The sequence below is a fragment of the Podarcis erhardii genome (assembly GCF_964252035.2).
Source record: "Podarcis erhardii genome assembly, chromosome: 7".
Taxonomy (NCBI): Eukaryota; Metazoa; Chordata; class Lepidosauria; order Squamata; family Lacertidae; genus Podarcis; species Podarcis erhardii.
This window is the reverse complement of record NC_138511.1, coordinates 87,407,788-87,550,429: the sequence shown is the minus strand read 5'-3', so window position 1 is coordinate 87,550,429 and position 142,642 is coordinate 87,407,788. Positions and strand designations below refer to the sequence as shown.

The 142,642-nt window shown below is 47.0% G+C and overlaps 3 protein-coding genes across 8 annotated transcripts; 1 reads left to right on the top strand and 2 right to left on the bottom strand.

Annotated features, from left to right (window-relative positions):
• Positions 1–72,314: 72,314 nt before the first annotated feature.
• CATSPERG (cation channel sperm associated auxiliary subunit gamma) lies at positions 72,315–119,285 on the bottom strand. 5 transcript variants are annotated; one of them, XM_081868698.1, is made up of 30 exons: positions 119,181–119,285; positions 114,068–114,304; positions 113,416–113,469; positions 111,652–111,796; positions 110,591–110,717; positions 110,003–110,072; positions 109,019–109,174; positions 108,476–108,647; positions 101,479–101,616; positions 100,275–100,340; positions 98,673–98,783; positions 97,359–97,409; positions 95,877–96,006; positions 92,861–92,972; positions 91,742–91,906; positions 90,758–90,876; positions 88,851–89,064; positions 86,361–86,423; positions 85,279–85,462; positions 83,427–83,554; positions 82,299–82,379; positions 81,978–82,034; positions 80,550–80,706; positions 80,355–80,418; positions 78,675–78,773; positions 77,449–77,547; positions 76,159–76,251; positions 75,646–75,745; positions 74,019–74,145; positions 72,315–73,214 (listed from the first exon to the last, which is right to left on the bottom strand). In XM_081868698.1, the coding sequence occupies exons 2-30, from the start codon at positions 114,278–114,280 to the stop codon at positions 73,084–73,086; spliced, it is 3,426 nt and encodes a 1,141-aa protein (XP_081724824.1). In that variant the 5' UTR covers positions 114,281–114,304; positions 119,181–119,285; the 3' UTR covers positions 72,315–73,083. The 5 variants fall into 5 exon arrangements, with proteins under 5 accessions (XP_081724824.1, XP_081724823.1, XP_081724825.1 ...); XM_081868697.1 differs by having other exon boundaries at positions 119,095–119,233; XM_081868699.1 differs by lacking the exon at positions 119,181–119,285 and adding an exon at positions 118,880–119,074.
• Positions 119,286–119,373: 88 nt separating this feature from the next.
• On the top strand, positions 119,374–128,973 carry PSMD8 (proteasome 26S subunit, non-ATPase 8). The gene is made up of 7 exons (XM_081869507.1): positions 119,374–119,587; positions 122,128–122,200; positions 123,718–123,820; positions 124,123–124,288; positions 126,585–126,685; positions 127,559–127,667; positions 128,278–128,973. The coding sequence occupies exons 1-7, from the start codon at positions 119,414–119,416 to the stop codon at positions 128,413–128,415; spliced, it is 864 nt and encodes a 287-aa protein (XP_081725633.1). The 5' UTR covers positions 119,374–119,413; the 3' UTR covers positions 128,416–128,973.
• A 1,626-nt stretch (positions 128,974–130,599) lies between these two features.
• Positions 130,600–141,550, bottom strand: GGN (gametogenetin). 2 transcript variants are annotated; one of them, XM_081868814.1, is made up of 4 exons: positions 141,439–141,550; positions 137,008–139,316; positions 132,634–132,836; positions 130,600–130,781 (listed from the first exon to the last, which is right to left on the bottom strand). In XM_081868814.1, exons 2-4 carry the CDS (start codon positions 139,300–139,302, stop codon positions 130,649–130,651), a joined length of 2,631 nt encoding a protein of 876 aa, XP_081724940.1. In that variant the 5' UTR covers positions 139,303–139,316; positions 141,439–141,550; the 3' UTR covers positions 130,600–130,648. The 2 variants fall into 2 exon arrangements, with proteins under 2 accessions (XP_081724940.1, XP_081724939.1); XM_081868813.1 differs by lacking the exon at positions 141,439–141,550 and adding an exon at positions 140,602–140,853.
• Between the last annotated feature and the right edge of the window lie 1,092 nt (positions 141,551–142,642).

The window sequence follows — 142,642 nt, the reverse complement described above, 5'->3', positions numbered from 1 at the left end:
AATTTGCAGTGAGTGCGATATTGCCATGATACCAGCTACGTAGCCAATCAGATTTGGTTATGCAATGACATTACAAAGCCACCTGAGAGTGAAGGCAATGCTTCCTACCTCAGGATTGTCCTCACTCAGAACTAGGGGATATTTTGGCTCACTTTTAACAGTCACCCCCTTCCCAGCCACAACTGAAACACAAGGCAGTTTTCCAAGCTTATCAACCTTTCAGCCAAAGCTGCTCCCCCTTTTGGCTCTTTCCTAGAAGATGCTTTTGTCAGTTCTCTTCCCCGGAATGTGCAGGGCAGGAAGTCCGTGCACACTTGTTTTCTCAAGGCAGGCTCCCATTTATTTAGCAAGACACGAGTTGGGTAAATTAAATTTCCCTTGATAAACAAGAAGGGAGGTCCAGTTACATTGCTGAAGAAACGGCACACACACAAAAAGCAGGAGGATGAGATAATTTAAGGCATTACGGAAGATCGTCAGGGATCATTTGAAACGAGGCTGATGTGCAAAGCGCTTAATTTGTGGGTATATGTGGTGATTTACATAAAGGAAAAGAAAGACAGAGCCCAGCTTGAAAGAGCTTGCGGCCTACATCCCAGCCTCATTTGCCCTCCAGAACAAAACTAAGGATGTAGCTAAAAGTTGGCAAATGACCACAGATGGGCCAGGCTGGCACCTGTGCCATTCAGGTAGTAGATGACCTTCGGGGTAACCCTTCCAGTTCTACAATTCTATGATTCTATGGATGCTGCTGGGCCTGCCGAAATCAGCCACTGTTGACAGAACTGGCGAAGAGCAATATCAGCTGCTAATGGCCGCAGACCAAACAGGGGGGAAAGCAGAGGAGCAGGTAGCAAAAAAAAGTTGGCAACGCCGGAACTACGTTCATAGAATCATAGAACTGTAGAGTTGGAAGGGACCATGAGGGTCATCTAGTCCAACCCCCTGAAATGCAGGAACCTTGGGACCAATGTGGGGCTCGAACCCATGACCCTAAGGTTAAGAGTCTCATGATCTGTTGTTGTTGTTTAGTTGTTTAGTCGTGTCCAACTCTTCGTGACCCCCTGGACCAGAGCACGCCAGGCACTCCTGTCTTCCACTGCCTCCCGCAGTTTGGTCAAACTCATGCTGGTAGCTTCGAGGACACTGTCCAACCATCTCATCCTCTGTCGTCCCCTTCTGCTTGTGCCCTCCATCTTTCCCAACATCAAGGTCTTTTCCAGGGAGTCTTCTTTTCTCATGAGGTGGCCAAAGTATTGGAGCCTCGGCTTCAGGATCTGTCCTTCCAGTGAGCACTCAGGGCTGATTTCCTTCAGAATGGAGAGGTTTGATCTTCTTGCAGTCCATGGGACTCTCAAGAGTCTCCTCCAGCACCAGAATTCAAAAGCATCAATTCTTCAGCGATCAGCCTTCTTCATGGTCCAGCTCTCACTTCCATACTCATGATCTACCAACTGATTAATTAATCAGAGAGGTGTTTTTTACTAAGCAGTTTCCAAATCTTTCTAAATAAATACATAAATAAATAAACAAATTACCTATTCCCATTTTACGAACTAGGAAAGAGGGAGGCTTCCCCATGGCTAGACCATCTCTTTTTTGTTAAGGTCATAAAAAAAAAAGTGTTCCTTTCTCTACATATAACGTTATAATTAGGAGACTCAGCCTGGTGCAAGCAAAGCACTATCTGCTCCAGCCAGCAGGGTGTAAAGTACTATCTTCTGCAAGTCCCAAGAGGCTCCCTAACATTATTACTTCCTGACATTAGTAGCTATTCTAACTGCTCCATCAACTGTTAATTCAGCGAGAGCTACAGGGAAATCCATGCAGACTCTATCCACCACAAAAGGGATGTTCAGGACCAAATGCACAATTCACATGTACGACAAAGCTGTGTTGCTGCGCCCCCTCCCTTTTAAACAGTTTCAGGAGGGATAAATTTGGAGCACAGATGTGGCAGAGGAAGGACAAAAAGGAATGCATGGGAAGTAGAAAAACAATTCATCAGGGGCACCAACTCGTTTCTTTTCCAATATCCCCATTCACAAACTGCATTTCTTCCCTCAGCCTTTTAAGTAGTTATCTGTAACATGCATTTGCAGATCCAGGCCTTTAGTGTAGTGTAAGGTTACCAGATTTTTTTCAATGAATCCGGGGACACTTTTCAACTTCAATGGATTCAATGGATGGGGACTGATTTGTAAATCCAGGGACTGTCCCCGGGAAATGGGGACGTCTGGTAACCTTAGTGTAGTGTGCACAAATTGTTATCTTCTCAAATCAAGAGGGTGCAATGCCTGAACTCCCTTTTGCAAGACCATGCCCCAAAGCGTCCCTCGTCACCGCCCAAGCTAAAACTGGCCTTGCAAACCAAACTTTCCAAGCTGGGAATGCAGTTAGAAAATCCATGCCACTAGGCATCATTGTCTTTCAAAGCAGTGCTGCAGTTTAGCAGGAAGGAAGGAAGGAAGGAAGGAAGGAAGGAAGGAAGGAAGGAAGGAAGGACGGGGGGAGGAGCATGCAACAGAAAACATCAATGAAAAATTGGAGGGAATGATGGCAAAAGTTGTTATGCATCTGCTGGATAAACTCTTGCAGGGAAAGGGTTAAGGTAGGATTTAATCAACAGCCACTAATTAATCCCCTGGATGACATTAGATTGTGGGCTACATTGCTGGGGGGGGGAGGACGAGGGGGGAGTCTAATTCACTCTAGTGATTTCTCCAGGGACCCTTGGGCTGTTGTGCCAGACAACATTCATAAATCACCATTTAAGGGCGGAGAGGGAGGTGCAGAGAAGGGTGGGGGGGTACTGTGTTTGTCAGGATGTCGGGAGTCCTTGCTGCTTGGTTGCAAACACACCCCGCAGGGGTTTCTGGGGTGAGTTGCGGGGAGGAGGCAGATGATATGGGGAAGACCGTTCAATGGACAAGCACAAGTCAAATGCCTTAGACTAAGAAGACCAAAGAGTTTAATCTTGGGCCCCTCTCACTGCAACCTTTAAAGCTCCAAAGGCAACGATGATTCACGTTTATTGAACCAACTGCTATAGAGAAGGTTGCCACCCTTCCTTGCTGGCCATGCTCCCATGCTTTTAGGATCAGCCTGAAAGTAAAGCAGGTGCTTTACTTTCAACCTCATCTCTGTGCCCAGAAATGGATTTCGGTTTTGCTTGTTGGGCTGCTCCTAAGGGAAGAAGAGCTGGGTCACTTTTTAAAGAAGGAAGTTGGCAATTTAAAGAGCTCGATGGGTTTACACCTTTTCCAGGTAAAGTTCCTTTGCTTTCAGCAGGTGCCTGGCTGGCGGGAAATCAATAGGTGCAGCCAAAGCCTTGCCCGTTGAATTCTTCTGCATGGCACTGCAACTCTAAAAGGCACAGGCTGAAACAGGGTGGGATGGAGGCATCACGCACACAAAAAAAGACTGTGGCACCAATTTCTGAAACCACAGGGGCAAAAGGTGGTTATGCTCAAAAGGTGGCAAGGAAACAATTAATTAAAGCACTCTGAAAAGTTAACGGCTGGTACATTCCAAGCCTAATGTAACACTTCATTTAGGCAATGGTTCATTCCAAAACGCTTAGAATTAATAACAACACTTAGTATTTATATGGTGCTTTTTTAGTGAACAAAGCATATACATCACTTTATATTCTTTACAACATCCCTGTAAGTGAGGTCCATGTTCCCATCTCCGCTTTGCAAATGGCAGGACTTCTAGAGAGCGTCACTTCATGGCAGCAGTGACATTTGAGAAGGTGATTTTCTGCTTCTTCTCCCTTCTTCTCTGTTTAACAGGCATTTATAGCCCACCTTTTGCCTTGCAGATTCTGGGCGATTCAATGGCCTGGAAACGATGCCTTATGAAGAATGGCTAAGGGAGCTGGGCATGTTTAGCCTGGAGAAGAGGAGGTTAAGGGGTGATATGATAGCCATGTTCAAATATATAAAAGGATGTCACATAGAGGAGGGAGAAAGGTTGTTTTCTGCTGCTCCAGAGAAGCGGACACGGAGCAATGGATCCAAACTACAAGAAAGAAGATTCCACCTAAACATTAGGAAGAACTTCCTGACAGTAAGAGCTGTTCGACAGTGGAATTTGCTGCCAAGTTGTGTGGTGGAGTCTCCTTCTTTGGAGGTCTTTAAGCAGAGGCTTGACAACCATATGTCAGGAGTGCTCTGATGGTGTTTCCTGCTTGGCAGGGGATTGGACTCGATGGCCCTTGCGGTCTCTTCCAACTCTATGATTCTATGATTCTATGATCCTATGATCCTATGAATTGCACCCTGTAACATTTCCCACTTCCGCAAAGCCTGTGCAAAGAAGTATTTCTTGACCTGCCTTAAAAGTTTTTATTTGGGGGGAGGGGAGAAATTTGCTTCCATAAAATTCTCAGCTCTCATCTACCTAATTTCCACCTCCTAAAACAATGTGCAAATACCTTCTGAAATCTGGGGACAGTCATTTAGGGTTCTGTATGGTGACATGAGCACCTTGAATTGGGCTGGGCTGGTTTAATATGTGCCTGGTTGGGCTAGGCAAATCTGTCAAAAACAGCTTTTCTCCATTTCTCACTTTTTCCCAATCTTTCATTCACATCTCCACATTTCCACATTAGCTTGAAATTATTTTTTTAAAACATGAAAATTCACCAGCATCTTAGTGCTAATTTCTCTCCTTCCAAACACATTTTGGGATGTACTTTTGCCTAACATACACCTTTTATCAAACACTTTTCACTAATATATGCACACTTTACCATAGTATAGGGACGCGGGTGGCGCTGTGGTCTAAACCACAGAGCCTTGGGCTTGCCAGTCAGAAGGTCGGCGGTTCGAATCCCTGCGACGGGGTGAGCTCCCGTTGCTCGGTCCCTGCTCCTGCCTACCTAGCAGTTCGAAAGCACGTCAAAGTGCAAGTAGATAAATAGGAACCGCTCCGACAGGAAGGTAAACAGCATTTCCGTGCACTGCTCTGGTTCGCCAGAAGCAGCTTAGTCATGCTGGCTACATGACCCGGAAGCTGTACGCCGGCTCCCTCGGCCAGGAAAACGAGATGAGCGCCGCAACCCCAGAGTCAGTCACGACTGGACCTAATGGTCAGGGGTCCCTTTACCTTTACCTTTTTTTACCATAGTATATGCACTTTTGCACACAGCACTAGCCAGCAGAACTGCACTGGAAAATTCGAAGAAGTGTGAATTTTGCACTGGTGGTGGTTGTTGTTGTTGGTTTGTACTGGAAAGTTTACCTTTAAATGTGGGTTGAATCAAATTTCTCCCCTGATCCTAATGTCTGGCCACTCTCTTGGGTTGCCCTGTGCAGTACAACCCATGCTTTTTGCATGAGACATTTGCTCCCAGCAAGTTTCTGGAGTTTTGCAACAAGACCCTGTGTTGGCACCTTTTGAGGTGTGCCTCACTTGTTGAAGGAGCCGCCCCATTTTCTGAAACTAGGGCTGGCCCTACCAAGAGGCAAGGTGAGGCAGACTGATTCAGACAGCAGAATTTGAGGCAGCCTTTGCCAACCTGGTACCCCTGGGATGCTTTGGAGTTCAACTCCCATGCAGTCTAATCCATATGGAGAGCACCAGGTTGACAAAGACTGGTTTAAGGGGATAGATGAACCAGGAACTGGTGTGTGGATCAAGGTTTCATATTTTTAAGTCTTTGCCCTTGCACGGAAAGAGTGGCGTAATTTGAAGCTCTGTTCCAGGCAGCACAATTTATTGTGAAATTTAGCTTAGAAACGACATCAAGGATGGGGAACCTGTGACCCTTCAAATGTTGCTAGACTACAATTCGCATCATCCCTGACCACTGACCATGGGAACTGTAGTTCGACATCTGGAAGGCTACAGGTTCCCTGATCCACATACTCCTTCATCACTTCTAAAATTTAAAGCCAACTGCTGTATCTCAGTGTAAGCAATATTTCCAAACCAAACTATGGTTTTGTGCTAGATTGATGAATGATGCATATTATTCCCATTCCATTAGAGAAACTGAAACAGAGAGGGTTGACTTGCCCAAGGCCTCCCTCATAAAGAGTCTTCTCCAGATTTTGCTCTGTTTGTAAGGTGTAACCTTAAAGTTTGCAAGACTTCAGTGGCAAGGCAAGCAAACTTGTAAGGCACTTTGGACTTGATAGATGGCTGGAGGGGTGTGTATATGTGTGTGTGTGTGTGTGTGTGTGTGTGTGTGTGTGTTCGTGTGTTCTAAGGTCTAATCATCTGCAACTAAACTCTTGCAAAGTTGTCATAGAATCATAGAATCCTAGAGTTGGAAGAGACCACAAGGGCCATCGAGTCCAACCCCCTGCCAAGCAGGAAACACCATCAGAGCACTCCTGACATATGGTTGTCAAGCCTCTGCTTAAAGACCTCCAAAGAAGGAGACTCCACCACACTCCTTGGCAGCAAATTCCACTGTCGAACAGCTCTTACTGTCAGGAAGTTCTTCCTAATGTTTAGGTGGAATCTTCTTTCTTGTAGCTTGGAACCATTGCTCCGTGTCCGCTTCTCTGGAGCAGCAGAAAACAACCTTTCTCCCTCCTCTATGTGACATCCTTTTATATATTTGAACATGGCTATCATATCACCCCTTAACCTCCTCTTCTCCAGGCTAAACATGCCCAGCTCCCTTAGCCGTTCCTCATAAGGCATCGTTTCCAGGCCTTGGACCATTTTGGTTGCCCTCCTCTGGACACGTTCCAGTTTGTCAGTGTCCTTCTTGAACTGTGGTGCCCAGAACTGGACACAGTACTCCAGGTGAGGTCTGACCAGAGCAGAATACAGTGTCCTTATCTTCAAGATAAACAATCTCACAATGCATCTTGGACGTGATAGATTTTTGTGTGTGCTTCCTTTCTGTGAGACAGAATCCTTAAAAACACTTCCCCTTCTCCCACAACTGTAGATTGAACCAACAATTCCCAGAACTATTGGCTTCTAGAGGATATCTCTTATATTCTTTGAGAACAGCATCCAAACCATGACAAATCTACTAAAATACCAGTCTGTCCAGTTTACACTACGGAACCAAGCCATTAGGGACCCTTCAATGGTCCATCTCAATTACACCACCCTCTGTCACCCTCCTCTTAGGTCGGCGTCAGACATTATGCAGCCACTGACCCAAGTTTGCCACCAACAAGGAGCTGTAGCCAATCTCTGAAAAGTGTATACTTGATAGCACATGTTTCCAAACACCTGTTTGCCAGATTCATACATTGCCAGATTTAAGGTGTACAGCTGGGGTGGGGGAAAACTTAAGTCTACACCAAAAACAATTTGATGTGTGACGAGATCCTTAAAACTATAAAAGGGGCTGGTCAGGAGTATCACTGGAAATGCAACACATACTCTTCCTCCACTGCCCTCCCTTCCCCAGAGTTCTGGTTCCTTTCTATTTAAGATTTATGGGTAGCTTCTTATCATCTACGAACAGCCCACGTTCCACCTGGAGAGAGCATAGAGGGATCCCATCCATCATGGGGGGGGGGGGGCTGTCACTGCAGGAGCTGGGTGAGCAAGGGGGAAGGGATTGCTCCCAGCCACCCTGCCTTAAAAGGGTTTCGGCATTGCATCTCCCTTGCTGCGTACATGTTTTGCTCTTCCAGCCCTCCCCTCCCCGTTTATTCTGCAGCACTGGAATACCCAGAGCCAAAACTCCATCCATTATCAGGCGCAGCCATGAGAGGGCAAGCCAACCATCTCTTGGAAAATAAATCTCCATGAAGAGGCAGGCCTGCTTGTTGGAACAAACCTCCTCAGTTTAACCCCTGCTCGTGGCTCCCACAACAACGTAACCACTAGTCCTTCCTTCTATCTGTCTGCTGACGGTATAAGAAGATCCTGGGTTTATCCTCGATTACTCACTCAGGTGTTTCTTCCTATATGCTCATTTGGCTGGCAAGGTGGGCAAATCCATGCACACTCCCACCTGTTGTTTAGTTGTTTAGTCGTGTCTGACTCTTCGTGACCCCCTGGACCACAGCATGCCAGGCACTCCTGTCTTCCACTGTCTCCCGCAGTTTGGTCAGACTCATGCTGGTAGCTTCGAGAACACTGTCCAACCATCTCGTCCTCTGTCGTCCCCTTCTCCTTCTGCCCTCCATCTTTCCCAACATCAGGGTCTTTTCCAGGGAGTCTTCTCTTCTCATGAGGTGGCCAAAGTCTTGGAGCCTCAGCTTCAGGATTTGTCCTTCCAGTGAGCACTCAGGGCTGATTTCCTTCAAAATGGAGAGGTTTGATCTTCTTGCAGTCCATGGGACTCTCAAGAGTATCCTCCAGCACCATAATTCAAAAGCATCCATTCTTCTGCGATCAGCCTTCTTTATGGTCCAGCTCTCACTTCCATGCATCACTACTGGACACTCCCAACTACCACTTTATAAACACAATGCAGGTTGTGGTGCAAACAAAGAACTATCTTTCCCAATCAGTTGGGTGCAAGCAAAGCACTAGCTTCTGCAGTGGCTCAGTAGGGTACGTGCTCTCAAGTACTTTGGCCTGCGTTGTGCAAATCAAGGAATAAAATGTGCATGAAACAACCAAGCAAAGAATCGGTTTTGCACGCACACGCGCACACGCATGCACACACACACACACACACACACACACACACACATACACACACACACACACACACACACACACACACAGGGTATGTGTCTAGCCCTGTGTCCTACTAGCAGGGTGCTTTTTCAAGCCTATAGCTACCACCTGGATCTATATGCACAGATGCTAACACACATTGGAATCCCCATAAGCATGTACAGTACTAAAACCGTGGGGTCAAAGCCATTTCTTTATACCACTCTTTAGCAATGGAGCGCAAGTAAAATGGGAAGGTATTGAGAAGTACTTCAATGCATGACTAATCTGCACTCATGCGGTGGTGAATATGCACCCTTGGAGACCCTGGCCAAGCATTCTCAGCCTCAGTCTTCCTGTCTGTGTAATAGGGAGAAACTACAGAGGCCCTCAAGGGTCGCCCTGGGAAGGTCAGAGACAAATGTAGGATGGAGTTGGAACCGCAAGAGAAAACAGGCCATCGTCCTCACCATGTTCAAGCTATAAAACATTTCTTCCCCTCCTCTCCTTGCTGGGCACCCAGCCAGGGTCTGCATTTAGCTGTAAAATCATCCTGAGGAGTGCCAGGGGAACGGCCCACCCCAACCCTCCCCGGCAGAGTCATTAAAAGCTTTCAGAACACTGTCCCCAGCACAGTACACAACTGCCCACGCAGTGGCTAACACGGTGTCCTTGCTGGGCTGTGCCCTTGGCGAAAGCCATTTCCATCCCTCCTGCAAACTTTGGGAAATGCAAGCTTTTAAGTGGTTCACTCAGGCCACTTTAGACTGTAAGCTCCTTGGAGTCAGGGAACCAGTTTTATTGCATATACAGTCATAGGTAAAGGTAAAGGGACCCCTGACCATTAGGTCCAGTCGTGGCCGACTCTGGGGTTGCGGCGCTCATCTCGCTTTATTGGCCGAGGGAGCCGGCGTGCAGCTTCTGGGTCATGTGGCCAACATGACTAAGCCGCTTCTGGCGAACCAGAGCAGCGCACGGAAATGCCGTTTACCTTCCCGCCGGAGTGGTACCTATTTATCTACTTGCACTTTGACGTGCTTTCGAACTGCTAGGTTGGCAGGAGCAGGGACCGAGCAACGGGAGCTCACCCCTTCACGGGGATTCGAACCGCCGACCTTCTGATCGGCAAGTCCTAGGCTCTGTGGTTTAACCCACAGCGCCACCCGCCTCCCTATATACAGTCATATCTCGGGATAAATGTGCTTCAGGTTGAGCGTTTTCAGGTTACGCTCTGCCACGACCCGGAAGTAACGGAGCGCGTTACTTCCGTGTTTCGTCGCTTGCGCATGCACAGATGCTCAAAATGACGTCCCGCACATGCACGGAAGCGACGAATCGCGACCTGTGCACACGCAGACGCGGGTTGCGTTCACTTCAGGATGTGAACGGGGCTCCGGAACGGATCCTGTTCACATCAGAGGTACCACTGTATATCCCACTTTTCCTCCAAGGAGCTCAATGTAGCACATATGGTTCTCCTCCCCATTTTATCATCGAAACAACCCGGTGAGATGGATTAGGCTGACAGTGAGGGACAGGCACATGGGCACCCAGGAAGCTTCATGGCTGAGGGATTAAAACCAAGACCTTTCCAGTTCTGGTCTGGCATTCCTCTGGAACTCTGCCTTGCATCCAAAGTACTGCTGTCTCTCATCCCATCAACGCAAGGATTTATGCTTGTGCAATTGAACTTTCCTCGCTCTCCTCTCCCCATGCAGACCCTAAATCTGTTCCGGGGGGTTCCCCCCAACCATCTGGAGCAGATTTGAGGAGGGTGCGGTGTATGCACGAAGCAGGCGGTGTGTTGGGCAAGAGAGATCCGTTGCGCAACTCAAATCCTTGCGCTAACAGAACAAGGGCACCGGAAACTCCCTTCTGTAAGGCACCAGGGGTGCTTTCAGGTGGGGGATTAATATTGCAAGCAGGTTATTCGGGTATTGCAACAAGTTTTTTTAATAAAAACAACAACACACCATCAGATGCAAACTAGAAGGGGTAAACCCAGAAGAGAGAGAGAAATTTGAGCTGGCATTCTGATGACAACAACGTTGTGCATAGATGCGGTGGGGGGATAAATGCATGGACACCTGTCTTGCAATGAACGTCCACCTGTAAGCACCTGAAATAAGTAATAAGTGTGGACCTGCCTTCTGATGCAAACCAGTAGCCCATCTAGCCCTTATATTGCCTTCTTTGACTGGCAATGGCTCTCCAGGGTCTGGGACAATTAGCTTTCATATTTCCGCTAACTAAGACCCTTTTAAACTGGAGGTTTAATCAGAGATCTTACGTTTGCAAAGCACGTGCTCTTCCACCAAACTCCGACTCCACTGAACTCTGCACATGCTCAGGGGCAGTGCTGCTATTAGGGCCCTTTGTAAAACGCAAGGCAACTATTGCCTCCCAGATGCCCAGAGGCAAACAGCCTGGGGTGCCAGTACAGTGGTACCTCAGGTTAAGTACTTAATTCGTTCCGGAGGTCCGTACTTAACCTGAAACTGTTCTTAACCTCAAGCACCACTTTAGCTTATGGGGCCTGCTGCTGCCGCCGTGCCACTGGAGCACGATTTCTGTTCTCATCCTGAAGCAAAGTTCTTAACCTGAAGCAATATTTCTGGGTTAGCAGAGTCTGTAACCTGAAGCGTATGTAACCCGAGGTACCACTGTACAGACTTAGCAGGGACATAGACTCCTCATGGATAGTCAGTGCTGACGCAAATTCTCACACAAGTGGGATTTTTCTACTTAATTTCCCTTTTTAGAAAAAAAAGAGGGGGGGTGTACAATGCCAGAATCTGACAGCAAAAGGAAGAGGGACCCATTAAGGAATTAGCACTCCAAAGCTGTCAAGGTTCCCCCCCTTCCCTTCCCCTTAATGAGACGGCTCAATTAACCGCCTGGAGGAAGCCAGGCATGAAACACAGGGGGGCCCGCCCCCCACCCACCCTTGCCGTGTCTCTGCTGACGGCTTAATAGCCCCCTCCTCTTTTCCCAGACATCCTCTGTCATTTTCACAGGGCCCTCATTATAGCGGGGACGGTTGGTGGTGAAAAGCTCCTCTGCAAATATTCACCACTTTCTCCCTGTCCCCAATTTGAGGCACACGAGCTCTGCCCTGCTCCAGTTTCCGATTTCCTTACCACCCTCCTACCTCCTTTGCAAAACCGCCTCCCCCCCCCCCCAATTTAACCTGCAAAAATATTTGCGGGGAGGGTTGTGGTTCAATGGGAAGATCCGTGGCTCAGTGGCAGAGAATGTGCGCAGCGTGCAAAAGGTCCCGGGGTTCAATCCTGGCATCATCTCCAGGTAGGTGTGGGAATGACACCTGTCTGAAATCCTGGAGAGCAGCTGCTGCCAGTCTGAGCTAGACTGGCCAATGGTCTGCCTAGGTATAAGACAGCTGATTGTTCCTGTGACAACAGAATCATAGGGTTGGACTGGGTCCCTAAGAAGAAGAAGAAGAAGAGTTCGGATTTGATATCCTGCCTTTCACTCCCTTTTAAGGAGTCTCAAAGCGGCTAGCATTCTCCTTTCCCTTCCTCCCCCACAACAAACACTCTGTGAGGTGAGTGGGGCTGAGAGACTTCAGAGAAGTGTGACTGGCCCAAGATCCCCCAGCAGCTGCATGTGGAGGAGCGGAGACGCGAACCCGGTTCCCCAGATTATGAGACTACCGCTCTTAACCACTACACCACACTGGCTCTCTAAGGGTCATCCAGCCCAACCCTCTGCAATGCAGGGATCTCAAGCATCCATGAGAGAGGGCCAGCCAACCTCTGCTTAAAAACCGTCGAGGAAGGAGAGTCCACAACCTCGCGAGGGAGTCTGTTCCACGTTCAAACGCTCTTACTGCCAGTGTTCAGTCATAATCTCCTTTCTTGCTATGCTGATGCCATAGACCTCACTCTCTTGCAGTATAGTGGTACCTCGGGTTACAGACGCTTCAGGTAACAGACTCCGCTAACCCAGAAATAGTACCTCGGGTTAAGAACTTTGCTTCATGATGAGAACAGAAATCGTGCTCCGGCGGCACGGCAGCAGCAGGAGGCCCCATTAGCTAAAGTGGTGCTTCAGGTTAAGAACAGTTTCAGGTTAAGAACGGACCTCCAGAACGAATTAAGTACCTGCTATGTGGGAGATGCACTCCCACTGGAGGCTAATGAGTTAGCCTTAAGTCCTCGTCGAGCTTCAGCCTATCATATGCTCCACCAGGATGTGTGACCATCTATGTTTGCAACACATGGGTGAAGCATAAATTCTAATCTGTGCTAGAAACCAGTGATAAGAGTGACTCTTCCTCTGAATTCATTAACACGCAAAAGTAAGGTCCCAAATGCAGATCCATGTAGGTAATAATAATAATAATAATAATAATAAATTTTCTTTATACCCTGCCCTCCCCAGCCAAGACCGGGCTCAGGACGGCTAACACCAGGTATAAAAACAATTGATTAAAATACAACTTAAAAACAAGATTAAAATACAACATTAAAATGCAGCCTCATTTCAGTAGAAACTCAAATCAAAAACTTTTGGGGGGATGAAAACATCAAATCTTCACCAAGGCCAACTATCGAGACTGGTCCCATGTGGCCAGAAAAAAAAAGCCAGGGAAGTCCCCAAATAGGAGTTCCATCACAGAAGGAGAAAGGAAAAAGGAAAGAGGAAAGAGGGGAAGGGGATCAAGTTGATTCCAAGCCAAAGGCCAGGCGGAACAACTCTTGTCTTACAGGCCCTGCGGAAAGAAATCAGATCCTACAGTACTTCCCTGGTCACCTATGGCAAGTAAAGATCACTTCTATGAGACTAGAAGCAGCAATATCAGTCAACTAATTTCCAACCATTGCTACATTTCCAGGTCAGGAACTCGTAAGTGAGCAGTCCTCTCCATCTCTGTCCTCAAGACTGCAGCCAGATCGATTGACAGTCAGAAATTCCTATATATAAGGATCATCTCCAGTCTGGAACCAGGGCTATAGTTATGGAGGTGCGGAGCTAAGGATCTGGCTTCCTTGGCAATATTCTACGTCCCTCCCTGGACTTTTGCCATTCTTTTGGAGTAAAGTAAGACTTTACTCTCTTTTGCTTGTGAAGATATAATGGGAGAGATGCATGCAGATGCAAGCCAACTGCTCACCAAATTGTAACACCATCAGAGAACTTTAAACATATTAAAGGTAAAGGTAAAGGGACCCCTGACCATTAGGTCCAGTCGTGACCAACTCTGGGGTTGTGGCGCTCATCTCGCTTTACTGGTTGAGAGTGCCGGCGTACAGCTTCCAGGTCATGTGGCAAGCATGACTAAGCCGCTTCTGGCGAACCAGAGCAGCACACGGAAACGCCGTTTATACCTTCCCGCCGGAGTGGTACCTATTTATCTACTTGCACTTTGATGTGCTTTCAAACTGCTAGGTTGGCAGGAGCTGGGACCGAGCAACAGGAGCTCACCCTGTCGCGGGGATTCGAACCGCCGAACCTTCTGATCGGCAAGTCTTAGGCTCTGTGGTTTAACCAACAGCGCCACCCGTGTCCCTTAAAAATATTAGGCTACCTGTATTTCTGTTCTGGAAGTTCTGCAGTTGTTTCCTCCGGCCCTTTAGGTCATGCAACCATGATTTTTTTGGCTCAAGGCCTACCCGGAATGCTGTTTGTGGTCCACACACAGCAAAATATGTCCTCTGCCGATGGGAGTTGTAGTCAAAAACATCTGGATAGTGATGTAAAGGAAAATAGGTGGTGGGTTTTTGACCATTAGTCCCAGCTCCAACCCCAGAGCAGATTATGGAAGTTCAGAGCCTTAAATTCTGCCCTTAGATTATCACACTTTGGATAGGCAGCAATCCATCAGTTATGAGAGTGAAATCTTCTGCCTGCTGCAGTCCCCAACACACACACACACACACACACACACACACACCTACTTCCCCCCCCCTCTCTTTTTTTTAACAAAACAAATCTAGTGAAATTTCTACAGGCCATAAATCTGGCTAAGATTGAACTGCACTCGGCACCCATCAGCTAGAGCCATCCATCTTGCCAATGAAGTTTCATTCCGAGGGAAGAATGAATCGCGCTGTGAGGGTACCTGGTAATTAAATTCTGTTCGCCACCCGTTCCAGCCTGGGCTGGTCAATGGAGAAAACATTTGTCTTTGGGAAAACCGCCACCCTTCTCCAAACTCCAAATCAAGACTCTAGGACGCTATTTCCCATCGTATGGATTAAAGCCATTGATTACTGTCTGGGCACATTTATCATGGGAAATAGCTTTATATTGCAAAGTTTAGAGCTCTAATTTGTCATCCACCCATCCCCGGCGCTAATCATATTTTTATTCAGATTTAATTTGTTTTCTCTTTGCTTGCTTTCCCAGACCCACACCCCCTCTGCTCAGCAACCTCGCTAAATTTACGCTTCTTTTGTGCTTATGGGTTTGATAGGGAAAGCCCCACCTCGCCCAGGTATTTATGACCTGGTGAAATTGTGACATCTTGGGGGTGGGAGGAGATTTTTTTGTGGGGGGGGAGGAAATTAGCAACTGTATTTACATAGATGTTTCAAGAGCCCTTACTTGGGCATGGGGTTGCCAGCATTTTGACGGGCCCCTGATCCTATGCCCCGCATGGCACTTTGCCCTGCAGATGTTAGTAGGCTACCAAGCTCATCTCTACGCCATGAAAAGCTTTTGTGGCCAAGCTGCCGTAAAAGGCACAGGAGCAGCCTATTTGCCGATCAGCTGGTAAACCCATTTCAACCCATGCTAAGAAGCTTTGTCTTTAGACAAGCCCACACCAGACACGCAACTGTTTCATGCATATTTGCTTTATAAAACCATTGGTTTTATCTACATTTTGATAAACTGGATTGTGCCTGACTCAGATCATAGAATCGTACAGTCGGAAGGGACCCTGAGGATCATCTAGTCCAACCTTGGATGCAGCTGTCCCATCCGAGGATAGAACCTGCAACCTTGGCATTATCAGCACCATACCCTAACCAACTGAGCTATCCACTTGTTTTCGTACCTGTATTATGCATAGCTGTCAACGTTTCCCTTTTTTTAAGGGAAATTCCCTTATTCCGAATAGGATTCCTCGCAAGAAAAGGGAAAAGTTGACAGCTATGGTATTATGTCTTATTTACTGCTATCAGTATTTTCTTGTTAATATTTTAAATTGCTTAATGTAAACCACTTAGATGGATTCCTTTTATTAAGCAGTATATAAATCTTGATAGACAGACAGATAGATAGATAGATGATAGATAGATAGATAGATAGATGATAGAGGATAGAGATAGATAGATAGATAGATAGATAGATAGATAGATAGATAGATGATAGATAGATGATAGATAGATAGAAAGAGAGAGAGAGAGAGAGATGATTGATAGATAGATAGATAGATAGATAGATAGATAGATAGATAGATGATAGATAGATAGATAGATAGATAGATAGATAGATAGATAGATAAGATAGATAGATAGATACCCTGAACTCCTTTCTACTGAAATAAATCTTTGGCAATGTGTCGCTGGCCACTGCCCTTGCAATCCCAAGCAAGCTAGATGGTAGTCGTCAAGCAGCTGTTTCCAGGGGCATAAGTAAAACTGAAATTTGTGAAACTGGGGAAACCTGCTGCCTGCGGCTGAGGCCTAGTCTGATGAATTTACCTGTATGTGATCTTAGGTAAAGGTAAAAGGACCCCTGACCATTAGGTCCAGTCGTGACCGACTCTGGGGTTTCGGCACTCATCTCGCTTTACTGGCCAAGGGAGCCAGCGTACAACTTCCTGGTCATGTGGCCAGCATGACTAAGCCGCTTCTGGCAAACCAGAGCAGTGCATGGAAACACCGTTTACCTTCCCGCCAGAGCGGTACCTATTTATCTACTTGCACTTTGACGTGCTTTTGAACTGCTAGGTGGGCAGGAGAAGGGACCGAGCAATGGGAGCTCACCCCGTCGTGGGGATTCGAACTGCCGACCTTCTGGTCGGCAAGTCCTAGGCTCTGTGGTTTAACCCACAGCGCCACCCACATCCCTTGTATGTGACCTTAGTCCTCTCCAAATCCATATAAACATAAGTAGAGCCCTTCAAGTGGATCAAGCCAAAAGCCAATCTAGTCTAGCATCCTGTTCTCACAGTGGCCAATCGGATGCCCCTATGGGAGCCAGCCAACGGGACCCGAGTCCAATGGCAGTTCTCTGCAGTCGTGGTTCTCAGTAGCGGATATTCAGAGGTCTTCCACACTGGAGGCAGAACACAGCCGTCATGGCTAGTAGCCAGTGATAGATTTAACCACCATTAATTTGTCTCATCCTCTTTTAAAGCCATCGAAGTTGATGGCCATTACTACTTCCCGTGGGAGGCAGTTTAACTGTGGGGAGAAGGACTTTGTGCTGAATCTTCCAACATTCAGCTTCGCCGGCTATCCATAAGTTCTAGTGTTAGAAGAGGGACAGCAAAACCTCTCTCTCTCTCTCTATCTCTCTCTCTATCTCTCTCTCTCTCCACTGTCTGCATGTTGTTTAGTCATTTAGTCATGTCCGACTCTTCGTGACCCCCTGGACCAGAGCACGCCAGGCACTCCTGTCTTCCACTGCCTCCCGCGGTTTGGTCAAACTCATTATTGTAGCTTCGAAAACACTGCCTAAGCATCTCGTCCTCTGTCGTCCCCTTCTCTTTGTGCCCTCCATATTTCCCAACATTAGGGTCTTTTCCAGGGAGTCTTCTCTTCTCATGAGGTGGCCAAAGTTATGGAGCCTCAGCTTCAGGATCTGTTCTTCCAGTGAGCACTCAGGGCTGATTTCCTTCAGAATGAAGAGGTTTGATCTTCTTGCAGTCCATGGGACTCTCAAGAGTCTCCTCCAACACCATAATTCAAAAGCATTAATTCTTCGGCGATCAGCCTTCTTTATGGTCCAATTCTCACTTCCATACATCACTACTAGGAAACCCATAGCTTGAGCTATACGGACCTTTGTTGGCCAGGTGATGTCACTGCTTTTTAAGATGCTGTCTAGGTTTGTCATTGCTTTCCTCCCGAGAAGCAGGCGTCCTTTAATTTCGTGACTGCTGTCACCATCTGCAGTGATCATGGAGCCCAAGAAAATAAAATCTCTCACTGCCTCCATTTCTTCCCCTTCTATTTCCCAGGAGGTGATGGGCCCAGTGGCCATGATCTTCGTTTTTTTGATGTTGACCTTCAGACCATATTTTGCGCTCTCCTCTTTCACCCTCATTAAAAGGTTCTTTAATTCCTCCTCACTTTCTCCATCAAGGTTGTGTCATCTGCACACCACTGTCTGTATATATAACCTTTCATCATGTCATGTGGCTAGGCACAACCAGTTGCACCAGAACGTGGCTGGACCATGAATCCCGCTAGCATCCAGTTGAGAGTATCACAGTATGGCTGGATGGTGTGAGATTTTTTTTTTTTTTTAATAATATTTATTAAAGTTTTCCAATTAATTACAAATTAATAAAACATCCAATTTCAAATCTTTTTCCAATTACATCCTTTCAGGACTTCCCCTTCCCTCCCCCCCTTGTATTCCAAATCTCTCAAATGATCTCAACAAGTTCTTCTCCTCAATTCAAACTTGTTATCCTTAACCCAATTTTTTTTTAAAAAAAAAAAAACATTATTTTCCATTCCCCTAAAATCGGCTTATTCCCACCACGAGTTCCCCACTTTAGAATACCATGTAGATGTATATAGCCTAAATAAAACATAGTTTACGCCTTTAAGGATTCCACATTTCCCACCCCCCCTTTTCCCGGTTGCGTTCCCAATGTTCCTCAATGTCCGATATTTCCACGTCTCTCTAAATCATAGTCCTTTGCCAGTCCTCTTTAGTTTCGAATGTCCAATCATGGAAGGATTCTGTCTCAAAGAGAGGCCCATTTTTTCCATCCAGATTTTTATATCCAGGAGTGAAAAACTCCAAATTATAATCCTTAAGCTTGTCAAATCTGGATGTCCCAAATGTCCCCACTTTTGACTTGGTCCAATTCTTGTTATTTTGTTGTTCTTATTGATCACACTCCTCTTTTTATTTCTTTCTGTCCCTGTTTTCCTGCACAAATGTCCTAATTCCAAAAGTTAGTTCCTTTACAGAGGCTTGTTATTCAGAAACAAAACATTACGTCAAGTTCCTTTCATTCCACAACAGATGATTCCATTGTCTTCTTCGGTGTAGTGGCCTCTGTAGTCATAATAATGTTCCATTTCTGCAGTTTCCCAGGAGATAAACAGTTCAGTTCCAATTTCCAGCTAAAACTTGTAATGTCCCTCGGCTCCTCTAGGTGAATTGAAAAAACTGAGTTCTCTTCCAGATCGCATCCATTAGCCCTAGTAACTTTGTAATCCTTATTTAAAACAATTTGTATCCAATTTATAACAAATATAACCAGCAAAGTCCTTGTAACATAGTCTCTATCTTATTTTCCGCTTTGACAGCTCTTTGACAGCTGTCAAAACTTGCCTTTCTCCTCTCCAAACTCCGTCATCGATCGCTCCCGGGGTTCCAGGGGGGGTTGTTTTTAAGTCCGAATTCTACTTTCCTCCTCCAGCTCAATCTCATATTCTTCACTCGTGAGGTTAAAAACTTGCCAAAATGATGTTACTCCGATCTTAGTTATCAGATCCTTTGCTTTGACCCTTCTACAATGGAGGGGGTGGCTGACTTCCTTTTTTGCGCCTCCCCCGCTCGCTCCGAAATTTTTAAAATTTTTATCCCTCTTTTTAGTCCAAGTTCCAATTACTTACAGGTTGTTCTTTTAGGTCCGAATTTTCAAAGGAAGAAGCCAGCGCTCTCCGCCGAATGGCATGCGGCTTCGCACGGCAGGGATAGCAGAGGACTCAAAACACCACGCTTCTCCCCGGCACCCGATCCGTAGCCTTTAAAAAGGCTCCTTCACGAGTCGGGAGGGCGCTAACGGTGTCAGCCGAGTCTCCATGTCCACGGCCCCCGTGGCCGTGGTTTTTAAGGGTCCCCGCATCGCCGGTGCGGTAGGACCCAGCCCCTGCCGTGCAGGCTCCCTCCGGAGCTCGGAGGGAGTCCGCCATTCGGCGATGGCGCCGACCCGGAAGTCTGATGGTGTGAGATTTTGACCAGCTTCGGCCCATCTGAAGCTGAAGCTGATACAGGCTCATCTTATCTTGAGCCCAAGCAGAGCGTCGTCACACAGCAGAAGGATAAGCAGTATGTTCTACATTCTTAATTTTATTTACACTTCTATGCTGAGAGAATACAAACATGCATCTTGGCTCTGTGAGAGCAGAGAAGCAACACCTCTCGGAAACAAAGAACACCGAGAGAACAGTGAAAAACAGGAAACCAGTGAACGTCACATCCAGTCTCCCATTCCCGTGGGAACCCAACAGTAACTCTGACTGTGGAATGCAAAACAATGCCTTGTGACTGCAGTTGCTGCTCAGTGAGGGAAATAGAAACCAACAGATGGGTGCCATTCATTCAGTCATCTTTATTTAACATAAGAACATAAGCCTAGGCCAATGGCCTATCTAGTCCAGCATTCTGTCCTCACAGTGGTCAACCAGATTGCTGTGGGAAACCCACAAGTAGGATTTGAGCATAAGAGCCTTCTCCACACCAACCCTGGCTTCCAGCAAGTGGTATTCAGAAGCTGTGGGTGCAGATCACAACCATCATTGCTAGTAGCCATCGATAGCTCTCTCCTCCATGAATGTGTCTACTTCTCTTTTAAAGCTAGGTAGCGGGTGGCGCTGTGGGGGACATGGGTGGTGCTGTGGTCTAAACCACAGAGCCTAGGACTTGCTGATCAGAAGGTCGGCAGTTCAAATCCCTGAGACGGGGTGAGCTCCCGTTGCTCAGTCCCTGCTCCTGCCAACCTAGCAGTTCGAAAGCACGTCAAAGTGCAAGTAGATAAATAGGTACCGCTCCGGCGGGAAGGTAAACGGCGTTTCCGTGCGCTGCTCTGGTTCGCCAGAAGCGGCTTAGTCATGCTGGCCACATGACCTGGAAGCTGTACGCCAGCTCCCTTGGCCAATAAAGCGAGATGAGCGCCGCAACCCCAGAGTCGGCCATGACTGGACGTAATGGTCAGGGATCCCTTTACCTTTACCTTAGGCTGGAGACAGGCCATCGCAGTCTCCATCGCATTCATTTGAGAGAGTTACTTTTTTACGTGCATCCAAATGTGCACCCAAATGTTCATCTGAAAACGGATGTTATCAGTCGAGATCAGGAAAAACCCTCAAGGCCTCTCTAAGACTGTCTGCAGATGCCTGTTGCTTTGAGGTCCACAATGGGAGGAAGGCAGGGCATAAATGCAACAAAATGAAAAATTAATTGAATAAGAAGATGGAGCAAGCTTGTTTTCTCCGGCTCTGGAGGGCAGGACTCGAACCCATGGCTTCAAGTTACAAGAAAGGAGATTCCGACAAAACATCAGGAAGAATTTTCTGACAGTAAGAGCCCTTCGACAAGGAAACGGTCTCCCTCGAGGGGTGGACTTTCCTTCCTTGGAGGTTTTTAAGCAGAGGTTGGATGGCCACCTGTCATGGATGCTTTAGCTGAGGGGGTTGGACTAGATGACCATTGGAGTCCCTTCCAACTCTATGATTCTATGATTCTAAGAACCTAAGGTGATCCTTGCTCAATCACACCAAGGACCCATCTACGGCAGCAGGGTGTGTGGAACCTCTGTCCCTCTGGATATTGCTGAACTACAACTCCCAACATCTTTTGGCCATGCTTGTAGGGCTGGTGGGAGTTGTTTGGCAACATCTGGAGGGACAGAGGTTCCCAACACCAACACTAATAATAATAATAATAATAATAATAATAATAATAATAAATTTTATTTATATCCCGCCCTCCCCAGCCGAAGCTGGGCTCAGGGCGGCTAACAACAATAAAATAATACAACATTCTAAAATCATTTCATTATAAAATTAATTCAAATCAAATTGGTGGCAACCATTGGCTAGAGTTCTGTGAAGACTGCCAAAGGAGGGAGTCAGGCTGTGCCCTGGCCAAAGGCCTGGTGGAACAGCTCCGTCTTGCAAGCCCTGCGGAAATATGTCAAGTCCCGCAGGGCCCTAGTCTCTTGCGACAGAGTGTTCCACCAGATCGGGGCCACAGCCGAAAAAGCCCTGGCTCTGGTTGAGGCCAGCCTAACCTCCCTGTGGCCCGGGACCTCCAAGATGTTTTTGTTTGAAGACCGTAAGGTCCTCCATGGGACATACCAGGAGAGGCGGTCCCGTAGGTACGAGGGTCCTAGGCTGTATAGGCAGCCTTCTGTTACCCAAACAATGTCCTCTGGGAAGGGCAGGAGCAGAAGATGAGCACAAGAGAGCTTTTCTGCTCATTAATTTCCAGCAACTGGTCTTCAGAAGCATTGCATCTCTGATCATCATCATCATTTTTTATTTGTATGCCGCCTTTCCACAGTTAAAAAAACAATGCTCAAGGCGGCTTACAGCATAACAAGATTTACATAATAAAAAAATTCCTTCCAGTAGCACCTTAAAGACCAACTGAGTTAGTTCTAGGTATGAGCTTTCGTGTGCATGCACACTTCTTCAGATACCAAGATTTACATAATTACAAAAGTCATAAACAATAAATAAACCACATCAAAAAATACACAACCAAATGGGAAACAATTTCCACATAAATCAAAATCTAAAACTAAGAATACACCCATTCATATCAGAGTTTAAAATGACATAGGTAAAAAACAAAAACAAACAGAGCCCTCTCTGCCCAGAAGCAGCAGTGGCAGCAGTCCTTTATCGAGCCCATCAGGCCCCGCCCTGGGCAGGACTGTGAGTGGCAGGACTGGGGCCCTCAGGCGCTGAGCAGGGGAGTCCTCCTCGGTGGTAGCCACAGCAGCAGTTCTTATAGGTCTGTCAGGCCCTGATCCTGGAGGTCACACGGGCTCATGGTTGCACATGCCTCCATCTGCACCTCCCGCCTAATGCAGTGCGCCTAGTCGCCATCACAATGTGTAGCTACAGCAGGATCGGGGCGCCTGTCTTTGATCTACGGCCCTTCAGCAGGACCTGTCATACCGGTGACGTTTATTGTGCTTGCGAGTGGAGGCAGGCGGTGGAAAGGTCCCAAAAAATACGGCTGCTCTCTTGGCTGCATTTTTGAGGAGAATGATGCCACTTTCCTGGAAACGGAGACGCCTGCTCTGCCATAATTCTTAATTATGCCGTTTAATGGAACAAAAGGGGAACTCCGGCGTGGCTGAAGGTCGCTCCATGCCATAGTAGAGAAAAATGTGGCTGGGTCCCATATTGCTTTTGACCTTCAAGTTCTGGGAAGTGGGAGAGGGAGGAGGTGAGGAGGAGGGGAAACGGGAAGAGGCAACTTTTTGGTCATATAAAGGCAAGATGGACCACATAAGGAGGTTGAGCAGATTGCTGTGCTTTGGCGGCAGAGGGGTGGGGGAATGTTAAGTCAGTTTGAATGTGGAGGGGTAAGCTTTTTGTAGTGTACAGTGGTCACATTACAGGAGGGCCCTGAATCCCCTTACCTTCTGTAACGGCTCCTTTAGCTACTGTTTTTAACATACTATGGGGAGGTGTGACTTGGCTAAAACTATTGGGGGGTCAGGACTTTTCATTCAGGGTCTACATATTTTTCAAAAGTTGGAGGTAGCTGCACTTTAAGTGATAAGGTAAAGGTAAAGGGACCCCTGACCATCAGGTCCAGTCGTGGCCAACTCTGGGGTTGCGGTCCTCATCTTGCTTTATTGGCCGAGGGAGCAGGCATACAGCTTCCGGGTCATGTGGCCAGCATGTGGCGAACCAGAGCAGCACACGGAAACGCCGTTTACCTTCCCGCCGGAGTGGTACCTATTTATCTACTTGCACTTTGACGTGCTTTCAAACTGCTAGGGTTGGCAGGAGCAGGGACCGAGCAACGGGAGCTCACTCCCTCGCGGGGATTCAAACCGCTGACCTTCCAATCAGCAAACCCAAGAGGCTCAGTGGTTTAACCCACAGCGCCACCCGCGTCTCTACTCTTTAAGTGATAGGAGGCAACAAATTCTGAAATGTAGGAAAGAGGTTGTTGCCTTATTTCATTTATTTATTTACTAAATTTGTATACCACCCTTCATCGAAAGATTACAGAAGGGATCACAGTTTCAAGCCTTTGCCTTGGTGGGGTGGGGGTGACAGCAGAAAGTATTCGATTTGCTGTTATCACAATTGCTGTAGGGGTGAAATTAGGGTTGGTGCCTTTGGTCAGGTGAAACATTGGACAGGTTGGGCAAAATAAATAACAGGTCGGGGTGGGGACTGGGAGATATAGACACACTGTATAATGACACGAAACGCCCCTTTGTGGAGGGGCATTCCTCACATTCAAACTCCTGCCTTCTTCACCACTCTGGCCCCGGTCTTCCCCTTGATGCTCATAGATGGGCAGGGTCAGGGGTGTGGGGCACCTGGGCACTGAATTCTAGGGGGCACCAGGCACCCGCTGCTGAAGCCACCTAAGCTCTTAACTATCTACCTGTTATGAAATAATAATTAATTTTGATCAAGCTAGAAAAACAAAAGACATATATGTTATGTAGTGAAGTTTCACCCTGGGCCAGCAGGGGGATACTGTATATAGTTTTCACTCAGGTCTGTAGATAGTTTTCACTCAGGTCCGCGTCAGTTATTTTAGGCGGGAACTCTGGGCTGTTGTTGCTACAATGTTGACAGCCAGCTGCCTATAAAAGCAGGCCGGCTGAGCTGTTTGCAGTCAGTTCTATTCCAGCTTACGAAATAAAGAGCTACTTGGAGAAATCGCTGTGTCGTCTGCTATGTCAACCCACAACTTAACAATATATACTGAGATATTACCGAAATGTATACTGTTTCACTAAAGGACTTTCGACTTTGTGCGCTCATTTACCAAAGACGCGCTGTGCTAGCGGCGGCGCTTGTCATTCACAACAGTGGCGCTTGACTCAAGAATGGCGCTTGTCTTTCTCAATGGCGCCGTGCACGCGAAATTAACTCTTGCATCAAAATATTATGTTACGTGTTGTATTGAGCTGCGCTGCTATGCGTCACTGGGATCAGCGGCACCTTTGACACGACTGATGTTTCTCCTAAGTAGGTGGTGTTGTATAAGTGTATTGCAAATAAATGAGCAAATAAAAAAGTTTGTTTCTTTTTCCTCCCTTCTTTCGTAAACAAGAGACAAGGCGTAAGCGTGGCGTCTGACATAAGCATAACGAAAGTTAATTTGGGGGCTAAACTAAATTCAGGGGCGCTGGGCGGATCTTTGCACCCCGGCGGCACATATGCTAAAGACTGCGCTGGGCAGGGTCTAGGGGTAGATGGAGGGGGAGGTCAGGTCAGGATGGCGGAGGGGACCAAGAGGTAGCAGACACACCCCAGACTAGACTGGCAGGCGGCGACTGTGGAGGAGCGCCAGAAAGAGGGAAGGGAGGAGAGGGAGAGGAAGCTGCTGCTTCCCCCATGGGTTGGCAAAGCATCTTAAAAAGCAGAGACATCACCTTGCCAACAAAGGTCCGTATAGTCAAAGCTATGGTTTTCCCAGTAGCGATGTATGGAAGTGAGAGCTGGACCATAAAGAAGGCTGATCGCCGAAGAATGGATGCTTTTGAATTCTGGTGCTGGAGGAGACTCTTGAGAGTCCCATGGACTGCAAGAAGATCAAACCTCTCCATTCTTGAGGAAATCAGCGCTGAGTACTCACTGGAAGGACAGATCCTGAAGCTGAGGCTCCAGAACTTTGGCCACCTCATGAGAAGAGAAGACTCCCTGGAAAAGACCCTGATGTTGGGAAAGATGGAGGGCACAAGGAGAAGGGGACGACAGAGGACGAGATGGTTGGACGGTGTTCTCGAAGTGACCAGCATGAGTTTGACCAAACTGCGGGAGGCAGTGGAAGACAGGAGTGCCTGGCGTGCTCTGGTCCATGGGGTCACGAAGAGTCGGACACGACTGAACGACTAACAACAACAACCGGGCCTGGGTCAGATCACGCCCGCTGAGATCCTCCGTAGGCCAGGCCAGCACAGCACGACGCCGGAAATCGGGTCTGTGCATGTCCACGGCACCAGAAATCACTTCTGCGCATGCCCAGATGCCGAAAATCGTGCCTGCACAGAAGCAATTTTCGGCGTCCGAGCATGCGCAGAAGCAATTTCCAGAGCCGCGGAAGAGAGTCCCTGCGCCACGCTGCGCCGGTTTAGCACAGTGTTTGGGGACTTGCCGAGCGGGCGACTTGGTTCAGGGGCGGCTCGTGGGCTGGTTAAACAGCCTCTGTGGGCTTCTTCTGGCCCATGGGCCTTAGGTTGCCTACCCCTGTCCTTTCTCCTTCTCTCTACTGTCGCTCGTGTCAGAGCAGGCTCCTTGTGGGATACACTGACAGCAAAGCAACCACAGTTTGGGGCCGGCCAAGCTCAAATACAGGGGGGAAAGGCTTCTCGTTTGAAGTTCAAATGGGACAGGGGACACTTTTGCCCAAATACAGAACAATCCCATTTTTCTAGGGATGGTTGGGAGCCCTAGGTGAGATTCTGGATAGTGCTCTGGCGCTCTGGGTGTGTAGCACATCCCAGAACACTGGGAGGCATAGGAAATATGTTTCCTCCTGATCCCAACATCCCTAGAGGAAACATGCATGCAGGGCCTGGGGCCTTTGTCCCAGCTCCAGCATTCCATCGAGGAATGGGGCCTCTCGGTTATCTTTCCAACCTCTAGTGATATCAGCTCAGTGGGGAGAGGCAAAAATACCCCAGTTCTTCCCAGGAAAACCTTGAGGTAGAGAGAGAAGCCCTAAGCCATGCAATTATACTATTGAAAGCCAACATAAGACAGGCATCAGTTAGTTAGTTAGTTAGTTAGTTAGTTAGTTAGTTAGTTAGTTAAAAAAAATACTAAAACTGAAGTATGGAATATGCAGTATATTTTTCAACAAGCAAATAGACAGAGGTGGGTCTCTTTTCCTTTTGAGCCAGATGAACTGCATCCAAGAGTATTAAAAGAACTGGCAGATGTGATCTCAGAACCACTGGCAGTCATCTTTGAGAATTGCTGGAGAACAGGCGAAGTCCCGGCAGACTGGAGGAGGGCAAATGTTGTTCCTATTTTCAAAAAGGGGAAAAGAGAGGACCCAAATAATTACCACCCAGTCAGTCTGACATCAATACCAGGGAAGATTCTGGAGCAGATCATTAAGCAAACAGTCTGTGAGCACCTAGAAAGTAATGCTGTGATCACCAATAGTCAGCATGGATTTCTGAAAAATAAGTCATGTCAGACTAACCTGATCTCGTTTTTTGACAGAATTACAAGCCTGGTAGATGAAGGGAACGCAGTGGATGTAGCCTACCTTGATTTCAGCAAGGCATTTGACAAGGTGCCCCATGATATTCTTGTAAAGAAGCTGGTAAAATGCGGTCTTGACTATGCTACCACTCAGTGGATTTGTAACTGGCTGACTGACCGAACCCAAAGGGTGCTCATCAATGGTTCCTCTTCATCCTGGAGAAGAGTGACTAGTGGGGTGCCACAGGGTTCTGTCTTGGGCCCGGTCTTATTCAACATCTTTATCAACGACTTGGATGATGGACTCAAGGGCATCCTGATCAAATTTGCAGATGACACCAAACTGGGAGGGGTGGCTAACACCCCAGAGGACAGGATCACACTTCAAAACGACCTTGACAGATTAGAGAACTGGGCCAAAACAAACAAGATGAATTTTAATAGGGAGAAATGTAAAGTATTGCACTTGGGCAAAAAAAATGAGAGGCACAAATACAAGATGGGTGACACCTGGCTCGAGAGCAGTACATGTGAAAAGGATCTAGAAGTCTTGGTTGACCACAAACTTGACATGAGCCAACAGTGTGACGCGGCAGCTAAAAAAGCCAATGCAATTCTGGGCTGCATCAATAGGAGTATTGCATCTAGATCAAGGGAAGTAATAGTGCCACTGTATTCTTCTCTGGTCAGACCTCACCTGGAGTACTGTGTCCAGTTCTGGGCACCACAGTTCAAGAAGGACACTGACAAACTGGAACGTGTCCAGAGGAGGGCAACCAAAATGGTCAAAGGCCTGGAAACGATGCCTTATGAAGAACGGACAAGGGAGCTGGGCATGTTTAGCCTGGAGAAGAGGAGGTTAAGGGGTGATATGATAGCCATGCTCAAATATATAAAAGGATGCCACATAGAGGAGGGAGAAAGGTTGTTTTCTGCTGCTCCAGAGAAGCGGACACGGAGCAATGGTTCCAAACTACAAGAAAGAAGATTCCACCTAAACATTAGGAAGAACTTCCTGACAGTAAGAGCTGTTCGACAGTGGAATTTGCTGCCAAGGAGTGTGGTGGAGTCTCCTTCTTTGGAGGTCTTTAAGCAGAGGCTTGACAACCATATGTCAGGAGTGCTCTGATGGTGTTTCCTGCTTGGCAGGGGGTTGGACTCGATGGCCCTTGTGGTCTCTTCCAACTCTGTGATTCTATGATTCTATGCTTCTATGAAGGAAAATTTCACCACGCCATCAGATCAAAGTCTGAAGGGGCAGATAGATAAATAATCGGTTAGCCTAACTCCAATAAGTGGACCCTCAAGTTTCGGCCATTTTGAAATCCCAATACACTGAGATAACACTACGTGGTGAGAACTCAAGATGGCGGGGGAACTCGATTCAGTTTTCATTTAAAGGCAAATGTACATAATTTGCACTTTCTGAAGCAATTAGAGAACCAAAACACAGTCATCGTTCGAAAACGGCACTCTTCCAAACTATGCAGGGCAGTTCTCTAGCTGAATAATGCGTACAAAAATGAATTCATGGAGGCAAACTGTGCCTATAATGCATGTACAGTGGTACATCGGGTTAAGAACTTAATCCGTTCCGGAGGTCCATTCTTAACCTGAAACTGTTCTTAACCTGAGGTAACGCTTTAGCTAATGGGGCCTCCCGCTGCCGCCGCACGATTTCTCTTCTCATCCTGAAGCAAAGTTCTTAACCTGAGGTACTATTTCTGGGTTAGCGGAGTCTGTAACCTGAAGTGTATGTAACCTGAAGCGTATGTAACCCGAGGTACCACTGTACAGTCATACCTTGGGTTGAAGTCACTTCAGGTTAAGCCTTTTCGGGTTGCGCTCAGCAGTTACCCAGAAGTAACAGAGCACATTACTTCCAGATTTTGCTGCTCACGCATGCACAGACGCTCAAAATGACATCACGCACATGCGCAGAAGCGGCGAATCACGACCTGGGCATGCACAGACGCGGGTTGCGCGTACTATTTCTGGGTTAGCGGAGTCTGTAACCTGAAGCGTCTGTAACCCGAGGTGCCACTGTATTCATGAAAATAGCATACAGTAGGCCCACAATTTACGTGGTGGTTATGTTCCAGGGGTTGAGCCTAAAGCCCAAATCGCATAAAGTCGAAAACTGTTGGGTTCAATGTCAGGTGGGATTGCCAAAGTCATTTCCCTTGCAACCCCGCCTCCTTCCTAATTGATTCGATTTTTTTGGCCAAGAGCATAAAGCTGAATGCGCCCAAGTTAAATGCGCCCAAGGCTTACTGTGCAAAAACGCATTATTTTGGAAATGTGAAAAATGTGCATATTAGACAAAGCTGCATGCAAAGATGTGTCTATTAGGATAGATTCCCCAATAAAATGCTGGTGAATTTTCATGAGGATTTGCTTTAAAAGGAATTCACAAACTGATGTGAACTGAACATTTAAGATTGGAAAAATGAGACGGGGGGAAACCGAACCATGCAGATTTGCCCATCCCGACTGAAGCCACAACAAGGTGAAGAGAGTGGTTCAGGCTGGACTCGCCCCTTCCCTAAAGACTGCCCGCTCCTCTTTGGGGTGAGACCCACTGAGGCTTGGGTCCAGGCCAAACGCCTCACTCCAGCCCCCCAAGCCTCTTGTTTCCTTGCCTCCAACCTCTTGGCCCCCTCTCGCTTTCTCCCTCCTCGGCACTTTTAATTTTCCAGGCTGCGCTCAACTCCTGGGTCAATCGCAACATTTTTCTTCCCTACTGTCAGCCGAGCCATCGCACTGAGCCAGAGAGCGGCAAAGCCCAATCAACCGCTCTATGGATTGAAATCGTTGTTTACGGCTGGGGACCATTGATCACCTAAATGGCTTTATGTTAATGAAGGCGGTTTTCACTTCCATTTTTCTTAGCCGCCTTCTGAAAACCTTTGACAGGTGCCGCAAAGCTGAAAGTCTGCCTTTCCCCCCTCCTTCCTTTAAAGCCACAGCAGCCCTCTTCTTCTTTTTTTGTCCTTTAATAATAATCATTTTACTTTAAAAAAAAAATAGAGGAAGAAGATTTTGTAACAATAAGAGATAAGTCCAGACCAAAAAAAAAAAAAAATGGAGAGAGAGTGAAAAAAGGAAAGCTTCGAAAAGGGGCAGCTCTTAAGGCGCTCCAGAGATGAATCGGAAATAGGTTACGGATTATACACAACTGGAGAGAAGCTAGAAGGCTGGTGGAGCGGCACAAGTATAGCTCTGGAGGGTGGTGAGGTTGGGATCCTGAGACTGGAAAAGGGCCTACCCCACTTCCAACAGCAGCACCACACTCACTTTCTTCACAGCACACAAGAAGTCCAGAGACAATGGAAAAGCAGGACATTCTGGGATCAAATCAGAAACTGGGACGGCTTCTGTAAATCTGGGACTGTCCCTGGAAAATAGACACACTTGGAGGGTCTGGGCTTTGAATCCAAAAGGCCTAAACTCAAATACCAGCTTAGCTGTTTTCACTGCCTTTCAGCCATAGTTGTTTTAGCTGTAAAGTGGGAACAACAAAGAAAACCCTAATACCGTACCTGAGAGCTTGAACCAAGGGCTTTCCTGGACCTGAACTGACCAGGGCGGCTTGGTTATGAGGCGGTTGCATTCTGCTGGTGTTTCTTGGGAAACAGTGTTGGGGGATTCTGCTGGAAATGGAAACGGGAGTTGGAAGTCCTACAGTTCACATGTTCATCAGAGGGCAGGAATGGAAATTATGCAAGGGAATATGAGCAGCGTTCACTATCATTGTTCCTTTTAGTCCACAAATGTTGCATAAATAATTATGTTGCTTAACGCATTGCTTTCCTCCCACTAAAATGCCTTCAAATTTATTGCATAAGTAATTACATGTTTCAGCGGACAGCGAGGCAAATAATATAGGCTACAGCAGAAGCCAAACTGTAGTGGAACAGAAATAGCGATGATTGCAGTGAACCTAGGATAGCATGCAGATCACTGCCTCCTTTACATCCCTGTTCTTAGATGCCATTACAAGCAGCAGAGCAGAAGGGATAGACAGAGATGATCTTAGGGCACAAAACCCACCTAAAAGTGAGTCTTTGCAATGAAAAGGAGCTGTGCAAGGGAGACTTGTTTTTGAGAACTTCCTGGTGGACTCATGCCCTTCATCAAGCCAGCAAAGGTTTGGGTGCCCTGGCAGCATTCTTGCTAAAAATACTTTACTTGATAAATGTTTGCAGCCTAATACCAAAGGGATCAAACTTTAACTCACATAGTTCAGTTGGTAAGAGCATGAGACTCTTAATCTCAGGGTTGAGCCCCACGTCGGGCAAAAGATATCTGCATTGCAGGGGCTGGACTTAGATGATCCTCGTGGTCCCTTCCAACTGTACAATTCTATGACTCTAAGTGCTGGGTTCAAATCTAGGCAGGCCACAAATGAACAGAAGCTGGTGTGGGACAAAAGTTTCTTAGAGTAGTTTGGGGAACATTTTCCCTGCCATGCTTCATGTGGACATTGCTCTGATCTGGGTGTTATCTCTGGTGAAAAACGCTTGCCAAGTTTTCGAATCAACACAGGTGTGGGTGGTCCATTAGGGCAAATGGGCCCCTGCTCCACCAACCTCAGTCTCCCCTTAACCAGCCCTCAGCTGCCGGCCTTCTTACCAGTGGCGTAGCGTGGGGGGTACGGGGGGGCTAGCTGCACCGGGCGCAACATTTGGGGGGGGCGCGCTGGCACTCGCAGCTCTCTGCCCCTACCTGGCTCGCTCACTCTCTCTCACTGCAGTGCTGGCTGTGCGAATCCGATCCGAGCTGCCGGATCGCCGCCCACTGTGGAGGGGAAGGGTGCCAGGCGTGCGTTGCGGTGCAGAGCAGAGAGAGAGCGAGGGAGGGACTATCTGGGGGAGGGACAGTGCAGCGGCCGCCCAGCGCAGCGCTGAGCGCGGGAGAGAACCACACCCGACCAGCCCAGGCAGCAGCAAGAAGAAGCTGGCAGCGGCGGCAGGTTAGGGGTTAGGGGCGCAAATTACTTGCCTTGCCCCGGGTGCTGACAACCCACGCTACGCCGCTGCTTCTTACAACCAGGTCTTTGGCTAATTCAACAATCTACGGCCTTGTGGATAATAATATGAGGCCCTTCTTCGTGTGCCTTCTCTGCAAGAGGTCTGGAAGATGGCAACAGAAAAATGGGCCTTTTCTGCATTGTCCCCTCATTTGTGGAATGCTCCCCCCTCCCCCGGTAGTTTCGGCTAGCACCTTTAGGTGCCAGGCAAAAACATTCCTCTTCAACCAGACCTTTGGCTGACTAACATCCTATGCCCTTTTAAATGTGTTTGTAGGAGGGGATTATTGGTCTGTTTTGTTTTTAATATATATATTGTGTGTTTGCCTTGTGAAGGGCGGTATGCAAAATTAATCAATAAGATAATTTTAAAAATTAAGTATACAGTGGTACCTCTGGTTAAATACTTAATTCCTTCCGGAGGTCCGTTCTTAACCTGAAACTGTTCTTAACCTGAAGCACCACTTTAACTAATGGGGCTTCCTGCTGCTGCCGCACCGCCAGAGCCCGATTTCTGTTCTTATCCTGAAGCAAAGTTCTTAACCTGAAGCACTGTTTCTGGGTTAGCGGAGTCTGTAACCTGAAGCGTATGTAACCCGAGGTACCACTGTAATTATAATAACCAGTTCAAAGGATGACCTGGCTGCCAACATCCTCCTCCTCTGTTTCAGTGTTGCAGAACTCAGCAAGGCAGCAGGATGGAGACAAAGCCATAACTGGTTGCTTCTGGCTGTCATTGGCTCTGGCGCCACCTACTGTTGGGCTCCCTGCCTTCTGCCCTACCAGCAATTACTCTTGACTCTCTTTTTCTTGACTCTGAGAGGAAAAAGCTGCCCTCTGCCTCTAGCCTGAACGAGCCTGCATGTAAGCCAAAATCACTCAGCACCTCCCCACCATTCATCTGCAAAATGGGGATACGAATACTGTACCGGCCAACCTTCCAGGGTGATTGTAAGGGGGAGCCCGTGCGTGTGAAAGCAGCCACAAGCTCTGTACAAATGTTGAGGACAGCGATGATTAAACCAACAACAGAAAATCGGGAAGATTCCAAAGAGAAAAACCGAATGCTCAAATCGGACATGTGTGCGCACATGTGTTTATGTGTAGCGAGAGGGCATATATTGTCTCTAATTGCGCTGCAAACACTCCTCTTGCGGGGAAGGGGTCCCACGGGAAAGGGATGTGCACAGGGGGCGAGGGTGGGTGGTGGGTCGCTCAGTCGCTCGTCAAGCACAGCCGCAAAAGAAAGAACTCCGAAATCTTAAATCGCACAAAGACCCAAAGGAGATTGGCAAGAAACCCCATGTTCCCCGCCTCTCCCAATTGCGACTTCAAGGATTCCCCCAGCAAACAATCTCTAAAGAGCTTAGAGCGGGATTAAGTTTGGGATGTACCAGAAGCCTTGGGATTAGGGCTCCAAGACACAGCAGGAGGGAGAGAGGGAAGCTCACTTTTCCCTAGAGCAGCCAAACCGAGGCACCAACATACAGAGGTGAAAGTGAGGAGGTATGGCCATACGTGGAGTACCTGTGTAAGATTAAGAGTGCTATGGTGGGGTGTTTTCTCTATAACAGGGGAGGGGAGGATGGTTTGAAGCTAAAACAGATTAAGTAGTTTAGAGATTAATAATAATAATGAGAATAATAATGAGAATAATAATAATAATAAAGGTAAAGGGACCCCTGACCATTAGGTCTAGTCGTGGCCGACTCTGAGGTTGCGGCGCTCATCTCACTTTATTGGCCGAGGGAGCCGGCGTACAGCTTCCGGGTCATGTGGCCAGCAGGACTAAGCCGCTTCTGGTGAACCAGAGCAGCACACGGAAACACCATTTACCTTCCCACTGGAGCGGTACCTATTTATCTACTTGCACTTTGACGCAGTGGCGTAGCGTGGGTTGTCAGCACCCGGGGCAAGGCAAGTAATTTGCGCCCCCTAACCCGCAAGTAATTTGCACCCCCTAACCCGTGCGAGTGCGAGCACCCCCCCCCCCGAGGTTGCGCCCGCTGTATGCGATGACAGACAGAGACTCTCACCTAAGAGATCTACAGCAAACCTTTTTAGAACTAAAATACCCAGCAGATGAAGTTAGACAACAGATCAACAGAGCCAGACTGATACCCAGAGAGAACCTGCTGCAAGACAGACCCAAAAAAGAAAATAACAGAACACCTCTAGTCATCACATACAGCTCCCAAGTTAAAACAGTACAACGCATCATCAGAGATCTACAACCTCTCCTGGACAATGACAGTTCTCTTTCTCAAGCTCTGGGAGGAAGACCTTTCATTGCCTACAGACAGCCACCCAATCTTAAACAACTCCTAACCCACAATAATACTACTACCAGACTTAACACGGACACTGGCACCAGAGCCTGCAATAAACCCAGATGCCAACTTTGCTGCCACATACACCCGGACAACACCATTACTGGCCCCAACAACATCACACATACCATCTCAGGACTATTTAATTGCTCATCGTCTAACATTGTGTATGCCATCAAATGCCAACAGTGTCCTTCAGCTCTCTATATTGGACAAACAGGCCAAACCTTACGCCAAAGAATAAACGGACATAAATCGGACATCAGGAATCACAAGACAGAGAAACCAGTAGGAGAACACTTCAATCTCCCAGGACATTCTATACAATATCTCAAAGTAGCTGTTCTATTACAAAGGAATTTCAGAAATAGACTGGAAAGAGAAGCTGCTGAATTGCAACTTATTACCAAACTTAAAACCATGGAGAGACCTGGTCTGAACAAAGACATTGGATTCTTATCTCATTACACATGACAAAGCCATTTTTCACCTTTTCACCCCTTGCTTTTTCCTGTAAGACCTATTGCAGTCGTTAAGAGTCGTCAACAGGCTCATCACAGCTATCTGCCAATCACCCATTCCCACCACCCTTCTGAGTAATACCCCTCCCAACCTTCTCACTATATAGAAGGGTCTGGTGACTTCTGTTTCAGTGTATCTGAAGAAGTGTGCATGCACACGAAAGCTCATACCTAGAACTAACTTAGTTGGTCTTTAAGGTGCTACTGGAAGGAATTTTTTTATTTTGTTTTTAATAATAATAATAATAATAATAATAATAATAATAATAATAATAATAATAGGGTTCAGGCTTCTATGTTGGGTCGGACTGTTGGTCCCTCCAGCCCAGAATGGTCTCTTCTAGCCCCCAGCACCCAAACCTGGGATTCCCCATTTTTTGAGTGGCGATGCCAGGGATTTAATTTAACTGAGGTAGCAGTCCTAACTGTTTCTACCCAGGAATAAATCCACCTGAATTAAATGGGCCTTACTTCCACGTTGGGGTTTACTCCCAGGGAAGGAGCGTTAGCACTGCAACATCATTATGTTTTTATCACTTCCTCCCGCCAAAGAGCTCAAGGCAGCATAAACAACAACCCTGTAAGGTAGGCTAGGCTGAGCGGTAGTTAACTAATCCAAGGTCAACCCGTGAAATTCCTGCCTGATTGGGGATTCAGCCTCCTCAATCTGAGGACAACACTGCAGCCACTCTGCTGTCACACTGGCTCCCAATCTGAGACCCTCCCGTGACCAGCATATCCTCAGTCATCCACAACAGAACACAATAGAATCATAGAATTGTAGAGTTGGGAGGGACCCCCCACCCAGGGTCATCCAGTCCACCCCGTTACAATGCAGGAATCTCAGCTGAAGCATCCATGAGAGACGACCATCCAATCTCTGCTTTAAAATCTCCAAGGAAGGAGGTTTGGCAACAGGCAGAATATTTATTGCCACAAAGTGCCTGCCCCTTTTTCAAAGCCCTAAATGGCCTCGGTCCAGTATACCTGAAGGAGCGTCTCCACCCCCATCGTTCAGCCCAGACACTGAGGTCCAGCTCCAAGGGTCTTCTGGCGGTTCCCTCACTACGAGAAGCCAAGTTACAGGGAACCAGGCAGAGCGCCTTCTCGGTGGTGGCACCCGCCCTGTGGAACGCCCTCCCATCAGATGTCAAAGAGAAAAACAACTACCAGACTTTTAGAAGACATCTGAAGGCAGCCCTGTTTAGGGAAGCTTTTAATGTATTTTAATATTCTGTTGGAAGCCGCCCAGAGTGGCTGGGGAAACCCAGCCAGATGGGTGGGGTATAAATAATTATTATTATTATTATTATTATTATTATTATTATTATTATTAGCGCTGTGCAAACTGACAGTGCCATCCAACTCTACCATTCTTATGACTCTATAATTTTATGATGATAATGTAGAGATGGAGAAAGGAAGCTGACTTACACGGCAGCAATCCACTCTTTTACCCAGTATGGCCTGCACTGACTGGCAGCAGCAGCAGCAGCTCCGCAGGGTTTCAGCCGGGAGTCCTTCCCAGCCCTATCTTGAGATGCTGGGGATCAAACCCAGGGCCTGCGCTACAAAATAGAAAATAACAAGATCGGTGCCAATTAGTTCATGCACCATAAGGTAAAGGTAAAGGGACCCCTGACCATTAGGTCCAGTCATGGCCGACTCTGGGGTTGTGGCGCTCATCTCGCTTTACTGGCCAAGCGAGCCGACGTACAGCTTCCAGCTCATGTGGCCAGCATGACTAAGCCACTTCTGGCGAACCAGAGCAGAGCACGGAAACACCGTTTACCTTCCCGCCGGAGCGGTACCTATTTATCTACTTGCACTTTGACGTGCTTTCGAACTGCTAGATTGGCAGGAGCAGGGACCGAGCAACGGGAGCTCACTCCATCACGGGGATTCGAACCGCCGACCTTCTGATCGGCAAGTCCTAGGCTCTGTGGTTTAACCCACAGCGCCACCCGTGTCCCATATGCACACGCAATCTAGCAATTGTTCTCCAGGGAGACGAATTGGTCTTTTAATATTGGGGATTTGTGGAGGGGAAACTGCCACACCCTCCAGTGTTTGGGAAATTGAAGATATTGTTTCATCTCATTTTTTTAAAATTAAGAAGAATAATCCAAACACAGGCCTGCAAAGATGTATGTTGGAAGATACACATGCATAAATGAATATATACAGTCTGGCTACTTATTCTGCCCCCCCACCACCACCACCTTGCCACAGCCCCACAAATACATGCACAACACACACACACACACTCTTTAGATTCTGGCGCCCTGACTGAAACAATAGTCCTTTTGAACAAGGGCAATAGGACTTGTTAAGGGGAGCGAATATTCTCCTCTCATAGCTGCCCCCCCCCGGTTGCTAATTGTGCAGTGTCTGCCCTTTGCAACGGGGTGAGGGTTGGGGGGAGGGTGCTTGGATTTCAGCCGGTTCCTAAATGATGCTATTTGTACTGTTTGGTTTGGCAGTTAATGGAGCCAGCCGGGGCAGGAGCTAACGCCTGGGGGTCACTCCCAGGCCTCTCCGACTTCTCCTCGTCGCCTGCTTAGGCACACGGTCATCAGGCCTGACCTTCCGCTTCCTGTATTTAGTCTGGCAGAAGCAGGGCAATTATGTGATGGCATAGGGTTGGGGCAAACACTTCCTCACCCACCCAGCCGCAATGCCGCTGTGCCATCTGGCTCAACACCAGGGTCATGACAGTCAACAACAGGATGCATGTTCACACCACAGCTGGGGATGAAGGTGTCACTGATGCATAGAAGAGCCACATAAGAGATGATTGGGCCAAAGTTGGGAGGTAAGGGGGTGGAGGAAATGAATCCAGGAGTCTTTCTGCAAGCAGTGCTTGTATAATTTCAAGCACATTTCCAGACCCTCCAAGTGTCCCTGTTTTCCAGGGACAGTCCCAGATTTACAGGAGCCGTCCCGGTTTCTGATTCGATCTCGGAACGACCCTCTTTTCCTTAAAGGTAAAGGGACCCCTGACCAATAGGTCCAGTCGTGACCGACTCTGGGGCTGCGGCGCTCATCTCGTTCTATAGGCCGAGGGAGCTGGCGTTTGTCCACAGACAGCTTCCGGGTCATGTGGCCAGCAGGACTAAGCCGCTTCTGGCAAACCAGAGCAGCGCACGGAAATGCCGTTTACCTTCCCACCGGAGCGGTACCTATTTATCTACTTGTGCTTTGATGTGCTTTCGGACTGCTAGGTTGGCAGGAGCAGGGACCAAGCAACGGGCGCTCACCCCGTCGCGGGGTTTTGAACCGCTGACCTTCTGATCAGCAAGTCCTAGTCTCTGTGGTTTAACCCACAGCGCCACCCGTGTCCCTCTTTTCGTTAGGACGTACTTATTTTCATCAGGGAAATGTTGGAGGGTATGGAGTTATGTGACACACACACACCCCGAGCCAAGGAGATAAGTAACTATACCATTTTTAGAAGACACCTGAAGGCAACCCTGTACAGTGGTACCTCGGGTTACATATGCTTCAGGTTACATACGCTTCAGGTTACAGACTCCGCTAACCCCGAAATAGTGCTTCAGGTTAAGTACTTTGCTTCAGGATAAGAACAGAAATTGTGCTCCGGCAGTGTGGCGACAGCAGGAGGCCCCATTAGCTAAAGTGGTGCTTCAGGTTAAGAACAGTTTCAGGTTAAGAACGGACCTCCGGAACGAATTAAGTACTTAACCAGAGGTACCACTGTATAGGGAAGTTTTTAAATGATTAATGTTTTATTATGTTTTCATATATGTCAGATGGGCAGGGAAGAAGAAGAAGAAGAAGAAGAAGAAGATAGGAGGTCCCTGTTTTCATCAGAGAAAGGTTGGAGGGTATCAGTGGCATAGTGTGGGGGTGCAGGGGGGGCCGGCCGCACCGGGTGCAACATCTGGGGGTTAGGATTAGGGGGCGCAAATCCACGGGTTAGGGGGTGCCAATCCACGGGTTAGGGGGCGCAAATTACTTGCCTTGCCCCGGGTGCTGACAACCCACGCTACGCCATTGGAGGGTATGCATTTCCAGAACACTGAGGGCTAGGCGCTCACTAGAAAGAAGGAAGGCTAATATTCTGAGGAAGCCGAATTCTGTGTCCACATTCCATGCTTTTTTCTGCAATCCAGCATATCCTCAGCAACTGCAGAGTCAGGCCCGTGAGCATTTTGAGACTGAGCAAGCTCTTTCCTTCTCTTATCTTATTCTTAGGAACACACTTATTTTTTAAAAAAAGCATGAAGACAAGCTCAAAGGCTTTGGGATCTTTGGGCACACAAACCCAGCCCATATGGGAGCCATCAATTCCACATGACGCCAAAGGTGAAAGGTCAGCTCTGTGTCCATGCTGCCTGCCCAGGAAATACGACCTTTCCCAATTACACGCAGCCAAGCTGACCCCTAGCCACTGGACTGCAGGCCTGGTCCTGAGCAGACCTAGCTAAAGTACTGGCACCTCCAGAGCAGCCTTGGCTATCTATCCAAAGCAGAAACAGTCTCTGTCCCCAAAGATCCTACAGTCAACATGGAGGCAATTCTGGTCATCCCATTTTGGAGTATGTAGAAATAAGTGTTTAAAAACACTCCAAATTGTCCAGAGTAATATAGAATCTAACATGATTCTTGAAACCAGCCTTTCAGGCCATAGCCAAAGAACATGTAGGGTGGTTATAGTTGCAGACCCCCCAACTGTCCCTATTTTCCAGGGACATTTAGAGAAGCATTCCCGGTTTCTGATTTGATCCTGGAATATGCCACTTTTCCTTTTTTAAAAAAATAAAAAATAATGTTTATTACTTTTAAAACTTACAATAAAGAAAGAGAAGAAAAAAGACAAAAAGAAAAAAAACAAGAAAGGGAAAAAAACAATACAATACAATATATAAACAATACAAAACACAACATTGACACATTGACCTAAACAAAACAAAACAAAAACAATTTAAAAACATACATCATACCATTTCAGTACTCTATCTTTCATACCCTTGTTTCATCGACCTCCTCTCACCTCCCTTTTTGTATTCCACTTCTATTAATTGTTTCAGCAATTCCTTTCTATCTTTCTCTATTTTCTGTCATATAAATATCTTAACTTATTTTTACCCTTATTTTCCATTAATACTATAATGCTTATTTATACTTAACTCCTTATAACATTTCTACTAAAGCCATAAGATTTCATTCCAACATTTTTCTAACACTCAGTAATTTTACAATATTTCTATTTCTAAAAATAAACTTTAAACTTTTTCCAATCTTCTTCCACCATCTCTTCTCCCTGGTCTCGGATACTGCCAGTCATTTGTCAATTCCATATAGTCCATCAACCTGGTGATCTTCTGTCCGAGGCTCTTAACTCTTTTCCAAGTCCCTTCTGCAGGTCTTCTTCATATTTATACATGCACTTTACTTTGTCTTCTACTGATCTTGTTCTTATTTTCCTTCCTTTGATACTGAAGAGCAGATCTCGGGGAAGCTCCAACCTAGCAATGCTTTTATTCATTCTCGACAGGTCAACCAAATCTCCATGGTTAAATCTAAAATCCATAAGGTATTTCAGGACATGTTTCAAAAATCCTCCAAATCTAAAGGCCCCCACAGCTCCAATCTCCTCACGACCCAAGTCCAAATCCCAAAAGTCAGTAAACCCCTGCATGAAGGGATCTATCCAACTTTCCTTCTCCAGTCCAGGCAGGGCTCCGATCCTCAAAATCTGACTTTTTCTAAATTCAGTCATAAAAGGCCTCAACTTATAGTCCTCAATTTGCCTCTGTAAGGCTGGGGCTCCCACTTGTATTACTTTAGGTTCAACAACAGCAACTTTCTCCTTCGCCTTCTCGACAATTTGCCCTGTCAAAGTAGATTTCTGTATCAGATCCTGAATAATTTCTGTATTGATGTTCACTTTTTGTCCCAAATTAGTCACTTTTTGTCCCAAGTTAGTCACTTTTTGTCCCAAGTTATCAATTTTAGTAGTCATAACATCTGTCTTCTTGTGGAGTTGTTCCAACAAGTGACTTATCTTGCATAATGCAATCACTAAAGCTTCTTCTGTCGACATTCTCAAATAGTCCGAGGTCAATCCCTGATTCTCATATGCCACTTTTCCTTAGGACATCCCTATTTTCATTGGAGAAATGTTGGAAGGTATGGAGTTATCTGACTCCCCAAGCTGTTTGAAGGCAATCCTGTATAGGGAAGTTTTATAAACTTACAATAAAGAAAGAGAAGAAAAAAGACAAAAAGAAAAAAAACAAGAAAGGGAAAAAAACAATACAATACAATATATAAACAATACAAAACACAACATTGACACATTGACCTAAACAAAACAAAACAAAAACAATTTAAAAACATACATCATACCATTTCAGTACTCTATCTTTCATACCCTTGTTTCATCGACCTCCTCTCACCTCCCTTTTTGTATTCCACTTCTATTAATTGTTTCAGCAATTCCTTTCCATCTTTCTCTATTTTCTGTCATATAAATATCTTAACTTATTTTTACCCTTATTTTCCATTAATACTATAATGCTTATTTATACTTAACTCCTTATAACATTTCTACTAAAGCCATAAGATTTCATTCCAACATTTTTCTAACACTCAGTAATTTTACAATATTTCTATTTCTAAAAATAAACTTTAAACTTTTTTCCAATCTTCTTCCACCATCTCTTCTCCCTGGTCTCGGATACTGCCAGTCATTTGTCAATTCCATATAGTCCATCAACCTGGTGATCTTCTGTCCGAGGCTCTTAACTCTTTTCCAAGTCCCTTCTGCAAGTCTTCTTCATATTTATACATACACTTTACTTTGTCTTCTACTGATCTTGTTCTTTTTTCCCTTCCTTTGATACTGAAGAGCAGATCTCGGGGAAGCTCCAACCTAGCAATGCTTTTATTCATTCTCGACAGGTCAACCAAATCTCCATGGTTAAATCTAAAATCCATAAGGTATTTCAGGACATGTTTCAAAATTCCTCCAAATCTAAAGGCCCCCACAGCTCCAATCTCCTCACGACCCAAGTCCAAATCCCAAAAGTCAGTAAACCCCTGCATGAAGGGATCTATCCAACTTTCCTTCTCCAGTCCAGGCAGGGCTCCGATCCTCAAAATCTGACTTTTTCTAAATTCAGTCATAAAAGGCCTCAACTTATAGTCCTCAATTTGCCTCTGTAAGGCTGGGGCTCCCACTTGTATTACTTTAGGTTCAACAACAGCAACTTTCTCCTTCGCCTTCTCGACAATTTGCCCTGTCAAAGTAGATTCCTGTATCAGATCCTGAATAATTTCTGTATTGATGTTCACTTTTTGTCCCAAATTAGTCACTTTTTGTCCCAAGTTAGTCACTTTTTGTCCCAAGTTATCAATTTTAGTAGTCATAACATCTGTCTTCTTGTGGAGTTGTTCCAACAAGTGACTTATCTTGCATAATGCAATCACTAAAGCTTCTTCTGTCGACATTCTCAAATAGTCCAAGGTCAATCCCTGATTCTCATATGCCACTTTTCCTTAGGACATCCCTATTTTCATTGGAGAAATGTTGGAAGGTATGGAGTTATCTGACTCCCCAAGCTGTTTGAAGGCAATCCTGTATAGGGAAGTTTTATACACACACACACACACATCTACATATATATGTATAATATGTTGGAAGCCACCTAGAGTGGTTGGGGCAACCCAATAACATGTGTGGGATATACAGTCATACCTCGGGATAAATACGCTTCAGGATAAGTATTTTCGGGTTGCACGTGCAGTTGCGTCTTACGTTCTGTTCAGGATGCGAACGGGGCTCTGGAACAGATCCCGTTCGCATCCCGAGGTACCACTGTAAATAGTAAAATTGTCATTATGCAATGGGATGTCCCGATTTTCATCAGAGAAATGTTGGAGGGTATGTAGTTGTGGTTGTTCAGGGCTGTTACAGTTTAGAAAGTTGGCTTTGTATACAGTGGTACCTCGGGTTACATACGCTTCAGGTTGCTTCAGGTTACACACTCCACTAAGCCAGAAATAGTGCTTCAGGTTAAGAACTTTGCTTCAGCATAAGAACAGAAATCAGGGTCTGGTGGCGCGGCGGCAGCAGGAGGCCCCATTAGCTAAAGTGGTGCTTCAGGTTAAGAACAATTTCAGGTTAAGTACGGGCCTCTGGAGCGAATTAAGTACTTAACCTGAGGTACCACTGTAGATGCAGTTGTGAAAACCTCTGGGGAGGAAGAGAAGTTCAGTTTGGCTGGGATTTTAATGCGAATCTAATTTAACCGAAACACTGCTATCGTTTGAAATTCAAACCCCGAACTTCGTGATGCAGTTCTCCAACCAAATAATGTGCACAAAAAATGTGTTTGCTGTCGGAAAGTGTGCTTAACGATGTGTGTATTGGTGGAAATACTATATAAAATGCATTAAGTTAGGGAAACTGCTTGCAAGAATGTGCATGTCAGGATAAATTTGCCCTTAGATGCTGACAAGTTTTCATGAGGATTTCTTTTTTAAAAAATAAATGAACTAATCTGAAAACATGGAGAACTGAAGGGTAAGGAAATTAGAAATTGAGAGGAACTAAAATTGACAAATTTGTCCATCCCTAGGGGTAGCGGAAGTCCCGCTCATTGTCTACAGGACCCGCAAAAGGAGAAGGAAGTGTTCCAGATTCTCGTGATTTTACTAGCAATCATGTCATGCCAAGGCAGAAAAGCATCAACTCAAATATAACCAACTATCGATTTAAACAGTATTTAGTTTCTTTTTTTAAAAAAAAAAAAGAAACGGGAAAAAGTTTTCCCCATCACTTTTTAATATTATAATTATTTTTTTAAGAGAGAGGACAGAAGCATGTCATTAAGGACAATGGGGAACTTTAATCAGGTTTGCTCGAAATAAAATATATATAGAACCTCACTAAAAAGATTTGAATGAAGGTTTTAGGAGCGCCGGCATCAAAGCCTGGTTGCCTTTTGAAGTTGTTAATCCCTCTTGGAAATCATATTTTGGGCATAAAAGCTCACAATAGAAGGAGCTATGGAGGTCAGGCCCTGGATGTCGGCAAAATCATATCCCTCCGAGATGTCTCTATTATATCTCCCTCCTCGTCTCTCTTGGCTTCACAATCCCCCTATTGTTGCCAGAGGTCCCCAACCGTTATCGTGTTATACGAAGCTGGGGTGAGACGGAGCTGGAGGGAGAGACAGAAAAGAATCTTGCAGAGCACAGATCAGGTCTAGCAAGGAGGTTGGAGAGAGAGAGAGAGAGAGAGAGAGAGAGAGAGAGAGAGAGAGGAGAGGAGGAAGAGGGAGAGGGAGAGACAGAGAGGGGATCTTTTGCCCAGGAAAGGTGAAAACAAAAAAATTCCTTCCAGTAGCACCTTAAAGACCAACTAAGTCAGTTCTTGGTATGAGCTTTCGTGTGCATGCACACTTCTTCAGATACACAGATACATGTGTATTCAGATACACAGATACATGTGTATCTGAAGAAGTGTGCATGCACACGAAAGCTCATACCAAGAACTGACTTAGTTGGTCTTTAAGGTGCTACTGGAAGGAATTTTTTTGTTTTGACTATGGCAGACCAACACGGCTACCTATCTGTACCAGGAAAGGTGGTTGTCTGTTGAAGAAGGAAACCCCTCATTCTTTGGGAGCAAAGCAATGGCCACAATGTTCTGTCATATTATTTATAGCAGCATAAGAATTCATGGCAGCACCTCAGTGGAGAATGCAGCACAACACATAGATTATTATAAAAAGGTCTCTGCCCCAAAGAAGCTGCAGAGTTCAAATACAAAAAGGGCAGGAACGGTCTCCTTTGGGAGGTGGTGGACTCTCCTTCATAGGAGGTTTTAAAGCAAAGGTTAGGTGGCCCTCTACCATGGATGCTTTAGCTGAGATTCCTGATTGCAGGGGGTTGGTCTGGATGACCCTCGGTGTCCCTTCCAACTCTATGATTCGGGACCCAGGGCCCATGGGCACAAATCTGCATAAAATCTGCATGTGCTAATTTGCATGTGCAGGTGGAAATTTAGGATTTAAGTGTCACAGAACCAACCAATTCCTCATCCAAATAATTCCCAAGTATATTATACGGTCAATTGGCACCTCGCCCTAGAACAGTTGTTTTTGTTGCTGCTGCTGGTGTTGTTGTTGTTGTTGTTTTATTGAATTTATATAACCAGAGGTCTTAGGTTCTCTTCAGTTTGTTTATCCCCAATTCGTTCCCCGACTGATTGTGCTCCAAACCAATTCCCTCTCCAAATCACCTATCAATAAGGTAAACTTAATTTATTTCCCTAAAATTAATCTCCTACCCAGTAATTCATAACACTCCCCAATGCATTACCTCTGAAACCTACCCAGAAACATTTGTGGCACTTAGGGAGAGACCAGGGGCTGTCTGCCAGGGGCCAACCCTCTAGCAACGCCTCTGATTAGAATTCCTGCAGTTCATGAATAGACAATGGGTGTAAACCTCTTCAGAGTCATCAGAAGAACCCTGCTGGATGAGACCATCTGATTTGGCATCCTCTGGCCCACAGTGACCCGCCAGACACCTGCCTGGGGAGCCCACAGGGAGGACTCAATGGCAGTCGCCCTCTCCTGCTCTTGCCACCCTTGCCAAGGGTGCTCAGAGGCAGCCTGCCTTGGAACGTGGAGGTTCTATATGGCCACTGTGGTCAATTGCCATTGATAGACTTATCCTTCGCGGGTTTGTGTGGCCTCCTTTTGGAAGCTATCCAAATCAATGGTCTTCACTGCATCTAACGGGAGCACATTTCTTAACTCCATTGTGTGATATGCAAAGAAGGGTTTTTATTTCGCCTGCCCTAAATCTGTAAAAGCATAACTGATCAAGATTTGGTATGGTGTGGGTGGGTGGGTGGGTGGGTGTGGTCATAGGGCTGAGTGTGGTGGTTGCTTATAGAATCATAGAATCCTAGAGTTGGAAGAGACCACAAGGGCCATCGAGTCCAACCCCCTGCCAAGCAGGAAACACCATCAGAGCACTCCTGACATCTGGTTGTCAAGCCTCTTCTTAAAGACCTCCAAAGAAGGAGACTCCACCACACTCCTTGGCAGCAAATTCCACTGTCGAACAGCTCTCACTGTCAGGAAGTTCTTCCTAATGTTTAGGTGGAATCTTCTTTCTTGTAGTTTGGATCCATTGCTCCGTGTCCGCTTCTCTGGAGCAGCAGAAAACAACCTTTCTCCCTCCTCTATGTGACATCCTTTTATATATTTGAACATGGCTATCATATCACCCCTTAACCTCCTCTTCTCCAGGCTAAACATGCCCAGCTCCCTTAGCCGTTCTTCATAAGGCATCGTTTCCAGGCCTTTGACCATTTTGGTTGCCCTCCTCTGGACACGTTCCAGTTTGTCAGTGTCCTTCTTGAACTGTGGTGCCCAGAACTGGACACAGTACTCCAGGTGAGGTCTGACCAGAGCAGAATACAGTGGCACTATTACTTCCCTTGATCTAGATGCAATACTATTGATGCAGCCCAGAATTGCATTGGCTTTTTTAGCTGCCGCGTCACACTGTTGGCTCATGTCAAGTTTGTGGTCAACCAAGACTCCTAGATCCTTTTCACATGTACTGCTCTCAAGCCAGGTGTCACCCATCTTGTATTTTATATTATTACCTGTTGCTTTTAAATTCCCCTGAAAATCATTGGATTGAAAGGTAGGGTATGAATCTTCCAAAGAAAGAAAGAAAGAAAGAAAGAAAGAAAGAAAGAAAGAAAGAAAGAAAGAAAGAAAGAAAGAAAGAAAGAAAGAAAGAAATGACGTCAGATTTCAAGCTCCCTCTCAGCCGCAAAGCTCACTGGGTGAACTTGGGCGAGCCACCCTCCCTTGGTCTAAGGATGGATGCATCTGCCCCCATTTTGGTTCCTCACAATTTTACATTTTTCCAGTCTCAAGTTCAGGTCTCCACATTTCCACACCAGTTTGCGTTTTCTTAAAAATTTCCAAGAAATTTTGTCCGCATCTTACGTTTGCACTTCTCCTATTATACACATTATCGTATGCAATTTCCCCCAATATAAACATTTTTGCAGCAATTTACTCCTGATATAATGTACTTGGGATGTGTTGTTTTCTCTAAAATGTGCATTTTAACGTACACTCCCCTCCCAATGTATGCATTTTGTACACTTTTTGGGTGGGTGGGTGTGAAAAACTGCACTGCAAAATTTTGAGAAGTGTGGATTTTGATGGCTAACCCCATTCCGGTTAATGCATTGCTTTGGAAAGTACAAACTGATTCTCTTCCCTGCCTGCCTCCTTCCCCCTTCCTTCATGCTAGCCAATGTCATCCATCCCTTATACCTAGCCTCAGCCCTGGTAGGGAAAAGAGATGTCAGTGGTGAACACTGGTGAGCCTAGGCACAAAGCACAACCATCACCTCTGGCATGAACCCACCCACCTTCTGGGACCATCATCTTTCGCTTCGCCCAGGGTGGAGACTGCCTATGTCAGAAATATCATTACCAGGGACAGGACCTTCTCAGTGGTAGCCCCCCGAGCTACTAAAGAGTCTCTCGAAAGATATTTGGTTGCCCCATGCTCTGTCTTCATCAAATCCCTTTTAGTTTTATAAATGTTTAGCTTTATAAATATTTAGCTGTTGCTGCTTTCTGGGTGTACTTCATGTTTTTTCACTGGTGTGTGCATATGTGTGTGTTTTAAACTCGTGTTTTATATTGATGCTTGCTGCCTGGTAGATCATACTGCAGAAAGGATATAAATATTTCAAACCAACCAACGAAAAAGAGAATTAAGAACCCTTGACAGCATGTGCACACAAACACACTTTTTTAGTTGTGTCTGTTGAATGCCCCCATCCAAGCAGAAATAAGTAACTAACCATTTTCTTTCTGGTTTGGTGTTATAACGTATTGGAGTTAATTTTCTTTTCCTTTAAACTTTAAAGGAACAGACAATGGATGACGGTTTAAAGAAAGTGCCTGTCCAAAGATGGGAGGGACCAGTGGTGGGTGGTGTTATAGAAGAAGAAGAGGAGGAGGAGGAGGAGGAGGAGTTTGGATTTGATATCCCGCTTTATCACTACCCGAAGGAGTCTCAAAGCGGCTAACATTCTCCTTTCCCTTCCTCCCCCACAACAAACACTCTGTGAGGTGAGTGGGGCTGAGAGACTTCAGAGAAGTGTGACTGGCCCAAGGTCACCCAGCAGCTGCATGTGGAGGAGCGGGGAAGCAAACCCGGTTCACCAGATTACGAGTCCACCGCTCTTAACCACCACACCACAGTGGGTGGGGCTACATACCAACGAAAGAAGAATGGCCGACAAAATGAATGGACTACGCAGCATTGGATAAAATGACAGGAAGGATTCGAAACCTGCGGGACCAGAAATTTACTGAAGATTGGAAGAAATATACGAATTATTTGCAGAGCAACTGCAATCAACAAATTACGCTAGTAGGACTACAAGAAGTTTTGTAAGGAGAAATATTACAAAGTGAAAAAGCATAGAGATATTAGTTATTAGATTTAAATGTAACAGTGAAAGTAAGAAACGTATATTAAGTGATTAGATTGGAAAATTTTCAGATGTGATTGATGGAAGTCAACAAAATTGTATAAGATGTAAAAGTATGTTTAATTACTGTTGAAAATGATACGTTAAAAAACTAATAAAAATTTATATATATAAAAAAGAAGTGGGTGGGGGCTACAAGACCAAATGCCACAGAAAGAGTTTCAGAATACGTAGTCCTGTGGGATAAGACTTAAAATATCTATCTAGCACCCTCCTCACAATCAGAACATGAGAGCAATAGCCTTCTCTCACTGTTTACCCCCAGCAGCTGGCATTCAGAGGTAGAATCCTTCTGAACGTGGAAGTTCCACTTGGCTGAGATAGGTAAAAGCTAGATAGGCCCTTTCTGCACCTGAGAAGAGGTCCCTCCCCTGACTTGGTGAGGCTGTGGTGGAAACCAGGGCTGCTACTTCTGCAGTACGGCACAGACCTCCACCCTTTCAGAGACATGGGTGCCTTCCCCTTTAGGCCACCTTCCCAGTAATTTTTATTCTTCTCCCCAGGGTCTGCCTGGGGCAATGTAAATAAACAGCAACAGGGCTCTGTAGAGCAGACACAGCCCTTTCCTTGCTGTACTCCACCAGCCCCAGGCCATTATATTAGGCTTCTTTGTCATGACATGCCTTGCTTTTACCTGTGCCGGGAAACCAGACACGCACCCCAGCTCTGAGAGATCTCGCCAAGTTTTGCTAAGGGAGAAAGAAGTGTCACAGTGGAGAAGGCTCTTGAAAGTTGTTGTTGTTTAGTCATTTAGTCGTGTCCGACTCTTTGTGACTCCCTGGAACAGAGCACACCAGGCACTCCTATCTTCCACTGCCTCCCGCAGTTTGGTCAAACTCATGCTGGTAGCTTCGAGAACACTGTCCCACCATCTCGTCCTCTCTCGTCCCCTTCTCCTTGTGCCCTCCATCTTTCCCAACATCAGGGTCTTTTCCAGGGAGTCTTCTCTTCTCATGAGGTGGCCAAAGTCTTGGAGCCTCAGCTTCAGGATCTGTCCTTCCAGTGAGCACTGAGGGCTGATTTCCTTCAGAATGGAGAGGTTTGTTCTTCTTGCAGTCCATGGGACTCTCAAGAGTCTCCTCCAGCACCATAGTTCAAAAGCATCCATTCTTCGGCGATCAGCCTTCTTCATGGTCCAGCTCTCACTTCCATACATCACTACTGGGAAAACCAGAGCTTTAACTATAGGGACCTTTGTTAGCAAGGTGATGTCTCTGCTTTTTAAGATGGTTTGCTCTTGAAAGTAGCCTTCCCCAAACCAGTGCCCCCCACACCTTTGGGATTACAAAGCTCATAAGCGCCAGCCAGTTGTTTTGTGCTACAACTCCCTTAAGCCATGGCCAGAAGCTTTGGACTACAATTCCCAGCAACTACCTGTGCTGGCTGGGGCTGGTGGGAATTATAGTCCAAAAATATCTGGAAGGCTCCAGGTTGGCTGATTTAAAGTCATGCAGAGCTCAGGGAATGGATAGCAAATCAATGGTGTGTGGGTGTGTGGGTGTGTGGGTGTGTGTAAAAGGGAGGGTAGTTTTCCTTCCCAGCAAAGACAGCAGTGGCAGACCTTGGTGTCTCAAATTTCAACGGTGCCCTGTGAAACAACAAAGTTTTGCGCCCCCACTTTTCGCCTTCCATTCTAAATAATAATAATAATAATAATAATAATAATAATAATAATAATTGCACCCCACCCATCTTAACTGGGTTGCCCCAGCCACTCTGGGCAGCTAGCTTCCAATATATATAAAAAACATAATAAAACATTACAAATTAAAAACTTCCCTATACAGAGCTGCCTTCAGAAATTTCATAGTTGCAGCACCCTCCAAGGCTCCATGCCCAGTGTGACCGAACCCCCTAAATCCGCCTCTGAAGACATACCCCATAATTGTTTACAGGGCAGTGGGGTATCATGCACACCCCTCACCAGACCTGCTTTGCACCCTCCTTGAACGTTTTTGCCTGGCTGGAATGTGTCCTGCACCCTGGCCATAGAGGATGTTATATACTGAAGTTCTCACCCTGGGCCAGCAGGGGGATACTGTAGATGGTTATGCAAATAAGGGATCGAAAGTGACGTTCAGTGATTGGATAGTTTTAGAAAATTGTTACAGTTACGTTGTACTGGAGCTCTATATAAGCAGGCTGACTGAACCCTTCAGTTCAGTTCTGTTCTGGCCTGTGAATAAACAAGAGCTGTTTGAAGAATCGCTGTGTCGTCTGATAGGTTCACCCACAACTTAACAGAGGATATCATGGGCGTGGATAGGTAACATCTAGTCTACGGTACAACATTTACATTAATGGCTCCATCCACTTTTGCTGCTGGCCCTACCCATCATTGGCATGTTCCATTCCACTTCCACCTCCTGAATGCCATCCTAGAAGAGAATGTAGCTGTTGCGCTGAGAAATGTTCCCTGCCTCTAACTTGTAAGAACTCTGTACCTAAGAACTAGCGCCTGGGTATAATTTTCCCTCTTTCACCCAATCCACTCCCCGCTCCTTTTGTGTTATGCCTTTTAGATTCTAAGCTTGAAGACACGGACTGCCTTCTTATTTTAAGCTGCTCTGGGATTTTGCGAGGGTAAAAGAGTGAGGTGAAAACGCTCCAAAAAGGGGGGCTCTCTGGCTTGGACTCTTCTGGGAACTTGCTTAGCTAGTTCCCAACTTATGACCATGCAGATTCCTGGTTCAAGTATCAGAGCTCCCAGCAAGCCCCTCTCTGGGACCATGGTTAGCATAATTCCCCCAGAGATATGGGACATGCCATGCCATATATCCGCCAACTCTCTTAATCAGGATGGATCCAAATGATCACACTACGACATGATCTAGTTTCTGTTTTCATTGGCAACCTCTCTCAGCCAACCTCTCTTGGATTCCCAAGTGCTAGGCAAAACTGAATCTGTTCTGTGACTTCTGTGATTCCAGACGGTTTCTTGGAGACCTCCAGTGGCTAAATGGAGAATAGCTATTGGCAACTGAGAGTCTCTCTTCTCACTAGGCCTGGGTAGACCAGAAGTGCTTTTGGTCCTTTTCTTTTTACACAGGTGCATCTGGGAAAGTAAGAGCTGGTGGACAGATTTAATGATGAAAGGAGTTGGGTGGATGCTGAGGTCAGTGACGTATGGGTGGATGAATGACCTTGACGTTTGGTGGGATGCAGAAGCAACGGCATTCCAAAGTAGCCCCCTTTTCCTGCTCTGACCTCTTTTTCTTAGCTTCTTCACCCTCTTTCCAGTCCTCGGGGCTCTGTTTTGCCCTTTTATCTGCTCCTGAAGCCCCTTCTACCTTGCAGACCTTTCCTGTCTGTGTGTCCAAAGATTGTGGGTGACACGTCTTCCCTGGGACATTTGCTTACACCTCACTTGGAGAACAGTAGGACATTCTAGAACGTCTTGGTGCAGCTTGCGAGGATGTTGTTGTTTAGTCGTTTAGTCGTGTCCGACTCTTCGTGACCCCCTGGACCACAGCATGCCAGGCACTCCTGTCTTCCACTGCCTCCCGCAGTTTGCTCAAACTCATGCTGGTAGCTTCGAGAACACTGTCCCACCATCTCATCCTCTGTCGTCCCCTTCTCCTTGTGCCCTCCATCTTTCCCAACATCAGGGTCTTTTACAGGGAGTCTTCTCTTCTCATGAGGTGGCCAAAGTCTTGGAGCCTCAGCTTCAGGATCTGTCCTTCCAGTGAGCACTCAGGGCTGATTTCCTTCAAAATGGAGAGGTCTGATCTTCTTGCAGTCCATGGGACTCTCAAGAGTCTCTTGAGAGGATAGACTTGTGCAACTTTGGTCAGATCTGCTCATTTACACGTGTACACAGTCACGATCCTTAGCACAGATGATCACCCCTGCTGCATTGAAATGAGCACGGTATCCTTTGCAGGCCCAGGAATTAGCGTGGTCTGGTGATTAGAGAGTCAGACTAGGACTGAGGAGGACCAGCTTCAAATTCCCACCAAGCTGTGAAGCTGACCAGATGACCTTGGGTCTTTCACACACTTTCTTCCTCAGCCTAACCTGCCGTGCTAGGTTGCCAAGGGAATAAAATGGCTGTGAGGATTAACCATTTGTCTTGCTCTGAGCTCCTTGGAGGAAGGGCAAGGCAAAAAAAGAAGAATAAGAATAAATGACTCTATGCATATCTCCAGCTCACTGGCCAGGGACTGGTTATGAGCACAGAATGCTGATTAAACCATGTGAAGATGTAGTTAATCTGCAATTTGTTGAGATTAGCTGAGACTCTCTTGAGTTTAGGTTATGCCCCAGAGTCTTGATGTCATGTTAGTCTGGATCACACAGAAATATTGTTCTCCATGTATTGGGTGCAGTTTGGGGAGGGAAGAGGACCCTCCAATACTTTTTTTAAAAAAGCTTGCCTTTGGGATTTGCTTGGAAATAACCTACTAGGCCTCTTTCCTGTGCAAATCAAGCCCATCTCCAATTAGTCCAGGTTCTCCTCCTCAAGGCAGCGAAGTCTTCTTTTCCTTTGAACCCCTCCGAAGCCAGAACAGGTCTCCATCTCCGCTAATTCCATTTGACACCCGTGGCCAAAAACCTACCTTCAAAATAGGCGATTTCTCCTGCTTTAATTGGGGACACTTCTTCCTTAATTCTCTTTAATTAGACAAATTGGCCGCGGCCTCCAGTGACGGCGGAGAGGCCCTAACAGTGGGAGGCAGGAGGTTAATAGCAGCTAAAAATAGCTTGCCGGTAAGGACCTCAGTAGGAACACAGAGCAAAATACATTCTTCCCGAGTTCATCCTGGAGGAGAGGTGGAAGGTAGTGGCTTTTGAGGGCCTGCGGGTGTTTTCTGGAGGGCGCAGTCTTCTTGAACTCAGTGCTCCCTTATTTTGTTTACCATCAAGTGAATGGATTTTCTCCCTGGACACCAAGAATACTTTCTAGTAGAGGCTGTGTAGACAAAGCCATTGGCAAATGTTCTGCCAAAACCCCACAGGGAAGCCAGTTACCGTATTTTTCGCTCCTTAAGACGCACTTTTTTCTTCCTAAAAAGTAAGGGGAAATGCCTGTTCCCTGGAGCCGAATTGCCCAGGGACAAAAAACAGATCATGGTGGGGGTTTTTTGAAAGAGGGGTGTGTTGAAACAAAGCCGCTGATCGTTTGCCGATCGGGGAGAGAGATAAGGGACGCTAGAGATAAAGGAGGCTGCCTGGGAGGGGGGAGGTAAAGACAGCAAACTTGCAAGGAGAGGAGACAGGAATACTAAAACAAGCAATGAGGAGAGAAATTAGAAGAAAAGGAGGAGCAAAAAACTGCTCCAGCTAAGGAAAAGACACTAAGGCAAACAAGAGGGAAGGGAGTGTTGAAAGGAAGTAGCTGATCGGTGGGATCGGGAGAGAGATAAGGGACGCTAGCGATAAAGGAGGCTGCCTGGGAGGGGGGAGGTAAAGCCCATGGATCCGCAGGATTTTTGCATTGGGTCACCCCAAATTCACCATCAGATCACATAGCATGTCCATGGCTACAGCCTGCACCAAAAAAATCACGCATCCACTGTTTCATGGGGCCGCAATGGTGCAAAAATGTGGTTACAAAGCACGGATCCACACGGATCCTCAAGATTTTTGCATTGGCTCACCCCAAATTCACCGTCAGATCACATGTCTGTGGCCACAGCATGAACCACAAAAACCATACATCCACTGTTTTGTTCAGAATATTTTTTTTTTTCTTGTTTCCCTCCTCTAAAAACTAGGCTGTCTTATGGTCAGGCGCATGTTATGCGGCGAAAAATACGGTAGGTGCCAACGCTGACTTTTCCGAACCAGGTTAAGAATTTTCAGAGAATTTTAAAGATCTGGGGATGGGGGAGTTAAGTTCCTGTACTACAATTGGCAGCTTTGTACCTTGTATGTAGTTGATAGTGCCGTAGCGTTTTATTGTACTGGTTTTGCATTTGAGTTTATACGCGGGTTGTCTCTTAAGTTTATTGTGGTTTTATTTTGTATGGTTCTACTGCTATATTTTTATTCTCCTTTTATTGTACGATGCCCAGAAAAGTTGTTTTATGAGGCGTCTTGTAAATAAAATAAGGTCTAGCAGCAAGGCTTGCTGATGAGCTGAAACTTCCAACTACACAGACCCTATCTATCTGGGTGAATTTTTCACTTTTGGACATTTTCACACAATATCTTGTACCCAGAAATAATAATATTTTGAACTTCAGTGAAGAATGGAAAGGGTCTGAGTTCCCCTTATCCAAGAATATTGATGGAACAGAGCCCTGATGTGTATGAATAACAGCTGGCAGATCCATTGTTGTGTAGAAGGGGGCTCAGATTACTTAGAACTTCTTGATGCATTTTAAAGATCATGGATCCTGTTAAGTGTGAAGCAATCTACAATGTGATGCACAATTGCCAAATCACCGTTGGATTCTGGTTTGCAGCTTTGGGTTGGAGGGCAAGTGCAAACCACATCTTCTAAGTTCAGTTGTAATTGCAATCTACAATTTGTTTGAAACCAAGTAGTACCTATATTTAAGCGAAGTATGTTGGGATGCGGGTGGCGCTGTGGGTTAAACCATAGAGCCTAGGACTTGCCAATCAGAAGGTCGGCAGTTCGAATCCCTGCAACGGAGTGAGCTCCCGTTGCTCGGTCCCTGCTCCTGCCAACCTAGCAGTTTGAAAGCGCATCAAGTTGCAAGTAGATAAATAGGTACCGCTCTGGCGGGAAGGTAAATGGCGTTTCCGTGCGCTGCTCTGGTTCACCAGAAGCGGCTTAGTCATGCTGGCCACATGACCTGGAAGCTGTACGCCGGCTCCCTCGGCCAGTAAAGCAAGATGAGTGCCGCGACCCCAGAGTCGTCCACGACTGGACCTAATGAGAGGACCTTTACCTATGAGAGGAAAGAGGGGAGCAAACAGAGGGTTCCCTAAGCAGAGGAACTGATTGTTAAGCCACTGTGTGAATTGTAGCTCTTTGAGGGAAACAGGCACCTCCTAACAACTCTCAGCACCCTTAATAAACTACAGTTCCTATAATTCTTTTGGGGGAAGCCATTACTGTTTAAAATGGTACCGTGCTTCTTTAAATGGCTAGAGCCTTCTAGTCCATTTGTTAAATAAATTTAAATACATTTAAATACATTTGCTGACTATCAAATTCTCAATATAGATTCCACCTTGAAATTCTAAAGGAAGCATAAAGTGCCTTACATGCAAACGCCTTCTCTTGCCTTGTGCCCCCCCCCCCGATGTTTAGGAATACAACTCCCATCAGCCCCAGGCCATATTACTACACTGATTGATGGGACTTGTAGTCCCAAAAAACAGATTGGGGAAGGCTGTGTGTGATGGAAATCTTTTATTTGTTGTTGTTGTTGTTTAGTCATTTAGTCGTGTCCGACTCTTCGTGACCCCCTGGACCAGAGCACGCCAGGCACTTCTGTCTTCCACTGCCTCCCGCAGTTTGGTCAAACTCATGCTGGTAGCTTCGAGAACACTGTCCCACCATCTCGTCTTCTGTCGGCCCCTTCTCCTTGTGCCCTCCATCTTTCTCAACATCAGGGTCTTTTCCAGGGAGTCTTCTCTTCTCATGAGGTGGCCAAAGTCTTGGAGCCTCAGCTTCACGATCTGTCCTTCCAGTGAGCACTCAGGGCTGATTTCCTTCAGAATGGATAGGTTTGCAGTCCATGGGACTCTCAAGAGTCTCCTCCAGCACCAGAATTCAAAAGCATCAATTCTTCAGCGATCAGCCTTCTTTATGGTCCAGCTCTCACTTCCATACATCACAACTGGGAAAACCATAGCTTTAACTATATGGACCTTTGTTGGCAAGGTGATGTCTCTACTTTTTAAGATGCTGTCTAGGTTTGTCATTGCTTTTCTCCCAAGAAGCAGGCGTCTTTTAATTTTGTGTCTGCTGTCACCATCTGCAGTGATCATGGAGCCCAAGAAAGTAAAATCTCTCACTGCCTCCATTTCTTCCCCTTCTATTTCCCAGGAGGTGATGGGCCCAGTGGCCATGATCTTCCTTTTTTTGATATTGAGCTTCAGACCATATTTTGCGCTCTCCTCTTTCACCTTCATTAAAAGGTTCTTTAATTCCTCCTCACTTTCTGCCATCAAGGTTGTGTCATCTGCATATCTCTTATTTATGCTGAGCCATAATTTACAACAGAACACACCAGTACCAGAAATAGTGTAAACAGATAAGCAGGTGGCCCCTTAACACTGAATTACTGGCACTTACTGAGTAGTCAAATTAAACTTTAGCCCATTTGCTTTGAGAAGGATGTATCTATTATGGGCAGAAGCGGGAGGGGAGTGGGTCACTTGTTGCCACCAGCCCAGAGCTCCCTGGAAATTCTCTTCATCCTTCTCTGGATTCTTCTTTTAGACTCCACATCCAACAGCAATGTTAATGATCCTGTCTTGATTAAAAGTTCTGATCTGGTGGCCGTCGGCCCCGGAGGAATTGTGGAGTACTGGTGGACAGAATTATGCAATGCAGACTTGGTGTCCTTTATCTCTGCTTCCTCTCACTTTCTCTCTCTTCTCTCCTCCTTTGGGGAGTTGAGACCTTCGTAATTCTAGCTGAAAAGGAGACTAAAAAGGAGCTACCAGAGGGCTGTCTGAAAGGCACTTCCCAGGCCCTTTATCTGTCTAGGAACTGCTGTGGATTAATAAATGGCAACCAACGATGAAAAGGAGCTGGCCCTTGAAAGGGTTTGCTGAATGGAGAAACCTCCCTCTCTCGCTTTGGGTCTCCAGGGCCGGCAGTGCCGCTATCTGCCAGCGAAGATTCAGCACTGCTGCCGAGAGATAAAAACCAAGGCCCACAGAGCCAGAGCCAGTTCTGAGAGATCTTGTCAGTGAGATCTAGGCTGCAGTTGGATGCAAGAAACAGAAAAGTCCTGAGAAGGGTGGAGCCACCACCCAGAGAGCTTTACTCTTGGAACAGATCTAAAGTAATAATGCTGGGCTCTGCATTGGGGCTACAGTAGCAGTGTGCCTTCTACCAGGATGGATCAAGCCTACAAAGTCAGAGTAACGGTTCATGAACAGAACATGTATGCAAGCAAGCAGCAGATCGCAGGGAACTGAGCAGCCTGGGTCAGATAGCAGAACCTGCAGGACCCCGGAGAGCTCCCAGGGATCACAGATGTTACTCTATAGCAGGCATAGGCAACCTCAACCCTCCAGATGTTTTGGGACTACAACTCCCATGATCCCTAGCTAACAGGACCAGTGGTCAGGGATGATGGGAATTGTAGTCCCAAAACATCTGGAAGGCCGAGGTTGCCTATGCCTGCTCTATAGCAGCATTTCCCAGACTTGCATCTCCAGCTGTTTTAGGACTACAGTTCCCATCATCCCTGACCACTGGTCCTGCTAGCTGGGGGTGGTGGGAGTTGTAGTTCAGGAACAGCTGGAGACCTGTTTGGGAAGCACTGCTCTATAGGATATCAAACCTTCTTCAGTCAAAGGGCTGCATTTTCTCATGGTCAGCATTCCAGGGGTTGCATGCCAATGATTGAGGAGGGGAGCAGAGTAGTGGACAGGGCCAGAGGCAACAGGTAGACAGGGCCAGAGACAAAACCAGGCTTCTTCAACCTCAGCCCTCCAGATGTTTGTGGCCTACAACTCCCATGATTCCTAGCTAGCAGGACCAGTGGTCAGGGATGATGGGAATTGTAGTCTCAAAACATCTGGAGAGCCGAGGTTGAGGAAGCCTATACAAACGCAAGCAGAGTAACGGATGTGACTCTTTTACTTTCCTATATTCCAGCCAGGCAAAAGAGATTTCAGCACCTCCCCACACACAATGCTTCAGTCTCCATCCAGGCATGCAAGGAACAGGATCCCAATTCAAGGACATATTCCAGCCAACAAAGTCTAGAACACGTTACTTCTGGGTTTTGCCACTCGCACATGCGCAGACGCTCAAAGTGACGTCACGTGCATGTGTGGAAGTGGCAAAATGTGACCCCTGCGCGCGCAGGTGCGCCGTTGCGTCTTACATTCCATTCAGGATGCGAACGGGGCTCTGGAACGGATCCCGTTCACATCCCGAGGTACCACTGTACTAGTGGTGGTAGTACAGTGGTGCCTCGCAAGACGAAAATAATCCGTTCCGCGAGTCTCTTCATCTAGCGGTTTTTTCGTCTTGCGAAGCATCCCTATTAGCGGATTAGCGGATTAGCACTATTAGCGGTTTAGCGGCTTAGCGGCTATTAGCGGCTTAGAAAAAGGGGGGAGGGGAAAACTCGCAAGACTCGCAAGACGTTTTATTTTTTTATTTTTTATTTTTAATAATTTTTATTAATTTTACAACATAAACAAAAAACAAACAAACATAACACGACTTCCCCAAACCTCCCCTTCACTGCATTCTTGTTTTAAAATTTTTTAGCAATCCTTCATCCCTTTTTATATTTAATTCTCTTTAAAAAATTTTAAGTTTCAGTTTTTACAGCTGTAATTCTTTATATCCAATCCCTTGACATCTTAACATTCCGAAATTTTACAACAATTTTTAAGATAGATTTTGAATTTTTTCCAGTCTTCTTCCACTGTCTCTCTCCTCTGGTCACGGATTCTGCCGGTCATCTCTGCCAGTCCCATAAATTCAGTCACCTTGGTCTGCCATTCTTCCAGAGTAGGTAGTTCTTTAGTCTTCCAATACTTTGCCAAAAGAATTCTTGCTGCTGTGGTTGCGTACATAAAAAATGTTCTATCTTTCTTTGGAACCATTTGGCCTACCATGCCCAAGAGAAAAGCCTCCGGTTTCTTTACAAATGTCCACTTAAGGATTTTCTTAATTTCATTATAGATCATTTCCCAGTTCGCAAGACGTTTTCGTCTTGCGAAGCAAGCCCATAGGGAAATTCGTCTTGCGAAGCGCCTCGAAAAACGGAAAACCCTTTCGTCTAGCGGGTTTTCCGTCTTGCGAGGCATTCGTCTTGCGGGGCACCACTGTAGTAGTAGTAGTAGCAGTAGTAATATTTCTCCAGTCAAACAGCAGAAGGAGTACAGCATGCAGGAGATCATGGAGTGAAGTGCACATCTTCAGGCCAGAAGGTTGGTCCTTAAAAAAACAAAAAAACACCTCCAGTCCTCAGAGGCAGGCTGCATTCAGAGGCTCAGGAGGCCTTGGCTCACCTCCAGCCCACATGGGAGCAAGTTGATCATTTAGAGCTCTCCGTGGTCCTGCAACAGCTGACCTTCATTAGTCATCTGGAGCAAGAGGCAGGTTATCTTATGGCTGTTCAGCAGCAGAAAGATCACTGGAAGCTGCCTTACACTGAGTCAGACCATTGGTCCATCTAACGCAGTACTGTCTACACTGACTGGCAGAAGCTTTCCGGGGTTTCAGACAAGGAGTGTCTCACAGCCCTAGTGTGATGGCCTGGGATTCAAACTCGGAGGCTGAATCTGAGGGATCCCAGCCTGCACAGGAGTCCCCGCCTCCAGAACCAGCTGAGCCGGGGCTGGGGCTTGAGCCTGAAGGGTCCTCACCTGTGCTGGATCCTCAGGAGCAGACACCAGCTGAATCCACTCTGGCTCCTGAGGTGATGGAGGACCCATTGCCTGCAGGTGCTCCACTCTCTGCCCCATCAGAGGAAGCTGAGGTTGCCTCTGGGTCCGGTAACCCTCCAGCCTCTCCTGAGCTGCAGAGGCTCAGGGCAGAGAGGCAGAGGGAACTGGGTTCTCCCAGGAGGAGTGCTCGTCTCCAGGCCAGGACAGGCGAGTCACCTGTGGGCCGGGACCGCCCCAGGCCTCAGAGGAAATAAAGGCCAGTCAGCCCAGTCCCAGGTTGCGGGAGCAACATCGTTGGAAACCTGTTCCTGCCCGCACCCTGACCTGCTCTTCTGGAGTTCCTGACCACGCCCGGCTCCTTGCCTTGGACCCTGCTTCGCCCTTGACGGACAGCCTCCAGACCCTCGACCCAGGACCGGACTCAGACCACGGCACACGGTAACACCCCCCCCCCCCGGGACCAGCACACAAGTGCTCTGTCACTGAACTATAATTATTATTATTATTATTATTATTATTATTATTATTATTATTTATTATTTATACCCCGCCCATCTGGCTGGGCCTCCCCAGCCACTCTGGGCGGCTTCCATAGAAAGCAAAAATACAGTAAAATATCACACGTTAAAAACTTCCCTGAACAGGGCTGCCTTAAGATGTCTTCTGAATGTCAGCAGCAGATCGCAGGGAACTGAGCAGCCTGGGTCAGATAGCAGAACCTGCAGGACCCCGGAGAGCTCCCAGGGATCACAGATGTTACTCTATAGCAGGCATAGGCAACCTCAACCCTCCAGATGTTTTGGGACTACAACTCCCATGATCCCTAGCTAACAGGACCAGTGGTCAGGGATCATGGGAATTGTAGTCCCAAAACATCTGGAAGGCCGAGGTTGCCTATGCCTGCTCTATAGCAGCATTTCCCAGACTTGCATCTCCAGCTGTTTTAGGACTACAGTTCCCATCATCCCTGACCACTGGTCCTGCTAGCTGGGGGTGGTGGGAGTTGTAGTTCAGGAGACCTGTTTGGGAAGCACTGCTCTATAGGATATCAAACCTTCTTCAGTCAAAGGGCTGCATTTCCTCATGGTCAGCATTCCAGGGGTTGCATTCCAATGATTGAGGAGGGGAGCAGAGTAGTGGACAGGGCCAGAGGCAACAGGTAGACAGGGCCAGAGACAAAACCAGGCTTCTTCAACCTCAGCCCTCCAGATGTTTGTGGCCTACAACTCCCATGATTCCTAGCTAGCAGGACCAGTGGTCAGGGATGATGGGAATTGTAGTCTCAAAACATCTGGAGAGCCGAGGTTGAGGAAGCCTATACAAACGCAAGCAGAGTAACGGATGTGACTCTTTTACTTTCCTATATTCCAGCCAGGCAAAAGAGATTTCAGCACCTCCCCACACACAATGCTTCAGTCTCCATCCAGGCATGCAAGGAACAGGATCCCAATTCAAGGACATATTCCAGCCAACAAAGTCTAGAACACGTTACTTCCGGGTTTTGCCACTCGCACATGCGCAGACGCTCAAAGTGACTTCACGTGCATGTGTGGAAGTGGCAAAAGGTGACCCCTGCGCGCGCAGGTGCGCCGTTGCGTCTTACATTCCATTCAGGATGCGAACGGGGCTCTGGAACGGATCCCGTTCACATCCCGAGGTGCCACTGTACTAGTGGTGGTAGTACAGTGGTGCCTCGCAAGACGAAAAGAATCCGTTCCGCGAGTCTCTTCATCTAGCGGTTTTTTCGTCTTGCAAAGCATCCCTATTAGCAGATTAGCTCATCAGATACACTTTGATATTGCTTGAAAAGCCTATGAGAGACGGTACAGAAGGGGGTTGGATCTGCTGCCTGAGGCCAATGCTTCACCTCGCCTCATGGGTGGGCTGCCCCTGAGAATGGGACTCTCAGTTGTATGTGTGAAGCAAATTCTCAATTTCAGTTCAGGAAAAAGAAGTGCCTGTCACCAGTGCTATTTTTCTAGGAAAAGAGGTGCCAGAACTCACCATGAACACCTGCCTTGTTCTCTTATACAGTGGTGCCCCGCAAGACGAACGCCTCGCAAGACGGAAAACCCGCTAGACAAAAGGGTTTTCCGTTTTGGAGGCGCTTCACTAAACGAATTTCTCTATGGGGTTGCTTCGCAAGACGAAAAAATCTTGCGAGTTCCCGCGGGGTTTTTTCGCTCCCCCCCCCTTTCCTAAGCCACTAAGCCGCTTATCAGCTGTTCCGCTGATAAGCCGCTGAACAGCTGATCGCTAAAAGCCACTAGACTGCTAATAGCGCTAATCCGCTAAGCTGACAATGGGCTTGCTTCGCAAGACGAAAAAACCGCTAGACGAAGAGAATCGCGGAACGGATTCTTTTCGTCTTGCGAGGCACCACTGTAATGGCAATGGTGCCCACCTGAGAGGTGCCAGAACTGAGTTCTGGCTTTAAAAAAGCCCTCCCTGTCACCTATCAGAATTTTTGGCAATCAGATACCTTTATAGCTCCCTTCACTCTTGGGGAAATTAATTTTTCTCTTGTTTTCTTGTTAATGCTTGCAAAATAAATTATTTCCTACAATGCAGTCAAGATCAGGAGTAAATGATTTGGTGTTTGCAACGGGTGCAGACTGCCCTCTAGTGGATTACCATAGTAGCACAGACCTTAAAAACTGCATTTTTTTAATTAAAAAAAACTGGTTTTAAGGAAATGCAACTGCCTTAATACTTTATCCATATTGTCCTGGGCTTTCTTATCTGATATCTATAAGTAGAGTCGTAAGTGTAGGTTGTCTGAGGCAATAGCTGTTCAGAGCCATGGACTTGTTAATAGCTTGGAGATGTGTTAATAGGCAAAAGCTTCTTGATACAGCACGTTTTGGGAACCACTCAAGGAAGGACAACAATTAGCAGTGGTGGACCTTGGGGGTCTCAAGTTTCAGCGGTGATCTGTGCAAGGTCAAAGTTCAACGCTCCTCTTGCTTCTCGCACACCACTCTAAATCATAGTTCCAGCACCCTCAAGGCTCCATGCCCAATGCAAGTGTAGTAAGCAAGCAAGTAAATAAATAAATAGTGTGTGTTTCATAAATTCTGAAACAAGGGGAGTTGGGTAGAGTAGAAAAATCAGGAATGAGGAAGACTGGGAGGGGGGGAGGCAGAGCCTCTCTTTCTAGGGGAAATGGCTCTTTATAAGGATTTACAGTGGTGCCCCGCAAGACGAACACCTCGCAAGACGGAAAACCCGCTAGACGAAAGGGTTTTCCATTTTGGAGGCGCTTCACAAAACGAATTTCCCTATGGGCTTGCTTCGCAAGACGAAAATGTCTTGCGAGTTTTTCCAACTTTTTTCCCCTCCCCCCCCTTTTCTAAGCCGCTAAGCCGCTAAAAGCCGCTAAGCCGCTAATAGCGCTAATCCGCTAATGGGCTTGCTTCGGAAGACGAAAAAACCGCTAGACGAAGAGACTCGCAGAACGGATTTTCGTCTTGCGAGGCACCACTGTACCTAATTCACTCTGCACAGTAAGAGGGGCAGAGCTGTACTGCTGAGTTCCTTTGGAATGGCTATGGAACTGAAAATACTTTGGAGAAAGTATTAGTCCAGGGTTTGTGTGGGATTTGTTGTCTAGCTGCTATCTAGCTGGATTGGAGGTAATGGGGCGAAGAAGCCTCTGCATTCTATAAACTGTGGCTAGCCTTCCCTGGCAGGTTTTAGTAAAAAAAGGTAAAGGTAAAGGGACCCCTGACCATTAGGTCTAGTCGTGTTCAACTCTGGGGTTGCGGCGCTCATCTCGCTTTATTGGCCGAGGGAGCCGGCGTACAGCTTCCAGATCATGTGGCCAGCATGACTAAGCCACTTCTGGCGAACCAGAGCAGCGCACAGAAATGCCATTTACCTTCCCGCCGGAGCAGTACCTATTTATCTACTTGCACTTTGTCATGCTTTCTTTTTTTTTTTTTTTAAATATTTTTATTAGTTTTACAGAATAAAAAAAGAACAAAAAAATAAAATACAAAAGTTTCATAAACCATATTTCTTTTACAGAATCTTTTGGACTTCCCCACATCTTCCCGAATCTGCATTATTTATAATACCAACTTCAGCATTTTGTTATCTTATTTCATCACTTATTGTATCTTTCATTTTGTCATATTACCCATTTCAATATATTTGTAACCCAATGTTCATAATACGAAGTCTTCAGCTATTTATTATCTTATTTCATTACTTATTGTATCTTTCAATTCATCATTGTATCTTTCAATTCATTACTTATTGTATCTTTCGATTTCATGTTACCAAAGTCAAAGTTATTGTAACCATGATCTTGTATATTTTGATTAAAACATAATGCAATAAAATTTTTTCTTAATTTCACCTCTCTCTTCTTGTGCCTTAGTTTTCATTTCACCTAATTACCATTGCTGGGGCTAATAATTCCTAAAAAGTGCATTTTCTTAACATTCATACAGCTTATAATATTTTTGCAAATAGTCCTTAAATTTTTTCCAGTCCTCTTCCATTTTTTCTTCTCCCAAGTCTCGGATTCTGCCAGTCATTTCCGCCAGTTCCATATAATCCATCAACTGCGTCTGCCATTCCTCCAGTGTGGGTAAATCTTGTGTCTTCCAACACTTTGCGATGAGAATTCTTGCTGCTGTTGTAGCATACATAAAAAAAGTTCTATCCTTCTTTAACACATTCTGGTCTACAATGCCCAGAAGGAAGGCCTCCGGTTTCTTAGGCAAGGTATATCTAAATACCTTTTTTAACTCATTATAGATCATTTCCCAAAAGGCCTTCACTTTCGGACATGTCCACCAGAGATGAAAAAACGTCCCTTCCGCCTCTTTACACTTCCAGCATTTATTATCAGACAGGTGATATATCTTAGCAAGCTTGACTGGGGTCATGTACCACCGGTATATCATTTTCATAATATTTTCTTTCAAGGCACTACATGCCGTGAATTTCAATCCGGTGGTCCATAACCTTTCCCAGTCCTCAAACATTATGTTATGTCCAATATCCTGTGCCCACTTTATCATGGCGGATTTGACTGTCTCATCCATTTAAGCAGCAAGTTATACATTCCATTTAAGCAGCAAGTTATACATTCTTGAAAGTAATTTGTCTTTAGGTTCTAGCAATTCTGTCTCTAATTTCGATTTATCCACCCGAAACCCAACCTTTTTATCAGTTTTAAAGATTTCCCGAATTTGAGCATAATGTAACCAGTCTCGCACCTTGCTTTTTACATTTTCAAAACTCTGCAGCTTCCAATTGTCACCATCTTTTTCAATTAATTCCCAATATTTTGGCCAGTAGGCCTCCATGTTAAGTCTCTTACGTGCCTTGGCCTCTGCCGGTGAAAGCCACCTTGGTGTTTTGCTCTCCAATAAGTCTTTATATTTTGTCCAGACCATAAAAATTGCTCTTCTAACAATATGGTTTTTGAACATTTTATGAACTTTAGCCTTGTCGTACCACAAATACGCATGCCACCCAAAAGCGTTATCAAACCCTTCCAGATCTAGGACATCGGTGTTCTCTAACAAAAACCAATCTTTCATCCAGCAGAAGGCTGTAGATTCGTAATATAACCTCAAGTCTGGCAGGGCAAATCCCCCCCTTTCTTTCGCATCTGTTAGTATTTTAAACTTAATTCGGGGCTTTTTGCCCTGCCAAACGAACTTAGAGATATCCTTCTGCCACTTTCCAAAACATACCACTTTGTCCACAATCTGTAGGGTCTGAAACAAGAATAACATTTTCGGCAAAACGTTCATCTTTATAGCTGCTATTCGGCCTAACAAGGAAAGTTTTAGTCTTGTCCAAGTTTCCAAGTCCCTTTTGATTTCTGACCAACATTTCTCATAGTTGTCCTTAAACAAATTCAAGTTTTTAGAAGTCAGGTACACCCCTAGGTATTTTACCTTTTTAACCACATTTAATCCTGTCTCTTTCAAAAACTCATCTGCTTCTGTAGACGTTAGGTTCTTTGCTAAGACCTTAGTCTTTTGCTTGTTCAACTTAAATCCCGCCACCCGACCATAATCAGAAATTAAATCCAAAACTCTTTTTGTACTAGGAACTGGCTCCTGTAATGTTAATACCAAATCATCTGCAAATGCTTTCAGTTTGTATTGTTTCACTCCAACCTCAATGCCCCGAACTGACCGGTCCCTTCTAATCATATTCAAAAGCACCTCCAGGACCGAGATAAACAATAATGGGGATAGAGGGCACCCTTGTCGTGTCCCTTTTTCAATATTGAATTCCTCCGTCACCACATTGTTTACTATCAATTTAGCTTTTTGATCTGAATATATTGCTTCTATACCATTTTCAAACCCCCGTCCCACTCCCATCCCTTCCAAATTTTTCTTCATGAACATCCAAGAAATGTTGTCAAAGGCTTTCTCCGCATCAATAAAAATTAGCACCGCTCTAGTGTTAATATTTGTTTGTAAGAGTTCCAAAATGTCAATAATGTTTCTCGTATTGTCAAACAAATGCCTACCCGGGAGAAAGCCTGCTTGATCTTTATGAATCACTTCGTTCAGTACTTTTTTAAATCTATTTGCCAAAATATCTGCAAAAATTTTGTAATCCACATTTAGGAGTGAGATGGGACGGTAGTTCTTAAGTTGAGTCTTTTCAGTTTCTGTTTTAGGAATCAATGTGATGAAAGCTTCTTTCCACGTTTCTGGTGCCTTCTTACCCTCCATGATCTGGTTACATACCTCCATCAAGGGTTGTATCAGATAGTCCTTCAAAACCTTATAATATTTGGAGGTAAGTCCATCAGGGCCTGGAGATTTGCCTAATTGGAGGTTCTGTATGGCACTCTCAATTTCCTGCTGTGAAACTTTAACATTCAGGGTTGTTCTCATTTCCTGGGAAATTTTTTGTAATCCGTTAGTTTTAATAAATTGATCTATCTCAGATTCTTTCTGCGGCCCTTGTGCATAAAGATCTTTGAAGTATCTCTGGAAACATTTCCTAATTTCTTCAGGCTTCTGAACCATTCTCCCTTCAATCTCTAGATTTGTGACTGTATTTAGTTTTTGTCTTTTTTTCAACTGCCATGCTAGCAGTTTCCCACACTTGTTTGCTGAATCGAAAGATCTTTGTCTCATTTGTTTAATTTTCCACTCCACTTCTTGATTTATCAGTTTCATGTATTGGGCCTGGAAAAATTTCACTTCTCTCAGCACTTCCTTAGACTTAGGCCTGGATCTTAATTTCCTTTCACCCTCACTTATTCTCTCCAGTATCTTCTGCTTCTTTTCATTCCAGAGTCTTTTCTTTACAGTGTTTTGTTGTATTAGAAACCCTCTCATCACCGCTTTACTTGCGTCCCAGATTGTTCTTTTTTCCACCGTAGTGTTTAGGTTTATCTCAAAGTAGTCTTTTAAAGTTTTTTGGGCCTTCTTCACAATCTCCTGATCTCTGAATAAAGTGTCATTCATTTTCCATCGGAAGGGTCCGGTTATGTTTAGTCTCAATTCCATTTTCAAAGCATTATGGTCGGAGCAAGTTTTTGGGCAGATTTCCACTTTTCTAGTTTTAGGTGCCAGTCCTTTAGTTGTCCATATTTGGTCGATTCATGTCCATGACAGGTGAGCTTCAGAAAAGAAAGTTCCTTCTTTTCCTAGGGGGTTCTTGACTCTCCATATATCAATCAAATCCATATTGTCTGTCATTTCAAAAAAAGTTTTAGGTAGTCTGCCTTCTTTTGTTATATTTGCACTCTGCGACTTATCCATATTTACAGAGACAACCCCATTCATGTCTCCCAACATAATGATGTTGTTATAGTCTAGATAGTCCAGTAAAGTCTCATGCAGCTTCTTAAAAAATTCCGATTTTCCATCATTTGGTGCATAGATTCCTAATATCAAAAATTTTTCTCCATGTGTATAAATTTCAATAGCCAAAATTCTGCCTTGTTCATCTTTAAATAGAAATTTCGGTGACAGGCTCTCCTTTGCATATATCACTACTCCTCTTTTCTTAACTCTGTCCGAAGAAATAAATTCTTGGCCTAACCTTTTATTAATTAGCACTTTCCGATGAAGCCTTGTCACATGTGTTTCTTGCAGGCAAATAATGTCCAATTGTTCTTTCTTCAATATATGAAATACTTTCCTTCTTTTTTCTGGAGAATTTCCGCCATTTATATTCCAACTAAGAAGTTGCAGAGACATCCTGAATCAGTTTATAGGCCTTACAATGGGGTGTCTAGGTCTCCCGTTCCCGGCGGTGGCAGTGATGGTCCAGCTCCAGGCTGTTTGGTTTCTGGTGGTGGAGGTGGCCAAGACGCAACTGCTCCTTTCTGGAGGTCTTCCCCGTTGTCGTGAAGAAACTTCTGCTGGTCCTCTGGTGTTCTAATTCTTATTTTCTTTCCTTTATAGCTAAATGATAGTCCTTGCGGGAACTCCCACCTATAAGGGATTGTGTTGTTTCTCAACAGCTTTGCCAGTTCTATGTATGAGGCTCTAAGATCCAATAACAATTTGGGTATGTCTCTGTAAATTTCAGCCTTTTTACCTTCTATCTCTAGAGATTTTTTGAAATGTAGGCCTAGTATCTTGTCTCTTTCTTCTCTTGATCTCAAAATAACCAAACAGTCTCTGGACTTGTCTTTCTTCACCGATCTGCCCAGTCTAAATGCAGTCACAATTTTAAAGTCTTTATCCTCTTCTATTCCCCAAAATTTGGAGAATAAAAGTGTCAAAAATCCCTCCAAATTACCTTCCTCCAATTCTGGGACAGCTCTCAACCTAAGGTTATTCTCCTTGTTTCTCAATTCCACCATCGACAGGTAGGCCTGTTGTTCCCCTACCTGTCTTTGCAGAGGCTTGATTTCACCTTTAATCTCATCAACTTTTTTGCTTGCTTGCTCCGCTTTTTGATAGGCTTCCACAGCTAATTTATGGTTTTCAGCTGTAGCTCCTTGTAGATTCTCAATTGCCTGTGTGTTCTGAGAGACCTTTTCAGATAGTGCACCAATAGTAGTTGTTGCTTGGTCTATTTTTAGTGATTGATTGTCCACTTTTTGATTTAAAATTGCTAATTGTTCTAAAATTTGTTTCAAAACTGTGTCAGATCCTCCTGTTGCCATGTCCTCTTCAGCAGGCTGATCGGCCTCCACCTCCTGTGCTGTCAGGACGGTTGGAACAGATGATCTGCGATGATGAGATAAAGTTGTTTGAACAAGTTGCACAGGCTTCCTTTCTTTTTCTTTTTCTTTTTCTCTTTCTTTAGCTTTGGCTGCTCTTGTTTTCCCTGTGCCACTCATTCCACACCTGCCTCTTGTTCAAGGTCAAGTTATCCTTTATTCCATGAGAAAGCAAGTCCAGAGTGGAAACAATTAAACCACAGAAATTCCAAACAAAGTATGTTTCCCAGGCCTCTGTAATTCCACAATTCCTCTAGGGGGAGTATCTTAAAGTTTCAGGGAAGGAGAAGATTTTTCCGCTATTTAAAGTTTCTGTAATCTCTTTTTTAATTTGTAATTCCAAGACAAAAAGGAAGGTTCGCAGAGTCCTCTACTTTTTAAACTAAAGCCGCTAGGAGCCAGATTGGTAATTGCAACAGTGTTTTAAACATTTAAAGTCTCAATATATGTAGCGACTTAAAATCTTGTTACTATAGTCCGCAGTTTGACAGCTCAGTTACGCACTGACAGCCCGACGACTTGCGTTCTTGAAACAAAGTCCCAAATACAAGTCCCATAGGCAGAAATAAAGTCTCTCTTGGTCTTTTAAATAAGAAGACTGCAAATTCTGTAAATGCACAATAGTTCCACTTTACTAAGCTCCCATTAAGCGCCTCAACGCTCCTCTATGCCTATGCTTTGATCTTGTAAGCAGTATCGGGAGACGGACTTCCTTTTACTCGTCACCCGTTTTCAAACCCGGAAAAGAGATATTTTAAGTCCAAATTGTAGTTCACTTTACTCACGGGTATGTTACTTGCCAAATTGATGTTCACAGGAAGAAAGGTCGGCGCTCATCAGCAGCAGCTGCGCGGCTTCGCCTCCCGCAGAAAGAGCGATGAACTCACAGCGCCACTCCCCCTTTCGCACTCCGGAGCCCCTTACGGGGTCCCTTCCGCACTTCTGGGGGAGTTCTTGGCGCCCGCCGAGTCCCACGGCCACGGGCTCCCTCTGCCCGTGGTTTTTCCTAACGGGTCGTCACTATGCCGCAGCGAACGACCCTTTCCTGCGGAGCCCCTCTTCAGGCAATGAAGAGGACCGCCATGGCTGTTTCGCGCCGCCTCCGGAAGTGCACTTTGTCATGCTTTCGAACTGCTAGGTCGGCAGGAGCAGGGACCGAGCAATGGGAGCTCACCCCGTCGCGGGGATTCGAACCGCCGATCGTTGCGGGGATTCGAACTGCCGACCTTCTGATCGGCAAGTCCTAGGCTCTGTGGTTTAACCCACAGCGCCACCCGAGTCCCTGCAGGTTTTAGTATCCAGCTGCAAAGTCCAATCCTTTGAGCAAGGATACTTAGAATTAAAGCACGATCCCACTTAAAGTATAATCTCTAGTTGCATTTAGACACCTAATGAATAAATACTACTGCTTTAAAAGAATCCTTTGCACATTTACCGTATGTTCCGGCGTATAAGACTACTTTTTAACCCAGGAAAATCTTCTCCAAAGTCGGGGGTCATCTTATACACCGGATATGGTTGTGGCGAAGGAGGAGAGGGAGCCGGTGAGCAGAGGCGCCCCTTCTGCCGTTGCTCCTCCTCCCTCCCCACAGAAGGGGACGCAGCCTCCTGTGACACAGCACGAGGCCCCACCTCTTCCGTACCGGCACAGCACGTGTTCGTTGGCCGCCGCACACATTCTGGGCGGAGCCTGCGGCCGGAGTGGGCTGCACATACGTGTGTCTGCCTGCAAGCCAGCCTTGTTGCCTTGGGTCCCCGCTCTCTCCTCACCACGGAAAGTCCTTCCAAGCGCGGCGCTTGCCCGCCTGCCTACTGCTGCCGTGGGAGCCGGATCCGGCCTCCGCCGTGGCCGCGTGGGGCTTTGCTTGGCTCGTGGGTGCCATGAAGAGCCTGCCGTATTTCTGCCGCGGCATGGTGGTGCGTGGCTTCAGCCGGGGCTCCAAGGAGCTGGGTATCCCCACAGGTGAGGGCAGCAGAGACCAAGGCAGCCACTCGGGGCCTTTTCCCAGAGGGAGAGAGGGAGGGAGGGAGGGAGGGAGGGAGGGAGGGCGGGAGCCGGGTCAGGTCTCCCTCCCTCCCTCTGGGTGGCGGGTTTAGGTTTTGTTCCCCACACCAAACCCTGATTCTGCCGCAGCTTCAAAGACTTTTAAATGACCACAGTCCTTGCATGCAATGTGTCCCAGACTTGGGAAAAAACTGAAAAATATCCCTTTGGAAAGTCAGCTGGGCCATCCCGCAGCCAGAACTATCAGTCAGTGAGCGCAGCCCACTGCTTTGCTGGACGGCCGATCTCACTCGCCTCGCCTTGGGCTGCTGCAATGGCAGAGGCAGCGGAGGGGTGCGCGCTCTTTTGCATGATGAATTCTGCATATAAGTTAAATAAGCAGGGAGACAATATACAGCCTTGTCGTACTCCTTTCCCACTTTTGAACCAATCAGTTGTTCCATAGCCAGTTCTAACTGTAGCTTCTTGTCCCACACAGAGATTTGTCAGGAGACAGATGAGGTGATCAGGCACTCCCATATCTTTAAGAACTTGCCATAGTTTGCTGTGGTCGACACAGTCAAAGGCTTTTGCGTAGTCAGTGAAGCAGAACTAGATGTTTTTCTGGAACTCTCTAACTTTCCCCACAATCCAGCGCATGTTTGCAATTTGGTCTCTGGTTCCTCTGCCCCTTCAAAATCCAGCTTGCACTTCTGGGAGTTCTCAGTCCACATACTGCAGCTTACCCCTCACAAAGCTAGATTCCCAGCACCCTTTAAAAGCTATGGTTCTCAGAATTATTTTAGGGACGTTGTGTGATTTAAATGTATGGCATGCAGGCAGCCTCTGTCCTGAGCAGCTTTCAGAGGTCAGCAAAGATGAATTTAGAGCCCCTCGTGAGAGACAGAGCTGCTCTCAGAACTTCTGCACGATTCCTTCTTCTCTCCATTTTAATACCAGATTACAAGGAGGGAGAAAATGCAAACTGAGCCTGATATTCTCCCCTCTTTATCCCCTTCCACCTTGCAAGTTATTCCTCTTGCAGTTTCCTGATCCCCAAGAATTTGCCTATAAAATGAAACTTGCATGCTTTTAAATTCATGGATTGCCCAGTCCTTGTGGGAGTGCACTGGGGGGGGGGGGAATCCTTGCTCCTGTCCTGACTGGGGTGTCTCTGTGTGTGTCGATACATGCTCATAGGTCAGACCTGTGCAATGAGAAGTTGATGACTTTCCACCTTTATGTTCTGCACTCACTGGAGGACAAAAGATACTCCTTACCAAACAAATTGCACAGCAATCAAATGTTTAATGAACCATGTAACGTCTTGGAATGACCATCAAAAACTAACAACAACATTAAGTGGACAGATAAGAAAATTGAGAAAAAGGATTATCTGCCTCCTTTTTAAAGAAATGACTGGGGAAAGGTGCAACGGCTTTCCATTCATTCACAAACTGCCTCTACACAGGCAGATGTTAAGCTGAAAACAGGCCTGGAGTTTCATGTACAGGATCAGGCACTTGTCATGTGTAAGGTGGATCAATCAGGTTTTTTGGTTAAGTTGGCCTGTCCGGTTTAATTCTGCAGCTGCTTTCTAGCGTCAGGATGAGACACAGCAGCTGAGAAAGCATCAGGGCAATAGAATACATTACATATTGACTTGAGATCACTAAAGGGGTTTGAGGAATAGCAAAAAGGTGCTGCCTAGGGTGATATAGCTGAAACTGGGTAGTCTCTGGGTATCTCCCTCCAACTGGTCTTAGTGGTTTTACTGACACAGATTTCTGGAATGGTTCCCATGCATCTTGCAAATGGGCCAACTGAACAACTTGCTCACAGACCATCGTGTTTTGCGTTTTTTAAAAAAGCTTTGTGATTCAGATGTCATTCGGTTGTTATGTCCAAGGTGGCTGTTGTTTGCTCCGTGTCAGGACGCTGCAAGCAAAGAGGAGCCCTTTGCAAGCTCATCAGAGGAAGGAGAATGACAGAGGGATGGTTCACCCAGACACAGTGCAGGGCTAATGGCAGAAAGGGCCTGGAAGCTGTAGCTGACATTAGCGCGTTTTTGACTGGGGAGGCCCTTTCGGGGATTGGGATTGTGGTGAACTGATCCCGCTGAATTCAGAGGCCAAGTGCTGCAGGGATCCTTGACTGGTGAATGAAGATGAGAAGGTGAGGCTGGATTCTGGCAGGAGAGAGAGAGAGAGAGAGAGAGAGAGAGAGAGAGAGATTCAAATGGATTCCAGAAATAGCTGACGATGTAACTCACAAGAAGCTGAGAGGCTCAATACGTTGACTGTTAAACTGGTTCCATGGAGCATGCTTAGTCCCAGTTTTTGGACTAGCAAAGCAAAAAAAGAGGGAGGCAGGCCTGGTACGGCATCTGTGAAAGTGTGCCTGCCTGCCCTAGTACAGTTGAGCTAAATCATTAGGTGACCATAGGCCAAGGGTCACCAATGGCTCCCATGAGGGTCTCCTCAAAAATCCACAACTGACAGGAGATTGTTCACTCTTTCTACTTCATTCCTGTTTGCACTGGCCCAGCCTCTCCTACACTGAATATGCCCTTTTAAACCATTCCAACAGTTTAGGGCAGAGGTTCTCAACCTTTTTGAGTCCACAGCTCCCTTGACCAACTACATTCTTTCTGCAGCAACCCTGTGGGGAAACACGCTCTGAAGCCCAGCTATGTCACCCCTCGCCTGCAGAGCCAGCAGCCCCTCACCCCTTTTCAAACACCTTTCTTGATGTGTTCTATCAGCCTCCTCTCCTCTCCCCTCTTGGTGAGTTAGGATTAGCCATATCCCTGCCTCCTCAAGATACAAATGACATCTTCCCATGTTGATGAGACTGGCAGACCTAAGTCCATAAGGCAAACCAAAATTGGCCTTCCTGCTAAGAGATCACATTTTCCCTATCAGATGGTTCCCTAACAGAAGTCTCAAAGAGGTTTTGTCCTCCTTGGTGCCCCTGCTTGTTGCCAACTCACCTATTCGCATAGCTAAAGCTTCCTCCAGTCTCCGGAATGTCTTGTTGAATAAGGCCTTGACCAAGGGGCCCGTGATGTAAACCACTATGTATAGAAGAAGCAAGCCAAGGATGATGGCTACTGTAACCTTGGAGCGGAGAGGGGGGGAAAGAGAGAAGGTGGTTGTTAATTCCTGATTGTTAGCTATACCTGTATGTGAACAGAAACCTCAAAAATTGTTAGGAGAGGGAGCAAGAAAGGAATGTGGGACTGCACACAAATGTTCATTCCCTTCTGCGGATGAAGGTTATTCAGGCTAGCAAAAGATAAAACCAATGGGATCAGCAACAAGGGTGTTGCAGTGTATCCTCCCTCCTAGAATGATTGTTTCTGTTTGGGTTCGGCCAGCTATTCTCACTCCCTGCCATTCTGCTTCCCTTTTCCTAAACGGCACAAAGCGTGGTAAGAACTATGGCATTTGTTCCCACGGCAGAATTCACTTGCACAAGACATACTGATGGCCACCAACTTTAAAACAGGGCAGGGAAATTTATGCAGGATAAGGCTGTCAGTGGGTACTGGCCACGGCGGCTACCTTCTACCGCCACTGTTGGGGGCAACCAGCCGCTGAATACCATTTGCTTTGAATCACAAGCGGGGAGGCAACTCTTATGCTTGCTTGCGGGCTTCCCAGGGAGATCCCATGGTGAGAAGAACAATTCTATACTCACTTTGGCCAAACAGATGGCAATGAGAAGCCCCCAGGCAAGACAATAGCATTTGCCCCATTTGTGATTCCCAGCAACTGGTTTTCAGAGGCATACTGCCTTCAGTCAGTCTTCTATGGTGCTATGCTACAAGCACAGCTGGTTCTCATCTTTATAGCCTGAAGTAGTAGTAATAATATTTATTTATTTATTTATTTATTTATTTATTTATTTATTTATACATACCCCGCCCATCTGGCTGAGTTTCCCCAGCCACTCTGGGCAGTTCCCAATCAAGTGTTGAAAACAGTACAGCATTACATATTAAAAACTTCCCTGAACACGGCTGCCTTAAGATGTCTTCTGAATGTCAGGTAGATGTTGTTCTCTTTGACATCTGGTGGGAGGGCGTTCCACAGGGCGGGCGCCACCACCGAGAAGGCCCTCTGCCTGGTTTCCTGCAACTTGGCTTCTCGCAGTGAGGGAACAGCCAGAAGGCCCTCGGTGCTGGATCTCAATGTCCGGGCAGAACGATGGGGGTGGCGACGCTCCTTCAGGTATACTGGACCGAGGCCGTTTAGGGCTTTAAAGGTCAGTACCAACACTTTGAATCGCGCTCGGAAATGTACTGCCAATGCAGATCTCTCAGAACCGGTGTTATGTGGTCCTGGTGGGACTTTGAAGGACTTTGAACTTGGGTATCCATAGGGCCACTTTATTCCACATGAAGCTGGCATCACCAGAGCCCCCCTGAAGTATAGGGGGTCTGTCATGACTAGATGGCTGGGGGGGGGGGGGGCTTTTTCAAGTGTGGCACTTCATATATGCCCTCTACAGGGAGACTTGCATGGTGTTGACCCTGATGTCCTTTTGGTCATCAAGCAAAGCCTTTTCATTCCATACAGAAAGAATGAAGATGCTCAAGGCATGGCGGCTGTTACCTTCAAGAGAAAGATGGCCCGGGTGGGGCTGAGGCGCAAGCCATGGACATGGATAATGAACTCCAAGGCATAATCACAGTAGGTGGATTCGTCCACACCCCTATAGAAGCAAAAGAGGCAGGACGTCAGTTGACTACTGGTCTGAGCAGGCCAGCTTGGCTTTGGTCAATTGCTGTTTACAGCTGTCCCAGTGCTTAGATCTTTACATAGGCTCTTCTTGGTTTCTCACAACATTCATCTCCTGGTCCACTACCTTCCAAACCATGTTTCTTCTCCATGCTTTCAGAGTGGTACTTTCTCCTATCCCCATGACTAAGTAAGGCCATTAATTTCAATGAGTCTAGTCTGCGTAAAACTCAAGTTGAACACCACCTTTTGATTGTGAATTGTTTTAACTTGTGCTCAGGAGTTATTATGGCTGATAGGTAGCCTACCAGTATCATTCAGTTCAACTGTAAATTAATTTAATTCTTTTTAAAATGAACCAAACACATTTTAAAAACTCAAACCTACCTGTTTGATACTTCCACCACAAAGAAATAATCAGGAGCAGCCATACCCTGGGGGACAATATCATAGCATGGAGAATTCGTCTGGCAAACCCACCTGCGGGAGGAAAGGCATTTTGCCTTATGATGTCTTACATGGTAGGCTGTTTCAATTCATGTCCCTAGCTGGGGACAATAAAGCGGTTTAGTCATGCTGGACACATGACCCGGAAAGCTGTCTGTGGACAAACGCCGGCTCCCTCGGCCTGAAAGTGGAGATGAGCTCCACAACCCCATAGTCACCTTTGACTGGACTTAACTGTCCAGGGATCCTTTACCTTTACTTTTTTACAGATGGCAGGTGACCCAAAGAAGAGAGAAACAGAAGGGAAATAAAGCACATGTCCTCAAAAAGGATACTAGTAGAGCCGTAACATTTTTAGAGGAGGATAACCAAAATGATTTAGGGGTTGGAACAATTTCCCTGTGAGGAAAGTTTACAACTTTTAAGCCTTTTTAAATTGGGAAAAGGGCAAGTGAGAGGCAGGGAGATGATAAGAGGGACATGAAGTTGGGCATGGCTTGGAGAAAGTGGACAGAGAGTTTTTCTCCCTCATAACACTAGAACTTGTGACAGGTTGGTATCCGTGTTGGTCTGCCATAGTCAAAACAAAATAATAATAAAAATCCTTCCAGTAGCACCTGAGAGAACAACTAAGTTTGTTATTGGGGTGTGCTTTCGTGTGTATCTGAAGAAGTGTGCATGCACACGAAAGCTCATACCAATAACAAATTTAGTTCTTCTCTAAGGTGCTACTGGAAGGAAATTTTTTATTTTGTTTCGACTAGAACCTGTGGACATCCATGGAAGCTGAATGTTAGAAGATTCAGGACAGGCAGAAGAAAGGCCTTCTTCACACAGCACAGGGTTAAACTTGTTCCCACCCGATGTAGTTATGTCCACTGACTTAGATGGTTTTAAAAGGGAATTGGGCAAATTCAGTGGCTACTAGCCACAATAGCTATGTTATATGTCCGCCGTTGGAGACAAATGTGTCTCTGAATGCCAGTTGCTGGAAAGCACAAGTGGAAAAATGGCCGCGACCCTAACGCTTCTTGAATGCTTCCAAGAGCACTTGGTTGGCCCCATGACAATCTGAAGCTGGACTAGACAGGTCTTTGACCTGATTCAACATGGCTCTTCTTATGTTTTATTGCTGACCAAATAAAACATTTCATTTGGGAAGAAGAATTTGGGAGGTTTTAGATCAGAAACTGACACCCACACCCAAAGACCCAGCAAATGTTTCCTTACAAAATCCCAGACTCAGCTTGAGAGAGGATATGGAAACCTTCGGAATCAACTTTATCTTCGTGCGTTTCAGCCCTAAGCCAGATCAGACTTGATGTTCCACTGGAAAGAGAATATGAAATCAACCATGAATTAAGACAGCTAAGCTTTGCAAGGAAGCCTAAAGTGGTTACCAGGCCACTCACATCCTTAATAGCCTGTTGTTACCCACCCACCCTTGCCAGCTTTTACATTCCTATGTTCATCAGCTATGGCTCATTATCAGCTTCAAAATAGAAGGGGGGGAATCAAATCTCTTACAACTCACCAGTGCTTTTTTTCTGGAGGAACGCTGGAGTACGCACACCCCTACACGTTTTGTGAATCTTTGTACTTTTGTCTATTTGCTGTATTTATTTTTCCCAATTTGAACAATAAAATGGTGATTTTCTTGAGTCAAAATGAGAGTACCCCTAAACATTTTTTTTAAAGAAAAAAAAGCACTGCAGCTCACAGCTATTTCTCTGCTCTATCCCCCAGAGTGGAGGCAATTCTCATCACAGACCGGACAAGTGGCTGTTTGTAAGCCACAACCCAAGGGGCCACAGATCAGTAGGCAGAGCATATGCCTCATATTCAAAAGGGTCCAGGTCTGAGCACTGATATCTCCAGTTAAATGGTTACAGGAAAAGGGACCAGGAAAGATTCCCCCTTCCTTAGACACTGTGGAGACACTGCCAGTCAGAGTGCACTGGCAATAGTGGGCTCTATAGAGCATGGGGAACCTGTGGCCCTCCAGATGTCGTCAGAATTCAGCAAGTCCCCAGTCCCTGGACTGAATAATCCAATGGTCTGTTGCAGTATGAGACAGTTTCCTCTGTCCATGATTCTGAGAAGGCAGCCATTGGCTGCTTCTGCAGTAGGACCATTTAGCACTGTTGAGGTATTGCTTCACCTTAATCATCTGGAAGGAGTGAACCGGCTGGAGGATCAGCCTCCTCTGTGCATAGACAGTTGGAGGACCACAGGAGGCTGTGATTATTTAATTGCGCTCTCTCACTCTCATATGGCAAACCAGCACTTTTCTTACGTGGGCATGTTCACATGCCCTGGTGCGCAGACTTGGAAAGACTGGTCCCAAATGGGGTCTTTTAAACTGACTAAAAATGTTGCATTTGAATAAGACATAGATACTAAACAGCTAAGGTCACAATGCTAGGCACTGTGGGAGTCTGAAAAAATGTGGTCACCTGCCATTCACTGTGTTGTAGTTAAAGGTTTCTTCCTCACTGAAGTATCTGATGTTTTCTATCGAAAATGGTCCCCCACCAATTACTCTGAAGATGTAGCTGCCAGCAGAATAAGCAAGATGGAGGTGAGTTTGCACAAGTTTTAACAGTTAAAAAAACCCACACCCATTCACAAACAGCTGGGACAAAACTGCCATTTCTCCTATCACAGCAAGGTTACTGGAAGAAGAAGAAGAAGAAGAAGAAGAGGAGGAGGAGGAGGAGGAAGAGGAGGAGGAGTTTCGATTAGATATCCCCCTTTATCACTACCCTAAGGAGTGGGTACTGTGGGTGGCACTGTGGGTTAAACCACAGAGCCTAGGGCTTGCCGATCAGAAGGTCGGCGGTTCGAATCCCCATGACGGGGTGAGCTCCCATTGCTCGGTCCCTGCTCCTGCCAACCTAGCAGTTTGAAAGCACGTCAAAGTGCAAGTAGATAAATAGGTACCGCTCCGGCGGGAAGGTAAACGGCGTTTCCGTGCACTGCTCTGGTTCGCCAGAAGCGGCTTAGTCATGCTGGCCACATGAGCCGGAAGCTGTATGCTGGCTCCCTCGGCCAATAAAGCGAGATGAGCGCCGCAGCCCCAGAGTCGGCCACGACTGGACCTCTAATGGTCAGGTGTCCCTTTACCTTTTAAGGAGTCTCAAAGCGGCTAACGTTCTCCTTTCCCTTCCTCCCCCACAACAAACAACAAACAAGCCGGGGACCCACTCCCAGAGGATACCAGTCACTGAGAGGTCGGGGAAATCAACAAGAGCATTTCCTTCTGTATCTCGCCTGATAAAGGTTGCCAACCAAGGCAGTTTTAGAGCCATTCCTAGGCCTGAAACCAAATTAAAATGGGTCGAAATAACCCATTTCCTCTGGGCATGCTGGTACGTGGGCCACCACAATCCTCCCAGGCACCTTTCCCTTTTAAAAAATTAGGATATCCTATTCATGGATCTCCTGTGTGTCCCATCGAGTGAAGACTTGCCTCTGGCCACCAAGCTAAGCTCATGGCAGAGGTTTCCTGGCCGTGTCCTTAGCCGTGATGCTAGATCAGTTGGGGTCTACTGTTAGTACAAATGTATACCTGCCAGACAATTTTCTTGCCTTCAAGGGTGTCACATAGCAACTAGGGACTCTTGAGGAATATGTTCTTGGTGCATTTTGATACATACTGACCCAATCAACACCACTCAAACCAAGGTGCAGATCAGAAGTTATCTTTCAGATACCACACCTCTCCAGAGTTCACGATGCAGTTCTCAGTTCAAAAAGAAAACGCATCAAATTGCATATTTTGAGAGAAAATGTATTAAAAACATGTATCTAGATGCAGATTTGAAAATTAATGTGGGCATGGGGTAGAATGCGTTTTCGAACACATACAAAAATGGAAGGGACCGGAAACAGTCTTCTCTGTCCTTCCCTAGCGACAACAGGGCTTCCTCTGATTGGCCTTCAGCTTTACCTGGAAGTCCCCAGCAAAAACGTCTTGGATCATACCGGCCCCAAGGCCTGGGCATCCTGGCAGTGACCTAGGTGCCTCCATCTTAGCTTCCCTCCGACCTTTGAACAATATGCTCAGTGGAGATTCACTGATTTCAGTTCAGCAAAGCGACAAAATGCCATCAAAAGCACAGCTCAGCCCTTACCTTCCATTGAAACGTCCCGAGTCTCCTGTCACCATATCTTGGATCAAAAAAGAAGGGTAAAACACTGCAAATGAATCAAGCAGGTGTGGTATCACTATCTGTCTTCTGCCTGGCATCCATCATTCCTTAATTAACTTCATCTATGAGCCTCAAAGATCTGACCCACCCAGACACCCCACTTCACCCCAGCCTTACCATCATTGAAGGAGAAGCAAGGCATCTCGGGGTCTTTCTTGATACAATCAAAGTAGCGCTTGTTCTTGACGGTAGTCTCATTCTTAGTGGAAGTAATGTCAAAAGCTAGCCTCTTGCCTGGGGGACATCCAATGTAGACAGTCGACACATAACTGCCCTATGGGGGCAAGTAAATTGGAAAAGAGAAGTGGCCTTTTTTCTTTCTTTCTTTTTTAGAACACTGGCTTGCAAACTCCCTCTCTTAAAAGGACCCCTTTTCACCTCTGTGTCTGCTGTGGAATCCCTGCATGTTGCAGAGGATAATTTGGATAGGCATCTCCTTGGAGGACCCCTCAGTCAATGCCTAAGGTACCTTCACCTTGACCTTCATGAAGGGTTCCCTAGAATACACCCGATAGGACTCACCACATTTTTGTACTAGTTCTGCTTCTCTGCCTTGGAACAGAAGTCTGACCTGCAGGAATTTTTTTGATTATTTTTTTCTGGCAAGGCAAGGCAAGGATTGCACCTCCTGGAAAGTGTCACACAGGAGGCAACAGGCAGACTTTGTTGTGCCCCTGCAGTGGCCGATCCTCACGGAGGTTGTCTGCTGGTCACAGTGTTTTCCCCCTCAGCTTAGTGAGCCTCTGGTGGGAGCGGCGGCTGATGATCCTTGGCTGGCTTGGTTGGTGTCTCAGCAGCACCAGAGCCACAGCTACAGCAGGCCTAGGAGGAGGGCAGTGGAGACCAGGCTGAGATGCCAAGTGCAGCCTTTTACCGGCCGCCTGTCCTTGGCTGCACAGCACAAGGGCAGGTGCCAGCGGGTCCCAGGTGAGCAGGCACCTTTCCTTCTATGCTCCTGCTGCAGGGCACATGCCTCAGCCAAGGGAGGCCCTGGGGAATGAGTGGTGCAGGCCAGAAAAGTCCAGATTCCAGCTGGCAGGAGTTCCGCCCAGGGGTGAGCACCCCTTAGCGGGCCATGAGGAGAAAGAGGCACCACAGCTTGGGTGCGGCTTACCTCCCCGTGGCTCCTTGTCATGGGGGCGCCCAGTTGTGCCCCCTCAGAATTCTGCACCCGGGACTACGGACCCCCTCGTCCCCCTCACATTATGCCACAGTCTGGAGAAGAAAAACATGGCTTGCTTAATTTGCCACTCAACAAAAGCAAGGCCGGTCAAGGTGGCCGCCAGACCTCTAAACAATTCCCACAGCTGTAGGTTGCAGAGGAAGATTATTCATGGCAAACAAGCTGCCTTTCCAGAATTACCAAGCTTCTCCCATACAAGCTTTCAAAAATTTTCAGCATTGGTACAGGAAGCTGGTACCATGGTGGGGAGGGATTCAGACTGGAAATCCTATCAGGTGCCAACTGCCTCCTCTGGGGCTGCTACCAGGAGGAGAGAATTGAGAGAAATTATCTTCCTTTCAAGCAATCCAAGTCACCCTTACCCTTATCCGTGGTCCGTTGGATGTGTACTCGTAGCAGTTCATTCCCGAGTGTGCAACCTGGGGAAAATAAATACAAGCCAAGCAAATGTCAGGGGAAAGGCAAATTCTAGCCACCTGTATACCAGAGGAGTACAACTCAACAGATCAGAAACAAGAAAATCAGAAACAGATCAGAAACAAGAAGCAGTGTGGCAAGAGACTGATTTCATGTGCCACCTTTGGTACACTGAAGCGGCTCCGGGTGGCCTATCCTAGCCCAAGAGCAACAATTTTGTGATAGAAGACAAGACCCTGGAACTTCAGCAAAGACTGCCTTCTTACCTTTAAGCCAAAAGAACTCTTCAGAAGGTTCTTCCCACTCAGCTGCTGATACGGGTAAACACCTTTGTCATGAATTTCTATCTGTTGTTGTGAGGACGAAGAGATGCAGTGGTGCAAAAGAAACAAGGAGTTTAAAATGGAATCAGTTTTAATAAGAAACCAGCTCTCTAATGGCATTTCCCCCTTGTGAGCCACTCAATGGTGCAGAATGGATGGCCAAGAATACTCATAATAACCAATCTTGCCACCCTCTAAGCGCATGTCAGGAACCTTTGTTGTTTGCTTCCCAGTGATGCACCCTTAAATAACACGGTGCTTCTTCTCAGCAGGACTGACATTTCCGGCTGTTGTTTATATTGGTTCTAATGATATATATCCTGCCCACCTAGCAGTTCGAAAGCACCCCTAAGTGCAAGTAGATAAATAGGTACCGCTTTATAGTGGGAAGGTAAACGGCATTTCCGTGTGCTGCGCAGGTGCTGGCTTGCCAGAGCAGCTTCGTCATGCTGGCCACGTGACCCGGAAGTGTCTTCGGACGGCGCCGGCTCACAGCCTCTTGAGCGAGATGAGCACACAACCCTAGAGTCGGAAACGACTGGCCCGTACGGGCAGGGGTACCTTTACCTTTTTAATGATATATAATCCTGTGATTTTACATATATTTTGTATTCCATCCTGGAACCTTAAGGTGAAGAGAGGCTATAAATCATATAATGTGGTTATGGAAGAAACAAGACCTTCTGGGATGCAATGCTATAAGCTCCTCCATCGTAGACTCAGGGTGTATGTGTGTGTAAATAAGATACATATGACATAAAGACGCCACATTCCGAGGAAACTGAACCTTGGGTAAGCGCCTGGAACCCCTGGAATCACACAAAGCTCAGAGACTGGGGTGGCATGCAACAAAGTAAATATCTGCAGGCCTTCTTTACACTCGCAAAAAGGCACTCTGCATATACTCAGAGATGCCAGAAATTTTGCACAAACAAAAGTTTGCAAGCATAGTTTCAAATATGTCTCAAAAAAAGAATGGGGTTCAGGTTTCTCACATTTCAACATGCTGATCGGAGCAAGCCTGCATTTCTGACTTTTCATTTCATCATCTAGGATTTGAGAGGCCCTTACCTCATATCGTACTGAACCTCTGCTGATGAGCTCTTGCCTATGTAGATGTGTATGAATATATTCAGGATGGGCTAAGATGAGAGTGAGCCATATGTTCTGGAGAGAATTTTCATCTGCTGACTCCCCCACTGCAAGCAAAATGAAAAAGCTATCAGCCAATGCAAAAGAATAGGGCATGTACATGTGGAACAGAATGTTGGTGCTTGCCATGAATATTCTTCTCGCTGGGCCTGCAGCAACCATGTGAGATATGACCCCCTCTTACTTCTTGGCAGTAGCACCCCAGCTATGGAAAACTCTCTGCTTCGAGCTCTGACTGATGCCAAAGTTGGTTATCTTTTGGCACCAGCAGAAGACTCATTTTCCACCAGGCTTTTTGAGCAGGCTGAGGGCTATTCTCTGTCTACTGGGTCACATGGCTATTCTATCTGATATACTGTATTTAGTAGGCAGAGAATGACTGTATTCTATTTATTCTATTCTAGTATATTCCATTTTGTTCTTATTGTTTTTTGAATTGTTGTGGCCCACCATAAGATCCCTTGAAGAGGGATGGAACATAAATCTTGTAAATAAGTAACATTGCTAAGAAGAAAACCTGTGATCACAGTTTTCCTGGAGACCTCTCCCGTCTGGGGTGGGGTGCCAGGAGCAGGTCAGTAATAACTCACATGGTGTCAGTGAAGTTAACTCTTTATTCAGAGGAACAAAGAGCTCCAGAGACCAGGCCTAGTGAGCACAGCAACTCTTCCCGTTAGATCTTGCCCCAATGAGGCAGTTACAAGGACTGAAGGTCCCTGTCTTCCCACAGTGGCCTACACTGCTTCCTGCCCCAGGTCCTTCCCAAGCAATCTGAGCCTTCTCCACCTTGTTTGTCTCTGCTCCACCCTCTTCAGGTTCTGGGAGACATGGGAGGAGGAGAGCTGGTCACAGCAAGAGGGGGAGACACCCTGGCTTCTTCACCAGCCTGACCCATCTCTGCTTCTTGCCCCTCCCTCCTCTCCAGCCTCCACTTCTGCCTCTACTTCTGGACTGCTCTCTGCCACTGCCTCGTCCCGCTCACTAAACCTTGTTACCTCTTCAGCTTCCTCCTCCCAGTCTACTCCCTCTGACCACTTATCATAGTATATTGTATTTTTAAATGGGGTTTCAGAGTTTTTAGGGGTTTTTGAATGTTTTATGTAGTTTTTCAATTTCATTGTTCTGTATGGGACAATGACAATAAAGATACTGTATATTGTATATCATATATATATCGTATATCCTTGCCCCACCACCACTCCCCAGGCTCTGAGCCTTCTTCCCTTGGGGATTCCCCACCTGGTTCCTCCCCCCCCACCCGCCCGCCCATTCCTCTGTGTCCACCCAATCCATGACATGCCCTCTGCCAGCCCCTCAGTTCTGTTCCATGTCTGTGCTACTGTAGAACCAGAAATCAGAAGAAAAGCCGGGAGGATCACAAGTCAAAATTAGGAGGAAGCATAGCCTAGGCCAACTCGTATTACCACTGCAAGACATCCACATATACAGTCTTTTAAAAGAGGCCCCATGGAACATGTGTACTCTGTATCCACAGGGCCTCTTTTAAACGACTCACCGTGTGTGTGTGTGTGTGTGTGTGTGTGTATATATATATAAACACCTTGTGGGGGGGCGTGTTGACATCATGGCTTCACTGAGTGTGGCCTTAGATATCACCGCATGCCCAAGAAACAAGAAGTTCACAGTAGATATCACCATTACATTCTCAGTTGGGTGTGGGAGATGCCCTGTAACTGCTTTGTTTTATGTGACAGATCCACACACCCCCCCTTCCTCCATCACAGCAGTTCCTGAGCTCAACACCCCTTACTGCTCTGTTTCGTTGTTCTCATGCTCAGGTACAGAGAGAAGGTGTATTCGGTGTGCTTGTCCAGGTAGAGCTTGGAAGGCAGTAAGTTTTCAGGCATCTGATCGTACATCTTGATGTAGTTGGCCATGTCGACATAGATGCCTGCCGAGGTGTTCCAGTTGCTTGCCACATAGGTGTAGTATTCCTGGGAAGCAAGAAAATGATCATCTTCCACTCCCCGCCCCCACCCTTTGTCTCTTCCTTCCAAGTGCTCCATAAACTGTACCTTAGTCATGGTTGCAACAGCCCTGGAAAGTAGGCCAGTATTGCTATCCATTGACAGTGCGATTGGTAAGTATTGGCTTGCCTAAGGTAAGGCGTACAGTGAAGATAGGGGCAAAGCCCAGGTGCAAACTTGGGTGTTGCAGCAGTTAAAGGTGAAGCATGTTGGTTAGGAAAAGGAAACACTCATACATCAAAATTATGACTGTTTCTTTATTAAATGATTCATATTGCATGTGTGTCTATCACACTTCAACTGACTGTCAAATCCCTTAGCAAGCAGTCTTCAGGAAACACATGGTGTCTTCAGAAAACACAACAAAAAAAAAATGGTCTTCAGGAAACACAACAGTACAGTGGTGCCCCGCAAGACGAATGCCTCGCAAGACGAAAAACCCGCTAGACGAAAGGGTTTTCCGTTTTGGAGGTGCTTCGCAAGACGAATTTCCCTATGGGCTTGCTTCGCAAGACGAAAATGTCTTGCGAGTTTTTCCGACTTTTTTCCCCTTTCCCCCCCCTTTTTCTAAGTCGCTAAGCCGCTAATAGCCCCTAAGCCGCTTAGCTGCTTAGCCGCTAATAGCGCTAAGCCGCTAATAGGGTTGCTTCGCAAGACGAAAAAACCGCTAGACGAAGAGACTCGCGGAACGGATTATTTTCGTCTTGCGAGGCACCACTGTATTCCTCTCTCTCCTTGAATATCAAAATCACTTTATTTTGGTTTTTTTACTCAAAAAATAAAGTTTAAGACCAGGTTAATGTTAATCATGGAGTGGTGAGGGTAGTTGTTTCTAAGGAATGCTTTTCAAAATTTTTATTCTTACCGCATCGTCTTTCTTGTTCTTCCACCATCTCCATGTGGGGTCATGGACTGGGTCAGCATAAGCCTAGGGAGAAAAAAAGAATTGGTACGGGTGAGTTTGAAGACAGACAGGCGCACAAAAACTATCACTAAATTAGCAGCAAAACCTGTTTAGAAATGCAGAAATAATATACAATTTTATTTAGTGTGGGACAGCATAGAAACCTCCCTGCACCCAAGCAGAGGTCATGGCAACCGATCTGGGTGGATGCAGTGGCAGGTGGTGGCAGCTCCTAAGAGAGACGGTGGCATGAGAGATAGTAAGCTGGCATGTTGGAATCGTGGAAGCCAAGACCCAAGTTTGGTGGGAGAAGCCCAGCAGATATTTAACATCACAAAAACATGCTGCAGAGAAATATAGTCTGTGAAACCTTTAATATGTGCCCTTTTGAGTCCCAAAATGTCCCCTTCTAGAAGCTCTTTCCAAGCTGTCCCACTTCCCTGGCACAGAGCCAGACCACATGTTTAGCAAGTCACTAAACGATTTACTTTCAAAATTCAAAGGTCAGATTCATGTGCTTTTCCATACAGTAGTCAGAAAATATGCACAGGCATTTAAAACACTGTGTAGTTACAGAAGGTAAAAGTTTCAAAACTATTGTTAGAGGAATAAAATGCTAGAGAGAATGCAGGCTGGGGAAACCCAGCTGGATGGGCGGGGTATAAATAAACTAGTATTACTACTAATACTTTGGCCACCTCATGAGAAGAGAAGACTCCCTGGAAAAGACCCTGATGTTGGTAAAGATGGAGGGCACAAGGAGAAGGGGACGACAGAGGACGAGATGGTTGGACAGTGTTCTCGAAGCTACCAGCATGAGTTTGACCAAACTGTGGGAGGCAGTGGAAGACAGGAGTGCTTGGCATGCTCTGGTCCAGGGGGTCACGAAGCGTCGGACATGACTAAATGACTGAACAACTACTACTACTACTACGATTATTATTAATTACTATTATGAAACAAAGGATGCTGGTTAAAGCCATGAGGCTGGAGTGACCAGTTCAGAGCTCCTTACATACTGAAGTCCACATGGGTAATGAAAGATACCAAAGGCTTGGTCACCCATTTCTTCTCCAGGCTTAGCTTATGGTTTAACCCCTTCATGCTCTTAGATTGAAACACGCTAGAGTTATAGGAGGCTAGAACTTTACATAGGCCTTCCCTCTGACTATTGGAAGTGGGATGCCTGCTGTGCTATTTAAGGAGACAGTGGAGACAGAAGATTCTTATATGCTTATGATGATGAGTGAAGCAACTCTCACTTGGACAAGAAGGATGTAATCAAAACCGGGGGGTGTGGGGGTGGGGAGAGGAAATCCAAAGGTCATTTAACTGCCTCATCCAACACTGTTGAACTAAAGCAAACAGTAGGGACCTTTGCAGAAAGCATTTTTAAAAGCTTTCAAATGTTTTTCCTTCCATTAGCAAGAAAAGAGAGGGAGCAGTTTAGAGGTGCTCAAATGTGTAGTTAAATTGTTATCCCAATTTCGAGGGGGGGGGACAGAGCAGCAGGGGGGCTTCAGATTCCAGCTGCTTCCTGTTGTAAACAAAAAATCCCCTTTCCCCTTACATTACCATATATCTAAGACCTCAAAATTCCTATCACATTCCCCACATGGAGGATCTATAACTCCAGTTGGGCCAGGGCTTCAGAGGGGCCGAAGGGGTCAGAAGGGGGTGTGGTACTACATTGGATCTCCCTCTATGATGTCAGACAGCATTCTCCAAAACATCCTGGGATGCTCTCCAGCAGGGGTAGGCAACCTAAGGCCCATGGGCCACAAGCAGCCCACGGGAGTCGTTTAAGCGGCCCACAAGCCTCCCACTTGGTGAGTCCCTGCGTGCTGTGCTAAACCGGCGCAGCGTGAAATGAGGACTCGCTTCTGCAGCGCCAGAAATCGCACCTGCGCAGACACCAGAAATTGCAGGCGCGCATGCTCACACACACACATTCAATCCAGCCCACAGAGGGATCTCTGCTGGAGTGAACCAGCCCAGGCGAGGTAAACCGTACCGACCCCTGCTCTTCAGGAATGTTACAATTGAGCTTGAGTACCCAGAAATAGATGCTGGATCAGGGGTTCCACCGGCTGAGGCCTGTGTTTTAATAGTAAGTCCAAGGGATAGCGACCTTTATTTTGCTTACTTTAATTGGCATAAGCAACATGTGCATTTGTGGTGCAAACAGCAGAATGCTTTGCCATGAAGAATGCAATCACTTGGTTGTTTTAGGCAGCTGGTTTTAAAAAAATAAAGGCCTTTACAGAATTTTCTTTTTGCTGGTTTATCGTTGTTAGTTTCAACAGCTGTTTTGGATTGGCGGGGGGTGGCTTGGCTTTGAGGACTTTGCTGCCAGACAGAAGCTAAAGCCTGTGTCTTGTGGTGGCTCTGAGGCCAGCGACTTTTCAGCCCCCCATAAGAGAAACACAAATAAACAAAAGGTATCCTCACTCTGTGGTAAGATGAGTGCAACTGGAGCAGCTGATAGACGAGTCCCTGGTACACAATCAGCGACTTCTCATCATGAAAGCCAGTTTTTTCCATGATCTCAGGAGGCATAGCAAAATAATGTTCCATCCGGGTGAATTCCTGTGGCTGAGGTAGGTTCACATAGCGCACAACAGCAAATGGGCAAAGGTGGGCGAATCTGATGTAGTCTAATCCACTAAGAACAAAAAGTTGGATAGATTTTATAGCGGTGTGAGTAGAAAGTTCAAATGTTAGGAGAGATTAAAACACCATCTTTTGCAGCATTAAAGTGGAAACTCTGGGACTAGGCTGTGTAGCCTTGTTGCAATTTATTTAGGTTGGATTTTCTCCCTTTCCCTCTTAATTAAAAGGATCACGCAACAGGCTGCAGATTATGAAATAGTGGTTAATTACATAAGGTCTTGCACCTGATTCTAGCAGTTAACAGTGATGAAAACAAGGAAGGCAAATTCTACTTCTAGATTACAAAATACATAAAGGTAAATGTAAAGGGACCCCTGACCATTAGGTCCACTCGTGACCGACTCTGGGGTTGCGGCGCTCATCTCGCTTTATTGGCTGAGGGAGCCGGCATACAGCTTCCGGGTCACATGCCCTGCATGACTAAGCCGCTTCTGGCAAACCAGAGCAGCGCATGGAAATGCTGTTTACCTTACCGCAGGTTGGCAGGAGCAGGGACTGAGCAACGGGAGCTCACCCCGTCGCAGGGATTCGAACCGCCAACCGTCTGATCGGCAAGTCCTAGGCTCTGTGGTTTTACCCACAGCGCCACCCGTGTCCCTACAAAATACATATTTTAGTTCAAAAAGAAGAGACCAAACAGAGGTCTGCCTCAGAAGCATGGTGGGCTGAGTTCTGAAGCAGGGGAAAGTAGAAAAGATTAAACCCTTTTGCCTTTATCACACCAGAGAACTCAAAGGAAGTGATGTCACACACTGCCTTCTCTTGTCATCAGGAACTCTGTGAGTCTTAACCCCTTCATATCCTTATTCACCAAAACAAGCAAAGTTATTTTGACTGCAAATTCCCATACAAAAAGCACATTCTAAACACAACCCCCAAGCCCTATAGCCTCTGTTCTCTATCCAAAAATTTCAGGGCATAATACTGTGGGAGATGAATTAAGGATTAAATCCATAGATTTAGATCTAAACCTCCTGTCCCATGTTTCTGTGAGAGATAAAAAAAGTGAAGCCTTTTTAGCAGAGTAAGAACACTTATAATTTTGCAGCTTATTAAAGCCTGTGAGTTAGGCAGTTCTACCTTTCTAGCTCTTTCTTATGTGGTCTGGTGACCTTCTCCTCTTCATCCCCATAGCAGAGAATGAACTACACATTTTTAGTTACATAAATGAAAAAGGTTTACTTACATTTCAATGCAGGCAGCAAATACAGCAAAGTAGTGTGCAGAAAAATACTTACAAATTACAGTAAAATAAAAGTTTATTGTCTTAGCTAACATGGCTGAAAACAGAAGCTTTGCCAAGCTTGCTATCACCACCCCTTCCCAGTAAAGTACAGTGCTGCAGCTGACTGGAGGTCAGGTGTGAGATGATACCCCTCGCTGCTAGCTGCTCCTGCAACCAGTTATTTCCCCTGGTTGAGGAGAAGCACTGGAGACCTGAGCAAGGCCTCTAATCTAAGGTGAAGAGCCCCCATCATCCATAGTCTGCTGTTGCAAAAGCTGCAGAGAGAGGATAGAAAAAAAGATTTGAAAGAGGAAATGGACAGCAAATCCCAGGTACCTTGCAAATGAATGAGACAGAAGGCCTGAGACTTTGAAGAGCCTTTGCAAAACTACTTCTGCCCTGCCAGATGTTTGAGAAAAGTTCAAACGTGATGACACCACACTTTGTGTGTTCCACTCACTTGTGTCTCATCTCTTTGTTAGGGGTTGTTATCAACAGGTCATAGGTAAGGACATAACTCAGAGGGAATTCCCTTCTGACTAATCTTCCATTGTCTGCAGTATCCGCCAAATAAACCAGCTGAAAGAAAAGAAGCCCGGGTTAACAGATTTAGAGGAATCAGGTACACAAAACACGTTTTAAATTTATCACCTCTCCTCTAGTGTTTTGTTACATAATGGGATGTACGTCTATAATGTAATGGGATGTACGTGTATGGAGTGTTAGGGGAGGGGTAGTACCTCTGGTGGGGGGGGGGACACATGATGCTCCTTCTGGGGTAGTTTGTCCACCTTTGGTCCCTAACTGCCCTAGCAGCTCTGCTGCTGCTAGGAAAACCTTGCCACCAACCTGAGCAGCTGGCCAGCTCTTTGTCTTGCAAATATGATGAGAATCCAAGCAAGACAGCAATGGCAGTAAGAGCAAGAGTGTACATCACAGTGTTACTTTCAATTCCAAATGTTTCAGATCAGTATGTGAGCAGCAGTGGTGAGTTGGGTGGAGCTGCTCTCTTGACAACGGCTGTTGATCTGATGTCTCCTACGTATTTGGAGATGGGGCAATGGCAAGGCTGGGGATTCGTGGGGACAGCATCAGCACTCCCACCAGTGCCCCCTAATTAAATCTCACCAAGGCCTTGCCTCGGCCTCAGCCAGCTATTATTATTTATTCAATAATAAACAGCAGTGACATCCAGGGCTTTTTTTTCAGCTGGAAATCAGTTCTGGCACCTGTCCAATGGGTGCCTTTGTCATTATAAGAGAACAAGGGAGCCATTCACGGAGACTTCTGGCATTCTTTTTCTGGAAAAATAGCACTGGTGACTCCGGATTCAAGAGAGCACCTCCACACCACCACATATGCCTTGAGTGGTGACATGGCTCCCTTTTCAAACCAGCTACCTCCCAGATTACCCGTCACGGCAAACACAGCCTAATGCACTCACCTCTTCCAACTGTCCATCGATATAGAAAATGGTGAGTATGGAATGTTTCAGGGTCAAGCTATAATGTGGTGAGCCTCTCATCACCTGCAAATAATTGTACACATCCCAGGCTTCTGATGGATATACCTTTTTAATCTCTGTGCCAAGTTCTTTGGAAACCCAAATCTAGAAAGAGGGGGGAAAGTACGGCAATGCTCAAGTGATGTAGTGCTGTGTGTGTGTACACACACAAACACAAACACACACAGCTGGGTTGATAATGTAGCAGAATGATTAAGAGACTAGCAATCTCACTTGCATTAACATGTCCTTATTTTCATCGGAAAAATGTTGGAGGGTATAGTTATCCGACCCCTGAGCCAAGGAGATAAGTAACAATACAACCTTTACAAGACAACTGAAGGCAGCCCTGTGTATGGTAGTTATTTAATGTGGCTGGGACAACCCAGCCGGATGGGTGGGGAACACAACACCTGAAAAAAATCCTGTTCGAATCACTGGGGTTTCCTTCTGAATAAATAGGAATAGGGCTAGATTATACACTACAAGCTATGAAATCTTTGGTTTATATAATGGCTCTAACATAAATTCCTAAAATGTCCTTTATTACTGCCACTTGCTGTTCTGCTATAATTTCATTAGTTTGGTGTGTCTCTGTGTGTTATTTGTCAGCCACCCTGAGAATTCCACAAGGACAGAAAGGTAGGCTACAAATAGTTTAAATAAACTGTTTTGTACCTGTTGGCCGATGCCTTTTGTCCTGTTTGTATTGTTTTGAATTTCAAAATAAAGGTTATGAAACAAGAAAGAAAGAAATCATATGTTCCTCAGCAATATTAAGCCTTGTTCCTCTAGAAGAGGCATGTCCAGTTCCCAAGAGACTGTGATCTACTCACGGTATAAAAGAACTGGCAGTGATCTACCCATTGTCATTAGATGATTGACCAGAGCTGTTGAGCTTTCTTTTCTTTCTTTGGAGATCATTCAGGGGGTCCAAAGATCAACCAGGATCGACCAGGGACACCTCGCTATCGACAAGTAGATCACGATCGACCTGCTTGACATGCCTGCTCTAGAACAGCCAGCCACTGGATCCATGAGAAAGATAAGCAGACATACCTCCTCTCGGTCAGTCACAAAGGCAATTTCCCCAGTAAACGACTGAACGAAATATTTGATGGGGGAATCACTCGGGAAGCTGGAGAGATATATATAACTCTGCTTGTCATTGCTGTAAAGAAAACAAGAAGAGATCTTTGTTTTAAATCCCCACCTCCTACAATATTTTGATTGGAGCAAAAACAAATGTATGCATTTAAATAGGAGTCACAACATATTATTTTGCCCACCTTGTGAACCTACTTCCATTACTGTATCAAGTCAAACACGGGGGCAGCTGTTAGCCTTACAATCCAGTCCACTGGCCTAATTATGACTGGTAGGACACTTCTCAAGTTGTCATCTGGAGTCTTTATTACCCCAACTACCGTATTTTTTGCTCTATAAGACTCACTTTTTCCCTCCTAAAAAGTAAGGGGAAATGTGTGTGCGTCTTATGGAGCGAATGCAGGCTGCGCAGCTATCCCAGAAGCCAGAACAGCAAGAGGGATTGCTGCTTTCGCTGCGCAGTGATCCCTCTTGCTGTTCTGGCTTCTGAGATTCAGAATATTATTTTTTCTTGTTTTCCTCCTCCAAAAACTAGGTGCGTCTTGTGGTCTAGTGCGTCTTATAGAGCGAAAAATACAGTACTTGCCAAAGTTGGCCCACCCTGACTTAGGGCTTATCTGCACTTCCTGCTGCTTTACTGCTCAGTCGGAGCAAATGGCACTTTTGAGTTTTCTCCAGATTCACATTTGCTCTGATCTATCACTAAAGTTTTCCCTTGGAAAGGAAGGGAGCAAGCAGGCACTGCACAAGCGAAAGCGAAGTGTGGAAGAGCCCTCCAAGACGGCCTGGCTTATTGAAGAGTGTTTCATACAACCTTTCTTAATATCGTAAATATTGGAGGGGGTTGTCAGGGTCAACCTTGCGCTAGGCTCAAAACTGAAACAAAGCAATAAGTCAACCCTTCTAACAAGTGATTCTAAGCAGCAATCTAGGGCAGTAATTGGTATTAGAGGTGTTATGAGAAGTATAAGGTCTAAAAGGCAACCTAAGACCCGTGGGCCGGATGCGGCCCAATCGCCTTCTGAATCCAGCCCGCGGACGGTCCGGGAATCAGCGTGTTTTTACATGAGTAGAATGTGTCCTTTGATTTAAAATGCATCTCTGGGTTATTTGTGGGGCCTGCCTGGTGTTCTTACATGAGTAGAATGTGTGCTTTTATTCAAAATGCCTCTCTGGGTTATTTGGGGGCATAGGAATTCGTTCATTTCCCCCCAAAAAATATAGTCCACCCCACCATATGGTCTGAGGGATGGTGGACTGGCTCACGGCTGAAAAAGGTTGCTGACCCCTGGTCTATGATATAAAATAAATGTTCATAAATGGACCAGGCAAATACATACATAAATATATAAACCACATGTCTGAAACAATACAGGGGGGGAAGTCCTGAAACCATTTGGACTCTCTCAAAATTGACCTCAAATGTTTCTCTGCAAAGAGAAACATTTTGCTCACAAATCCTGTCTTAAGGGTGTATCTGTGTATGAATAGGGTGCGACTGTGACCTGGATTCAGGTGACCATTATCAGGTACCCTGGCAAACAGGATTTCTGCTGTTGACCGCCTACTTCTGTGATGTATGTATGATGTTTCAGGAGGGTGGTCTTGGGCTCCAGGGTGGGCAATTTCAAAAGTCTATATAAGAGCTTGCACTCCAATGTTCTGGGTTCCTCCTCCCTCCTGCATGTGATGAGTGAGGACCTTGTTGTAACAGTTTAATAAAGATCAGGCTCACTAGCTGCTTTGCTTCTCAATATTCTCTGGCTTGCCTCTGTTATTTTCTCCTACCGATAGAGAACCTACATAAGGACTCTATACGGGCTCTTGGGTACCCCATAAGGGAAAAGGAGAAGGTTTTTTCTTATAACAGAGGCAACAACCATTTTACACACACCTAATTAACAAGCGAAAATCGCTGCAATCCGGAAGTGGTTGGAAAAGGGGGCGAATGGATTCAGGACGGACTTATGCACGCAGCAGTTAGAAATGCAACTTCCGGGCAAAACGGTCGTTGCCAGTACACTTCATGCATTCATGAAATGGGTTGTTATCCACAAAACTTTATGTCAACAGTTCCCCAACTTCTCTCCCCCGACCACTTGAAAACTTTAGCAGATCCTAGAAGCCTTTAATATGATTTTCTCCTTGTGCTACTGATTGTAATACACCGAGCTAGAAGCTGCATAATTTCTATGGGCTCTTTTATTTCTTATATATTGTAGTGCATTGCATTACAATATGAATACCATAGAATTCAAATTGTAATGAAATATAAGAAATAAAAATACAAATAAAATATATATGAATATTAATGCAATGGATGAGCTGTCTCCCATCTTCAACCACAAATCCACAGATACACCACAGACCACTGAATGACGCTTGAGGACCACTGGTGGAATGAGGATCAGTTTGGCAGCTCCTGTCTTATACCATAATAAAATGGTTAGTTTTTAAGGTGCCACAATACTGTTGTTTTTGGTCTATTCCAAGCTTTATAGAAACAGCACTGTGAGAAAACTGAAGATAAGCCAAGAGAGTGCAAAAATTATGGTCGACATCGTAGGACAGTCCACTGCTACTAGGGTACAGATTTAGATTTCTGGGCACTAGATTCAGTATTTTTTCTTTTTTTGACATACTTTTTGTTTTTGTTTTTTCAAAAACACAGAACTTTTGCTCCGCCAAGCACATGACTTCCCTCCTTCCCTTCAACTGGCTTTCCCATTTCTAATAAATTGTATGCGCATTTCAACTGCCAGTTTCTGTCCTTCATTACGTTACAAGATTTATTTCAGTGTCTTCACATTTTTGCAATAATCTTTCAAATACTCAATAAATTTACTCCAATCTCTTTGGAATTTCTGGTCGCCTTTAGACTCAGTATTTTCTAAAGATGAAAGTAATATAAACAGAAAGGTGTCTGGAACCATATTCACACCAGCAGGCTTTTCGTAGGGAATCTTACCTTTGCAAGATAGCATTCCCCCAGATGTAAAATATATTACTGAAGGGGTTCAAAGCCAAACCTCTTGGTGTAAGGGTTGTGTTTGTGTAATGCTCTAGTCCTAGCAACAACACAAACCCTTTATCAGAGGCTGCAACAGAAAAAAGAAGAGAAGTTGACCACAATGGATGTTCTAAATGGGGGTGATAGCAGTTATGAGTAACTAGAAAAAAGGATGCAGCGGTGGAAACCATCTCTGTTTCCCACAGCTATTCCCACTCCATATTTGAAGATTCAGCTTGACTTTTTGAAACAGGAGCAAACTGCACAGTTTTGCATTCTTTGCTTCTCTGAGACACAGATTTCAATGGACTGCCTTTTCCTGGGTCACTTCTCTAGAGATGAGGGATAATATAATATTATAGTGATACAGTGGTGCCTCGCAAGACGAAATTAATTCATTCCGCGAGTCTCTTCGTCTTGCGGTTTTTTCGTCTTGCGAAGCACCCCTATTAGCGGATTAGCGCTATTAGCGGCTTAGCGGCTATTAGCGGCTTAGCGGCTACTAGCGGCTTAGCGGCTTAGAAAAAGGGGGGGAAGGGAAAAAACTTGCAAGACTCGCAATACGTTTTCGTCTTGCGAAGCAAGCCCATAGGGAAATTCGTCTTGCGAATCGCCTCGGAAAACGGAAAACCCTTTCGTCTAGCGAGTTTTTCGTCTTGCGAGGCATTCGTCTTGCGGGGCACCACTGTAACGTGGCATATGGCAGGGTTGAGGAAGCTATGGTCTGACAGCTGTTGCTGGACAACCTCCATCCCCCGTGTATGGAATCTTTGATCCTCCAGGTGCTGCTCAACTGCAGCACCTACCATCCCTAGCCGTTGGCCATGCTCAATGGGCCTGATGGGAGTTGCCGTCCAGGGGCTCCCCACTACTGAAACATGGGAAACCAGGGAAGGGAACTGCCCTGAGTGAAAGAGTCTTGATCCTCACCCTGCCCCTCTCCTGCGGCTGATATTTAAAGGGGGAAACAGGTACACGTTAATGACACAAGGGACCTGTCGCTTAAGCAGGGAATCCTGACGACCCTCCGCAAACTATGCGCTGCTTTGTGGGGAACCATGACAAGGCAATGTAAAACCGCCCCATGAATCCACTCCACATATTTGCATAACTTGCTCTCATTATGAATTCCCTTCAGTTCAGAACTTGGGGTTTTGCCAAAGAGTTCCAGGATTAATACATACTCAAAGCCCCTTCCGACTTGTCTGCCATTTAACTATCCTCCTGTACTTGCAATCAGAAGGGTCAAGGGTTTCGTTGCCATCCCCGCCCCCGTCCCTTTGAATGCACAATAAAGGGGGAAGTGGAAGCTGCAAATTCCGTTAGCAAATTTGGAGCCCCGGGGGTTAATTTTTGTGGCTTAACACAGAGTGCACAGGTGTTGTCTTGTGCAAGTAGCAGCAGATTCTGCCTTTTCTCAGATTCTGCAGCCTAACTTACCCTTGGGAACTTTTTCAGGGATATGATAAATAAATTCAAAATGCTTTGTGTCTGCAAAGTGAGCAGAGAAAACATCCAAATGTTAAAATTGCCTACTTATTTACTTTATTCCATTTATGCATAAGCTTGGGGGGAAAGAAAAGGATGTAACAGATGGTATACCGGTAATTACAATTAGTTGGACTGAAATTATGCTTGTAACTGAATTTTCTACGGAGTACAACAGCAACTGACTTGGACTAATATATGCTTCCTTCTATCAGAATACAGTGAATCCATACATTTGATAACAACTCATGATCGATAAAATTAATCCATTTTTGCCTGCGGATATCGTGCCTTTGATTTTGTTCTCTAAATCTAATAAAGTAGGTTTATTCAGCCATGAAAAGCATAGCTCTTTAATTTATCATACCAATCTTTACTTGATGGTACATTTGCCACTTTCCATTTTCCCATGCACAGTGGAACCTCGGTTCCGAAACGTTCAAAAACCAAAGCATGCATTTCCGGAAGAATTTTGGTTTCCAAAAAGTGTTCAAAAACCAAAGCAGTTATTTCTGGGTTTTTGGCGTTCAAAAGCCTAAATGTTTGACTTCCGAGACGCTCAAAAACTGAGGTAAAGGTAAAAGGTAAAGGGACCCCTGACCATTAGGTCCAGTCGTGGCTGACTCTGGGGTTGTGTCACTCATCTCGCTTTATTGGCCAAGGGAGCTGGCGTACAGCTTCCGGGTCATGTGGCCAGCATAACTAAACCACTTCTAGCAAACCAGAGCAATGCACGGAAACGCGGTTTACCTTCCTGCCGGATCGTTACCTATTTATCTACTTGCACTTTGACGTGCTAGGTTGGCAGGACCTGGGACTGAGCAACGGGAGCTCACCCCGTCGCAGGGATTCAAACTGCCGACCTTCTGATCGGCAAGTCCTAGGCTCTGTGGTTTAACCCATGAACAGGAAACCATTTCTGCACAATTGTTCCTTATAATGTCTTTCAGACAATATAGTAGGACAGTAGCGCAGTGGAAAGGGTCTCAGTATTTCAACATCTTTTCCAAATGTTATTTTATTTTCCTTCAATTCCCCTGTGCCCCCAAATCACATTTTGGCACTTCTAGCATGTGGCGGGGTAACTTCAGTGCACCTGAATTTGCTCATTTTACTCTTTATTTATCTGTCCCTTTCTCTTTTTGTGCCATGATTGTTAGACAGGTTCCTGCCAGAATAGATTTGATTTTGATTTTTTTAACACCACCAAGTTGAATTTCAAGTACAATAAACAATACGAATAATGCTTAAGAGAGCCAGTCTAACCTAGTAAGTATACCACAATGGTGTGTTTGTCTGTTCCCGTCTCATGCACCAGCAAATATATCCGGTTATCAGCCAAGGAGTAAGTGGCCCATTTGATGGAGCATGCCGAAGCTAGAAGGGAGAAGAAGATTGGGGCAATGGAAAAATTGCATTATTTAAAGACATGTCACTGTAGGTTTTGCATTCGTGGCATGAGCAGATCTTCCTGCTGGCCACTCTGAACAGACCACATCGCTCCTACTATTATGCCATGTCTCTGTTTACCCATATGTTGATTTTTATAACAGCTTAAATGTCATCTTCCAAAGAACTCTGGGAATCATCCTTTTAGTGGAGCTAATTAAGTACACTGGGTGAAATCTTTAGTGGTGTTCCCATGGAACTACAATTTCCAGTATTTCCTGGGAAGAGGAAATGAATGCTAAATCCCTGCAGACTGGTGGCGGGCAAATGCTGTCCCCATCTTCAAAAATTGGGGAAGAAGACCCAGGTCATTACGGACCAGTCAGCTTGATGTCATTACCAGGAAAGGTCTTAGAACAGAAGATTAAACAGTTGGTTTGTGAGCACTTAGGAAAGGCCGCTTTGATTACTGAGACCCAGCATGGGTTTCTCAAAGACAAGTCATGCCAGACGAATCTCATTTCTTTTTTTGATAGAGTTACAAGCTTGGTGGATCAGGGGGATGCTGGGGATGTAGTGTATCTTGATTTCAGTAAGGCTTTTGACAAAGTCCCACACGCTGTCCTTGCAGAGAATATCTGGGCAACGCAACTGTTAGGTGGATCTGTAGGTGGTTGACTGACCGAACCCAAAATCAATTATTTCAAAGACTGTCACATGGAAGATGGAGCAAGCTTGTTTTCTCCTGCTCCATAGTAATGGAACTAAATCAGTTGCTGCAAGTTACAAGAAAGGAGTTTCTGACTAAACATCAGGATGAACTTTCTGGTGGTAAGAGCTGTTCAACAGTGGAATGGACTCCCTTGGGAGGTGGTGCACTCTCCTTCCAAGGAGGTTTTTGAAGGACAGGCTAGAGGGCCATCTCTTATGGATGCTTTAGTTACCTGCATAGAAGGGTTTAACTAGATGACCCTTGGAGTCCCTTCCAATGCTACAATTCTATGATTCTATGAAATAATAATTGTCAAAAGTGCATACAGTTATTTTTTTATTAATTATTTATACCACCTTTCATCTGAGGATCGCAGGGTGATTTACAATATAAACAAGATATATATAAGATATGCCCAGAATAGTTATTCATAATAAAGAAACCATTCCTGGTCTGCATCTGTATTAGAATTGTTCTTAAAAGGTTTTTGTTTTGTCTTTGCTGATTTTGGATTCCTCTGGAAGGACAGGATATAAATTTTATAAAGAAATAACAGTCACAGAGAAAAATAGCTCTCCCCAACCCAGCTCATTCCATGTTGTACAGGTACATTGTTGGATTCTGGGTCCTGAATTGTGATGAGGGAAACAAAGACATATATGGCCCATTCTGGCTTTACCTCCCTCACTACAAAGCTCACCATAGTGGCACGAGACTGTGGAGGCTACCCAGGGGGAGGCACGTTTTAAAAATCAAAATGGACGTACCCCTTACAAAATCACATACTGTCTCTTCCTTTTCCCTCAAGGATCCAGAAGCCTTCACAATCCCATCTATAAAGAAAAAGGAACCATGGGTAGGGTTAAAATGAGTGGACTGCTTCTCCCTTCCCACTCTCCAATGGACAAAGCCTCCCATTGCCAGCACATGTATACCCTCCTTATGATCCAGAAGTCATGCTCTGCCCCAAACCGACCCACTTTCTTTATTCAATTTGTCAGGAAATGTTCCGAGTCATCCACACAGTAAAAACACAATTTAAAACACAAGATGCACTGGTTCCCGGTGGAGTACAGGGTCAGATTTAAGGTGCTGCTTTTGACCTTTAAAGCCCTTCACAGCCTAGGACCCTCGTACCTACGGGACCGCCTCTCCCGGTATGCCCCACGGAGAGCCTCAAGGTCCATAAACAGCAACACCCTAGAGGTCCCGGGCCCTAAGGAAGTTAGATTAGCTTCAACCAGAGCCAGGGCCTTTTCAACACTGGCTCCGGCCTGGTGGAACGCTCTGCCTCATGAGACCAGGGCCCTTCAGGATCTGATTTCTTTCCGCAGGGCCTGTAAGACAGAGTTGTTCCACCTGGCCTTTGGCTTGGAGCCAATTTGATTCCCTCCCCCTCTTTCTTTTTCCTTTTCCTTTCTCCTCCTGTGATGAGGCTGCATTTTAATATTTTAATGTTTCAATATTTTAATGTTGTATTTTAATCTTGTTTTTAAGTTGTATTCATTCAACTTGTTTTTATTATTGCTTGTTAGCTGCCCTGAGCCCAGCCTTGGCTGGGGAGGGCGGGGTATAAATAAAAATTATTATTATTATTATCATTATCATTATCATTATCATTATTATTAAATTAAGGCAATTATGAATTACCATAATACCTGAAAATTATCAAACATATCAGCAAACGTAGCTTAAAACCTGAGGACAGTCCATAAAAACAAAAAATTAAAAATATGAACCTGAAAGCTCCCCCAATATCCTACAGAAATTGACATTTCCCTACTATTTGGAAGAGGCTTTCTGGACCCAGCATCTCTGACCTAGACTCGCTGATCAATCATCCAACCGAGACCACACCATTCAAGTCTTGCTCAACACCCCGTTGCACAGAACAACGGAAGAGCATGCCCCTCCTTCAAGCTAGCCCCCATCCATTCTGTCCTATACTCCTATGTGGGGCAAGATAAATACCTCTAACCGTGATAAGAAAGAATTCTCCTTCCTGCCAGCCACCACCAAGGGCAATCACAAATTCAGAGCCATTCATTGGGAAAAAGACTGGGTTCAAGGTTCTCACACAGACATGGTTCAATATGCGTGTCCAGAGCTCTAAAGAAATATAAGAGAACATGTGAAGAGCCTGGCAGCTGGATCAGCCCCCACCTAGCCCAGGATCCTGCAACCAGATGCCCCTGGGAAACCCACAAGCAGGGCATGAGTTAAATATCCTTCTGTGTCTTTTGTTCCCTGGCAACTAGTATCCAAAGGTATCCTACCTCTCATTCTGGGGTCATGTATCCTGACTAGTGGTCACAGACAGTGCTATCCTCCATGAAGTTAGCTATACCTTTTATGACAGTCCATGACAACATCTTGTGGTAGCGCATTCCAGAGAGAGATGATCCTGATCAGTTACTCTAAGCACCTTGCAAAGGCATAGGAGCCTTGTTTGCCAGATGGTTTGTCAGATTATAATGTAATGAGGGGGTGTATGGGGTGTTAGGAGAGGGATAGTACCTCTGGTGGGGGACACGTCATGCTCCTTCTGGGGTGCACTCCACTGTCTCCTGAGACAGATGGATGCCAATAACAATGGGCCCTCTTGGTAGAACCTCTCAGAATTTGGAGCTCCCTTCCTAGAGAGGCTAGACTGACTAGCTCCTTGCCACCTTCCACCATCAGGTGAATACTGTTTAATTCTGGCAGGTTTTGGGAAACTGGCTGTTTTTAAGGAAAGGGCTTTTAACAGCACTGTGCTGTTTTTAATACCGCATGATGATGTTAGTGATTTCCTAAAAGACTAAACAAAATAAAAAAATTCCTTCCAGTAGCACCTTAAAGACCAACTAAGTTAGTTCTTGGTATGAGCTTTCGTGTGCATGCACACTTCTTCAGATACCGGGAAGAAGTATCTGAAGAAGTGTGCATGCACACGAAAGCTCATACCAAGAACTAACTTAGTTGGTCTTTAAGGTGCTACTGGAAGGAATTTTTTAATTTTGTTTTGACTATGGCAGACCAACACGGCTACCTATCTGTCAGGGAACTGCCATCGGAGAGACAGGTGGTGGACAGGCTACAGGAGAATAGGAGAGAATCTGCAGTAGAAGAGGGAACCAGCAGGGGGAGTGCAGGAGTCACAGCGGAGGGGAGGCTCTGGGATGCTTCCAGTGAGAGTAGTGGAGAGGTAACGGGACCCCCGTTGGGAACGCCCACCCTTCGCCGGAAACTGTCACGCAGAGAGTCTCGAAAGCGCATGTCTGTCAAAGAGCTTTTATGTTGGCGTAAATTCCGTAGACGCCCACTGTCAGATTCTACCAGCGACTGACGGAGTCATGCTTTGGGGGCTCCGTTAGTGCATCGGTTTGGATGACCAGCCAAACCCCAGAGGGATCAAGCTTTTACGCACAAGCAGCTCACTATCCCATCACAGCAATCTGACAGTCTTTGAAAGCAGCTTGTGCAAGCAGAAGGCATCATGAGCGAACCATCCGGAACCGGAGGAGCAGGAGCGGGAGCTGGCGCAGATCCAAGCCTGGAACAAAGGTACAGGGCGTTGGAGGTCCAGCTGGCACTGCAAACGGCGAGGCTCGAGGAGAGGAGGGCTCAAGATGCAGATAAGGGGAAAACCACCCCACTTGCCAGACGGGTGCCTGGACTGGTGCAGAAATTTGGGGGGGATCCCCGGAACTATCAAGCCTTTAGGACAGAGATGCAATATGCTCTCAATCTACTGTTTGATGACTTCCCCGACGAGAACTCTAGAGTGGCGTACGTGATTGGCCATCTAGAGGGAGGGGCGAGGGACTGGGTTCGGCCCCTGATGGCAGCCAATAATGAAATCTTAAAGGACACAATGAAGTTTTTCCGCGCCATGGACTTGATGTTTTCCAGCGAGATCGAGCAGGGAGTGGTGCGCAGGCAGTTAATGGCGTGTAAACAGGGGAGCCGATCTGTACGTGAGTACTGGACTGAGTTCACCATGCTGATTCATAGACTTGGGTGGGACCTTGCTAGTGAACCTATTCAAATGCTGTTTGAAGAAGGTCTCTCTCCGGCAGTGAAAGATGAACTTTCCCGGGCGCCTAGGGCGGAGTCTATGGATCAGCTGACTAAATCAGCGCTGTCCATTGGCGCACGCCAGGAAGCTAGAGCTATGGAAAAGCGGGAAGGAAAGGGGGAACGTTGGAAGGACTTCCGCATTCCAGAGATTCCGGAACAGCCTTTCCCGCCAGCAGAGCCGATGGAACTTGGAACAGCGCGCGCGCGCGCAGTTTCAAACACCAGTGAAGGGCGGAAGAAGGAGGGAAAGAGCGGCAAGAGATGCTATCTCTGCCAACAGCCAGGTCACTTTGCCAGAGTCTGTCCGCAAAGGAAGGAATGGCAAGGGATGGCGGGAACTGTTGGGGGGAAGGAGGAAGAAGAAATCACGGAGCCAGTAAAAGCCAACGCCTGGTTGCCAACATCAGGGCACAGCAGCCAGGCCAGGGAGTAATGAATGTGCCCACGCCGGAACCTCCAAGACCAGCGCTTGTGATAGAGGTGTTGCTGGAACTGGCAAACGGACACCCACTGAAGATAAAGGCGCTATTGGATTCAGGTAGCTCATGTAATTTCATGAGCAAAGAGTTTGCAGCTGCACACCAAATACAGACTATCCCATTGAGTAAGCCTTTGCAGGTTACCACGATTGATGGGAGGGAGCTGTTGGGAGGAGAAGTGAGCCAACAGACTGTACCAATGATAATGAGGGTGGCACGACACACCGAACTGATAGCGTTTAACGTAGCCACCTTGGGAGGAGCTCCTATTATCTTGGGTATGAGCTGGCTGGCGCTACACGATCCGCTAGTAGGCTGGCATCAGAGAGTGGTTTCCTTTGGATCAGCACATTGCCTAGAACACTGCAAGGAGGGAGAGGCTCAGGCAGGCGCCAGGGGCACTCTAGCAGGGATGGAAGTGATGGACAAAGGGAGGGTGCCACCACAATACGCTGACTTGCTTGACGTATTCAGCGAAAAAGAAGCAGATAAACTGCCCCCGCACAGACCCTTTGATTGTCAAATTACCTTACTCCCAGGAGCACAATTGCCAGTGGGCAAGCTGTATGCAATGTCAGACAGTGAGATGCAGGAGTTAAGGGAGTTCATTGACAAGAATCTCAAGCGAGGTTTCATCAGAGAGTCACGAGCGGTGGGGGGCAGCCCAGTGTTCTTTGTGGACAAAAAAAACACAGGCAAGCCCAGGCTTGTATGTGATTTCAGGGCCCTAAATGCAGTGTCAGAACCAGTGACTTTCCCTATGCCCAGAATTGATGACATTCTAACACGGGTGAGAAAAGGGAAAATTTTTACCAAGCTGGACCTTAGGGGGGCATATAACTTGATACGTGTGAGAAAGGGGGATGAGTGGAAGACCACTATGTTCACCCCCTTGGGGGCCTTTGAGTACACCGTTATGCCTTTCGGATTACAAGGGGGCTCCGCCTGTTTTCAATCATTCATGAATCACGTCCTGGGGCCACTGCTCTACAAGAACTGCGTAGCGTTCTTAGATGACGTTCTGGTGTACTCAGACAATGAGGAGCAGCATGTGCGAGATGTAAGAGAGGTACTGAGCAAGCTGCGAGAAAACCGGCTGTGGGTGAAACTGGAGAAGTGTCAGTTTCATACCAAGGAGGTGGAATTCCTGGGGTACCGGTTGTCTGACAAGGGATTGGCCATGGATCCCAGCAAGGTTCAAGCGGTACTGGAATGGAAAACACCAAAGACCAAGAAGGACGTGCAAAGGTTCCTGGGCTTCGGAAACTTCTATAGGAAGTTCATCAAAAACTTTGCCCATTTAACAGCGCCCATCACGGATTGTCTTAGTAGCAAAAAGAAATTTGTTTGGACGGGAGAAGCGCAACAAGCGTTCGAACGCTTAAAGCAGGCGTTTGCGTCGGAAGAGCAACTCTTGCACGTGGATCTACAACAACCAATGAGAGTGGAGACTGACGCGTCAGACCGAGCGGTGGGGGCCGTTCTTCTCCAGCCGGGAAAAGATACGTCTGAATGGAGACCGTGTGCATTCTTCTCGCGGAAGTTGAACAAATCAGAGAGGAACTACACAGTGTACGACCGAGAACTGCTCGCCATTCATGAAGCATTCCGGAAATGGCGGCACTTGCTGATTGGGGCGCAGCACAAGGTTCAAGTCCGAACTGACCACAAAAATCTGGAATACTGGAGAACAGCCCGAGTGCTGAACCAGAGACAAGTGAGATGGGCCCAGGAGTTCTCCAAATTCCACTTTGAGATTCGTTACGTGCCCGGCTCCGAGAACGTGAGGGCGGACGCTCTTTCCAGGAAACCTGAGTACTTAGAGGGGGAGGGAGCGCCTGAGGCAAGGCATGTAATCCCTGAAGACCGCTGGGTGTGTGGGGCGGCATTGGTGGGGCAGAGGGAACTGATAGAGGGTACGGAGAACGATGAATACGCCCAAGAGAAACTCAGAGAGCTCCGGAGGACAGAGGAGAGCACAGGGGGGTTCGAAGAAAAGAACGGGGCGTTGTATTACAAAGGGGCACTGTACATACCCGACGGGGAACTGAGGGGCAGAGTACTCAAGCAGTTGCATGACAGCCCCACAGCGGGACATTTTGGACAGCACAAAACCATGTGGTTGGTTACCAGGGAGTTTTGGTGGCCCAAGGTGAGGGAGGACGTACGGGAATATGTCAGGGGTTGCGACAGGTGCCAGCGAGCGAAAGGAGAGAGGGTGGCGCCAGCGGGGCTATTACAACCCTTACCCACGCCCGAAAGGCCATGGGAGGCAGTATCCATAGATTTTATGACGGACCTGCCAAAATCCAAAGGCAAAACAGCTGTCATGGTGGTGGTAGATCAATTAACCAAGATGTGTCATTTTATAGCTTGTTCACATGCAGTCACAGCGGAGGAAACCGCCAAGTTGTTTGTAGAACATATTTTCAAGTTGCATGGCGCCCCCTTGAGGGTGGTCAGCGACAGAGGGAAACAATTTACTTCCAGGTTCTGGAGGAAACTTATGAGCTTACTGCACGTAGAACTCAATTTCTCAACTGCCCGGCACCCAGAAACCAATGGGCAAGCGGAAAGGGCAAATGGGATTTTACAACAATACCTGAGGTGTTATGTAAAAGACAGAGAAAATGATTGGGTGGATAAGTTACCTCTAGCAGAATTTGCCTACAACAACGCGGAGAACGTGTCCACAGGGATGAGTCCCTTCCTGGCAAATTATGGGTGTCACCCCCGGGCATTCCCAGGAGAGGGAGGGGAGAGGTGGAGCGTGCCGGCGGCGGAATATTTTTTTGAAGAGATGGAGGCGATCCACCGTCAGCTTCAACTTAACTTAGAGAAAGCCAAGGAAGAATATAAGAAGCAAGCAGACAGAAATAGGAGGGAAGGTGAAACTATAAGGGTGGGGGACCGGGTGTGGTTGTCCACCCAAGGGCTACCGTTCAAGGGCGGGAGTAAGAAATTGAGGCCCAAAAGATTGGGACCCTTTGAGGTCATACAGCAGGTCAACCCAGTGGCATTCAAACTCAGGCTGCCCAGTCACATGAAATTACACCCAGTATTTCACAGGTCATTACTGTCGCCGTACCGAGAGGGACGCGAGTGGGGGGAGCGTGAGAGAGAGGCCACCCAAACGCCCGTGATAGAAGAGAGAGAGCGCGACATGAACGTGGCAGGAATCATTGATTCCAGGTGGAAGGGAAATCAGGTGGAATATCTGGTAGAATGGGAGGGGGAAGCAGAGTCGGAAAACACTTGGGTACCAGCAGAGGTAGTCAATGACGAGGTTTTAATAGAAACATTTCATCAGCGTTTCCCAAGAAAACCGCAACCCGTGGCTCGATTTAGAAGGGAACACTTTGGGACCACCGATGAGGAAGGAGAGTTTGAAGGGTTCCCAGAGTCAGGGGTGGGTGAAGAAGCCGACTCCGACGAAGAAGAGGAAGACGGGGAGAGAGACGGTACGCCGTGGCCGGAAGTGTTAGAATCCTCGGACGACGAGGAGAGTTCCTTCAGGGGCTTTCCGCCCTCACCGCCAGTGGGAGAGGAGGCGGGAGGGGGTGAAGGGGGCCCTGGGGGGGAGGTGGATGTCAGGGAACTGCCATCGGAGAGACAGGTGGTGGACAGGCTACAGGAGAATAGGAGAGAATCTGCAGTAGAAGAGGGAACCAGCAGGGGGAGTGCAGGAGTCACAGCGGAGGGGAGGCTCTGGGATGCTTCCAGTGAGAGTAGTGGAGAGGTAACGGGACCCCCGTTGGGAACGCCCACCCTTCGCCGGAAACTGTCACGCAGAGAGTCTCGAAAGCGCATGTCTGTCAAAGAGCTTTTATGTTGGCGTAAATTCCGTAGACGCCCACTGTCAGATTCTACCAGCGACTGACGGAGTCATGCTTTGGGGGCTCCGTTAGTGCATCGGTTTGGATGACCAGCCAAACCCCAGAGGGATCAAGCTTTTACGCACAAGCAGCTCACTATCCCATCACACTATCTGTTCCTAAAAGACTGTCATTGACAGAGGTGTATAAAATTATGCATAGTATAGAAAAGAGGATAGAGAGGAGTTTGAATTGGGCCCAGAAACTAATTGGCGGTCAGTGCTGTTTTGCCCCTAACATTGTCAGCACTGTGCTGCCAATGCAGTTACTGTGGCATAACCATGGTGCTACATGGGGGTGGGTCCTCCACAGTGGCACACCTTCAAGATGCACTGCCACAACCAGGGGTTAGTCCATATTCTATCCTTGTCCAGCCAGTGCAAGTTGAGGGCAGGACGGCAGTTAACGTGACTAAGGATTCCCTGCCCCCAGAGAAAACGGAAGAGCATAGCTCTCATAGAATTCTATCTGTTCCGTAACGGAAGGCATGACAGTTAAAGTGGCATAAAACCAATACAAAACTGCGCCTTTTGGCTTCTCAGGCTCACATACCAGACCCAGAGGTGTTCACATGCAAGATTGGGTAATGTCCCGTATAGTAATAGACAAGCTGGTTCTGCCGGATGAACAGGGTGCTCTCTGTACTAATGGCATCAACAATGGCAGAGGAGAATGTACCCTGTGGGCATGAGAGGGAGCCAATCCAGCAGCTGTCAATGCCCACCTGTAGCAGAAAAGGAGACAAAGCGAGACAAGGGTGGAAACAGGCTCAGCTCCTACGAGGTTAAGAGTTGTGTGGGAATTCCCACAATGCTGTGCTTTGTTAGCTATAATGGGCATCCTCTGTGTTTAAGGGTGTCAGCTCTTGAGCTGCTTTCAACTGGAGATGCTGGGGACTTAACCTGGGACACACTACGCACAAAACATGTGGTCTGCCGAAGTTAAAGTCCACCACCGTTGGACGGCTACAACTTCACTTGCCAGCACCAAGCTCATGTGTGAACTATTGGGGGAGTTCCAGCCCCACCACACCCCAGCCAACACAGAGATGCCATGTCAGAGATGTGCTACGCAGAGGTCTCGTTTCCCCTTTACCTCTATTGGAATGTAATCAAAAAACATCGAGTCCGACATGAAGACAATCTTGCTCCGGGGAATGCCGCCAAGGATGAGCACAGGGGCTTGTCCATAAGTGTACCACAAGGGACGTGATGGGTCTCTCAGTTGCAGGACATTCTTCAAAGAATCTAGCTGTGCTTGGTAAGAAGGGACCAGAGAGGAGAGTCTGTCTATCACACCAAAGCCACTGCGGACTAACAGATACCTTCTACAGAATCCAAGGGTGAAACCTCAGGGGGACTGTGCCAGGCCCCACCCACAAGGGCAGAGGCAGGGCGTGTCATGGACTGGCTGGATGACGAGGAGTGGTGGGAGGCACCAGCCGGGGAACTCCCGGGGGAAGAAGGCCCAGAGCCAGGGGACTGGTGGTGGGACGATGGTGAGTGGTCAGAGGAAGAAGACTGCGGGGAGGAGGTGCCAGAGGCTAGAGGGGCAACAGGGTTTAGTGAGCAGGAAGAGCCTGTTCCAGAGTACAGTTCAGACTCTGAGGCTAAAGCAGAGGTTGGAGAGGAGGGAGGGTCAAGAAGCTGCAGAAGAATCTAGGGAATCTCCCACACACACACACACTGCAACCAGCTCCCCGCCTCGCCCCCCCCCCAGTCTCTAAGAATATGCAGAGAGATGAAAAGAGCAGACTGCAGAGTTTTTACTGCTACTGTCACTAGGAGCCAGTGCATGATTATAAAGTAAGTAAATCTAATTTTCAAACTTACTTTGCAAGTTGTTGCCCGATTCTTTGTTTAGCAGGGTAAGGAAGAGGAAGCCAGCTTACTTCATAGCTGGACTTGCTCAAAAGGAGACTTTGCAGCCTAATTCCTATGCTTTTCTGCTACCAAAGATGGGATCCTAAAACTCTGTTTAACCCCCACAGGCAAATGCAACCACATCTACAGACTGCAAGTAGCAGTGGTTAGCAGGCTGTAAGGCCACTTGAGATCGCTACCAACCCCAGCATTTTACCTTTTCTCCAATCTTGATCTTCACCTCATTTTGAACAATTCCCACATAGCCATTGATATTTATGGCAAACCTATACATAAGGAGAAAAAGAATATATGTGTTTTCTTTTGCTACATGTATATACTTTTTCTTAAAAGCTGTCAATTCCATTCAAAATACCGTAATGGATTGCTGTCAGAGAGACTTGATACAAAAGGAGGGGAGGGGGGAGGGGGAAAGTAGCCAGTTCAATTACCAACACATTCATGTAATTGTTACATAATGGCTAAATGGAACTGTCAGTCCAGGAAACAGTTATGGGAGGGGAGGAGCCACACGGCAGTCGGCTCCAGCCAGGAGGATGGAAGAGGCCTTGGTGTGTCCCCTTGGCCCATAGACACAGCCAGGTGGAAGTGTTACTGGTGGAAGAAGGTTCTAGTTCTGCTGAGCTCATCAAGAGAGCTTTGCTGCCAGTTCTCTTTCTGTAATAGATTGACGGTTTCAGGTTTTGCTTTGTTTTAGGTTTCATTCAAAATATGGCACAAGCAAGATACTGGCACGCGTGAAAATGTTCTTGCTGGGTCTACAAACTAGAAACGTATCCCTCACCTTCTGTTTTTCACAGGGAGACCGATGCCGTTGCTCTCCACCAACACATCCAACACAACAGTGCCGTTCAAGAAGGGCATCGGCGTGAACCAGCACATTTTGCAAACTTCCTCACTGTCGCAATTTGCTGGAGGCAGAGAATGCATGGAAAGGTCAAATGGTAAAGGACCCCTGGACGGTTAAGTCCGGTCAAAGGCGACTATGGAATGTGGCGGTCACCTCACTACAGACCGAGGGAGCCGGCATTTGTCCACAGACAGCTTTCTGGGTCATGTGGCCAGCATGACTAAACTACTGGTGCACGGAGGAACATGACGGAAGCCAGAGCACACGGAAACACCATTTTCCTTCCTGCCACAGCAGTACCTATTTCTCTACTTGCAGTGGTATGCAGTGGTATGCACTGGTAGGTTAGCAGAAGCTGGGACAGAGCAACGGGAGCTCACCCCGTTGTGCGGATTTGAACCACCGACCTTCTGATTGGCAGGCCCAAGAGGCTCAGTGGCAGAGCAGGAATCCCCTCCAAAAGCCTAAACAGAGGGAGGACTAGAAGTGGTAAGAGGCTACATCCCTGTAAATGCCTGCTCAACCCAGTGCTAGAAGCAGGATCATACACATGTTGGCGGAAGAGTGAGACAAAATATTATCTGTTATTTAAGTTAGGTGTTTGGATGTGATTCTTGTTCTGACTTCTGCCAATACATACACACACACACACAGAGAGAGAGAGAGAGAGAGAGAGAGATTTGGAGGCAACGGGAAATGAGCTATTATCATCCAAGGCAGAAAATCCAACTGCTGCCTTCCCTTCTGCCAATTAACCTACAATGCAATCTATGAAGAGGTTCCCCAATGCAAGCTTAGAGAATTCACAAGTGAATTTACTGGGTCCAATCTGTCTGCTTAGTTGTGGCCATTAGTGGCATCCAAAATTTGCTTTCTGAAGCCCAAAAATTCTGAAGGGAGCAAAGCTCCTTAAAAGGAAGCTTCTCTTTCATGAGGTACTTCCTTGTGTGCTTCCTGCTTTCGCACTGCCTCTTGGGGATGACATGCTGAAATACCTTTATCCCTATACGGAGCAGCCCTCATTTCGATCTGCAGCTGCTCCTGTTTCTGACGCACAGGGTGGACGGGTTCTGAAAAAGTGACAGTCACAATCGGCCTCAGTCCAGTGTAGTGACCTGTCCGAATAGCCCATTCTGAGTTCTGGAAGGAGGAAAGCAGTTTGTTGACCCAGAGCCCTTGTCACAAAATCACTCTAGTGTCACTTGCCTGTGCTGACTCAATCCAAGCAGAGGTCTGTCAACTATTACATTAGTGTTGCGACTTACAGGGGAGAGAAGATGCCAGATTTTGTCGGTGTTTGATGATACAGTCAACACACACAATTGCCTCATTACGTAAATCATGTTCAGAATACCACAACACACACGTAACTGGCTGTAAAGCAACATAACATTATATATACTAAAACTGTAATTGTCATATCAAAAAAATGCAATGCACAGCTCCTGATGGCAATAACATGTTGTTGTTGTTTAGTCGTTTAGTCGTGTCCGACTCTTCGTGACCCCATGGACCAGAGCACACCAGGCACTCCTGTCTTCCACTGCCTCCCGCTGTGATATGTTATCCCGCAATAACATATCATATTACTATTAACCTTCTATATGTTTTTATTGTCGTAAAGTCCAAGGATAGTCAAGTCCAAAGATTGTCAAGTCCAACAATTACAATGTACAGTTCCTGTTGGCAATGCCATTTCATACTGATATCTTCCTTCTGCATAGTCCTATGTCTTGAGAGTGTAACAAACAGAACTACTTAGTAACAATAAGGCAGCTGATGATAGACCAGTTCTCAGGATACACTCTTGTTTCGCCCATTGGGCTTCTTTAGCAACAAGGTTTCCAGGAGATTTTTTAGTTTGGAAAAGAATAGTTTATAACCCAAAAGCGTTTGAAATGAGGTATGAAATTAAGCCAGAAATGAATGAAATGGAACAACGGACAGGAAAAATGAAGAAAGAAGAAAAGTGGGTTGTTATTATGGAGGGAATGTTCAAATAATTCTTTTTATGTAACTGACAAGACACAGAATAAGAAGCCCTTTTTCTTTTCCTATCCAGTCACTTACCCAGGGTTTGGTTTCCTTGGAATAAGAGACAGCGGAGACCGTGGTTTCTTTATGACATGTGGTTTATTTACACACATATGCAACCTAAACCTACAGTGGAGGGGCTCACAGCATTAACACCCCAAGTGGTCTTGTTTCTCCCATAGACACAGCCTTGGATTCCAGCAGAAATCAAGAATGGCTCCGACTCCCTGGCTTATGCCAGCAGCCTGCTTCTAGCCCAGCTCTCTCTCACACACAACTATCCTGGCTTTTGTCTGTCTTACTGGCAGCCAAGTAAGAGAGGGGCGCCCATCCATTTGTCCTCTGGCACAGAGCAGCTTCCTTTGTTATACAAAGGACCATACCAAGTTGGCAACTATGAGCCTTGTCTGGCTAATTCAGCAATGGAATCCTCCATTAGATTTTAATCCTTGGTGGAACCAGGACCCCAGGAATTACAAAGGACATGGACATCAGGCAGGCTGACCTCCCCTCCCCCCCCCCAAAAAAACCCTCACAAGATTATCATGCATCTCAGCAACAGATGAAACAGCAATGCCACTTTAAAGCAGTGGCTTAAAACAAGTTTATGTCCATAGTGCACATCTGTCCATTGCAGAAGCAACAGGGGAGCAAGGGAAAGTGCCCCTTCAATTACAATGTGTAAGTATCCCTTGCCCTCACAAAGCATGTGGCTCTTCTCTTACCTGAAGTGTGCAGCTCAGGTTAATTTTCAGGTAGTATGGAAATCCCAGGTATTTCTGTAAAAAGAGACAGTTACGGTATTTCAATAGCTCTTTTCACTTGAAGAGTAATAAGCTGAAAGTTCTGGTTGACTAGTATACCAGTAAAGCCAACAGCAGCCCTGAATAAAACAGTTGATTTAATAAAATAAACCAAAGTAACTGAGACCGTAAGGGATTCAAGCACTTGTGCCTGTTAGGGATCTCCAAGGATGAAAGCAGAAGCTCCAGATTTATACACTGCTGTGGTGAGCTGGTCAGGTCTGCAGTTTGAGAGGGTCTCACAACTGGGATCTCCCCCTAAACTCTAGGTTGACGCTACCCACAAAGGCAGCCCATTGGTTCCCTCCATTATAAAAGCTTCCAAGTCAGGCTTGGCCTTTGCCTGGGATGGAATCAGCCCTGGCCTCTTCTGTTAAGCCTAGACTTTTGAGGATGTGTGTGACTGCTGTTTGTCTGATTTCCCTTCAGCCCTTGGTTCTAGGGGCTCTCTAAGTGACCTCTTGCCCACCCTCCTAACAGCTCCAGCTCAAGAGCCATGGAACCCAAAGAGCCCTTGCTAGTCATGGAAGGAAAGGAAGATCTCTTCTCCCACACCCAGGCATGTTGTACTCACTGCATTTTTGTCATCAGGGTCTATAGCTGAGTCTGTGAGTTCCTTGAAGATCTCAGCCACCCTTTTAATTTCCCGCTGGGAAAAGAAAATCTTTCGGTCGCTCCCAAGGTCAGCAAAATCGTTGACTACAGCTATCCATTTGCAATCTGATGCAAATAGATGTTTCATGCACAGGAAAACAAGGGACAAGGTAGCTGCCAAAAGCTGCCACATCACAGATGCTCCTTGCAAAGGAACCTGCCAAAACAACAGCAACAACAATCCCCTACCTTTTTAATTAACCCTTTTATGCAGGTGTTCTAAATAAGCAAGCCTCTTCCCAATATTCTATCTAACCTAAGAGGGGGCTTTCCACAGAGGGACTGGCTTGATATTTCATGGTAAGCTTCAAAGGAGTCAAAAAAGCAGATTGAAGTCTTACGTGAATCCTGTCCTTTGAATACACACCTTTGCTTTCTCCTGTGTTAGTGAATAGCTGCTATTCACCCCAGAGGAACATACTGGCAAGTGCTGCACAGGAGGCAAAACCAGTCGGTTCTGGGCTGTTAGCCTTCCTCTAGGATTCCACAAAGGAAGAAACATGTCACATGGCCCTTTTTGCTTGGCTGGTTTTTGCCTTAACCTCTTGTGTGTAGTAACAGGCACACACACACCTTTGTCTCCTGAGATAGGTGAATGCCAACCTTTCCACTCTAGAAACTGTGCTCAGGGCAGGTTTCCAAAGACTTAAAAATTGCCAAGTAAATAGAAACAATAAACAACACAACTGGCCTTCTCCTTTTGTGGATAAGGATGAATTAATGGACAGTTCTCCCATTGGAAGGATGTAGAATGGAGTCCCCCAAGGACTGGTAGCGGGACCTGTGCTTTTTTAACTTGTTCATAAATGATTGAGAATTAGGGTGAACGGTTAGGGGCCAAGTTTGCTGATAATACTAAATTGTTCAGGGCAGTTAAAACAAAAAGTGAAGAGCTCCAAAAGAACCTATATGAACTGTAGGAATGGGTGGTAAAACGGCAAATGCAATCCAGTGTAAACAAGTCTGAAGCGATGCACATTGGAACAAAAAAAAATCTTCATTTCACTTATTATACCTTCATGGGGTCTGAACTGGCAGTGTCTGACCAAGGGCTGATAGCTTGATAAAGATGGTGACCCTGTGTGCAGCAGCTGTGAAAAGGGCAGATTCTAATCTTGGGACTATTAGAAAATAAATTAAAAATGAAAGTGACTTTCTAATAATGTTGGTATACAAATTTATGGTGCAGTGGCATTTGGAATAACTGTTTGTTTGTTTGTTTGTTTGTTTGCCGCCCATCTGTCTGGGTTACCCCCGCCACTCTGGACAGCCTCCAACAAAAGATTAAAAATACATTAAAACATCAGTCATTAAAAACTTCCCTAAAGAGGGCTGCCTTCAGATGTCTTCTAAACGTCAAGATACCATGTTCCAGATCGCCTCACTTCAAAAAGGTTATGGTAGAGATTGAAAAAAGTTCAGAAAAGAACTACCAAGATGCTCAAGGGGGTACAACTCCCCTATGATAGGTGTCAACATTGGGGGTTTCATTGGGGGTTTCATCAGGGCGCCGATGGTAAAAATGACCGGGGAATATTTTCCATACCTCCCACCGCTCATATACGGGACAGCCCCAATTCTGTCTGGGATTGCTGCTTTCTTCCTGCCGGAGACACGCAACAGGCCGCTCTCAGATACCATCGAAGAAGTTGAGAGTGGACAGGTGCCAGAGCAACATCTCCCTACCAAGGACCATGAGCAGGTTTTGCTGCAGAAGGTGGGCCAGGAGATGCCCCAGGAACCTGGACTGTGCTAAGATGGGGGCAGAGGAAGCCGCTGGCCATCTGCTGGGAATCGCCATGCCTTGAGCATCCTCTGGAGCAGTGTTTCCCAACCTTGTGCCTCCAGCTGTTTTGAACTACAACTCCCATCATCCCTGACTAGCAAGACCAGTGGCAAGGGATGATGGGAATTGTAGTCCAAAAACAGCCGGAGGCACAAGGTTGGGAAACACTGCTCTGGAGGGAGGGACGAGGGACGAGGGAGCGTCAGAAATTGACATGAATGGACGAAATAAAACAAATAAATAAAACAAAAACAAAAACATTGGGGGTTTCAGTTTGGAGGAAACAAGAGGTGACGTGATAGAACTGCTTAAATGTCTGATGCTGTATTGTTTTTAATATTCAGTTGGAAGCCGCCCAGAGTGGCTGGGGAAACCCAGCCAGATGGGCGGGGTATAAATAATAAATTATTATTATTATTATTATTATTATGCACAGTACTATGGAGAAAGTGGATAGAGAAAAGGTTTTCTCTCTCATAACACGTCACGAGTCCCAAGGTGTTGATGGGCTCAGGAGTAGAGTGGCAGACCAAGACGCATGAGGAGAAAAGGATGGTGGGAGAGGGAGGCCTGAGACCAGGGAGCAAAGGCGAGGGTAGGCACGTCCCTCTCCCAGAGCTGCTCTGGATGGGGGAAGCAGGACTTTCACCTCCACTCTTCCCTGCTGGGTGGAGAAGTATGGAAATAGAATCTGGCGAGTGGAGGAACCATAGTCAGAAAGCAAAGGCACAGCCGAGTCACCCAGGTCCCAGAAACACTCAGCACTGGGAGCAGATGCATCCATTCGGATATGGTGAACATCTGCACACTCAGGTTTCACAAGGCATGTGTTTCACGAGATTGGGCTTGACATGCCCAGTCTTTAGAAGCTTGGCAGGTAGGCATGGCACCCCATGAAATGGACACCATTGCTTCCATGGAGTTCTGAACACACTGCTTATGCTGGACTTCTTAAACTTGAACCGCTGCTTCTAGCCTGGCTAGCCATGCCTTAAGTGTCACCTTAAGCATAAATTTGTAAGATAGTTTGTATTTTCAGTTAAAAGCTAAAGGCTGCATTTCAGCTGGCTGATCTTTTGCTAAAGCCAAATGTGTTTTTCCAGTTGAAGCTATGCAGTCAAAAGTTAGCACTAGAGTGGTACCTTGGGTTAAGAACTTACCGTATTTTTTGCTCTATAAGACTCACTTTTCCCCTCCTAAAAAGTAAGGGGAAATGTGTGTGCGTCTTATGGAGTGAATGCAGGCTTGCAGCTATCCCAGAAGCCAGAACAGCAAGAGGGATTGCTGCTTTCCCTCTTGCTGTTCTGGCTTCTGAGATTCAGAATATTTTTTTTCTTGTTTTCCTCCTCCAAAAACTAGGTGCGTCTTGTGGTCTGGTGCGTCTTATAGAGCGAAAAATACAGTAATTCGTTCTGGAGGTCCGTTTTTAACCTGAAACTGTTCTTAACCTGAGGTACCACTTTAGCTAATGCCGCCACCGTGCGATTTCTGTTCTCATCCTGAAAAAGTTCTTAACCCGAGGTACTATTTCTGAGTTAGTGGAGTCGTAACCTGAAGCATATGTAACCTGAAGCGTCTGTAAGCCGAGGTACCACTGTATTGGGTTCTTCCAGGAAACTTTGCATAGGACTGTGGTTATGCCATTCTGAATAAATTGAGTACAGTGGTACCTCAGGTTAAGTACTTAATTCGTTCCGGAGGTCTGTTCTTAACCTGAAACTGTTCTTAACCTGAAGCAACACTTTAGCTAATGGGGCCTCCTGCTGCCGCCGCGCCGCCAGAGCCCGATTTCTGTTCTTATCCTGAAGCAAAGTTCTTAACCTGAAGCACTATTTCTGGGTTAGTGAAGTGTGTAACCTGAAGTGTATGTAACCTGAAGCGTATGTAACCCGAGGTACCACTGTATTCCGCTATGTACGGCTGCTCTTCAGTGTTTATGAATGTACAGTGGTGCCCCGCAAGACGAATGCCTCGCAAGATGGAAAACAACGCTAGACGAAAGGGTTTTCCGTTTTGGAGGTGCTTCGCAAAACGAATTTCCTATGGGCTTGCTTCGCAAGACGAAAATGTCTTGCGAGTTCCTGCGGGTTTTTTCCCCTTCCCTCCCCCCTTTTTCTAAGCCGCTAAGCCGCTTATCCGCTAAGCCGATAAGCCGCTAATAGCGCTAATCCACTAAGCCGCTAAAAGCCGCTAATAGCGCTAATCCGCTAAGCCGTCAATGGCCTTGCTTCGCAAGACGGAAAAACCGCTATACGAAGAGCCTCACGGAACGGATTCTTTTCGTCTTGCGAGGCACCACTGTACTTTGTCATTTACCCTCCTTGGTGCCTTGCTGTAGTGTCCTGAAAAGGGTTGTTGGCTGGTAACCCCATGGTTGTCATGGAGGCCTGAAAGTCCTCCCAACAGGGAGGCCTTGGCCAGGATATTAAATTGCTCATTGCAACCAGCATGGGAGACTCCAAGACCCCATTCTCAATGCCTGTTTCAATCTGTTACATCTGGCATAAACTCTGTTGTGTGTTTAATAACAAATTAAACCTGTCAAACATAAAAAATTAGAAATTACTTGAAAGAAGTAATTAGGCCTAGGATTAAAATTAAGCTATAATTAAATAAATGGGATTTAGAATGTTAAGAAAAGTGAGTAAGATGGGACTATAACTGGAAACTGTTTTAGTTTCATAATGATACTGGAAAGCTGTTACTTTTAACTACAAGGGAACTCAGAAGGGAGGGACTTGAGGAAGTCAACTAAGATGCTTAAAAGGTTGAATCTGTGAAGAATTAAGTTTGTTGTTATTGTTTATCTGTTTATTGTTCTTTTCTCTCTCTCTCTCTCTTTTCTTTTTCTGTTTTTGGGTACCACTCTGCTTTGTGGTTTTTGTTATCAATGTGGAAATTCTAATAAAAATATATATATTTTTTTTTAAAAAAACCAAATCAAACCTGTCAAATAAACTTCTGCAGCAACTGAACTAGGTTGCCTGTGTCACTGGTCTGCGTTTCACACGCCTGGCATCACACGCCTAGCCTCTTGGCTGGTGACGTCACGGGGCCTCACGTAGACGCCTCCCTGCTAGTGACGTCAGCCTGGTGACGTTAAAAGCCAACAGCTATTTCAAGACGCTACGCTTCCCAAACGTTCTCCTCAGCGCTCGTACCTTCTCCCCCTCGCCGCCGCCGCCCCAAAAAACCCGCCTACATGGCGCTCCCCAAATTAGCGCCTCAGCGCCCCCGCTTCAAACACCTCCGCTCGCTTCCCTCGGAGCCGTTACTCCGCTTCGCGCATGCGCTCCAAAAAAAAAAACCTTCCAGCCAATCGGGTGCGGAGCCGTTGGTGCGTCGCCGACGCGCGCGCGCGCGCGCCGGCCTCGAGGCCGGTTGCCGTGGAGACCTCGCGGGCGGCCGCAAAGCGAGGACGTCGCGCTGGGCTTTTGTGACAGCGGCTGCCGCGGCTCCTCCTCCGCCGGCTGCCGATTCATGGCAGCGGGAGTGACGGTGATGGCGGCGGCCGGAGGGCCGGTGCTGAACGGGGCGGACGCGGGCGCCGCGGGGCTGAAGGAGGCGGCGGGCATGTACGAGCAGCTGAGGGCCGAGTGGAACCGCAAGAACCTCAGCCTGAGCAAGTGCGGAGACTTGCTGGGCCGCCTCAAGGCAAGGGAGCCGGCGGGGGCGCTTGAAACGGGCAGGGGGGCCCGAGAAACCGACGCGGCGGGGGGGGGAGCCTGGAAACAGCCCCGCCGAGGGCGGCGCGGCGCCCCTAGAAACCGCCCTCGAAGTCGGAAAGGGAGGCAAGGAGGGGAAGAGGGACCCCTGGCTGGGGTGCCGTCTCGAGGGCTGCAGGGAAAGCGTGGCCGGGGGGAGACTGCCATTTACAGGGAGGTTGTTAGTGGAGGCAGGCGCTGGGGAGAGGGGCGAGGGAGAGGAGGGGGAAGCCTTTGTTCCGAGAGAAGACAGGGCAGAGAGGGCTGGAACCCGCGTCTGGGAGGCAGGGAGAGCCCGTGGTTTGCATTGAGGTGTGAAAAGCGGGGACTGGGGCATGAAATAGGGAAAACAGAGGGCGATCACCCATCCCTAAATGCAGAATCGTATTTCAGAAATAGACTGGAAAGAGAAGCTGCTGAATTGCAACTTATTACCAAACTTAAAACTATGGAGAGACCTGGTTTGAACAAAGACATTGGATTCTTATCTCATTATACATGACAAAGCCATTTTTCACCTTTTCACCCCTTGCTTTTTCCTGTAAGACCTATTGCAGTCGTTAAGAGTCGTCAACAGGCTCATCACAGCTATCTGCCAATCACCCATTCCCACCACCCTTCTGAGTAATACCCCTCCCCACCTTCTCACTATATAGAAGGGTCTGGTGACTTCTGTTTCAGTGTATCTGAAGAAGTGTGCATGCACACGAAAGCTCATACCTAGAACTAACTTAGTTGGTCTTTAAGGTGCTACTGGAAGGAATTTTTTTATTTTGTTTTGACTGCAGAATCGTAGAGTTGGAAGGGGACCCCCAGGGTCATCCAGTCCAACCCCCTGCAATGCAGGAATCCCCGTGACTGCTTAAAATCCTCCCAAGGAAGGAGAGCCCACCAGCACTTGTGGTACAGCTCCTACGGTCAGGAAGTTCTTCCTGATGTTTAGCCCGCATGTCTCCAGGCGGGTGTGGGAAAAACTCTGTGCCTGATCGCTGCCGGTCAGTGTGGGCAGTACTGAGTTAGATGGAGTTACAGATAGGTAGCCGTGTTGGTCTGCCATAGTCAAAACAAAATAAAAAAATTCCTTCCAGTAGCACCTTAACGACAGGCTCATCACAGCTATCTGCCAATCACCCAATCCCACCACCCTTCTGAGTAATACCCCTCCCCACCTTCTCACTATATAGAAGGGTCTGGTGACTTCTGTTTCAGTGTATCTGAAGAAGTGTGCATGCACACGAAAGCTCATACCTAGAACTAACTTAGTTGGTCTTTAAGGTGCTACTGGAAGGAATTTTTTTATTTTGTTTTGAGTTAGATGGAGCAGAGGACCTCATTCCGCATCGGGCAGTTTCCTGTGTCCCTGTTTGAGGTGGCTCTGTCCCGGCAAACCTCTGGGTGCCGGGCTCCTTTGCTGCCGGAAGAGGAGGCCAGTGACTCAGCGGAGATGTTTTTGCCTAAGCTGGAAAACCTGTTTACGAGCCTCTCTCTCTTTCGGCTGAGTCAGGTCGCTGAGCCTTGCCGTGATTGAGGCAGTCCTTAACAGCATCCGGTCTCCAGCTGCAGCCAGCCAGCTGCCTCAATGGAGATTTCAAACAAAACAATTCGGCACAGCATCATAGCTGTCAACCTTCCCTTTTTTGCGGGAAATTCCCTTATTCCAGCGCCGCTTCCTGCTGCTATCCCAGATTGTTAGATATCCCATAGACTGTCCCCGGGACAGGTGAGGCTGCTGATCCCTTGTTTTCGAGGCTGTTGACCCCTTATTTTCAAATCTGAAAGTTGACAGCTATGCACAGCACTATCCCAAAAGCATCATATAACAAGGGTATACAGCAGGGTTGGGAAAGGCGAGAGCCTGCAGTTGTTGGTTTTGGACTTCAACTGCCATCATCCTATTATTATTATTATTATTATTATTATTATTATTATTATGTATTGAATTTGTTAGTCACTTTATCTTGCCCAGGATAACCCAAAGTGACTTAGACAGACAAGCAAACATACCATAAGAAGCCACATAGGTGCATTAAAACCAAGACAGAAAGAAATACACTAAAAACATCCCACCCACTTCTAGAAAGGCCACAGATAGTTAAATGCCAAAGGCCTGATTATAAAGCTTTTTCCTGGTGCCTACTCCTTGCCCATCAGCCATGGTTTCTGGGGCTGATGAGAACTGGAGTCTTAACAACTTTTGAAGGGTTGCTGCCTCTCTGGTACTAGGGTGACTGGGGCAGGGAATAAATATTATTATTATTATTATGCTTCTACGGTTGGAATGCTCCCTTCCTTAGCTGATAGCTGTTGACAGCGCCCGGCTCCCTGAATTTGTCCAATTCTTCATTTTTTCAAGCCACCAGCCATCAATAGTAAGATGTTAAGTCTGCAATAGCTCTAAACCAGGCTTTGCCAACCCTGTGCCCTCCAGGTGCTAGAGCTCTCATCAGCCCCAGCAGTAACCTATCTCTCCCTCTCTCTGCTCTGTTCCAGTTAGCTCTGCTTGAACTCAACTTTCTGCCCACAACAGGCACAAAACTGACTAAACAGCAGCTTATCTTGGCAAGTGAGTATAATCCGACCCATGCACAAGGTTGATAGGAATCTCCTAACACAGACAGAAATCTGTGAGGCAAATTCATCCCTCTAAAGTTTGCCGTTTGGCCGCCGACACAGTCTCTGTTCTCAAGAACAGCCACTGTCCTTGTTTCTGATGATAATTTAAAGAATGCATCTTCACCTGTCCCTCAGGCTTGGGAGAAAGTGACAAAACCACACTGTGGGCAAAGGAAAAGAGCAAGAAAGGCCTCTTGACGAGACTTTCCCTTCTCTATGCACCATTATTTGTTGGTTTGTTGTGTTTTAAGCTCTGCCTCATATTATTTGTTTATTTGGGAGTTTTTGTACCTCGCCCACTAACTGAAGTTTACAATATGTTTTAAACATGACAAAATGGACAATGATACAGGAGTCACTACAGCAGGGGGGGCAAAGGTGTATATTAGCTTTCTCCCCTTGTCCCCTGATGTTCCCACAAATGCCATTGTGTCGCTGAGTCTCCTGCCTTGGAACAGACAATTGAAGCAGCAAAATATTAGTCCTATACAGGCCAGAACTTCCTCACTGCATGGCTGCTGCTGCTGTCTCTCACAGCCCCTGGTCCTGGTGGCAGATGCAGGAGGTGCTGGTGGAGTAGAGATGTTACAGGCCTCCCTCCCAGTTCTTATATGAGCCACCTAGAATCATAGAGTTGGAAGGGACCCAGAGCGTCATCTAGTCCAGCCCCCTGCAATTTAGGAATCTCAACTAAAGCATCCTTGACAGATGGCCATCCAACATCTGCTATATCATCCGGTGCTATACCAGCTGCACTGGCTCCCGGTGGAGTACAGGATCAGGTTTAAGGTGCTGGTTTTAACCTTCAAAGCCCTATACAGCCTAGGACCCCCCGTACCTACGGGACCGCCTCTCCTGGTATGCCCCACAGAGGAACCTACAGTCTTCAAATAAAAACATCTTGAAGGTCCCGGGCCACAGAGAGGTTAGGCTGGCCTCAACCAGAGCCAGGGCTTTTTCAGCTGCAGCTCCAACCTGGTGGAATGCTCTGTCACAAGAGACTAGGGCCCTGCGGGACTTGACATCTTTCCGCAAGGCCTGCAAGACAGAGCTGTTCCACCAGGCCTTTGGCCAAGGCACAGCCTGACTCCCTCCTTTGGCAATCTTTACAAAACTTTAGTTTATGGTTGCCATCAATTTTGATTTTAATTAATTTTTATAATGTTGCACTGTTTTAGTGTTGTTAGCCGCCCTGAGCCCGGCTTCAGCTGGGGAGGGCAGGATATAAATAAAATTTATTATTATTATTATTGTTATTAATAACCTCCCAAGGAAGAAGAGTCCACAGGCTCTCAAGGGAATCTGTTCCACTGTCGAACAGCTCTTACTGTTAGAAATCTGTTAGTAATCTTCGCCAGACTTGGAGGCAAGATACCAACCTGATCAGCTTGCTTTGCTCTAACAGTGCAACTCCTCTGCTTGTTGTTGCTAATGCTCTGCCCTTCATTTCCCTTCTTGCCCCGCAAGGAGACATTCTAGAAATCGGAGCACAGTGGAGTATCTTGAAGAAAGACATCCCATCTTTTGAGAGGTACATGGCCCAGCTGAAGTGCTACTATTTTGATTACAAGTAAGTATCCCTGCCTTGAACCCTTTCAGATAATTGTTTTACTCATCAGGGTTTTTATCCCCAAACCCAACTTTGATGTTTTTCAGGAATTTTTAAAAATAACTTTTCCTGAACGAAACAAAACCCCCGCAATTCCTCTGGTGTGCAGAGGATGGAAGCATCATGGGGTGGACGGCACAGAAGAGGCAAAATCATTCCTTTGGCTCAAATGATCTATTGCTCCTGTGCCTTTTTGGGCGTCTCTGGCTAAAGCACTCCGTAACACAAATTCAGCATCTCTCTCTTCCCCCTTCCCTCCTCAGAGATGAGTTACCGGAGTCAGCCTACATGCATCAGCTGCTGGGCTTGAACCTTCTCTTCCTGCTGTCTCAGAACCGTGTCGCAGAGTTCCACACTGAGCTTGAAAGGCTGCCAGCCAAGGACATTCAGACCAACGTCTACATCAAACACCCTGTATCTTTGGAGCAGGTGATGCCTCTCCTCTCCTCTTTGCTTTTCTCCTTCCCAGGCCCTGTGAATAAGTGCTTAACTAGCAAAGTGCCCTTAAGCCAGTGTGGTGTAGTGGTTAAGAGTGGTAGTCTCGTAATCTAGTGAACCGGGTTCGCGTCTCCGCTCCTCCACCTGCAGCTGCTGGGTGACCTTGGGCTAGTCACACTTCTCTGATGTCTCTCGGCCCCACTCACCTCACAGAGTGTTTGTTGTGGGGGAGGAAGGGAAAGGAGAATGTTAGCTGCTTTGAGACTCCTTAAAGGGAGTGAAAGGTGGGATATCAAATCCAAACTCTTCTTCTTCTTCTTCTAATTGGGTAGAGAGGAGGTATATTTAGTTATTTTCCCTGTTCTGTGCCTCCTACCTCCCCCAGGTAAGCAATGAAATACAGCAATTTTCTAATGCAGCTATAAAAGGACCAGGTGCGCTGCCTGGGAGTCATTCTGGACTAACAACTGTCCATGGAGGCACAGGTTAATTCTGTGTCCAGGGCGGCTGTCTACCAGCTCCACCTGGTACGCAGGCTAAGACCCTACCTGCCCGCAGACTGTCTTGCCAGAGTGGTTCATGCTCTAGTTATCGCCGCTTGGACTACTGCAATGCACTCTACATGGGGCTACCTTTGAAAGTGACCCGGAAACTGCAATTAATCCAGAATGTGGCAGCTGGACTGGTGACTGGGAGTAGCCGCCGGGACCACATAACACCAGTCCTGAGAGATCTGTATTGGCTCCCAGTACGTTTCCGAGCACAATTCAAAGTGTTGGTGCTGACCTTTCAAGCCCTGTACAGCCTCAGCCCAGTATACCTGAAGGAGCGTCTCCACCCCCATCGTTCAGCCCGGATGCTGAGATCCAGCGCTGAGGGCCTTCTGGCGGTTCCCTCATTGCAAGAAGTGAGGTTACAGGGAACCAGACAGAGGGCCTTCTCGGTAGTGGCGCCCGCCCTGTGGAACACCCTCCCTTCAGAAGTGAAGGAAATAAGCAGTTATCCTATCTAAAAGACATCTGAAGGCAGCCCTGTTTAGGGAAGTTTTTAATATTTAATGCTGTACTGTTTGTAACATTTGACTGGGAGCCGCCCAGAGTGGCTGGGGAGATTCAGCCAGATGGGCGGGGTATAAATAATAAATTATTATTATTATTATTATTATTATTATTATTATTAAACACAAAAGCACCTTCCAGTTGCATTTAAAAACTCTGCTTGTTTCTGGGAAGGTCTTTAGCTTAGGAGTAGGAGCACTTTCCTTTCATGCAAAGGGTCCTAAGTTCAATCCACTTGTTCTTGACAGTGTTGGCTATACCGAGCAAGACGGGGCAATGCTCCAACTTGGTATGAGGCACCTCCCTGTATTCCTGTGCTCTGTGAAACAAGGCTAAACTGCAGTCCTCGCAAGAGCGTTAAGTCTGAAAAGGCTGTGCTTCTTGTGGATACCAATCTTGGCTTTCCAAAATAGCAAGCCTTGTTCGTGGACCTTAAAAACCCGCTGTGGAAAGAAGCCCTGTATGGGAGGAGAAGGTTTTCCTGAGATAGTGGGGCACCTAGGCCACCCATTCTAAAGCAGTGTGTGTAACTGAAACAATGACATATTCTCCCTAAGCGGTGTGCCAAAGGGTTAATAGAAAAGGTGGGTTGGATCCTGGAAGGGGAAGAGTTGAAGGTGAGGAGAGGGTTGCTGCTTTGGAGGAGTTGTGTGAGGGAGTTCCAGACATAACACAACAAAAACTAATGCAGTACATTAATAATTGCATAAAACCAGCATTGGAAATTCGCCAGGGATGTTTTGCACCTGGCTATTGGGCCTTTGCAACCAGGTGAGGATGCCCAGGTGCCAGACATCTCCACCATCTGGAGGTGCATGCCTGGGGATCCTTGGATCGTGACTCTTTTCACACGCTTAACAACACATCCTGTAGAATTCTATCTGTGATATTTTATCAGCACAATCAGCACAAATTTCAGGAACCAAAAAGTCGTATTTAGAAATAGGACTTTCCAGGCACCTGGCCCCAAAATGGCAACTACACATCCCGTTTTGATGACTGTAACCCTGGTTTAAGGAGCCATTTGGTGGCTATCTGAGTTTCTAACACTGGATAAAACCTTATTAAGACAACATGCTGTTCCAAAATTTTCAGTGACCACACCTTTCATTCTATTGTGGATTGATTGCTACATTATCAGTTGTATGTGGCTTTGGTCAGCTACCTTGAAAAGGTGACTAATAAATTGTTTATCTCTGTGACACTCTTCTTCTTTCCTCCTGCCTTAGTATCTGATGGAAGGCAGTTACAATAAAGTCTTCCTGGCAAAAGGCAACATCCCAGCAGAGAGTTACGCTTTCTTCATCGACATCCTGTTGGACACTGTCAGGTGGGTTGTGCTCTCTTAACTCTCTCAGACTCGTTTTATAAACATGGGGTAAAGGTCTTCTGCAAGGGCAGGTGATATTTCCTCTTGTGCACACCAGGAGTAAGAGTTGAGAACGAAATATATCCGCCATTGGTATTCCTCAAAAAAACACCCCCTATCAAAAGCCTGAGAAACTTGCCTCGTTCCCACCTAGTTGCCTCTGTGACACCATCCCATCCCTTTGTGGAATATGGTAGTTAATACAGACCAACACGGGACACGGGTGGCGCTGTAGGTTAAACCACAGAGCCTAGGACTTGCCGATCAGAAGGTCAGCAGTTCGAATCCCCACAACGGAGTGAGCTCCCGTTGCTCGGTCCCTGCTCCTGCCAACCTAGCAGTTCGAAAGCACGTCAAAGTGCAAGTAGATAGTGCAATCAGGAGGTACCGCTCCGGCAGGAAGGTAAACGGCGTTTCCGTGCGCTGCTCTGGTTTCGCCAGAAACGGCTTAGTCATGCTGGCCACATGACCCGGAAGCTGTATGCCGGCTCCCTCGGCCAGTAAAGCGAGATGAGCACCGCAACCCCAGAGTTGGCCACGACTGGACCTCATGGTCAGGGGTCCCTTTACCTTACAGACCAACACAGCAGCTGTGAGGATTCCTGAGTATATGTGATGTGCTTTAAACCCTATAGACCCTGTAACCTCACAGCCCAGCCATATCTTAAGCACCTTGAAATCCCCTATCAGTCTCAGTGGGAGAGAATTCAGCACCTCCTTACGTCTCCTCTTGACATCAGTGGGGCTTAACCCTGCTTAATAGCGGCCGAGTTGTGTGCCAAGAATTCCGTCTGGGTGACCTGCTTGTGTTCCGTTTTTTCCCTCCCACCCCAGGGATGAAATTGCCAGCTGCATTGAGAAGGCCTACGAGAAGATCCTGTTCAATGAGGCCACTCGCATGCTCTTCTTCACCCCCAAGAAGATGACAGACTATGCCAAGAAGGTGAGAATTTGAGTACAGACTTCCAGAGTTAACATTAAATACATTACTTCTGGTAAATGAGCCGCTGGAGGGCCGTGGAAATTTGTGTACCGGGCTTTTTATACTCCTCTACCCATGTACTAGAGGGACGCAGGTGGCGCTGTGGCCTAAACCACAGAGCCTAGGGCTTGCCAATCAGAAGGTCGGCGGTTCGAATCCCTGCGGCGGGGTGAGCTCCCGTTGCTCGGTCCCTGCTCCTGCCAACCTAGCAGTTCAAAAGCACGTCAAAAGTGCAAGTAGATAAATAGGTTCGCCAGAAGCGGCTTAGTCATGCTGGCCACACGACCCAGAAGTTGTACCAATAAAGCGAAATGAGCGCCCCAACCCCAGAGTCGGTCACGACTGGACCTAATGGTCAGGGGTCCCTTTTCCTTTACCCCTGTACTATCTGAAACCCAAAGTTTGGTTGCCAGATGTGAAATATACTGGCACTATTTTTAGCTCTCCTACAAGGCGAAAATGAGGGAGGGACCTTTGCTGGAGAAACAAGCCTCCGTGTTCATGGGGTGGGTTTTGTGGCATTGTTGTTTTAAAAAAGAATCTCATATAACATCCTCTTGCTCTTTTACAGCGAGGCTGGGTTCTAGGCCCAAACAGCCACTACTGTTTCACGGGCCAGCAGCAGAAGCCGGAAGATGCCACCATCCCTTCGACAGAGCTAGCCAAACAAGTTATCGAATATGCCCGGCAGCTGGAGATGATCGTCTAACGGGCCCCCACCATGGGCTGGGACTGTGGGTTACTCTTCTCCCCCCCCTCCCCATTTTAGTATTTGTAATCCAGTTCCCATACAGCGGGCAGTCAATTTGCTTATATAGGAGGGGCGGGGACTCTTTCGCCCCATCTTTTTCTCCTGGGATGCCAGAGTAAAAATTGTGCCTATCCCTGTGTCATTAACAGTTACATGGTTCCTTGGTCCTAGGTGGAGAGATGTTCTGGATGTGAAAGGGAGGGGGGCTGTTGATTCATGGCCTTTTCTGACCTCAGAGGGGTGGAAATAGCCTATATTATTGCCTCCCCTCCCCTTTCCTTGCATCACAGACCAGCCTGTCATTTGCTAATTGTTCAAAATTAATGCCAGGAACTGGTTGCACTGGAAGCGGATACTTTTCTCTGCTTTCTGGTCATCGCAGGGTTAAACTGGCCTCCCAGAATTACAATCTGACTTTTGGTTTTGGTTTTTATTTGGTAACTTGCTGTCGCCTTTCGGTGCAAGCCACTTACAAGGATTGACTGTAGGTTAAATAAACACAGTTTCTTCTACAAATGCAGTTTCCCAACTGTCATAAGTGCACTTGAAAGCTATTAATGCAGGAAGGCTTAGCTAGTCGGACCCAACCAGGAGATGAAGCAAAACCATAGTTTAGTAGTGTTTCAGGTATAAGTTTCCATGGCCACACAACCACTTCCATTTTAAGCTAAGCAGGGGTTTGTCCATTTTGTCCGAACAAAATGTTCTAGATTTCCCTGCAGACATGCTGAAGAAGGGAAGAGCAGGCTTGTTGTTTAACATTACAGTAAAATGGTCCCTGTGACTTTGTTGAGCAGCGTGCCAGCAGTAATAGGGGAACATCAGAACTGGACTACTAAATGTTGCCTTGGTTTGGTGCATTACAGTTGGCAACTGATAAAAAAGGAAGTTTTAACAGTGAGGCACACATACACACTTAGGAATCAAGTTACTGAGATGAGCCTTAACTTGCCCTTATACCTGCTGCTGTCCTGGCTGGTGTGTCCTCCGTAATCACACATTTCCACAGGCTCAGTAGAGGCAAAATAGGCTGAATAGCAAAAGACAACACCTGTAGAGTTATTCTCACTTTATAGCAGTGTTTCCCCAACTTGGGTCTCCACCTGTTTTTTTTGGACTACAACTCCCATCATCCCTAACAAGTAGGACCAGTGGTCAGGAATGATGGGAATTGTAGTCCAAAAGCAGCTGGAGACCCACGTTGGGGAAACACTGCTTTATAGCCGCCCTTAGCAGGTGTTAGGACAGCCCGCCTTGGGACATCCACACTGACCAGATACAGTGGTGCCCCGCAAGATGAACGCCTCGCAAGACGGAAAACCCGCTAGACGAAAGGGTTTTCCGTTTTGGAGGCGCTTCGCTAAACGAATTTCTCTATGGGGTTGCTTCGCAAGACGAAAAAATCTTGCGAGTTCCCGCGGGGTTTTTTCCGCTTTCCCCCCCCTTTCCTAAGCCGCTAAGCCGCTTATCAGCTGTTCCGCTGATAAGCCGCCTCTCAGCTGATCGCTAAAAGCCGCTAGACCGCTAATAGCGCTAATCCGCTAAGCCGTCAATGGGCTTGCTTCGCAAGAGGAAAAAACCGCTAGACGAAGAGAATCACGGAACGGATTAATTTCGTCTTGCGAGGCACCACTGTAGTTAGCATATATGAGGCGTGGGAGACCCTCCAAATTTTGTTGACCTCCAGCTCCTAAAAGCCCCAGCCACCAGGACCAATGGGCAGGGAAGAAGGGAGCTGGAAGTCACAACAACACCTGGAAGGCCACCTCTGGTACTTAGCATAGTTGGCCCAGAACTCCCTGCAGCTGGTAACAGTTGCAGGAGAACCAATAGAATCCACAGGGCTGGCAGCCCATGGAGTTCCAGTGGTGATTCATAGGGACTTGTCATCCTCTTGCCTGGGCACAGTAATGGACAGACCCCCATTCTTTCTGGTCTCTGTTGTACGCCAGCCATATGACTTTTGCTGCCTCTGCTGGGCTCGTATGCACAAGTGCTATCTACCTGGCAATCCCCAGAGCTCTAACGTGGCCCGTTTCCAAACCCATCTGCAGAACCGGAAACCCGTTTGATTCCAATTTCAGGTCTCAAGGAGAAGTCTGCAGGGACCCCCGCCGCACGAAACAAAGCCACGGGCCAAGCTGGTGTGATGTACAGGGTTTATTTTTTGCAGAAGCCTGGGGAAGGGGGTTCAGTCCTCATTGGCAATGTGCTGCTGTTCGTAAGAGTCCAGGCAGAACTTGGTCCCGGCAACAAGCGAGACGGCCAGCATGGCGGTGGCGACCCAGGGCGGTTCGGTCAGATGGTTGGTGGAAGGATTGAGCCTGTAAAACGGGGGGGGGGGCGGGGAGCAGAAGCATAGGTGAGCAGGGTGGAGCTTTGCAGAGTTAGGCCTCTTACAATGGCTTGATTGAAATGCAACTGCGAAAGGGCAGCTGGTTAAAGAATACCCAGGACGAGCCTCAATGGATTAGAGTCGGACACGACTAAACAAGAAATTTACATGCGAGAGTAAAAACCTTTAGTACTTGGGGTGTTCAGTTCCCATCAGACACAGCCAGCACAGCTAGTCTCTGCCTTTGGGAAACGAGAGTTCTGCAGCCACTCTTGCCTGGGTGTGGCATGCTAGTTAGGACCGCACGAGATAATCTGGGTCAGGAGACAACTGGCCTTTTTAGCACACAGCTTGTCACTCGACTAAACAGCCTCAGCCCAGTATACCCAGCATCTCCACCCCCATCGTTCTGCCCGGACACTGAGGTCCAGCTCCGAGGGCCTTCTGGCGGTTCCCTCACTGCGAGAAGCCAAGTTACAGGGAACCAGGCAGAGGGCCTTCTCGGTAGTGGCGCCTGCCCTGTGGAACACCCTCCCACCAGCTTTTAATATTTGATGAATCACTGTATTTTAATATTCTGCTGGAAGCTGCCCAGAGTGGCTGGGGAAATCCAGCCAGTTGGGCAGGGTATAAATATTATTATTATTATTATTATTATTATTATTATTATTATGCTACAGGCATAGCTACACCACACATTAAAAAGCTGGTTTGGGTCATTCTGACTTCCCAGGGAATCATGGGAACTAGTCTTTGGAGGGGTGGGGGAACACCTGTGAGGGAATCCCAACAATTCTTGGCATCCTCCTCCAACTACAGTTCCCAAGATACTTCAGGAGCAGCCACGACAGTTAAGCGCATTTGCAACATGCATGTGTCTCTTTAAGAATTGGTGCCAGAGTTGCATTTCCACCCACTCTTCTCTCCCTATCCCTTTCTCCTTGTCTTTTTTACTGTAAGCCTGTGGGGCAGGGGACTGTCTTGTTTTAATTGGCTACAGTGGTGACTCGCAAGACGAAAAGAATCCGTTCCGCGAGTCTCTTCATCTTGCGGTTTTTTCGTCTTGCAAAGCAAGCCCATTAGCGGATCAGCTGATTAGCGGCTTGGCGGATCAGCTGATTAGCGGCTTGGCAGATCAGCTGATAAGCGGCTTGGCGGATAAGCTGATAAGCGGCTTGGCGGATCAGCTGATAAGCGGCTTAGCGGATCAGCTGATTAGCGGCTTGGCGGATCAGCTGATTAGCGGCTTGGCGGATCAGCTGATAAGCGGCTTGGCGGATCAGCTGATAAGCGGCTTGGCGGATCAGCTGATAAGCGGCTTGGCGGATCAGCTGATTAGCGGCTTGGCGGATCAGCTGATTAGCGGCTTGGCGGATCAGCTGATTAGCGGCTTGGCAGATAAGCTGATAAGCGGCTTGGCGGATCAGCTGATAAGCGGCTTAGCGGATCAGCTGATTAGCGGCTTGGCGGATCAGCTGATTAGCGGCTTGGCGGATAAGCTGATAAGCGGCTTAGCGGATAAGCGGCTTAGAAAGGGGGGGGGAGGGGAAAAAACCCCGCAGGAACTCGCAAGACATTTTCGTCTTGCGAAGCAAGCCCATAGGAAATTCATTTTGCGAAGCACCTCCAAAACGGAAAACTCTTTCGTCTAGCGAGTCTTCCGTCTTGCGAGGCATTCGTCTTGTGGGGCACCACTGTATATGGAAGCCAGTCTGGGAGCCTTTGGGGATAAAGATGTAGGGTGCTAATGCTCATAATAGTAATAATAACTCCCCCCACCCCAGAAGTGTGTTTTGTGACCAGCTGCTTGGGATTTGCACTCGAAGCTTCAGCCTGCTCACCAAGTTACGACGTTCTGGGGCAGTTTCCTCTGCTCCTGGTGTTTGCAGTAGCACTTCCTGGAACATGATTCTGCCACCTGGAAAGCCGGCCAGTGGTGGTGCGGGGGGGAACCGTTTGCCTCTCCGCCAGGATCTGGACCAGTCGGGGCGGAAGCTGCATCCTCCTCAATGCTGGCGGGTTTCTCCAGGGGAGGGGGCGTTTCCTGGACATACAGTGATTTTATTTGCTTAAAACGTTTCCACATCATATTTCCTATGCTCAAAACAGCTTACTGAAAAGTCCAGTTTGGACGATGAGAATTTACATTTGTATACAGTGGTACCTCGGGTTAAGTACTTAATTCGTTCCTGAGGTCCGTACTTAACCTGAAGCACCACTTTAGCTAATGGGGCCTCCTGCTGCCGCTGCACGATTTCTGTTCTCATCCTGAAGCAAAGTTCTTAACCCGAGGTACTATTTCTGGGTTAGCGGAATCTGTAACCTGAAGCGTATGTAACCTGAAGCGTATGTAACTCGAGGTACCACTGTACCACTCTTCATCTGAAGATCACAGGGTGGTTTACAACATAAAAAACACAACATGAAAACAAAAAGCAAGCAAACAAATCAATAAAACCCCGCTCCAACAGGCACAGTTAAAAGGCCATAGGGTGGTCAATCAGCCCAAGGGCTGGCTGAAGAAGGATGTTTTCGCCTGGCACCTGAAGATATGTAACAAAGGTGCCAAGGAGAGCATTCCACACAAGTGGGGAGCCACCACAGAAAAGGCCCTTTCTCATGTTGTCACTCTCCAGACCCTCTTGGAGAAGGGGCTCATGATGATCTCAGGATCCAGGTAGTTTCATATCAGGGGAGGTGGTCCTTGAGGTCGTGTGGTACCCTGGACTGTTTAAGGCTTTAGAGGTCAAAAACAGCACTTTGAATTGGGACCAGAAACTAATGGGCAGCCAGTGTAGTTGGACCAGGATCGGTGTAATATGCTCAAACTGTCTTGTCCCAGTGACCAACCTGGCTGCTGAATTCTGCACCAGCTGACGTTTCCGAACCGCCTTCAGAGGCACCTCTACGTATAACATGTTGCAGTAATCTAACCTAGAGGTTACTAGAGCATAGATGACAGAAGGCAAACTATCCCTGTCCAGATAGGGGCACAGTTGGGCCACCAGCTGAAGCTGGTACTTTGAGTCACTGACACCACTTGAGATTCAAGTGACAGCGAAAAATTCAGAAGTGCCCCCCAAGCTACCTGGTCCTTCAGAGGAAGTGGAATCCCATCCACAGCAGGCAACCTCCTAGCCGTCCAGTCTATGGAACTGCCCACCAACAGAGCCTCAGCCTTATCTGGATTGAGCTTCAGTTGTTGGGCTCTTATCCAGGCCATTATCAAGGCAAGACAACAGACTAGCACACCCACTGCCAAATCTACAGGTGTAAAGTGGAGCTGTGTGTCTTCCGCATATTGCTGACCACAGACTCCAAAACTCCAGATAATCCAGCTCTGTGGTTTTGTGTAGATGTTAAACAGCAGAGGGGTTAAAATGGGACCCCGAACGGCCCCACACTGAAGGCTCCATAGGGCCAAAGAGCACGTCCAGTATACCTGAAGGAGCGTCTCCACCCCCATCGTTCTACCCGGACACTGAGGTCCAGCACCGAGGGCCTTCTGGCGGTTCCCTCGCTGCGAGAAGCCAAGTTACAGGGAACCAAGCAGAGGGCCTTCTCGGTGGTGGCGCCTGCCCTGTGGAACGCCCTCCTACCAGATGTCAAAGAGAACAACAACTACCAGACTTTTAGAAGACATCTGAAGGCAGCCCTGTTTAGGGAAGCTTTTAATGTTTAAATAGGTTATTGTATTTTAGTGTTTTGTTGGAAGCCGCCCAGAGTGGCTGGGGAAGCCCAGCCAGATGGGCGGGGTATAAATAATAAATTATTATTATTATTATTATTATTATTATTATTATTATTATTATTATTATTATTATCATCATCATCTGGAAACGACCATCCAAGTAGGACAAGATCCACCGTAAAGTGATGCCACCCACCCCCAACTCAGACAGCCACTCCAGGAGACCATGGTCGATGGCACCTAAAGCGCAGGTCAGGAGCATTCCGGACCCTGAGATTTCACATCCCAAATCTGAGACCTGGTGATGTCATGGGGAAAGGCCAGCCCTGGAGATGGAGGTTAATTGGGAGAGTGGAGGAGGTCAGACCCCACCACAGAGTCTCTGTGCTATAATTTGAAGCTGGGCTGAAGCTTGCAAGCTATATGCAGTCTTCTTAATAGTTCTTCTTTATTATTAAAGACACTCCCACCCACCTGGAGATTCAAGCCCTCTGCCTGCCTCCTCCCCGGAGGGGGCCAGGAAAACCTGGAGGCGTCAGGTCAGACCTGGAGGGCTGGCAACCCTACCTGACATCATTATGAGGTCAGGTGATAATAATAATAATAATAATAATAATAATAATAATAATAATAATAATAATAATAATAATTTATTATTTATACCCTGCCCATCTGGCTGGGCCTCCCCAGCCACTCTGGGCGGCTTCCATAGAAACCAAAAATACAGTAAAATATCACACGTTAAAAACTTCCCTGAACAGGGCTGCCTTAAGATGTCTTCTGAATGTCAGGTAGTTGTTTATCGCTTTGACATCTGCTGGAAGAGTGTTCCACAGGGCGGGCGCCACTACCGAGAAGGCCCTCTGCCTGGTTCCCTGTAGCTTTGCTTCTCGCAATGAGGGAACCGCCAGAAGGCCCTTGGCGCTGGACCTCAGCGTCCGGGCAGAATAGTGGGGGTGGAGACGCTCCTTCAGGTATACTGGGCCTTTGAGGCCGTTTAGGGCTTTAAAGGTCAGCACCAACACTTTGAATTGTGCTCGGAAATGTACTGGGAGCCAATGTAGGTCTTTCAAGACCGCTGTTATATGGTCTCAGTGGCCGCCCCCAGTCACCAGTCTAGCTGCCGCATTCTGGATTAGTTCTAGTGATATCTTCAATGGGGCTCTTCTTGGTGCCCATCAGCTGGGTACCAAGAAGCAGCTCCTTTGAACGTGCGCTGGCAGCAGCAATGAACACATTGCTTTCAAGGCAGCTCCTCATCCTGCTGATCAGCTGACTGGCACTGTGAGAGAACCCCTCTGAAGCCCGTCTGGGTCTTCAAAGCTGCTCCCTCCCAGTGCCCAACAATGGATCAGGACCTAGAGCCAGCCCCATTCTGCTAAGGCAGCCTTCCTCAACCTGTGGGTCCCCGGATGTTGTTGAACTACAACTCCTATCACCCCTAGCTAGCAAGGCCAGAGGTCAGGGATGATGGGAGTTGTAGTCCAACAACATCTGGGGACCCACAGCTTGAGAACCGCTGTGCTAAGGGGTTCCCGGTCTCATCCATGCCTTTATCTGCCCCACATACAATGTCACATGATGTTCGGTGTGGGGCAGGTGGGTGTGGTTTGAGAAAAGATGCCTCGTAGACCTAACAAGGACCCCTGCCGGGCCCTGTATACCTGAAGGAGCATCTCCACCCCCAATGTTCAGCCCAGACACTGAGGTCCACCTCCGAGGGCCTTCTGGCGGTTCCCGTACTGCGAGAAGCGAGGTTACAGGGAGCCAGGCAGAGGGCCTTCTTGGTGGTGGCACCCGCCCTCTAGAATGCCCTCCCATCAGATGTCAAGGAAATAAACAACTACAGTGGTACCTCGGGTTAAGTACTTAATTCGTTCTGGAGGTCTGTTCTTAACCTGAAACTGTTCTTAACCTGAAGCACCACTTTAGCTAATGGGGCCTCCTGCTGCCGCTGTGCCACCACCACACGATTTCTGTTCTCATCCTGAAGCAAAGTTCTTAACCCGAGATACTATTTCTGGGTTAGTGGAGTCTGTAACCTGAAGCGTCTGTAACCGGAAGCGTATGTAACCCGAGGTACCACTGTATCTGACTTTTAGAAGGCATCTGAAGGCAGCCCTGTTTAGGGAAGATTTTAATGTTTGATGTCTCACTGTGTGTTTTTTTTTGGGGGGGGAAGAGCCTCCCAGAGTAGCTGGAGCAACGCAGATGTCATGCCACACCTGGGCAGGCACCCTCAACCTTTTCAGACCCAGGACCCATTTCCAACCCAAACATGCCTCCGGGGACGCATTTCTTAACCTTTTACTGTATATATGTGCTCCCATTGAGACCCACCTTGGACCAGACCCACCAGTTGAAGACCAGTGCCTCAAGATACCCAAGGCTTTGCCTGTTCCAAAACCAGGTTGGAAAGGATGTAAAGAACCATAACAGATCATTAACAGCAAGAAGGAATGAAGAGAGTGGGTAGCCGCCGGCAATGTACGAAACAAAGAGCAGCCAAATCCACAAGACTCACCAACGGCTCGCCAAAATAAAACGGCCTGGCGACGTTTTCGAAAGGCGGGAAGAGGGGGACACCCTCTAGCCTCAGGGAGCTCATCCCGTAGCCTCGGGGCCACTGCTTCTGCCCCTTCCCCTTGGGCGTTTTCACTTTCGGCTGCCCTGAAGTTTTGAGTTTCTCTTTGGACTTTGCGGTGGAGGGGCCTTGTTTCCGGATCTTGGGCCTCGCCTGGGCTGCAGCCACCACCTTCTGGTCGGGAATCAGTCTCACAGGGGCGCACCGGGCAGAGGCGGCTGGACTGGGGGCCTCCAGCACCTCCCTGGGAGAGCAAGGCCTTGAGCCTAGCAGGGACGCCGGGGGCTGGTCTTCCTTTTGGGGGAACGGGGGAACGGCCAGCGGAGAATGGCCGCCCCGGACAGCATTACAGGCCGGTGGCTTCGCTGGGCCCGTTTCCTTGGCGACCCCTTCCAGGCCCTGCAGCCTTCTGCGCAACCGCTGGGCAGCCTCGTCAGCCTCCCCGGCTGCCTCGTGCTCCGCCAAGAGAGCCACAACGGGCTGAGGGGAGCCCATCGCCTCGGCCCCTTTCTCGCCAGGGCTGGGTGGGTCGGCGGAGTCCTTGCCCCCGTCTTCAGCTCCCGCCGCGGCCTCATCCAGAGACACCTGGCCGTCGTCGTGCACAAACCAATCGCACTTGGGGTCGCTCCCCAGGAAGGCGACGACCTGGGACACGGCCGTTCCAAACTTGGGCAGCTTCCGGCCCTGACCTTTGCGGCGCTGGGGGTACGGAGTGGGCGGCCGGGGCCTTTGCCACTCCGGCCGCTTGGTGTTGCCGGTAGACAGCTCCTCAAAAAAGGTGACCACCTGCTGGCTGGGGGCGTGGGGGGCAGCGGGCTCTTTGGGGGTGACCTTCTTGAAGTGCTCCAGGAACAGCTGGCTGAGCGAGGAGAAGTCCTCCGGGTTGCTCCTCTCCAGCCCTTTGAAGGACGGCAGCTTCTTGCCCGCCGCGGTAAGGTGGTGCAGGGCTTTCGGCAGCGCCGGGGCAGCGCCAGCGGGCGCCTTCTTCTGGGGGCACTGCTTGAGGACGTCAGCGTAGGAGATGCCGGAGGAAATGACGCCCGCTTTCTGCTTGACCGCCTTGATGCTGGGCGGCCACTGCCCCGGCTGGATGGTCACTTTGTACAGGAAGTTGAGGCCTTTCTCCAGCAGCTCCTGCATGGTCTCTGAGTTGACCCCTTCCGCTCCCAGGGCCTCGCCCTTTGCCCCGGCCTTCGCCTCGCTCCCTGAGCCTTGGGCCTTCTCCCCGGGGCTGCCCGGTGTCTCGGAGCAATCCACCGGCAACTGGGAGGCAAGGGCCAGGCCCCGGGAGTCTCCGTCGCTGCCAGGGGCGCTGTCCCGCTGTCCAGGACTCTCTTTCTCCTTCTGCCCAGACCCCCACGACAGAAGAGCTTTCTTCCCTCCAGGTGGAGCCACACAGCTGGACGCAGCTGAACGGCTGGCGCTTTTCTCATTCAGAGGCCAAGGCCCTGCCGCCGCAGCCGCCACATCCTCGGCCCCCCTCAGAGGTTCGGCGCCGTGCACTGGGCCCGCTGGCTGCTTCTTGGTCGAGGGCGCTGACTCCAGCACCCTCCCCTTGTTTTCAAAGTGCTCCTTGGCGCTGGCTTTGATGTGCTGGGTCCAGCAGACCTCCATTTCCGCCACGTCCGGGGGCGCCTCAGCCGCCGGGCCCAGCTCCACCAGCTTCTCGGGCTGCAGCAGGAGCCCGCCCATGCCCCTTGCCTGAGGCACGTTCTCTGGCTTGCCCTTCCCCTTTGCCGGTGCTCGCTTGGCGCCCAAGTCCCTGGGGTCAGAGGGCAGCGCTGGGGGAGGCCTCAGAGACGCTTTCGGCCCCTTGGGGTCCTCCGGCGGGGCGGGGGCCGAGCTCGGCCTGCTCTGGAGGTCCGCCCTGCTCAGGCAAGCCAGCCCCCGCTTCTCCGCCCCTGGGTCCTTGTCGCAGAGGCTGGCCTCCTTTATCCCGCCACTGGCTGTGTTCTGCGCCCACATGGAGGAGAGCTTCAGCTTCGATTTCTTGGAATGATTCTTCCCCATCTCCGCAGCAGCCCCCGCCGGCCTGTCCCCTCCCCCTGGCTCGGTGCTCAGCAGCTGACTGGTAGCTTTCTGCTCAGGGGCCTGGAGACCCGGGGGGCGGCTCCCCAATTCATGCTTAGCGCCGCTTGCACCCCGGTCTGGCTTGCTCCTGTCAGGGTTGGCCTTCTCCTCCCCGTCTTTGGCAGTCTCTGATTCTTGTGTGGCTTCTGATTGGACATTGCCCATTATATACAGTCATCCTAGGAATAATAATAAAAAAGTCCAGTGTGAGGAGGAGGAGGAGGAGGAGGAGGAGGCAGTGGCTAGGGGAGGTGATGCAACGAGCGTGAGGGACACAGAGACATGTGGGCAGGTTCATAGAGGCTGCCCCAATTTTGCCTCAAAGCGGCTAACAATCTCCTTCCCTTCTTCCCCCACAACAAACACTCTGTGAGGTGAGTGGGGCTGAGAGACTTCAGAGAAGTGTGACTGGCCCAAGGTCACCCAGCAGCTGCATGTGGAGGAGCGGGGAAGCGAACCCGGTTCCCCAGATTACGAGTCCACCACTCTTAACCACTACACCACAAGACTACCCGCTGTCACAGGCCAGTTTGCCATTGCCAGCAACTGGTATTCAGAGGCGTAACAGCCCTGACAGTTGGAGGTAGAACGCGGCCATGTGACCAGTAGCCAATGGTAGCGTTCTCCTCTGCGCATTGGTCACTTCCTGTTTTAAAGCAGCAACGATGCCCCAAATTACCTGGGATGAGGTGAACCACTCTCTGAGGCGGGTGGGGGACTCACAGTGACAGTCGGCACCCTTAACAAACTGCAGACTATTTGAGGGGCCATTTAAAGTGGCTCAGTGCCGCCGCTCTGAACGCACAGCGCTGGTTCCTGTGCTTTTAACGGGGTCTTGCCATGCATTTCTCCCTTGAGAAGCCCCACTTCCTAAGTGCCTGCGCTTCAGACGGATGCTTAAAAGCAGAGGATCGGGGCCAGTTAAAAGGGGCAGCCTTCAACCTGCCATCTCAGAAGATGAGAATGGCCTCCAGGCGGTTGGCTGAGAACTACATATCTTCCTAGATCTATTTCTTTTTGGGGAAGAGCCATCGCCTCAGGGGTGCAGTATCTGCTCTGCAGGCAGAGTCATAAAATGGTAGAGTTTGAAGGGACCACAGGGGTCAATGAGTCCAGGGGTCTTTACCCGACGTGGGGCTCAAACCCACAACCCTGAGATTAAGAGTCTCATGCCCTACCAGCTGGGCTCTCCCAGAGCTACAAGAAAGCTCCAGGTTCAGATCCCAGAAGCCTCTCCAGGTTGGGCTGAGAGACACCCCTTCCCCGAAATCCTGGGGGTGCTGCTGCCTGCCAGTGTTGTCAGTAATAAGCTACGCAGACCCCATGGCGTGACTTTGGCATAAGGCAGCTTCTTAAATTCCTCTGCAGGGTGAACAGAATAAGGCTTAATACTTACAAAGAAGGAAGTGGGGGTGTTGCTGGGGGGGTTTTTTTTTGGGGGGGAGCACCTAGAAGCCACGATACCTGAGTTTTCTGCCTAGAGTGGCGGAGCCTTGGGGGAACTGTTCATATTCACGCCGACTCCTGGTTAATTTGTAGTCTTCTCAGGTAGCGCACTGAGCCATCCCGAAAAAAATCCTCTTCTCAGTGAGTTTGTTAAAATGGCCTGCTTAAAGCACTGATCTTTCCTACACTAGATCCCATCTTTAGAAAGGGGGCGGGGCGACAGCACAAGTCTTGAATGGATCCTTCCCAACCGGATCCCATTGGCTGAGTAAGAAGACAGCTATCCTTCAAGCTTTGGGTGCTACTCACTGGGTTACAAAAAACCTGCACTCCTTCCCATCTGCCCTCCCTACAACTTGATCACCAAGTTTTTAATAAATGCCTGTCCCGTTTGGATCACTTCTTAATGGAATTAAAAAATATAAATTCCTCTCCTCCTAGAATTACGCTCAGTGGATCTTACTGAGTTTTTTATTTATTTATTTTTTTAAAAAAAGCCTCCCCTCTTTGGATCTCTTTCCTTACTGGAACTGGCTCCCTTTTCACTTTGATCCCTCCTCCGTGGGTTTTGCTCAGACGAATGAAAGATCCCTCCAGAAACCCTTCTCACTGTATCCAACTCACAGGCTTAAAAGGGTCGCATTTTGCTTTACTCCCCCCCCCCCCCTCTCTGCGGGATGCCTACTCAGTGAGTAAAAAGAACAAACAGAAACACAACTCGCTCTGCTCTCAGCTGGGCTCCACGTGTGCTGGTCTCCACCCAAACCCGTTTCCAAGTCTGCCCCACCCGCTCAGGGCTGGCCCCGCCCCCTGCACCTCAGGCCCCTCCTCCAAATTGCGGCCCCTCCCACTCACCGCCTGGCTTTGTGGCTGCTCCCGGACGGAGCTGGGGAAATGGAACGAGTGGGCGGAGCCGCAACGGATATAACGGACGCTCCGCCCCTTTTTTCCCCTGCGGGGGGGGAGGGGTTGTCAAGAATGCTGCCGCGAAGCCCCACCCACCGATCCTGTGCGTAATTGCGCGCGGGGTGTTGCAAGCACGGCTTTGCAAAATGGGTTTGTTTGGGGGGTTTTTTTTGCAATAATGTTTATTGAGTTTCATACTGTTACCGGAAAAATACAAATATAACACATACTATAAATCCAGTTACAGATAGGTAGCCGTGTTGGTCTGCCATAGTCAAAACAAAATAAAAGAAAAAAAATTCCTTCCAGTAGCACATTAAAGACCAACTAAGTTAGTTGTAGGTATGAGCTTTCGTGTGCATCTGAAGAAGTGTGCATGCACACGAAAGCTCATACCTGCAACTAACTTAGTTGGTCTTTAAGGTGCTACTGGAAGGATTTTTTTTTTCTTTTATTTTGTTTTTACATACTATAAAACAACTGAAACAAAAATAAAAAACAGATAAAACAAATAAAGCGAATAAAAACAGAAGATATGACAACAAACACAAACAATACAAATTGATTAATTAATTAAGCTTCCAACCTCATAAACATATTGCTTGACTTCCTCTAGTCACTCCCATCTGAATTTCCTTGTAACTGAATGTAGTAGTTTTCCAATATCATTATTCAAAAACAATATTCCAGTTATAGTCAGATTTCTTAACTTTTCTTAATGTTCCAAATCTCATTTATTTAATTAACTCCTAATTTAATCCTAGGCCTATTTGGTACTTTCAGGTAACTTCTAATTTTTAATGTTACAATATTTATTCAAATAGTCTTAAAATTTCTTCCAATCTTCTTCATGCTCCTCTTCTTTCTGGTCGCGGATTCTTCCAGTGAGGTCAGCTAGCTCCATAAAGTCCATCATCTTCATCTGCCATTCTTCCACAGTTGGTAATTCTTGTGTTTTCCACTTCTTGGCTATTAAAATTCAAGCAGCGGTTGTGGCATACAAAAATACCTTTACATCTTTCTTGGGCAATTCAAGACCAATTCTCTTCCAACTCTATGATTCTATGATTCTATATGGTGTTTCCTGCTTGGCAGGGGGTTGGACTCGATGGCCCTTGTGGTCTCTTCCAACTCTGTGATTCTATGATTCTAT

Excerpts from the sequence above, each read along its gene's own strand:
- GGN (XM_081868814.1), bottom strand. The coding sequence starts at position 139,302 with ATGGGCAATGTCCAATCAGAAGCCACACAAGAATCAGAGACTGCCAAA. Across the intron at positions 132,837-137,007 it reads TTTATTTTGGCGAGCCGTTG|GAAACGCCCCCTCCCCTGGA; the intron begins GTGAGTCTTGTG and ends CTGTATGTCCAG. Across the intron at positions 130,782-132,633 it reads CCCCAGAACGTCGTAACTTG|GCTCAATCCTTCCACCAACC; the intron begins GTGAGCAGGCTG and ends CCCGTTTTACAG.
- CATSPERG (XM_081868696.1), bottom strand. Across the intron at positions 109,175-110,002 it reads AGATCAAGATTGGAGAAAAG|CTAGATTCTTTGAAGAATGT; the intron begins GTAAAATGCTGG and ends TACCAAGCACAG. Across the intron at positions 89,065-90,757 it reads AACAAAGAGATGAGACACAA|TGGATTAGACTACATCAGAT; the intron begins GTGAGTGGAACA and ends TTTTGTTCTTAG.
- PSMD8 (XM_081869507.1), top strand. The coding sequence starts at position 119,414 with ATGGCAGCGGGAGTGACGGTGATGGCGGCGGCCGGAGGGCCGGTGCTG. Across the intron at positions 126,686-127,558 it reads ATCCTGTTGGACACTGTCAG|GGATGAAATTGCCAGCTGCA; the intron begins GTGGGTTGTGCT and ends CTCCCACCCCAG. Across the intron at positions 127,668-128,277 it reads TGACAGACTATGCCAAGAAG|CGAGGCTGGGTTCTAGGCCC; the intron begins GTGAGAATTTGA and ends GCTCTTTTACAG.